This window comes from Zonotrichia leucophrys, chromosome 12 (assembly GCF_028769735.1).
Source record: "Zonotrichia leucophrys gambelii isolate GWCS_2022_RI chromosome 12, RI_Zleu_2.0, whole genome shotgun sequence".
Classification (NCBI taxonomy): Eukaryota; Metazoa; Chordata; class Aves; order Passeriformes; family Passerellidae; genus Zonotrichia; species Zonotrichia leucophrys.
Window position 1 is genome coordinate 5,279,976 of NC_088182.1, and position 128,860 is coordinate 5,408,835.

The window sequence follows — 128,860 nt, forward strand, 5'->3', positions numbered from 1 at the left end:
TAAAAAGCCTGATTATAATGAACCATCTGCTTGGCTTCTTTACACTCACTTTATTCTTTATTGTGTGCTGTAATTAATGAGGCTTTCTGTATTATTACCATAATAGCCCATGTTTTTCTTTATAAATGAGAAGCAAAAGCTCCCTGATGAAAATTTCAGCTTACTTCAACAATTGAGAGGAACTGCCCTAAGACTGGATGGTTGTTTGGGGGTCATTGCAGTAGCAGAAGTCTCAGCAGCACTGCAGCCACAGTACTTTGAAACAGAGTGGCCATGAAATGATGGATGAGCTGAAAGAAGTCAGGATGGCAGCCCCGTCTGTAAAGGACAGTTGTCATATGTGACTGCTGTACACTTTGGCAGATAAGGAAAGAAACAAGACAAAATAATTGAATACCAAATCTCTCTGTGAGTTTTTGCTTCATCTTTGTTCCATGGCTAAGGAGTATATCATGAAGATAAGGACATGCTGCTGATGCCTTTTGACTAGGAGGACAATTTCTGTGCTCTCCTGCTGCCTTCTTTGTGTATTTTTTTTTTTCTAAGTTGCAGACAATCTTATTTTCATGGAGAATGATGGAGTTTTTTAGACATACAAACCCAGCATTCTATACAAAACAGGGAGAAATTGTATGACAAACAGGACCTCTGGTTTGGTCCTACATAGAAAAGGGAGCAAAACGTCACACAACATAAACAATCCCTGGCTTTTAGTTCCCAGATAAGCACAATGTCCTTAAAGGTCGTTTTTGTGGTTTTTGACTTTGTCACTTTTCTTCAGCTTTTTATAAACACCTCTTACTCTGCAGCCCAGAGCTGTACATATAAGCCTTATGACCTTGCTATTTAGTATTAGCTAAAGCCTAAGAGACACTCAGCTGAGGCTGAAATGACCTCTGATAGTTACCTTTCAAACACTTAACAGCCTACCTTCAAAAACACATTTCTCCATCTGCTCATCAAGAAAAATGATTTCTGATGGTCTGTACTCACCATTCATTCAGGACTGATTTTCTCATTTGGGTGGAATTTTATGGAGCTGATTTTCACTCTCTCAACCTCTCTCAGGTTATTAAGACAGACCTGTTCAGTCTGACAGCACAGATGCAACAGGGCATGACTGGGCTACATTAACAATTCTATGCAATTTGATCTGTGCTATATGCAATTAATCTATTCATGCAGGCTAGAAATCCCTGGAATACTGGGTATACTGAAACTTCCTCACCATTTTGAATAAACTGGTGGAAGCCTGAGGAATTAGGAAGGAAAGTATTGCAAAATTCCTAATGTCACAGAAACCAGTGAAAAAGGATCTTAAATAATATTTAGCATATATTTTAATATAAATCTTCTATCAGTAAAGGTTTCACTAAATAAATATATATGTATATGCACACTCATATATATATACACACACATGTACTGACACTCATGTACATGTATCTTCTGTGCTTTAAAAGGTGCAAGAAATATTTGACTTATCACTTCCACTGGCCTCAAAAGAATGAGACACTTCTGCAGGATATAGTCGTGACAAGTTTGCATCAGGCACAGTGCCACTGCTGAATCCTGTGCTTCTGATGTAAGACAGCATGAACTGCACTGCTCCTTCCAATGAGAGGTTAAAATAAAAATTCATTGCTATTCTCCAGGAACTCTGGACAAGAGATGAATCCCTTTCCCCATCCTATTCATTGTCTGCTTATTGACTGGCACTCATATTTTTATGTTGTATCACAAGATCATACTTAGCATTAAAGCTAAGTGATTAATTCATAACAATTACTGCCTAATAAAGTCTTCTCTTCTTCACAGAAGACTGATGTATTTTGCAAATTCCTCAGTTATTTGTTGTTCTGAAGTAATGAATTAATTGCAATAATTTTCCGTTTTACAGGATGGCAACAGTTGTGCTCTCGGTTGAAACATGGCATGTGTCATACCAGGCATACATTACTGTTTTTCTTTCCTTGCTGGCAATATTAGATGCAATTATTGAATGAAACATGCATAAACTCTCACATAGATATAAATTTCATTGGAATTTGGGGGAGTATTCATTGGCAAAATTAAAACTCTTTTAAATTCTTTGATTTATAAATAAGACTTGAGCATTCTTACATTCTGCACTCACATTAAAGTCTGCAGGATGATTAGTAGTGAAGTTCTCTCCTTTGCAGAGAGCTGAACCATGGGCCATAGGCACTGTAATAACTGTGCTCCCAGAAACCAGCAGAGATAAGGAAGGTTACTCTCAGCATTTATCCCTTCAAACTCTGTTATTTGTTATGAATCCTACTCTGCATTCCATCAAGTAAGCCACATGTAGCCTTCAGTAACAAAAGGATTCATTCCAGTATAGAGCTCAACACTCATTACATACATTAAAAGTCTAAGGAAGCTAAATCCAAAGTGAATAAATAGTGATTTGCTCAGGATACTACACAAAGATGCATGTTGCCTCAAACATAAAATGATCACAGCCATTAAATGAGCTGTCCATGATATTTTCTGTTGTTTCCCTGAATTTTTATCACAGTACACAGGATTTTGATCCTAAATGACTCTCCAAACAAATCACACACCTCCTATGGCACTTGTTGTTAATGAACTGGTCTTCACTCGTTCTCTAAAGAAAAAATTCAACATTTTCTGAAGCACAGACTGGTAGCTTAAAAATGCTTCTTGGGGTAGAATTTTGATTGCAAATTTACTTGTATGCACTAAAACATTCCCAGTGTTCCTAGAGAAACAAAATCATCAAAACACATTTATTAAGGACAAACAATATACAAAGCAGAAGCTGTACCTGACAGCGCTATATTTAACAGCTAAGCTTGCAAATGCCACTTTACTAAATCAGATGGATGCTAGAACTTGTTGCTTAGAGAAATCTTATTCCAATTTCTTTGTGAGGCAGAATGCAAAAGAATTTTTTTAGGCTCTGCTGCAGCCAAGCTGATGGCTAAAGCACTCCCATTTTGATCTTTATAACAAATGCATATTAATTAAAAATATGGTAATTCCTATGTACTTCTGTAGAAGCTATTAAAGGAATAGGCAATGGGGAAGTTATTTTTGATTCCTCCTAGCTCTACTAATAGAAGAAAGCTTTATATTATGATTTCTCAAACCATGAAAAAAATGTAGTTTATATGTGAACACACACATAAGACTTGAAGGTGAGATAATAGATAATCTATGTCCATTTCCAAGAGTTTATGAAGAAAGTTAGCTGTATGTTGCAACAATCTTCATAAGCAAAACAATTTGGAGTTATTCTGCTTTTACAGGGTAAAGAAAGCTTTACAGAAATGAAGCCAAAAAATTATATGGGCTTCTTTTACTGGATAAAATACATCTATATAGAAGGCAAGCATGAGGCTTTACCTCCCTACTCATCTGTTCATATAGATACTGTCCCCTGAGGATGCAGACTTTGCTCTTTGCCCATTTTCTCTTTGAATTTCCATAAAATTTGCAAACACCATTCAAAAGCAAATACTAATGCAGCTGATTTACAAACATCTGTGTAGCGGAGGTGATGCTTACAAATGTAGTTGGAATTCTGTTAAAGTATTTAGGCTATATGGCTGGGAAACTACAGTTCACCATGGGTATGATCAGTTAGTCAATTATATTTAATGTTTTCATCAGGTTCCTAAAGGCTCCTTGCATGTAATTTGAAGGGATCTCAGAAAGTCACTGTCTGTTTTTTCGACTCCATGAACTTACATTTTCACTACATTTTTAAAGAATTGATACATTAGCTGGTAATTGACACAATAACTAGCAAAAGAGAGCCTGGAAGCACCCCTTGCCCCCTTGTGCAGGAAGATTGCTATCTGCTGGTAGTTTTATTCTAAAGGGTAGATTTATTCTATACAAAATTTGTTTGATTTTGTAATCTAACAGATTACAAAACAAATCAGCACAGTCTCATCTGTGTGATTGCATTTCTAGGTATTCTCCTTCTTCTCATAGCAGGTTTGAGAGATGACACCATTCAACATAGGAAAACCAGAAAAAAATCTTTGGCAGTTTTATATAGAGGCACTGAGATCTTTTCAAAGCCGTGGAGATGAAGTCTGCCTGCAGCTGTGACTGGGGACAGCCTGGCTCCATCAGCTGTAACTGCTCTTGCCACCAGCTAAGGTAAAAAAAAAAAAAATCAACCTTTATTTTACACACTTGTAAATGTCCAAATATGCTGTCTAGACAACAAAGCAGTGAGGATATGCACCAAATGCCATAGTAACTGTTGTCACCCTGCTTTATGTTTAGGCAGTTCAGTTTTCTCTGGTGTATTCAGGTTTTGTTACAAGCTTTTTCACACAGTGCTGCATTTCTTTGTTAGGCTCCTCAGAAAGGTTATGGTTTTTATAAACTTCCATGATCACTGAACCACTTGCAGGTGTCCAACCAATTGTAATGAAAGTGAAACCTGCCTCCACAACAAAAGGTTTTATTGAAATAGGAAAACACAGCAAGCAATCTACAAAATCCACAGAAATAGTACCCTATGACCCCAAACTAGGTAGCATAGTAAGCTTCTTTTAGATCAATACTTCATTTGGCACAAAAATCAATTTCCCTGCCTCTGCAATCCATAAAATTCATCAGGAAAAAATTACCCCTCACATATTAGCAGCCCTTTCACCTTACTGGTTTGGAAATTAATTACAATAGACAATTTCAAACCCTGTAACAGGTTGGTGCAACAAGGTATTTTGCAACCTGTGAATTAAAATATGGATTAGCTGTGATGGGAACACCTATGGCTTTCCTGATTTGCCCAGCCTCCCTGTGGTAGGGGCAAACAATGCTTGTTCAGCTACAGCCTTCAACAGTCTCAAGCTGTAACCAGGTTTCGTTCCTGGAGAATTCTCACCTGTTTGCAGATAACTGTGCAGGACACACAGAACACCATAAAGCAAAGCTTTTTCTATCAGCATCCAATTAATTTCTCTAATGGCAGTGCCATCTTGCCTTTATTCTTCCATAAGGGAATTGCAGCCCTGCTGGGAAAGAGTGAAAGAACTTTACTGCATGGCTCATGTGGAATTCACAGATTCCTGTCAGCCCCCATGGGGGATGTGGAGGTTCCACATTTGATTGCCTGAGCAAACTCTTCATCTGGGAACCTTCCTGTGCACTCCAGAGAGCTTGCTGATAGGAATGTTTCTAAATATAATACTTTGCTGCTAAATATGTTTTTAAATACAATGTACAGAAGATTATTGATCTAGTCAAGATTTTGCTTCATATTTAATGAATCTAATTCTTTTTTGGCATGTTTTTCTATATAATAAACTGAGTTGCTCAGCAGATACAACAGAGGCTGTCTTCTCATTCCATCACTGTTTTGCTGCTACTCTAACTGCTATTCCTCCCCCCAAGTAAATTTAGCTTTCTTTTTTTTAAGACTGTTAGACATTTCTTTCCTGAATTTAGATTCATGGTATTTTTTAGAAAATTCAATGTTTTTGTAAGGATACAGTGACATCTTATCAAGGAAGTCCAGACTCTGAGAGGTTGTTTTCACTGTATCCCACAGCTCAGATATTTACACTTTTTGTATTCACAGTCCTGCATGGTCTCTGACAGAAGTTCAATAAAATTGTCTTTCTACCCTCAATATCAGGGTCCTCAGCATTGTTGGAACTGAGTGTTATAGACCTACAGTCTATATCTGCTAAGGAACCTGAACTCCCCTGTCTGCCTCATTATACAGCAGGCCACTGGCAAGAGGTAGCAGTAGCTCTCCTGTAAACTGATGCATCACTTCTGTTGTTTTCAGCCTATTATTTATGTCATAAATCCTGAAATTTCTGTTTTTACACAGTCAGGTGGTTAGATATCAAAAAAGGTGGAGCATTATTGTTACTATTGCTATGCCTGGTATTGCCTCTCCAGCTATAAATCTTTTTAAAGTTGGTTATTCCACTACTTTTTCTCTTAATTTCATGTCATTTAAAGTTTTCCCTGCTTTAGACACTTTCACTTTTCAAGTCACAGTTATCACACAGTGTTAAAATGCAGCACCCTGGCTTCCCACAGCATTGAGCAGAAGATGCTGTTCCAAGGCTTCACTTGGTTCCTTCATTCTGAGCCACACACAAGTTCCACTATGTACAGCAGAGGTGCAATCTGAAAATGAAAAGGGCAGGCTGATATTTACTAACACAGCCTGGGGATGCAGCAGCACACAGAGCTCCCATGTCACTACAGAAAGAGAAACCAGGATGTTTGATCCTACCAAGCCAAAACCACCTCATCCTGCTTCCTTCCAGGATACCTTCCAGTACATTTCAATAATGTTCTAATGGGAAATTTGTGGCTGTGTGCAATCACTGAACTTGGTGACCTAGGAGATAATTTACAACTCTAATACACTATTTTTCATTCCTTATTTTCATCCTTCTTTTTAGATCCAAACATTGTTATTTTAATCCTTTGCTATCCTTCCTCCACCCATTGGTATATTTACCATTTACCACATATTTTTCTTTTTGGTTTAATATTTGAAAAGAGAAAGGGAATGAGAAATAGTGAATGATTGGAAGAGCATCATAATCTGAGAGGTGCTTGAGCATCAGGACTCATGCTCTGCAGTGGCACTGTCAGACTCACCCCATGATCTTGTTTCCTGTTCCTCAACCACCTACAGTGGGATTATTTTAGTGAGTTTGCTGCAGCTTTATTACCTTCACTTGTTATTCTTGAGGATGCTGTGTGTGGGGTATCTGTCAAATAAACTTATTTATTGTAAACTTATTCCCTATGAAATCCATGTGAATGTGAAGCTCAAGTTCTGCAGTTAACATAAGGACAATTGCAAGGCAATGTGCAGATGAGGAAATGTCTGTCAGCCCACTGATTCCAGTACCCTGAAATGAAACTACAACCCACCAAAACCCAGCTAGAGCAACACATTATAAAATAAAAAACCCCAACGGTTTGGGAAGTAATCTGCACAGATAAGAAAATGAATATACAATGTTATTGCAAAAACACTTAGAATTGTGCTTTACCTGTGATAAGGTGATTTCTTTTGTCTTTAAATGTTTTCACTTGAACACTACCAACCATTTAGCCTTAAGGATAACTTCTAAAGAGGTATAAACCTTACACAATGTTCTTTTATAAACTTAATTGCAAAACCATTACTGGTTGTTTTGCATTAAATAGACCACAGCTAAAAACTTAGCTACAATCCAGCCTTTTGTGTATCGTGGGGAAGACAGAACAGAAGCACACTCAAATGCTGCATATCCATGAGAGATACAGGGAGGAATGTCTGCAAGTCTAGAAGGAATGATCTTTGATACCAGCCTCTCCCTCTATCCCTTTTTATTTTGCACTTCCCTCCCCTCCTTGTGAGGATGGTGTGTTGAGACTACTCCTCAGCTGCTCTCAAATTCCTGCATTTGAAGTGTTTTCCCCAACAATAATTCATATTTTGTCCCTCCTCTCACACACCAACACATCTTGTACTCCATGATCCAAAAATTCCAGCTCTTATTTGCTCTAATTGCTTCAGAGACCTGTTTCATCTAAATTTGCTTTGGCTCAAACATACATAGAAGGAAACTGGATGTGAAGACAATGAATCTATCTTTTCTCCTCATGCTTTAAAGGTCAGGTATGTTCTGCAGCAGAGATACAAAGAGAAATATGTCTTGGTGACTACTCCACACTGTGCAGTGGTTTTCCACTAAATCTAAACAATAAAAAAATATAGTAAAGCAGGTTCTGCATTATTTATATTAAGCAGTCAAAATGCTCCTCACAGCATTAAATGATAGCCTTGCATGCAATTCACAGACATTACCTGAAAGCTTATATACCTGCTATATATATAAACCTAATGCAGACAGCCATAATAGTCTGTATGAATAGGGAACTCTGTGCTTACTGAACCACAGCCATGAAACTAAAAATGAAATTATAGTTCCTCCATCATCATACCTAAGTCAGTATATAATATTATGAAAGAACAAGCACGCAGTAATACCTGGGTTAATACTGGTACCATACATTATTGCTCAATGCTATCAAAAATAGCATCTCCAGATTCTTTATTGAAACATATTACATTACTTAAATTGTCATGACAAAGACAAAAGTGTTCAATTTCAGACTTTTCTAACACCTCAGTTTTTATGAAATTGCAGATTTTTTTCCTCCATTAGACATATAATTTATTTGCTGATTAAATTCCAATAAAGGAGTTTTTCAGTCCTGATTTTTTAAAAAACATGTTTGGGAGTGTAAGTTCTAAGCCCTGACAGTAGCATTTTCCTTTGTTCCCACTCACATCCTGGACTGGAAGATGAGGATTTAAGTGTTTATCCAACTATTTCATCATAAACCACTGAATAAATAATGCTTTGCATAAATAATGCCTCCATATAATGCTAACTCTGCATGCTTCAATATAGGTGAATTTAATATGAACTGTTGTAAAATTGCAGGGGTATCTCAGCCACTGCTCAATTTTAGCATTTTTTTTCAGGCCATGATTGTAAATGGACAATTTGTATGAGCTATTTGGTTAAATCTCTATTACTCATAGGTGGATTATCTCAAATGTGCACTAAACAGAAACAGACAAGGAAATGCTCAACTGAGTCACAAAGCAACTGTATCTGCAAATCCCAGGCCATCCGACTGTTGAGTTTGTTTCAGACTGTAGACAAGGTACACCTCTGTCTACACCAGCCCCTAAGTCATTCCTGATGGATGGAACAATCTTCAAAATGTGGCTGCTGGGACTCACTTTCATGAAACCTCTGCTCAGACTGTGAACTCATGTCAGATTTTAAGTCCATGTGATGGACATGAAGCTTTATGGGCTTTGCTCTTCTGCTCCATCCCCCAAGAGGACCTGAGTTTGGTGTCTCAGGTTTGGCAATAACTCACAGGTTTCACAGAATTGTTTAGGTTGGAATAAACCACTTAGATATTCAAGTCTAACCGGTGACCAATCATCACCTTGATAAATAGAGCACAGCACCAAGTGCCACATCCAGTCCTTTGTTAAAAACCTCCACGGATGGTGACTCCATCACAACCTGGGCAGCTGATTGTAACACCAAACAACTCTTTCTGTGAAAAAATTCCTCCTAATGTTCAACCTGACACTGACATATTTCACCTGTAGATTAAGAAGAGAGGTTTATGGCGTTGAGATTAAAGTGCCTATGAAGAGTCAGCTGGATCCCATGAGGCCTTATTAGGGTTTATTAGATTGGGTTAATTAGATATTTCCTAACAAAGACCAAAAGACCTTTTAGTCATGAAAAAAGAAGTCAGAACAGCCTCCAGCAGTGCAAGGCTGGCACCTCACACTCCCCAGGCACTCCAGTCATGGCTGCCTGCCCGTTCCCAGGTGCTGCCCTCTCCTCAGGGCCCTTCCTGCTCTGGTCACCGCCCTGGGCCCAGTCCCAAACCGGGCCGTGCTGGGCACACTCATCTCAAACACAGTTTCATGGGGAGGGCTGGAAGGGACCGCAGTGGCTCTCTGGTCCAGCCTCCCTGCTCATCCCAGAGCACAGGGCACAGCATCGTGTCCAGGCAGCCCTGGAGCATCCCCAGCGAGGCAGGCTCCACACGCTCCCTATGCAATCTGTTCCAGTGCACAGCGAGGAAGTTCTTCATGTTCAGGCAGAACTTCCTGGGCATCAGTCCCGTCCATTGCCTGTTTGTCCCATCGCTGCGCACACCGAGCAGAGCCCGGTCCATCTTCTAGAAACCTTTAGGCATTTACACACATTACCGGAGTCCCTTCTCGGTGGTCTCTTCTCGACGCTGAACAGGCACAATTCTCTCAGTGTTTCCTAGTCAGAGAGATAACGCACCCTCCCTCAATGGGGCCTATATCCCTCCCCAAGATGCCGACCCCACCGTCCCGGCCTCCCGCAGCCCCTCGCGGCTCTGCCGGGGCCCCGCCCGGCCCCTCTCCGCCTCCGCCGGGGCTTCCGCCCGGGGCGCGGGGCAGGGCGGGGACAGCGGCGAAGATGGCGGCGCCCTTGGCCGGGCAGGCGGGGGCCGTGCTGCGGGACCTGGCCCTGCGATCCGCCCGCCTGCGGGCCCGATTCCCGGTGAGTGAGCGGGCCCGGCCCCGCGCTCCGCCGTCCCCGCTCGCCGTGCCCGCCTGAGCCCCGCGGCCGCCGCGGCTCCGCTCGCAGCCTCCCCGCGGCCGTGTCTGGCAGCGGGAGGGACCTTGGTGCTCCCGCTGGCTGCGATGCTCGGGCCGGAGGATGCGCCCGACCCGCAGCCCCGGCGCCTGCGGGGTCGGGGCGGCGCTGGCTCAGGGCTGGGCAGACCAACGCTGGCCGGGAGCGCCTCGCTGCCCCCACACCTGCCGGAACCCTGAATTGTTTCAGTAGCAGAGCTGGGTGACGCTGTGCACGGAGCGATAGCGTCTGTCTGAGCGCGTTTCGGTGGCAGCATCGCGTTGGTTTGGTTCAGTGCGGCTGGCTGAGGTCACGCCGGGGTGAACATGCCTGGTTGTGCTCTCCTGGGAAATCCATCCTAGCTCAGGCTTCCCGGTGGTCCTGAGCCTCAGCAGAGCGGTGGGAAAGAGTAGATGAGCGTCCTGGAAGGGCTCAGGGGCTCTCTGAGATGTGGCAGGAGTTCATTATTCACCTCGACAGCAGCCGTGCCGAGGTGAAATGAGATACGGCGTTCTAGGCAGTCCTCGTGCCTTTGGCAACCAACTCTGTTATTTTGCCTTTTCATCATCAGCAGCTACATGAGAATCTTACTTTGCTCCACGCTTGTGAGCATAAATGTTTTCCCCGAAGCAAAATCCCCTGGAGCAAACAAAACGTGTTTGTGTCCAGTTCTGTCCGCAGGTGCCGCTGCAGGGAACGCTCCTGGCTGCAGGTGCAGGGCTCGGGGGTAAAGGGTGCTGTTGGTGCTTAACTTGTGTTGCACAACTGCGGCTGTGTGGTTTATCTTTTAACCTGAAGGAGGTTGTAAATCTGAAATCTTTTATGCCTAACTTTCCTTTTTGAATGCTGGGTACAGAACTCAGTGAAACTGATTTGTTGATTTAGCATTCGTCCATTTCACATCCATTTCACATCCTTTCTTTAAGGAAGACTGTTTATGTGTGGATACGCACACACAATGTTATCTATAAACATACATTTATCTGTATATATACATATTTTATCTCTTTAGTGTGAATAGGCAATGCTGTAAATCACAACATTTGGAGAATATGCGCTGTATGGTTGAAAATGTGTTCCTCCCATCAAGGCTTAGGTGAGTCTGATGCTGCAGTGAGGAATTTGGAGGTAATGCCCCTGTTCTTGTAGGGCTTGGAAAGGCTGGAGTATGGAGCATTGTCTGAAAAGAGTCATTTGGTGTGAACTTAGGAGGTGTTTTGGTTGAGGTGCTTTGGTTGGTTTCAAGCCCTGTCTTTACCAGGTGCTGCAGTGAGAAATAGGTGGAAATTAGGAGCTTATGGTCTATTCTGCCATCTCTCAAAGCATGGAGGCAATCTGTAAATTGTACCACTGAAATAACTGGGTATCAGCTCAGATACTGCAGGAGTATTCTTAGGATATCAAGGTGGCCAACTTAAAAAAAAAAAACAACTCCTTTTTTTTTGCATTATTTTTGAACTAGAGCTGTTGAGCTTGTATTATAAATCACATTTTGTTATTCTGTTTCTGCACTCTGCCAGATTCTGAGAGCATCTCCCAAGATCTGTGTTTTCCAAGTAGGCTATTTTCAAGAACCACATCAATACTGTATAACAACAAATCAAGTTCCTAACTTCAAAGCAAACAACTTTCCTTTATAAAGGTCTTCAGTTTGGCAATGTTGCATAATAGAATTCCCATCTAAACAGTCTCCTAATCTTCCACTGTCTCAGACTTTAAGCTACAAATGAGTTGATCAGCCAGAGTCTGGATTTCTGTGCTACAAAATAGGATAAAGGATTTGAGAGTAAGAGCCCTTCCACTGAAGGTGTTTCTCATTTCTATCATTCATTCTGTTGCTCAGATGAGAAGTTGCACTGTTACTTTATTTAGCATGAACCTGTCCTCAAAGCCCATCACAGTGTTTCTTTCACAGATGAGGGTCTTCCATATGGTGTGAATGTGATCAAGAAATACCAGTCTCCAACTTTGTTGTTTTGGTAACCCTGTGTGAGATTTAGAATCTTTCCTCATAGCCCTTATGCCTTACTGTTGGAGTGATGTTTCTACACTTTGTTGCAAAATTTCTTATTATTTCAAAACTGTAGCTGTGAAATTTGGTTATATGCTGTCATTGTAATCTGCACACATTTTCCTGTGTAGCTTCATTTTAGGGGTGGAGTAAATGGTAGTTGATTCTATAATATGAAATTATTTTATCATCCTTTTGCTTTTTTATAACTGTTAAACATTCTTTTACTCCTTTTGCTGTTTATATTCTTGGTAGATTGAATTCTTTGTGCTGCTGGAGTTTTAAATCTGACCAAATATTTCAAGAAGATAAAAGATAGGTTTGAGTTGTCTGCAGTGCACATGGACAGGAGCATTCAGGCCTGCTCTTGCTGGAGCAATATTTGTGAAGAGCTGTGACAAACACTCCAGGGACCACAGCAGAATTCAATCTTGTTGGCTGGCAACAAATAGTCTCCATTGAAGGCTGTTTATTTGAATGGGAGTTGGATTGGGCCCTTTGGGAGAATGCTGTGTATTCAAAATAGCTTCAAATGCAGTGAAATTCAGCGATGAATATAAATGAGGGACAATTAAATCAGAATCATAAAAAAAAAAAAAGTGCTTAAGGTAACTCTCCAGTATTCTGATAGGGTGAGCAGGTTGGTTGGTGCATTAGGAGCCCTATCCCAGCCTTCAGAATGGGCCTCAGTCCTGCCAGAACACATCCAGATTCCACATGAGTTGAAAATATTAAAAAAAAAAGAAAAGGAAGGAGGGGAAGATAAAACTAAATAAGATTTCTGTTATAAAATCTGCTGGAATCTATAGAAAGTTACAAATAGGGAACTGCAAGGTTGCTCACTGCAGATGCCTTCAGTTCCTAGACTTGTGTATCTGTAAAACCTCATTAATGTTGAACAGAGAAAGTTCTGCCTTTTCCAAGAAGCTATCAGCTGTGATAGCTGATGCTCCATGTGACACAAAACATTACCCAAAAAGACTTTTCAATTCATGGCTTTAGAAGCTACTTCAATGTTGAATTCTTCTTTTTCTTGAATTCTTCTTTGATGTTCTTGAAAATTTCTTTGGACTGCTTCCCTATTTGGCTTTTCCTGGTTGGCAGTTTTGCTATATTTTCAAGGTTTTACATTTAGAGGCAGGAAATACATGAGCCTACAGACTTTCACAAACAGCTTTTCCTACAGGCACCTCATCCAAATGACAGGAAAGCCCTCTTCAAACTCTAGACAAAACTGAAATGCCAAAGTGGAGCAGATGTTTGGCCCACTCCTCCCCGGCAGTTCCATTAAACACATGGTTATTGAATGCTATTTTGAGATGAAAAAGGAAATGAAAACATAAATATAACCTCAGACTGTGATTTTTTTTTAAATTTTTTTTCCCCCAGTTAGTTTTCTGCTAGTGGAACTTCTACCCTGGGAGCAATCTGGCTCTGACACAGATATCACAGCTCTGTCTGAAAGCAGAAAAGCTGCACTTTGCTGCATTGATTTACTTTCCTTTCTACCTCATGGAGGTATAATCAGGGGATGGGCTAATTAGGTAAGAAGAGAGAGCCTTCATGAATATGACATTAGATGGAGAATTAGCCACACCTGTGGTTTTAAACATGGCTCTGAATAAATCCTTCCTGACCCTCCATCTGAATTCCCAAGCAGTTTACCCAGAGACTCCTTACATTCCTTGGGTATGTTTAGCATTGGTTCAAGTTTTTTTTTATATAAAAGCAAGTGAGTTTTTTTCATTGATCTGCCTCCTGAGGAACCAGATAAAGTGTCAATAGGCAAACTGTGTTTTCTTTACAGTTATCTGAGTGATTGTTTCCTCCTGTTTTTCTCTGGAAATGTCAGTGTATTTGGTAGTTTTCTTTTTTTTTTTTTGTTTAATTTTTTAAAGTCACCTTTCATTTGGTCTATCTGGCTGATGAGTGCCAGTAGGGATTTTATCTGAAATGTGTGAAGCTGCTGAGGTTCTTTTGGGAATACAGAGAAGTGAGATGAAGGTTTAGAAACAGTTGGGGTATAGTTGTTTCTTAGAAGTAGTTAATTTCTCTGCTATTTTATCCTTTCTCTTGTTTGAAAGGTTCATTTTCACAAAAATGGGCAATGTCCTCATTTAATGTATAGAGATGAGGTTGTCTCCCTCCCTGTTTTGGGAACTCACTTGTTCCAAAGTGATTTAACCTCAATTGATAATTTTTGTTGGCCACACCTGTAGTGAGTAGCTCAGCTCATTATTGCCTTGGCCAGTCCAATTTTTCTGTGCATATTTGTGACTGTGACTATCATGTGTAGCTTTGAGCACATACTCTGAGGGTTTTCTCCTGAAATTTCCTCCTCTAATACTCTAAAAGCAGTTTATAACCATCTGTGACTCAGCTTATTTCTTCCATAGCACTTTAATAAAACACAGGACAGAGAAGTCATATTACCTGTCCAAATGCATATGACAGAAGCTTTGGAACTGGTTATTAAACATTGATCCATGATTAGTAGCTGTTGATTTTATTTTAACTAGATAACAGCAGGAATGGATATGAAACAAATAGGAGGGAGTTAAGACTGACTATTGTGAAAAATCCCTTAATAGTGGAGTTTTGCTGTGCTGCTGAATTCTTTGTTGTACTAGTGAGACTTAAAACAATTCTGAACTGCAAGCTGAAGACATCCTTTAATGTGGTAATGAAAATCAAGCCCCTAGATTGGTGTTGGAGTTTGTTTGTGCTATTATGCTGATGGTGATGTTTTGTATAATTAGTGGCTAAATGTTAACTGTGAAGGAATTTAAAGACTTGCTGTTTTTCCACTTACTTATTGGAACATCTTTTTTAATTCTTCAGTAAACAACTTATACTGATAGCACAAATATATTAAATAAATGCAAGTTTAGTTTTGCTTAAAAGGTGCTGTTTTGATTTACCCGTGAGCTTTTTTCTTCCTGAACTCTCTCTGGTCTCTTTCTAATTGCTCTTGAGTTTCCCTAAACTGTAATATAAGAGTCTGTATCCCAAAGTTGAATTAAATTTTATTTTGATTCTGTGATGATCTGCATGTTGGGAAGCTTTGAGTCCAAAATCATAAAGCTTTAGGCACTCACAACCCCATTGGGCTTGAATGTGGGTTGGGATGTTTAACTCAAAGACTGTTTCATTTAAGAAAAGACTTTTGAACATGTTTTGTGATACATTATTATTCATTTGTGCTTACTTACCTTGCACATGGGTAGTACTTGGTGACAAATCAATTTCTGTCTACCTTGTCTTTAATTTGTGTGTTGTAGAATCACAGTCTGGGTTGGGTTGGAGTCTGAGCAATGTAAACTGTGAGAATCAGCCTCAGTTTGTGTCAAGAGGAGAGAAAATCACTTGTACTGTGGTTTACCTTTGATGTCTTAACTCTTGTCCACTTAAATTCTTCATGAGATGCAAAAGTTTTGTGAGAATTGTCAGGAGTGAAAAATTAAACAAGAGTTTTGATCATGTTTGCTAGGTTTGCCTGCTTGTCTGAGACTTTTGACTGAAAAATATGAAACTGCAAATTAAAAACCAGCCACAGATTACTAATGGAACACTTCATTATCTTTTGATATCTTTCTCTGAAGGATCTGTGGACAAAAGGACAGTTTAATTTGACATCTGCTAATTTCATGTCAGCCAAGAAAGCAGTTACTGCCTTGTGTAAAAAAAAAAGTTGTTCATACAGAGTATTGGTATGAAAATGTCAGGGAAATTCCAATTATTGGAGGAGTTCTATGTGCCAGTTGTACATAACACTGATGGGTATAGGTAAAACATAGAGCTATTCATGATAATTAAAGATGAAAGGCCTATTAAAAGAAACCATATCCCTTTTATTGTCAAGATAGTACTTGCTAAGGTTTGAAGATGGCATAAAAATGTATTTCCCTTAAATTTTCTACTGTCTTCAATTCTGTCACTCCAAACACATTGGAAACAGTGAATCTATTTAATTGAATTCTTTCATGCAGAGTTTCGGTCTAGATTTGTTTTTCAGTTAAATGGCTCAGATTAAAATAGTCTAAAGTAACACCATAAATTTTGGAAGTTGAGGAACAGCTATTTAGAGCTTGGTTTAACCATGATGTGAGATGAGTGAACGTGAGTCCAGAGCAGCTGGAGTGCTGGAGCTCCATCTAGGGAGGGTTGGTGACCCAGCTGGAACCCACAGGTCAGGATTTGGGGGCGCACCAACATCTCTGACAGGGCTGTTGTGCATTTCTGCTGCAGGCACCTGCATCAGCAAGGACCAGGAGGACTTCATTCCCCCCAGGTCCTCCTGGAGGGACAGCACAGCTGGGAACATATCAGGAGTTCCAGGAGGTTTCTGGAGAGCTTTGATAACTTCCAAATGCAGCTGTGTGAGGAGCTGACAACAGGAGACACTGCTGAGCCTCATATTTGGGAACAGGAACTGGTCAGGCCCTGGCAGCTCCCTCTGGGGAGCAGCTGAGGGAAGAACAGTGGCTGTTGTTTATTTCTGGATACAGCATGGGCTGCAATAAGACACAAGGCTGGGCACAACCCAATTTCCTTAACCATTGGAGTTGGCATCACCCATTGCCAACATCCAGTGCCATGATCCTTTGGGCTTGGAAATGCAGTTTCATTGGATTAAAGTTTGCCTTTCTCTCCCTCCATACAGTCAGAAATGTAGAAATCTGCTTTAGGTCAAAGTCTTTGAGGATGATGAAGTGATGCTTCTTGTAGTGTCCTAAGCTTGCTTTGAGATTTGAGAATGGTAGCAGAGTGAGTTCATATAATTAGGTATAAACAATGGAAAAATATTAATAAAGAAATTACCTGCAAAGGAAGGAAAAAATATTCTTAATGTTTGGCTTCATGTCAGTCTAAATCAAATGGTCTAATTAAAATAAAGACTTGTTAACAAGAGTTTCAATTCAGACTGAAACAGGAAATGGGTACCAGTCTTTTCTTACTGCTTCCACGGAAGAAATTGGTATAGACCATTCTGGACTGGTTTAATAAACCAGACATGGCTTAGGCATGCACTGAAACTGTTTCTCTTGGTACTTGTCTGTATTTCTTTATTTTACTACCATGGGCATTTGCTTTTTTATTGCTTGGAAGTGTTATGTTGCTTAGTGCTCAAAGTCCTATTCTGTGACATAGGTAGTGTGGAAATTATCATGATTTGGCTTCAATATTAAAGAACTGGAACAAAAAAGCTGTGATTATGTTTCATATTTCCTTCTCTGTGATGAAAAATGGAGCTCAAACTGTCTAAATTGGCATTTTATTGGTGTTTTTCTTAAAATATCAGTGACTTCTAACACTCGAAAAAGTATTCTTCCAGGGTATGGTAGGCGTGAAACACTTCTTTGATAGATATGATTACTTGAGATATGAATGCAGAAATATTTCTTTTAATCTCATTGAATATGCTTTGGGTTTTGTAACAATTTAGAAAGCTGAATTTGCATGCAAGAAAGAAAATATTGGTAGTGGCTACTTAGTCTCATGTTTGGTGGTACAATAATTTTAGCTTTTTTTCTGGTTATGTTTACTATTTAGAGCATTTCTTAATAGTTGCATAAAAATACCACTTTAATCTTGTAAAAAATTAGGAAATTAAGCACTTTTTTATGATCAGAACAAAAATATAAAATTTCCCCTCAAGATACTTAAAATATGTGGAGAAGATGGCTTATTTCACTTTTTGAATGTGTTGTGCATATCACCAACAATCTTCTTCCATTTGCCAAGGCAGGGAATGTGTTACAGTATTTTCTGCAACTGATTATGCAGTTGTGTATGGTAGTGAGTTTATTTTCATCAGATACTTCAAAGCCTTACTTTTTAGGTCAGGAAAGTATCCTTCTCTTAAAGCTTTGAAGTACAAAATAAGCAAAATGAACATAATTTGACTAAAATTAATTACTAATGCAAAGCAGAGCTTCTGATGGTGAGAGCATTGACAAAAGCAGAAATTGAATCTGGGAGTTCATGTTCTTCCTTTGCCCAAGCAAAGGCTCTGAAAATCAGTTCCAGAGGTGTAAAGCTTCTGTAGACATGCTTGATCTTTGGGCACATGTAATTCTGTTTTGTTAGGCTGAAATTTGGTTTAAAAATGCAAGGAAAAAATACTTTGCCAGCAATTTCTGCAGTAAGGACAGAGGATGTTGTTTGCCTCTCTGGGTGGATTGGCAGCTTGGTGTTTGGGTTGCCAGCTTTGTTTTGTGACATCCTGTTTGTGAGGTGACCTTCTGCATGTTGTTTGAACCAGACAGTTTTCATGTAATCCCACAGAATGAGGAACCTGCCCTGTGTGAGGGTTTTTGGAAGCTGTGAATGGTTCAATGTTCAGGTGAAGGTTCATGGCTTGGGGTGTTCTCAGCCCTGCTCAGGCAGCCTGTCCACACTAAGCAAAATGCACCCCAGAACTTCTCAGGATCACAGGGGTGCTGTCACTTAATTTACAGAAATTTTATTTTGCTGATTGCATAAAAAGTCCTGAATACTCCCCTGAGTGGGCAGCAGGATGCAATTGTCAGGGGTTTGGTGATGTCCTGCTTTATTTGGAGGTCAGTCTGACTGAAACAACTGCTGAACAAGGTGTAGGAAATGGAGAAGAGAGGTCTTGCTATTCAAGAGAACAGTCTTCCCACCTTCTCTTTCAATTTTGAGGACTGTGGTCCTCACAAACCCATACCTGTCCTCACAAACCCATTCATGCAGACACCCAAAAGGATCATCCAGGTGGTGGCTGCTAGGATCTGCCTTGTAGAGCACGAGGATGTGGGCTCAGATTCTGGTTTGGTGAGATAAGGAGAATAAGAATGACAGAAGGAGCTCAAGTGTGACCCCGTGCATGTTCCTGGTAGTTTACAATGGAGCTTAGTGGGTAGGAGAGTGTATTTACAGAATAGCTGTCAAAATCCCTGAGTGTAAGCAAGCTGTAAATAAGTCTATAAAGTGTAATCGTTACTGGAGACTTTAAATCTGCAATGAGTGAAGGGCTTGCTTCAAGTTCATTCTTGTGTCTGCTTCCTTGCATGAGAAGTAAACAGAAGGATAAATCAGAAAGCTGAGTTTGTACATATATAGGCACATTGGAAGATATAAAAGCACATTGGAAGAGGATTGTGTAATTTCATTTGTGTTTTCTGGAGCTAATGACCAAACTCTGCAGTGGAAGAACATCACTCCACACTCACTATGCTCAGGAGAGGGCAGAGGTAAAGCCTGGGATAATCAGTTTGCAATCAGACTGATTCTGGAAGGACAAGGAGGGGCACAAGATCAAGTCAAAAGAACACAGTAGGGCAGGCATTCAGAAACCCTTGAGGTAAAAAAGGGTTTTTGCAGTAGACAGCAAGCAGGAAAATTCAGGAGAATTGGTAAGGGAGATTCAGGAGAGTTGTTAAGAATGCAATCAGGATTTTCAGTCCCACTTCCACGCTGAGTACATTTACTATCCTTACAATTTCATCTGCAATACTGTGAAATACACAAGACATAACTGAGATATTTCTAAAACTTTGTGGTTTTCATGTGCATATTGCTATGGTTTTGTTTAAAGGGAAAGGTTAATGAATACACACTCTTCTGTTTTCTTAATCCAGTCTATATGGTTTGGTAATCTAAATTTCAGAATTGTGAACGAGATGGGTGCTGTCCTCTGAAATCCTCTTCTGTTTCTGTGGTATTTGGTAAAGCACAGCAAAATTGTGCTGTTTGCTATTAGAGCTACTGTGGAAAAATTTAGGTGTGCTTTAGTGAAAGAGATAAATAAAGCAAAGAAAGCCTCCCCAGCATCCAGCCACTTCAGAACTGATGGGGACACTCCTGATGTTCCACTTTCCCAGCTGAGGGATTCTACCACTGAGAGAGAAAAGAAAGCACTGAGTCAAAAATAAAAAGGGATGTTGAGGTATCAATATATGTTTCCTAATAAATATTAATATGTCATTGCAGTTTAATATATCTTTTAGTGGAAGGGAATATTGTTTTAAAGATGGAAGAGGTAAATCCTCATGAATATTTCATATATTTATTAATGAATTAATTTTGAGGCAGTAGGTAGTGAATGAAATGTATAAACCCCCCCAGTAATGGTGGCATTTTAATTTTAATGTGAAAAACCTTTACTAGAGCCACATATTTTTAGATTCAATTACCTTGGAAAGTTGGCAGTGCAGCTAGTGAGCAAGTTTTGGGAAGGTTCTCCCACTTCAGTGAGCAAATCGGGGGAGAGTGAGGGAGTTTGATTCATGACTTGACTTTGGGGTCAAATCCAGTAGGCTTATTTCTTTAGTTAAATCATTCACTTTCCCAGGTTAATTTTAACATTCTGGGTAGGCTGTTCAGGTTGAGGCTGAAACTGTTCTTTTTATAATTGGTTTCTGCAGGATCTTGCTACTTTGAACTGTCTTGTATTACACAAAAATGTCAGACCTTCCTACTCTGCCTAAAAGTGTTCCCTGCTGCAGTCCCTTGTGTCTAACTTTATATTTTCTTTTTAAAAAGCAGAAATGTGGCTTATATGGCCATCTTATGTAGAGGATATTTTATAGGTGTTTATTTGATAGAAATTTCTGTTCATTTCTCTCGTATTATTGAAATAAAACTCCTTTGGTAAAACTGAAATTTGAAGGAGAACTTAATATTGTTTCTCATTTAAATTGTGTATGAATAAATGATTACAAATTGACAGATGTGGCTTGTAGTGATTCCTTTCTTGAGTGAAAAACCAATTTCTATTTCCTTCTTAATTTAGGAACTTAAAATTATAAGAGAGAAAAAGAGAAAATAGATGCAGCCGCAACACAAGCAAAATGAACTATGAATTGAAAATTTAATCACTGCTTTTGTTTCCAGGGCTGTGTAGCATTGCACTAAATGCAGATGAACCAGCTTTTACTTAGGGTTTATTGGTAACAGAGGTGCTGAAGGTGGGTTTGTGGAAATGCAAAGTTCTCCAGTGTCCCTGCTGAGGGACCTAAACACCTCCTGCTACTGATGCTTTGTTGGGACTACCTAAAACCAGACAAAATTGAGAGAATAAAAAGCTGTTGTATTTATTGAAGGACCTTCAGGTACATTTCAGGCAGATGAAGCCTCTCCAGGGACCACACCAAACACAGATGATGGATCATGGTTTTAACTTGGGCCTTTTTCAGAGGGCTCACCCAGAGGATTCACTTGCTAGCAGGCTTTTATTATTCCATTAAACAGCGTACAATATTTTCTGCTTTAATTTGTTTTGAAATAATTCAGCCATACTTTATAATGCCTTATGGAACTCATCAATATTGCCTGTGTATCTGTCTAATGAGAGCTCAGTAAATTAGCATATTCGTTAAACAAACAAATTATTGTTCTGTTAGTAATAGGTGACTGCCTGTTTTTCAACAGATGAGTGATGTCAACTGGCATCAGTTGGTTTAGTGTGCTTTGTTACCTACAGGTAGGTAATCGGTGGTTGGTAATCCTTGCTTTATTAGTGTTTATTAAAACAATCAGTGCTGCCTGGTGATGGGAGATAAGTTGTTTCTCTTAACTAAAAAGGATGAGATCTCTAAATATACCTTGTTTAGCTTTTCAGTTAAAATAGATTCCTTCCCTAAAATTGACGTTTTACTAGTTTAACAAAGCTCTTCTTTGTTTCTTTCATGTTTGTCACCATTTTTTTTTCTGCTATGATGCACTCTGATTCCTCTCTCTGGTTTGCAGCAGCTCCTCTTAAAAAGAATCTTGCAATGTGTGACAAGAGAAATTGGGCTTGTCCTTGAACTGTGGGAAAGTATTCAGGGTAAGATTTAACTAAGCACTTGTTTTGATTGCCTCAACTAGAGCTAAATGGTGACACAAGCACCTAATGCATTAATAAAAACAATCCTGTGATTGTTTCAAACTAGATGTCTGCAGTTCTGCTGGAGTGTTGCTGTTCTGGACAGTGAATTGCAGTGAATGTGAGTAGTTGCTTTGGAAGGAGAAATGCTCTTGAGCAGGGAGTTTGGTTCTGTCCTCCCCTTGGTTTGCAGCAGGCAATGCAGTCTCATTTTCAGGAACGAGAGCTTCTGAGCAGAGGTGGTAGCCTGTTTCACTCCTCTGAAGTTGTTCAACTTGGAATTCTTAAAATTTATGCTTTCCAAGCTCTTGACCACCCTCTCAACTCTTTGAGTCCAATTTTTTAAACAATTTAACAATAGCAATCCTAATAATTATAGTAACTGTGAGCTCCTTTTATGAACAAGCCCACGTTTCTTTTTTCTGTATTTTGTGAGTATATGAAGAGAACCATTTAGTTATTTAACACAGGCCTCTTGTTTCAGAGTCATAGATGTTAGGAATAGTAGCAATTATCCACTAGGCGATCCAGATTTACTAAACAAAAAGGTAGGGCCATACTTCATGTGTGTTTTTTATTTTATTTGAAGTTAGGTTTCATAAACCTTTGTTGCATGGACAGATGTCACTTGTTCTGAAAAGTGAGTATGTGGTTTATTGGTATAAAACAGTAAATTACCCTGCAGTTTATTGATCAAAATGCTTCAGCCTTTAGAAAACTGGGAAATGTGATAGGTAATTTTTTTCTGTGTATTTTACTGTTCAGGGTATTTTGTGTGCTATATTTTCAGGAATAAATATGGAACTCAAATGCCTGTAGCTGTTAACTAGAGTTTGTGTGTGGGTTTTAATCAGTTCAAATGAATTCCTATTTTTAGGAATAAGTAATGGAAAGTTAAAAGGTCTTCAGCTGTACCTGTAGATTTAAACCCAAATGCTCTTGTTTAAGGCCTGGTCTGCTTATGGTGCTTTGGTACAGACTAAAAAATAAGCAATTCCTGACTGCTGTGAACAAAAGTACGGAAACTGATTTTAGTCAGGGAAATATTCAAGGCTTCTTCCTAAACTAGCTCACAGAAGCAATTTTATCCCTCATAAATATATCACAGAGGTCTAGAGTGAGGCTTTGATCATAATCTCAGTGTTGGATGAGGCTGCTGGAGCTGCTGGCACCAAAGGGACCTCGCTGCCATATGGCATCCCAGCCAAAGCAGGCAATTTGGGATGGGCATGGAACACTCTTTCCTCTGTGGCTTTTAAACAGCATTACCTGGATGCTAGCTCCTGCTTTGGAAGGTGAAAATTGCTGGTTTGTGGCAGCCAGCAGGACATTAGTTGGGAAGGACATTTTCTGTCCTGTTGTCCCTTATGTGCCCCCAGGTTTGCAGTGTTGGCCATCTCTGGAGAGAAGGGGATGTGTGGTGTGGCTTATGGGACAGCTTAAAGCCCATCAGCCTTACCTCTTTTCAGTTTATTTTCTTCTTCAAAGACTTGCTTTCCCTACAGAGCCTATTTTTGCATTCTCTGACTATATTTGTGGTAAACTTCTGTTTAGTGTAGTGCCATTTTGCTGCATTTTTGTTTCTTCTTGGGTTAACTTACTCATTTTGTGGGCACTGCCAGCAAACTGAAATAAGTGCTTTAGTTTGTTTTCTATATACCTATGTGGTATATTTTAAATACATGACCTAATAAAATGTGTCTGTACCTGCAGTGGTTTATATAAGGGTATTCAGTTTAGTTTATTTCTGATGGTTTCTTTTTGAGAGAAACTTCTACATCTTTGTCAATTACAGAGACTGTATGTCAATAAATATAATAAAGGTTTATGCCTCACATTGATGAATGGTCTGCTCTTTCATTACTGTCATCTTTGTGTATCTGCTTTCCTTCATATGTGCCTGGAAATGTATTACAGGGCAGAGTGCACAAATTGAATAAACTGGAATGCTGTAGAATGTGTTGGCTAAGCAAATAGATTATTTTGGTGACAGACATTTATTTCTGATCACATACACTAAATACATCTCCTTTTAATTTCAGATACAGAATACATCTCACCACCTCAAAAACACCACGGTTTTTCTTCCCAATTGACTTACTTCCAATATAACCATTACAAAAAAGTCCAAGTTTATAAAAACTGATACTTTATATATTTGACATATAATTTGCATTCATGCAGAGCTAATTTGTGTTGCTAGAGCTGTTTCATACTGGCACAGGATCAATGAGCGCAGTTACAGCTACTTGGCTTCTGTGGAGCAACAGAGGGAGAAGAAAGAAGTGGGCATTTATGTGCCCAACTTTCCTGCCAGGTGCTTTTAAAAGTCCATCTTTGCTTTGTGATGCTAATACTGGTTTTCATTAATACTGTAAATGAAAAGGGAAGGTTGGATGTTAGAGTGTGTCTTCCTTTTAGCAGTGATGCAATAAAATGCATTAAGCCATGCTAATGAAAACAGTAGAGCTGCTCAAATTGTATAGGTGTGTCAAGGGATGTTCAATTATCCTAGAAATTTGCTTAGTGGTGGTTTTGTTTTCTTTAATAGTGTTGATTAACACTGGATTCTCTTCCCCAAGCTAGAATTATTTGGCATTTTATAAAAGTAGAGTCTTACCAAGAGAAAATAAGTGTTTATATTTAGGGCTTTTTTTAGGGAAATGATCTACACATGGACTCTGGACTTGATAAGGTGAAATATTTGCTTGTGGATGATTAGCCAAGGTAGTTTTTACATGGAATTAGGCATGAAATGGCTCTAAATTTTTTAAATTTTGATTTTTTTTTAAGACCAGGAGGCCTCAGTTGTAATAGAGGGTATAATTTGAATCTTCAGTTGTTTGTCAGACTTGACCTTTCAGTTATTCCTTTTGACAGTTTCTTCATATTCTTGTTAAAGGACACACTTAAGTGATTCTTTGTATTCTATTTATTACATTTTAAAAAGTCAGCCTTGGATATTTTACCAGGGAGGCCAAAGTATGAGAAAACCTTATCCTGAGCATAGAGGTTCAGGTAAGAAATAATCAGTGCCATAATCTGATGAAGTTTGGATTTACTGATGCTGCTCCTATTTGGTGCTTACATGGAACATTTGTTAACATTTCCTATCAAGTAGAGTTTTGCTGAAGTAGTTAACATGCAACTTGCAAACTTCTTGATGAATGTGTTAAGACAGTTTCTTCTGGTTTTATGTGTGTGTGTTTTCTTTTTCCAAAAGCAAGCACTCAAAAGATACCTCCTGGGTCATCTGAAAGATGTTTTACATCACAGCAGTTAATGCTGCATATATAACAACGATGTCTCTGTTGCAGTGTTTTCTAAATCTGTTTGGGGGTTTTTGGGGTGGAGTTTGGTCTTTTGTTTTTGGTTTTTTGGTTTTGTGTTTTGTTTCATTTGGGTTTTTATTTGGTTTTTTTGCTTACATTGAAGCAAATTTCTGCTAGAAGATGTACTTTTAGTTCCACTTTGCTTTAACTAAGCTGCTAGCTTTTTAGCCCTTGTTATTTAAATAATGCAATTTTTTTCTTGTCATGTGACAGCTAAAGAATTGGCAAATGGAATAGTGGAAAAATAATGCAAATCAAATACATTATTTGTGCAGATCCTTTAGCATTTTATAAAAAAACCCACCAAACAATAAGGTGGTAAATAAGAGGTTATGCAGGTTATGTGAAGAATCAATTTTTTTTTCTACCAGTAGTTAATAAACCACAGATACAATTCTGCAACACCTGACCTTGTTAAGATGATCAAAAAAGAAATATTTGATTTCTTGATGTGTGTGCCACTCATTTAATCATGCTGTGGGACTAAATATGGTCTCTGCTTATATAAAGAAGGAACTTTGGACAGAAAACTTGTTCAGAACAAAATACACAATTCTCAGTAATAGTAATTTTCTAAATCCTTCTCACTCTGTATACTTTTGGTCTACATTAGTGTGATTCTGACTGGTAACAAAAATCTTGGAGATTGAGAAGGGAAGGGAGATTAGAGGTGAAACCCAAGCAATATTTTGTGCTTTTGGAAAATGCCAAATAATTCTAGCCAGCAGGAGAAAATCTGGTTTGAAAGTTGTACTTGAATAAATAATTCTGCCTTCATCTCACTTCATGTTGCTGCTCAGTTGAGGCCTTTTGTTCCACTTACTGGAGTTTTGGGATTTTGATGTTGTCAGGCTCTCAGGAAATGTTATCAGTTGTAAAAGAGCTCTATTTAAATGTACTAATCTCTTTGATAAGCACTTTCATTAGAAATTTAATCTTAAGAAATATCTTATTAGGATGAATTTAAATCCTCTTTAAAGCTTTATTATTTTAAATAACATTTTATTTTCTGTGTGCTGCTAGTAATGTTTTCTTAGTTTCACAGACTGATTTATCCTTAAACCTTTTTTGTGGTTTGAAAATAAACAACACCTTTTGATTTACCAGGCAGATCTGAATCTCAGATAAGATCCACTCTGCATCTTCAGTGTGTACATCAATATACAACACAAAGTTCCCATATGAAAGGATAACAGAGAAATGCCACCAGTGGAAAATTTTCTGGTTTTTTGTCTGTCATCCTATGAAGATGAAAGATGAGATGTCACACAGGGAGTCAGGGTTTACTAAAATCCACACACAATTTCCAGTCTCTTCTTCCCAGGCTGGTGGGACAGGATCTACTCCTTGTACTGCAGCCCAACCTTGCAATAAAGAGATGAAACACAGATACAGTTTGAACTTGTGGAAAACACTGGGTGTCAGCTGGAACAGAGCTTCTTGGAAAGGTCTGAGACATCTCTGGTGTTTTCTGATATGTTTTCTGACCAATGTGTGAGGAGATAGAAATATTTGAGGAGGGATAAGATGGGAGTAGAAGATAATGAGAATCACTAATTAACAGAAATTACTAAAGCTAGACTCTGCTTTCCTGTGCTGTAGGTTCTCTTTTAGCTGCTCTCCCCATTCCCTGTTTCACATTGAGATTATTTTTCTGATGCTGATTTACCATCTAATTCTTTAGTGTGTCTTTGCTGAGAGCTGGAACTGAACTGGCAAATCTAAGAATGCTGTTTGCTGCTGCTGCAAGCAATGGAACAGCTGTAAAACAGGGAAACGAGTAAAACAAAGATGTGATGGCAGAGTTGTATTGTGTGCTGGATTAAAGTCTCCTTGTAACAACTTTCAGGGGGAAGGGTTGGATTGAGGGTGCCTGTGAAAGACTGTCTATGGGAAATAGCTTTCTCTTCAACCTTTGTAGGTTTTTCTCAAGAGTTTTGGGACTGTACCTTTGTGCATTAGCATCTTACTGTCAGTATCACGTGTGGATTTATCTGTAGAATGCATAAAAGTTTATGATGCCCAACAATTTAGGCCATTTGAATCGTCTGAGATTTTTGAGAATGTTTGGTATAAATGTATTTGGAGGGTAGGAATTCAAGATTCTTGTATAAATTCAGATACAGATTTATTGCAGCCAAAGCATCTTGGGCTGGAAATTAGTTCAAAGCAGCATCTCATGTTTCTGAGATTTCATGGTCACCTTTTTTTGTCTTCACCCTAAAATGCATGTCCACAGCTGTTTTGATTTTTCAAGATAGTCTTGAAAGAGCAGTCACCCTTACAGATTCAAAGCTTGTGCTTTATTTCATCTCTTGTAACTGCTTTAGCTTTCCTGCTGTCCCCACGACATAGGTGGGTATCCTGCAAGTGCTTCAAAGCAAGTTTTTCATGTTCCTTGCTCTTCAGAGCTTCTGGTACAGACTTGAGATACTTATTAATTTCATCAAGCAGTTCATTCACAACCAGGAGCTTGTCTTTTGTGCAAAGACTTGATTGAAAGTCCTCAGTTGGCACTCAGTGAGATGGTCTCTCTTAGAATTATGTAATGTAGCAGGGGGTGTGCTCACTAAGCTGGAGTTTGTAGGCTTTGTTTTTCTGTGCCTGCAGTTGTTGAGCTGACCTTTGTCTCATCACCCTTAGGACTGCTTTGACCCTTTTCAAAGGAATTATTCTTTTATTTCCTTTCTGTGTCTTTTCTATAGTCTGGTTCATAATCTAGGAAAGAAATATTTCGTAATATCTTAATATTAATTGTCCAATTTTTATAAGAGAAGATGTGTCCCCATGCTTATGTATGTCTGCACTTTATGCATATGTAATAAGATTTTTAGCATCTCTGTGGGACATTTTGAGTTATATTTTGAGTTTTGAAGCTGTTGGATCCCAAAAGCACCTGTGAGATGGTGAGAGGGTGTTTGGGAGCAGAGGTCACTGCAGTTCCCATCCAGCAACAGCCACAAAAGTCTTTCCCAGAAATAATTTTTTTTTAAACATTTTCCTTCTTATTGATTTGATTTAGATCAGCTTAGTAATACTTATATTGGAAACTGGTTTATTTTCCTAAGCTATTAATAAAAGCTGTTCTGAAGACTTGATAAAATTTTGGTTTTATAATTCAGACCAGCGACCAGCATTATTACCGAGCTGTAGAATTTTTTAATAAATTTAAAGGGTCCCTCCTGGCCCCTAGTGTTAATTCCTTTGTGGAAATGATCCTGAAGTGATAATTGTTAGAGCCTAGCAGAGAATTTATTACAGGAAAACAAATTAAATGTCAACGATTATGAAAGGGACTTTAAATTTTGACCCTACCTTTGAAGTATTGCATAACTGTAATAACATATCATCCATGAATAGCATGGAGGAATATAAATCATGTGAGGTGTCTGTATGATGTGTAGAATTAGAGATAGCCATAGAGCAAACTGACAATGCCATTTTGTTCCTCTAAAATATGTTAATCAGGCTATGCATAAAAGGATTTAAAATGTCATCCTGAGCTATTTGTAACTGTTTAAGTTCAGTGGGAGTCACTTTTACAGAAAACATGCAGTTATATACTGTAAAAGATGGGTTTGTGTTTTCTTTATGCATCAATCTTTTGTGCTGTGTTTCAAAGAGAATAGAACAGATGGAAGTTTGCTTTTGAGACAACTCAGCCTGTAAACCTTAGTGTTGTGAGAGGGTGTGTTACTGAAAGACTTTAGCACAGAGAGGTTTTGTTTTCAGTATAAAGTTGCATTAGGTTGATAAATTTTTTATCATGCTGTTAGAGATGAAAGTATAGTAAATAATCCTCTTTGTCCAACATTTCTAAATACATAGCACTGGCTTGCATGCTGTGTTCCTTACTTCAGGAGAAACCAAGAACTGATTGTGGCTGGCTGCCAGGGGGACAGCACTTTGTCTCTCCATGTGGGAAAAGCATCTTTGGCTGGCACAAAATGGAATTATACCATTGCCAGGAGCCAGCTCCACCTTTGCCATTATAGCATTGCCAGGAGTCAGCTCCAGCTCCTTAATTATTGCTTTTGTGTGAATCAATTCATCCTGTGTGGAGAATATGTTCTTTCTCAAAACCATTCAGTAAAGATCCTCTGACTTCTGTAGTGTCTCAAGGATTCCTGCCAGGACAATCAAACAGAGTGTCTGTGTGTGTGTAAGATCTTTGTACCCATGGGGTGTAGATGTGTTTATATTCCCACAGGGGCATCTAAACTGGCATGTTGGGAACAAGGAGGGAATTACTCTAATTATTCTCATTATTATAATTATTATAACCAGCTGTTGTTGGCCTGGCATGGCTGATGTGGCTGTGCTGGTGTCCTGCTGCTTAGAAGCACAGTGAACAAACCAGAGATAGCAGACCACTGAAAATAAATGTATTAGTGTATAGTTTCTTACAGAATAATGCTAATACCATGTCACTTGTTTTTCTTCTCAGATATGCTTCAACAAATGCACAGAATCAGTGGAAATCATTTTATAGGGAAGGATTAGGTGAAATGTTGTATAAGAAGGATATTTAACATGAAACTGAAATTGTTTTAATGTAAGAGTCTGTTACTACTTTTATAGCAGAGGAAAACATTGAAACATAAATAGACTTTGGAGTTCAAGCCAAATTTGCCTTGATATTAAATGCAAGACATTTTGTCTGGCCAAGTGAGCCTTGTGTAGCTTTTAAAAAATACCTATAGGTTTCAGAGCACTTGGGATGCACAAATGTTGAGAAAAGGCACTTAGGTAAATCAATAAGTATTTTACCTTTTCTCTGGGTGTTGTTTAACTGCTGGTTTGAGATAACCATAAGGTGGAGGAGCTCAGTGGGCTGTCTCATGAACTCTTCTTAATGAGCATTATGTTATTTTCCCCTCTTGTTGTTTCTAGGCTGTTCAATTAACCCCCAGACGATGGCTCAACCTGCAGGAGTACCAAAGCAAAAAAATAATGGCAGACCATGGGGTTACAGTTCAGAGATTCTTTGTAGCTGATTCTGCAAATGGTGCCCTGGAGGCTGCTCAGAGACTGAGTAAGTTGACTGATAATGGGAGAACTCTGCTTCACTGGGTAGCAATCTGGAAAATAAATTGTTTTCTAATAAGTTTAAACAGTCTTTAAATTCATGCTTACTGAAAAGCTTTGATATTTCATCCAGACCATAAATATATGCTCAATTTTATATATGGACAAGTTTATAGTGGCAGTACTTAGAACTTTATTTCTCAAATATTTTGCATGCAGCATGTAAAGTGAATTCTTTAATTAACATTGTTATAATTCAGAATGTCATGAATAGTTGTGGGAGGAATTTTTTTTGTATACTTGATATAACTTAAGGATCTGAAATAAATGAACTTGTGTAACAAGCTGTTTTCAAACAAAAATTTGCTCTATTAAAAAGCAAAGGAAGGAAAAGGTTGTGGCCTCTCCATTTTACAAGATACTTAGATGTGTGTCCAAATGAAGAAATAGAAAAGGTGAGTAGAGTTACCATCACAAAAGGACGTGACAGTGGCTTGAAGACAAGACCCTGCTTGTGGAGCTTTATTTTGTTTCTCTGACAACATCCTCATTATGGCGTGATGAACAAAAGATCATAATGTGGGTCAGAAATGAATTTATGTAATAGTTTTTCTCTCTCAAAATAAAGTGTTAAAGTACTTTGTCAATCTGTTCTAACTGAAATAATTTTTCTATTTTTTAGAGTTGCACAGTTTTCCTCTTTTCATTCAGCTTTTGTTAATATATCAAATATCAAAATGCCAGAGGCCAGACATTATTGCAGCCTAATTGTGTAGTAACAGGAAGGTTTTTTGGTTTGTGCTTTACATAATGCACAGGCCACTTAGTTAAATGCATTTCAATTTTGCACACTGGAAGGTAAATTAACACAACTTACTCATATCCAAGATCTCATCAGAGCTCAAGTAGCTGAGTAGCATTAGCATAATGGCTTGTTCAATCTCTAGAACTTCATTAAGGTAATACATTTTTCAGTGATCAAAACCTTCTTATGACAATCAGTATATTTGAAAATATATTCGAAACAAAAAATGAAATGCAAGTGTTATGGGCATTTAGCAGTACAAAATGGCAAAGTGGGACATAAAGCAAAGCACATGAAATTGGAGTGTTTCCTCATGTCTGGATATCTGAGGAAATCAAGGAATGCTAACTGAAGCTGTGGCAGGTTTATCACCAGTCCTACAGCACTTAAACTCTCCTCTTCGTGATTGAACTCATAAATGGATTGGCCTGTCCAATAACTATTGCTGTTCTTCTCTATTGTTGTTGATCTCTGTGACTATTTGGAGATATAAATTACTCCATTAAAGGCAGTGAACCTTCTCTGTTTTATGATGCTGGGTTTATTTTAAATAACCTCTGTAGCTTGCTTGCTTTGCAAATCACAGAAATATCTGTCTGTTAAAAACAAACAAACAGTGTTTAAATAACCAAAAGTAAAATCTAGAACTAAAAAAACGTTTGCTCATGCAACTTTATCAGGTAAATTTTATTTTAATTGTGTGGGCTTGCTAGCTCTTCAGAAAGTGGAAGATAGTGATGCCTTTCTTCATTTGATGTAGTTGCATTCAGCTATGGTGCACTACTGAGCATGAAAGAATTGTGGTTTATGGTGTGGAATCTATTTCATGTTGGAATGACTGACACTCCATTGATCCACTTAATAATTAACAACATCCTCCTTATCATTCTGGTGCTGTGCTGTCCTTGTACTTCTAACATGCACTTTGAAAACTAAGAATCAAGAACATCAGTTTTGCTGCTGTGGTCATTGTTGTTCCAAGATTTTGCCAGGTTTATGTTCTTTGTGATCCCTCAGATTAATATTGGCTCTGTCACTCAGGGTTATCTGCACAATTTGCAACTGAATATGCAACCACACAAAGTAAAAAGATATGGGAAAACAGGAAAATTTAGCCTACAGGAGGCATGAAATATTGAGAAATAAAATAACCAGAGAAGGCAGTTTGGGGATGTTGTTGATAGACTGGCATTCTGCAGCAAAATATGGGGAGAGGCCAACCTCCCCTGCCAAGTCCTGCTCAGAAATCTCATGTTTCAGGTGCTGTGTGCCACGTTGCAGCTATCCTTCACTTTGACTTCTTCAAACAAGAAAAGATGCTTGTCAGCATATTTTAAAGATAGCATAAAGTTCTCAAAACTTGAAAGTCAAAGGTTCAGTATTTTTCTTGTGAAAGGAAATTCTTTCTATAGCCCTCAGGAATACAAGAAATACAGAAAACAAAATTTTCCTTTTTAATCTTACAGCATTACATCACTCATATGTGCCTGTATGTGTGATAAAGGGGTACAGGTAAGGGGATAGGAATTTCTATCATGGAAATCTGCATAAAGTCTGGAATTCACAATTTAATTTCACAATTTCACCAACTGTTTTGTGCTTGACAGAGCTGTCTTTACTGCTGCAGGGCCTGTGCTCAGCAGCTTTGCTATTGTTGGATTTCCTGTTGATGCAATGGAAAGAGATGAGATGAGATGAGATGATTTTTTTGCTGCTGTCTTCACTTGTCAGGAAGGTGTTAATGCATGTCTTCTTGAAAGGGTTTGCCTTTATCCAGTATCAGCAGTTTTGTTACACTCTGCTCATTTCCTCTGTTTCTCTCTATTTTTATTAATATATACGCTGAATGTTAATTTTTCTCAGATACTTTCAAAACTTACCAACTGTACAAAAGACAGTTCTGTAAGGAATTTTTAATGGAACTAAAGGATTTTTTTTCCCCTTCTAAGATAAGAATGGCAGATGTAAGAAAAATTAACATGACATCACTAATATTGACTTCAAAAGAAGTTGTACACAATACAGAATTAAGCCCCAAGGAATTCATTGCCTTCTATATGCTAAGCAATTTCCCAGTGTAACTTTTGTAGAGAAGGCAATATTTACTGAGTGCCAAGAAATTCAGTCACAATAGTTTTCTGGTTTGTATTAAAATTCCTTGTTTTTCAAGAGAGGAAGGAAAGATGTTGTCCCGTTTTGCTGCACAGTATGGTGTTGCTTGATCTGCTCTCTGAAGAAACTTAATTTGTAAACAAGTACTTACAATTCCAGTGCAACTATTTAATAGAAGAAAAAATACTTGGGAGCCAAGTTTTTGTCTGAAGTATAAGCTCATGTGGCTGTTTTTATGTTAACCCACAAGTCTTCTGATCTAATTCTCACTTAATTTAGGGCTTGTTTACCAGAGAAGGCATTTCCTTACTTGCTGTTTCTTCTCCTTGTACTGTAGCACCAATACCTAAGGAAATAATCCTTATGTAGGCTGTGTGTGCATTGCCACTGCCTGCACTGTGCATCATTTCTGGAAGGAAAATCTGTGCCCTGTGCATCATTTCAGGGCCTGGTTTGCTCTGGGCTCCTCCGGCACAAACCCTTGAGTCTCGTGTTCTGCTCTTTGTGCTCTGCCTGATGGAGAAGTTATTAAGGGAGCCATCATTTGCAGCCAGGAGGTGGGCAGAGCTGAGAGGGGCTGTAATTCTGCTGGAGGGGGCTGCTGTGCACTGTCATTTGGCTCTTTGAGTCAGTGGAGAGCACAGAGGTGGCTGGCACTGCTGACAGTCCTAAATCGATGCTGGGAACTTGGCACGTGTTTCTTTTTCTGAATTTTAACAGAAGCAATAGAATGCTGCCTGTTGCCACTTAGAGTGTTTCATTACATTTAGGAATCAGTCAGGTGCAGTGTTCACACTCTATCACAGAGAAATGCAGTTCAATTGAGAGCAAGGTTTTTATTCACTCTTCTTAAAAAAAATAATAAAACAAAATATAGCCTCTGCATGTCCTGTTTCTATTGCTTATGCATGAGGGAACTCATAAAATTCAGCTTTGGACTGAAGGTGTGCTTTTTCTATCAGGCTGGAGAGGTAAACATGTATTTTATAAAGAACAGAAAGGGTTTATTGAAGCATCTTTTCATGAGGTCATTTACCTGTCACCTATTATTCACCATTTTTTAGAATACTGAAAGAGTTCTTGGTCATGTGAGCACCAGTCTCCTTCCCATCTCAGCTCCTGAAGTTTTTTTCTCTCCATGGCTTTTTAATTTAAAGGGAAGGCTGCATTTTTAGATGCTGTTTTAGATCTCTTATCTGAAAATTCACCTCTCTAGTATTAGTTGTGAAAACCACTTGAAAGCAATTCATGTTTAGAAGGGATCAAAAATTGACCTTTAGGCTGGTGTTGTACTTTTTGTGTAGATCATGAACAATTTGTTGGTGATAATGCTGTCTGCATTTAATTTAAGCTTTTATGCTGGGAAAATTAAAAACATCCTTGAACCTGATGTTTCTGAGGATATTTGAAATGTGATTTCAAGTCCTATTTTGTTATACCAGGAAGAGCTTTTCTATGAGTATCCTGTACAGAGTGGCCCCTATATAAAATTTTATTTGAGAAACTTGGCTATTTAGCTGATCTTTTTTTACTGTCATCATGGAGTTGCTTATGTGATTTAATTTCCTCTCTGTTTCTGTCCATCAGGATAGGTAGCAGAATTGCTTCTTTCAGCATTTCTATGATTTTCATATTTATTTCCATTCTGTGCTTCACTGTGAAGTATTAATTTTTCACCTGACATAATGAGTTATTTCTCAGAAACCCTCATGTTATTTTTTGAAGCCACTCAGGTAATCCTTTTCTGCATATATTGAAAAAGTCATGTGTTGCTGCAATAGCATTCCAGGGAACTGTACACAGAACTTTGCTTGCTGGTGAGGAACAGCTCTCCCACAAGTCCTCTTATTTTCTCTGACAGCTTTTATTAAAGTTCCTTAGACTTAAATTACAGCTTTCTGAAACTGTTCTTTTCAGGCAAAATAACGCTGTAAGTTATTGACTAATATGATCCTATTCTCACATGGGTAAGTATTTAGAAAACAATCTTTTAAATTTAATAGAAAACTCGTGCTGGATGAGCTGCCTTGGACCACGTTCAGTGTTACTGAACATGAATATTTCTTTGTTCCACTTAATGGATTTTGCCTTGTCAGAGGAATGAAATCTAAAATTAGAGTGAAACTGCACTTTCCAAGCCACTTCTCAATGATAGAAAATACCTGTTAATGCTCCATTATTTGCAGCATTCATAGGCATCCCTTGAATGCATTAATTCAAAACTCCACAAAATTTGTCAATGTCTGTGGTTTTACTCTCTTTCTGTCCCTTGTTCAGTTCCCTGTTGTTTCTCAGAGCCTTCTCCTCCCTGTGCTCATTTGCTCTTTTCTTCTCAGCCCTTCTCCCACCTTATGAGTTCTGATTGGGAAAATCCTCTTACTTTTTTTTCCTTTTTTTTTTGTGCTAAACAGTCACTTGTTACCCTATTTAGCATAGTTAGAGCACATATTTAGCAGTTGTGTACTGCTAAAAGCCATTTGTGTGTATAGTCGTTTTTTGCTTGCTGAAGTGCTTTGCTCAGACCCACATTTGCTTGGCTTGGCAATCACAGAAGGTAATTTTTGTGTGTATGATCAGAAGACAAATACTGATTGCTAACCATGGTTTATATGATATTTAAATAATATCAAATAATATTGCAAATGATAGTTTGTTTCCTACATTTGTCTATGTTGCAATGATTTGATTTTTGGAAAACATCCCAAGTGTCAGAGTTGTGCAAACAACTTTAATATTCTCATTTGTGTCTGAAAAGGATGAAAATAATTAAGTAGAGTAAAAATTATGAAGGCAACATGTTGTTTGCTGCAGTTAAAGTAATCTTTTGTAGGAGGCTTGGTAATCAATATGTCAGTGACCCAATTTATTTATCTCATCTACTGGATGAAAAAGATCAGTCCTGGAAAATCAGAGGAGCCAGGAAAGGTGTTACAGGGTTTTGTTCACCAAATGTGCTATGCTAGGGAGTTTGTTAGAAAGTCCTGGGGAATTTGCTGTGATACAGCTGCAGAACAAAGCAGGAATAAAGCCCCTCTGCATTGTAGTTATTTTTATGGACATTCTTCATTTCCTCACACATTGCTTTTTGGGGCTTTAGCTTAATCTGTCTTGGAAGCTGAACTGCACAAGGCACAGTCAAGGTGGAATGAAGATTTCCTTTGAGGGTTTCACACTCAGTGAATGTTGGTGCTACAGGACCTTTCCCCTGGACAGGAGCCCTAAAGTTGTGCTGTTTTCTCCTCTGTATTTGTATGGGTTGGTTGGGTTTGAATCTTGTAATCCTGCCTATGCTTCCCTCCTCCCTTTGTGTCTCATGCTGTGACACTGCTTCACAGAGGTGGCAGAGAATTGGAAAACTTTTATGTGCAGCAGTGTTTAAGCAGTGCAGCATCCTTGGCACACCCTGGGAGGGCTCTCTGCCTTTGCCTTCCTGCTTCTCTCATTCCACCAATGCTTTCCCACATAAAGCCTTGGCACCTCTGGGTTTTCTGTGGAATCCAGGCAGCTGTGGAAGCACACATGCATTTGTTGGTAATGGCCACATGTATTGCATCCTGCATGCCAGAAAAAAGAACTAAAGAAACTTCCAGCTTCTCTAACTGGGAGCTTGAGTTTTATTCTTTTCCAAAGAAAGTTAATAACAGATTTTATCAAAGCTCACCGCTGGGTAATGTTTTGTTTCAAGCTGAACCTTTTTTGTTTCAAGTTAACTTAAAAATTGTGGCTTTTTTAATATTTTAGAAATGAACATACTTTGCAAGACCCTCTGCCTCCAGAGGAATTACAGAAATAGTTATTTTGAAATGTTATTTTGTTATGAAAAACAAATTGTTTTGTTTTTCTTATCTATTCCCTTCGTTAGAGAATTACATGCTGAGTGTGAGTCAGTAAATGCAAGCTTGAGACTGCTTACATTAGGTGGATATTTTATAACCATTCTTTGTCACCAAATGTCTTCATATTCAATAGATTTATAGTAATATGAGTAATGGCTTGGGGGCTAACAAATCAAAATCTCATTTCAGATGTTTGACACTAATGTTGAGCTGACTTATTGTTCTCTGTGTTGGATTTCTGATCAAATTACCAAAATAGCTGCTTGAAAGTAAAACACAAAGTCAAAAGTATTCTAGAAATGGGGTACTGAATTCAAAACATACTGTGTGCCACAGAGTGTGGGCTTTGGGAAATTTCAGTTGTGTTAAGTACACTACTGGATTTTTGTTCATAAAAGAAGGAGGCAACAGAAGTTATAGTTCTTGATTCAGGAATTTTATCATGTGGTGAAAAATGCGAAGTTTTACAAGGAGGGTACAAGATGACTGCTGGTATTTATTCCTCTCTTGTCACACCATATTTTATGGTTCTTCAAGGTAGTTTTGCAGCTGCAGAACAATAACCAGATGCGTAATTGAGAAGCAGCTGCATGAAATTTTCATTTTTTTATGCATAAAATCAGAACCATTAGACACACTTTATGTATAAGGTACGAAATACTAAACAAAAATGTTTTCTCTGTAGTACTAGCAGCTGTGTAAAGGAGAGAAATCACTTCTTCCATACTCTCTAGGTGCCCATCAACTTCTAAATGTTCAGGGCCTGATTACTGAAAACAAGTTTCATTCTTCTCTTGTTTTCTTTCTTTTTTTCCTTGTTTGTTGCTCTGTGCTGTGTGGTGCTGCATCTTCTATGTGATAAATCTCAGTGGATAATCCCATGTATAGGGCTCTCAAATACAAAATTGATGCTCATGCCTGTTCTTCATTTAAACTTCTCAGTAGAAGGACAAGTAGCACAATCATGTTGAACAAAATCTAAGAAGGAATGATGGCAGTCCTAAGATAGGATAGTTTATTATTGATATTGTCATGATTTCCCTGATCTCCTGGAGTGTGCCTCAAGTGACACAGGGTACAGCAGGAAGATACTGTTGTTGGTTATCTACTTTTTATGTATAATTTATTTGGGAAAGTTGATTTTTTTAAATAAAAAACTGCTAATTGTTTCTGTTAAATTTATTACACATTTTGTCTTTATGCAGCAGGTGGTGGTTTAGGATGAGCTGGATTGACAAGTAAGGATATTAACTTGTACATTTGCTATAAAAGCACATGGCTTGGAACCAAGCCAGGAATCTCTCCCAACTGATGCTTCAACTCTTGTGAAGCTCAGAGAACACCCAGCATCCAGCCCCCATACCATGATTCCCATCCCCTGTTTCCTTCTCTGCCTCTTACAGTCAATGAGGTAATATTAACTGGTATTTTGCAAAGGTTAGGATGCCTTGAAAGAGCTTGTTTTATCTTTAAAGATGGGAGTAATTTACAAGTTGAATATATCAGCAGTTGAGAAGTATGATCATAAGAGGCTGTGATTAGTTGGGTTTTTTTGGTAGATAATCTCTACCTAAAATGGTAGAGCAGTTTTTGAAGCTAAGGATGTTCTGACATTTTGTTAATCTGCTACTTCATATTTGAGAAAGTGCTGTGAATTTAAAATATGTTTATCTACATTTCTTCAAATATTTGCGGTTCAAGAAAAGTAAAATATTTCAACACATTTATGAATACAAAATGTGTCTTTGTAACCCTCCTGGATTCAGCTGGGAGATATTATCTGACTCTCTGCATCACAGTATATTTTAAATGATGCTCTAACCCTTGAGAATGTCACCACAAAAAAATATTTAGTCAGAATCATGCTCAGGGTAGTTCCAGAAGTTAGCTATGCTCTTATTTTAAGTGATTTTTGTTTTATTAAGAAAAATCTGAAGTTGACAATTTTACCTCTGTGTGGCACACTCTCCCTGGTCCTACAGTTAAAGTCAGCTTTTCTTCTGTGCATCATTATGAAGGGAAACATTTTTCTTGCACCTCCCCTGGGCTTAGTTGGACTGCTCACCTGAGTAAGATGAATATGGCTAAACTTCAGGCCATAAATCTTAAATTTATCTATTGTTCTAAATACTTAAGAACAGCCCTGGGGGTTTTGGAGAAAGAGAAGAGAAAGGCAACCAAGAAAAGTTTGTTTGCTGTATAAAGAGTTAACAATATAAAGTCACTGGGAAGGTTCACCTCTGCTGCACTGCACCTCCCTCTCCTCCTGCCAAGTCTTTGACCCCTCCCTTCCTCCAGTTATTCACCTGCACCGTTTAGCAGTAGCTTTCCTGGTCTTGGTGAGTTCTGCTTTGTCCCCACTGCAGATCATTCATGAAAGTGCTGATGCCGTGTCTGCATGCCCAGCACCCCCTCTCGTTCTTGTTCCCACAGATAAATCCTGTACCCCGGTTTTGGGTTTAGCTCATTAGATGGTCAGTGTGCCAGATTTTCTTTACTTTTCCACATCTTGCCTTCAGTGTAATACAGGTTTTGCTTGGGTATTTTGGAAGAAAAGTGGAACAAGAGAGACTTGAGACTGATTGCTGGAAATTTGACTATCTTAGGAAAAACTATTCTTATGCAGTCTTCCCCCCAATTAAATACAGGCTTATGTCTCATGCCATGAAGTAATTTGCCATTTAAATATGATGATTAATTTATACTATAAATAACTTGCTTATTTTATCTTCTGAGTCACATTCCTATATGAAGTGCATATACAGATAGTATTTATTTAGTTGGGGTTTTTTTATCCATAAGAAGCTAAGTTAGGTGCTTAAAGATGTTTCTATGGAAAAGTTATTTGATAATTTTAAAATGAAAAAATTTCATGTACTTTCATATTTTATGTTGTGGGTTTACAAGATGAGACTCCTGAGTAGTTGGGCTTATGCAGCTTTGTGACCATTTTTCACAATTTTGATTTATGGGTTCTGATTTATGGCTGAGTTTTACGTTGAGTTTCTGATGTTCAGAGTCCTGTAAATAGTGAGAGGTCTGGACATCCACAGACTGGAGTAAGCATTCCTTCAGAAATCTCTCTGCTGCTGAGGAAACAAAATAAACCAGTCAAATGAAATACTAAAGAGAAACTTTTAAGGGCCAAGGTTCAGGGGTAATTGAACACGAGTTGCATAGCACTGAAGATGGCTCAATGTCAGAATTTTCAGTTGTGCAGAAAGGATGCAATTAGTGCAGTTAACAGCAGGTAAGGCCATGATAACTATATTTTCTTTTGTCTCTATGAATTGTTTTAGTTATTTAGAACCTTCTTTTGCATTCTATTAAGTTATACTTTAAGAGGCTTTCTGAGAGTAAACTGTGACCACAGTTTATACAAATGTGATTTATACTGCCTTAGATACCAATTCTGGGCTTAATTTTGGAGTGAGAAGGTTGGAAGGTAAGAAATTACAGAAGCATGAACAAAACATCATGCAAAGATGTTGCCTCAAATAAAGATTGCCCTATTGTATATCTGATGCTTCAGTAAAATCTGGAGCTCTTTTTCAGCAGCACAGAGAGGAGGAGTAATCTCCTGTAGGTTTATTTTCAGCTGTTACCTCATGTGATTTGTAAGCCAGGCAGACACGATTCCATGACTCTGCAGAAGCTGAGAAGTGGGCTTTGTGATGTGCCAAAGCAGCTTGCTGACCTTGAGTTAATTAAATATTAACCAGTTGTCAGGATGACACAGAGCATCTGTTTTTGAGGATTCGTAGGAGGGGCCATTGGGATGGTGCTTGGGTCACATCCCTGTCATTTCAATGGCAGGCTGGCTGATCCCACACACTCAGCTGCCCAGGGTTATAGAGCTGCTGTACAGATGTGGTCACATCTGCTGCTGACAGGTTTGACACACATTTGATCCATGGTCCTGCTTGTCTGGGACTGAGAAGGTGCTGAAGAGCACCATGCATGGAGAGTGTGTCCATTTGAGATGTACTCACTCACCTGCTGTGTCAGCCCCTTTGTAGCTTCAACACGGGTTCAAGGCACTTAAATCAGCTGCACGTTCTTTTTCTTTGCAACAAACCTGGTGTTTAATTCCAGTTCTGTATTTTTTACCCAGAAAAGTTCCGTTTATATGTGAGTAATTGGGAAAGCTCCCAATTCCACTCTTTGATATGATTGCTCAGTCATTGTGGTGTTTAGACTGTGCAATTTCATTAAAATATCTGGAGTTCAATTTCCAGGCATAATATCTGCCTTCAAAATCCCCACAGAGCTCAACTTGCAGGAAGCCTAAATGTAACAGCTTTGCTGGTTTCCACATCACGTTGAGATACATCCTTTCCTGCAAGTGCTGATTGCCAAACCAAAAGCTCTCTCTTGCTTTTACATTCATTTTTCTAGGCTAATTTAATATTATGAAACCTGTACAACATGAAGTTTAATGTATATAGCTATATCTTTGCTGCTGAGGTGGTGATTGGAGCTTGAGAGACAAATGCCAAGCTGTCAGAACTGGGGGGTAACATGTTTGTGTTCCCTCAAAGGACTGGGAAAGGGCTGGGATGTGACAAAGGCATGGAGGCTTCTAATTAATCAGGACAGTGCCATCAGTAATTGAATGTATGTACTGCTCTCTGTCTTTAGCTAACTGCAGAGTGCCCTGTTGAATAGTAGAATTTGGTTGTCTTATGTACCCTCCCTGTTCTTTCCAAGCTGTAAAAGCTGATAATATATCTGAGGGAGGATCACAGATTGCATTCCTTGGGTTTCAGCTTAGCAGTGGTTGGCCTCAGTGCAGCCCATTGGGTGATAATTACACAGAATTTGCTGTGCTGTCCAGAAAACTGCTCTGAACCCTTCTGTGTGACAGGTCAGGTGCTGAATTGATTCAAATGAAACACGTGGACAAAGCTGTGTGAACCCTTCCAAGTGCACAGGAAAAAAGAGATTAAAAACACTGGAGGAGTCAAGGGAAGCACTGGGAAACCTGGAATTGGCAGGAGCTTCTTGTGCTTCTCTGTGGGCATTTGTGTGTCCTCAGCTTTCCTGTGAGGTTCAAGAGCAGGTCAGCAGTTTGTAAGCTCAGATTTCTTCAAGGACTTGAAGAATTTGTGCACAAAACTCAGGAAATTTGTGGTCCAGGAGTACCAATAACACCTGGTGTTAGGGAATGATGGTTTCTGCCAATATCAGCACATTATTCTGTAATATAAGTTGTTACAACAATCAAAGAAATTAATTAGATAATGCAATAATTTTGGGCTCACAGTGGGTTAAAATGTGTCTCTGGTATCTAATGTCCCTACTATTCACTGTATACAGTAAACTCAGTGGGAAGAGCCCATTTTGAAAGAGCGAGGAAGAAGGAGCTGTCAAAACAAACATCTTATTCCTCCCAACAAAGAACCCCAATGAACAGCCCTAGACCAGAATGAAACTCACCACAGACCCAGAAGTTCAGTGGAAGGATGAGCATAACCCCAGGAAAAGAGGCAGCAATTAGGAAATAGTTGTGCAACAATTTAAACTGCTTTATTATAGAGTTTTTTTCCCTTGCATATAAGCATTTATTCCTGTTCTGTAACAAGTAAATCTGGAATTTAAAAAAAAGCAACTACATGGTTGAGATCATGGGTATATTTACAATATATTCTTTCTATGTGTCTAAATATGTAAATTGTGCTTTCTCTTTGCCTGTAAACAAGGTTTTGAGTGTAACGTTGCTCATGGCTTAGGTTTCTGCAGACACCTAACAAGTGTGACCTGTTTCCCTGAAGCTTCTGTGCCTCTGGAAGGTTCCTGAGATGTGTGGGCTTCTCTGCAGGAGGCCAGTATTTGGGTTTTTAAACACCTTCCTCCCTTTTTTGTTATGAATCCAAAGTCAGTACGCTGAGACCGTTCCCCACTTGGAAAATTTTTTTTACAAGAACAAAAAGATAGTTTCTTTTGTATATAAAGAAAGAAATAGGCTTATGTGCAGGCAAGAAGGATCTTAAATAAAACATTGTCCTTTTTCTACCTTCGTTCAGCTGGGAAAATCAATTTTTGGTTCCTCAACTGCAAAGAAAGATCAAAAGGAAAAACTGACAATCCAAACAAAGGGCAAGGTGATGTGGGCTGCTTGCACTCCTGTTCCCTGGTGTGCTTCATACAGGCATTTTCCCAAGCAGAATATATTTACAGAAGAATCAAGGGTGGGTTTTTTTGTATCTCCAAATCAACGATGCTGTGACTAAAAGTGACCTGAATATAAAAGTAAAAAAAACCCTACTTTATATTACACTTTGTATAGTTCTTTGGTGCTAATTTAGGCAACAGTTCTCAGATGTGTCAGGTTCTTCATTGCACAATACTTATGTTTTGAAGAATTGTGATTGATTTTACTTCACTGGAACTGGCCAAAGCCAGTACTTTGTTCTATTTTTTATTTAGCATGTTATGTAATGCAAGAGAGAAAATATCTTCATTCTTGCTTAAATGCCAACCAGATGCATATTTGAATCTTCATATGAAAACTAATTTCAGTCAGTGTGGAGGGAAACTTTATGGAGATTGGCTTTCCTGCTTTGTATTGATTCCTGTTTATATCTTTAATAAATAAAACATGATTTATTGTTATAAGCTCATATTTACAAGAGGAGGAGATTAAAGTGTCAGCAGGAAAAACAGAAAGGAGGAGTGGGAAAACTTTAAAACACACAAACTGAAAAATAGCTTGAATAGCTTTTATCAAGTGTATTAATTATCTTTTGCATAAATGTAAGAAGTTGAAAATAGTTATAAAAGTATTTGATTTTAATGTATTTTCACTTCTTTGAGAGAATTATTGTGTGGACATCAATTTTGTAACCATACTAAATGTTAATTCAATGGATATTATAAGTACAAAATAGGCTGCATCCAACTCAAGGCACATCCTTAGTAGGAAAATATTTTTGCCTGTATGTTGTGTATCAGTGTGTTGGGTCTTTACCCATGCAGGCAGAATGCATTTACTTTTGGGACTCTGTGTTTGGCATGTCTTGGCATGGTAGGGATGCAAATAACTATGTACAGAATGCTCTTTTCAAACACAGATGGTCCCAAGTTCCAAAAGCAGCAACTGTAGCTGGCAGCTCTGGGACTTTTGGGAGTGTTTGCAGGGAAGGGCACTCTGCACTGTGGCATTTGAAAAGCAGAACCTTTAGACAGATGATTGGCACAAATGACTAGTGATTTATAAAGTTTAGGCCTATAATTTTGTTCCTCAAGCACTGATTAGCTCCAAGACCTCCCTATTCTCATCAGGTGTGTCCAAGGAAAGTTTTGAAAGCAAATCCATTGATTTTAGGCCTTAAATTTGTGTGCCTGTGTAATAGCTTTGTAAGGCTGATGTCAATATTACATAATCAATAAAAATAAGTCTGTATGCTTGACCTTTGTAGATTTTGAAGCACTTCAAACTGCTTGCAGCTTGTTTATTGTGCAGTTAAATCTTGATTTGTGATAACAAAGTGCTCTGAATTAGGTGAGTGGTAAGAAGCCATGTAGGAAAATTATGATGATAGTAATGAAATGTGCCTGATTTTGTAACTGTGCTCGTTTGCAAGATTTTTCTTTCTTTGTCTATTCATTAATTAATTGTGTAGCAGGAGAGTTCCTGGGAGGTGTCAACAGAAAACTGGCGGCTCCACCTGCTCAGTGTGCAGTGCCATGGAAGTGTCATCGTGGTGCTTTATCACTTCACTGCTTAGACAGGAGAGCAGAGCTTGGTTTCAGCTCTCTGCTGAAAGCAATGCACTCTTCCTTTTCATTTTTATTTGTTGTCCTGCTTCTTCTTTCACTGGTCTGGGGCAGCTTTATGAAAAGCTTATTGCATGGAGCACTCATGACTGAGCAGGGTGGCCAAGGTCAGAGCCTTGGATGTCTTGTTCTCTCTGCCAACACCTCTCCTGCACTGCTGGTGGAGCTTCCCTCCAGGGCTGCCCTGGACAGAGCTGTGGAACAGCCCAGTCCTGGGGGAAATTACTTGATTTCACACCAACACCCTGGTGTTCCTCTCGCTGCCAGGCCCCTTGTCCCCCTGCAGCTTTGTTTCTGGGTTACAAGCACAGTGACAGTGCTTTGCCCTCAGGGTGGGGGACCTTCATGCCTTCTTTTGCCTTCTGGCTTGGCCCTGGGGGCTCCACACAGGCTGCCCTGGAGGGTGGAGAATTTCCTTTTACTCAGGCCATTGTTCTGTAACATACTGGGGTTTTTGTTATGCCTCCCAATGTTTCCTATGTTGAAAACTCAGGAAATTGTTGATATTTCAACCTTTCCACAGGCTGCAGGTGAGTAGGATCTACTCTCAGTCTAGTTGCTGATGTTTCAAAATTCCTTTAACAAATGCAGACTTGGTTCTGCAGAAACCAGCCAAGGTGATGTCAGAAAATCATTTTGGTGTTAGTCAATTGAAAGAAAAGACGTAATTTTGATGTTCAATTTCAGATCAGTGGTAATAAAGCAAAAGAAAATTATTATGTGCATTATCAGATTTCATTTCTCATATATCCAGAATACTTGGCTTTAAAACTGTAGTCCAGAGGCTTTGCATCCCATTTACTTTGAAGAAAAATCTATTAATATCACAAAAGCTACTTTTGTGATTAATTTGAAAAAGTCTTTCCTTGTGAAACAAAGGAATTTGTACAGACAAAGAAAAAATAGATTGTGTTAAAGAAATGCACAAGAAGAAAATAGGAATGGTTTAGATACATGTAGGTTTGTTTAGGTTTGTTTTCTGGAAGAAAAATCTGAATTGTGATCTTTGAGGCATGCAGTGTGATTAATTGTAACCTTCAGTGGCTGACATGGACCAGAAGTGTGTGAATGGGGAAAAGGCTGAGGAAGTGCTTGGAGCATCCTAGACATGTGCAGACATTCCAAAGCATAATTTCCTTTATATCATTCCAAGCATATGTATTTTTATGGACTTTTTTTTTAGTGCCTAAAAATTAGAAAATAACTTTTAATTGTTGTTTATGAAGCACCATATGGCTGTCTGAAATTTTGGCTTCTTGTGGAATGAGGAAAATGAAATTAATAGGAAATCACACTCAGAAATCTATTATTAACTTAATGGAGCTAACAGCTTGTCCAGTGTCCTCACACAGATCATGTTGTAGCTGCATATAATAAAAAGCAAATCCTTATAAAACCACTGAGAAAATGAAGTGGCAGAGAGAGGCCAAGCCAAAAAGCTGCATGTGTTGGTACTGGGCATGGTCATGAATGGCTCAGCTAACAAGCTACTGGTGAAAATCAAGGATACAACATGTATTTTCACAGTTGCTTTACCATGTGTTTGAAATAATTCATATTTTATTCTAGATGGTTTATGAAGTAAAGGCTTATCTCAGGATAAAAATCTCTTGTCACATTTTTTATTTTAATCTTTCAAGTAGAAACTTGTTTGGTCCACCCAACTAAATTGTTCAAAGTTCTGTGCTTTTGTTTGTGGCTTAACGTTCAATAAGTAATGGGGATACTTTAAACCTAATTTTTTTCTCTCTCAACCTGTCCTAACAGAGAGCTGAAACTCTGAAGTTTGCATTATCTTGCTTCCACCAAACATTCAAAATTGAAAGCGCATAATACAATGGTGTGAAAAAAGAATGTATCACAGCCTCAGCCTTTTTAGAAAAGTGTCTGTAGATGATGTGATACTATTAAAAAAAAAATTACAACTAAAAAGAAATCTAGAAAAAATAGCCAAAATATATTTTTTTCTTAGAAGACTAATTAATATTGGCAGGGATGCAGTGTTAGGGATGTGTTCTGGATGGGTTTCTGTTGAATGTCTTGGCTCTATGTGTGAGAAGGAATTGTATAGGTTAGGTAATATTATAAAGCTGTAAAAAGAACTTTGTTCAGGTAATACAGGTTTGAAACTATGTTCTAAACAATTTTTTTTTCAGCATTGAATCTAAATTAACCAGTGTATCATTGATCAGTGAGATGGCCTTTTTATAGAGTAATTAAGTCTAAAATATTGAATTAGATATTAAAGATTCTGCTAATAGGTCTGGTCTTAACCTTTTTTCCAGTATTAGATTATTTTGGCAATTGCTTCTATTTCACATATGTGATGAGTAAACAAAAACAAGAGGAGGCTGTGGGAGGTGAAAGTCAGGCATTTTGGGTTAGTTTTGGCAGGGGGTGACAAATCAGTGTCGTGCTTCTAAATGAGGGTAAGGAGTCGAGGGCATATGTAGAATAGCAGCTCCAAAGTAATACTTTTCAACTTTCTTTAGCACTACTGAGGCAGACATAAACTCTTCAATGTGATATTTTTCCCATCCAGATGTTTCCCACGTAATGACCAGTCTAGCATGATTCTCTTCAGAGGTTCAATAAATTATTTCAGCAATACATTGAAAACTTTGTACTTAATTCCACTGAATAAGTTGGATAATGAATCAGGCTACTGGAGGACATTTCAATCCTACTGGGCTTGGTTCAGATCAAAATAATACCAGATTTGCTGTTCTTTTGTATGTTTCTAGTTTTGGATGTGGATTGATTTATTTATGGTCTAAACAGCAAAATGTGTGGTACCTAATGCAACCCTTCACAATGAAACAAAAGCTAAGGGATACAAGGCTAAGAGCTAGAGCAGAATTGTATAACCAGAACTGTCTCTGGGAGAGAAATGTTAATTTTGCTAAAAATGTAAATTTTCAGCGGAGAGCTGTTCAGTGTTTTCATTGCTTTGGGTAAAAATGCAAACTGTAGAAGAGATTTAGGTTTGGAGCTTCATTAAGAAGTTCTTCATGAAATGTGTCAAAGCCCCACTGAGGGTAATATTTATGTAGGCACCCAAATGCCAAGCTGGCATCAGTGTGTGCTTAGAATTAAGCAGATAACTACCTGATAGATGAAGGAATCTATAAATTGTTGTAAAGAGGAGAAATGACCACTGTGGTGGTGAGTAAAGAGGTGAGGTGCCTTCAAGTGGGGCAGTGCATGCACATGGGCACCTGTCAGGTCACTTTGTCCCAGCTTTTACGAGGCAGCAAGAGAGGATGAAACCTTTGAAGGAGTTTAGTCCTGGCCTAGTATTGGCAGCCTTGCAGAAACTGGGTCTAAAGTTGATTTCTCCCTCTGAGCCTGTGGCCTGTTCCTCACACTTCCCAAGGCTCTTGGGTTTCCAGCCTTCACTGTGTGATGTCCTCCACATTTCTTTCAGCTTTGGCTTCCATTTTAATGTTTATTTTTAAGGATCCTGCTGGGCATAGCAGGCCTGTGTGGAAAGACTGTGCTTGGCAAAGGGCTGATTATCAAGTCTCTACTTGAACAGGGTTCACCTGTCGCATTATGGATTTGTTAACACTTCTGAAATAGTGGTGGTAACATTGCAGTTGTCTTTATTCTCTGCATATTTTCAGATATGAAAGAGAGAAAGTTTAGATTTTGAATCAGGAAAGAATTCCTTACCATCAGGGAGGTGATGCACTGGAACAAGTGGTGCCCCATCCCTGGCAGTGTCCAAGGCCAGGTTGGATGGGGCTTGGAGCAGCCTGGGATGGTGGAAGGTGTCCCTGCCATGGGAGGGAGGGGTTGGAACAAGATGGGCTTTAAGGTCCTTTCCAAGCCAAAACATTTGTGATTCTACAATTCATATTAAAAATTCATATTAACTTGCTTTTTTACCATGTGAACTCCCAGCTGTCTTGCTTAGCTTTTTTATTTCATGCTCCATTTTTGAGACTATCTCCAACTACAACAACTCTTTTATGATTGGAAGTGAAGTGTGAGAAAAACTAATATGTGTGCCTTGGTTTATGTATTCTACACTACATACAATTTTTTTTCAAAATCATCTCTGCAGTTCAATAATGGATAAAAGAATTAGAATCAGTCAGAGAAGGCTTTGTGTCATTTTTTGCCTTACATATAATCAGAAAGAATGAAATTTTGAACACGTTCCAGGAAAGCAGGTGTGTGTATTGTTGCAGCAAGGGGAGAGAACAGTGTTTGTTCCTAATGGCTGCTTGACTTCAACACTACAGATTGCATAGAGCCTGTTCCCTGAACTGTATTAAAACAAATTGTGTTATGCTATTCAGTCAAGAATTTAAGGCACAGTTGATCTGAGTCTGCTAACTTTAAAATATATTTTACTTGGGGGGGGGGGGCAAAAAAAGGTTTGCATGTTATTTTGGCAAGGAAAACTTCAAATCCTTGTAAACTTTAAAAGGTAATTATTTTTTATTTTTTTTATTTTGTAATTTAAGGAGATGGGAAGAATAGAGAGAAATGTCTTGATAAGAATCTGTTCAAACTGACAAATTTTTGAATGAAAGTTTTAGAAATCAAGACTTGTGATTTATTCACGTATTTAATACTTACAAGGAAAGCACATGATTTTGCACGCCCAGGTTTCTCAGTGCTTAACAGAGTATCCTGAGAAGCTTCCATGGTGGTATTGTCAGATCATAGGGACTGGGACTAATACAGAAGGAAAAGTCTTTGCTTGCTTGTGCAGCCTCTTAAAATGAAGTCATCTGAAGAGGAGAAAAATAATATTGGCTTGGGCATAATATAAAGGATATTTTGAAGTCTAAAAGTAGCAAGAATGGACCTACTGGGTATAGTGAAGAAAGAACCCTGGATCCCTTTGCATGGATTTTTCTATTTTTGTTCAGTATTTACTATTTATATGCTGCAGGATGCCAGGATGACTGCAGGTTTCAGAAACTGCCTTTCTCTGTTTTGCCCATAGAATGGATGTTGCTTTAGAGCTGGCAGAAAGAGCTTTTTCTCTCTTGTCAGTGAACTCCAGTGCTCTTCCACAAAAGAACAAACTTGTTCCTTTCCTGGTTGAGTTTCAAACCACATCTGCTCTCAAGTTTATAAGCAAATGTGAAAATAGCCATTTTTCTAAGCCCTTTGTCTATTACAGAGGAAATTTATGTAAAAAATAATGAGAAGTTAGGTTGAAAAAAGAAGCTGTTAAAGGCTGAAAAATATCAGGAGTGAGATATCCCATGGAGCTTGAATCAAGCACATACAATGAGCAGTTTCAATATGAGAACTGTTTCTTTTGGATCCCTGCCTTAGTGTGCATATTTTTCCATGCATTATAGTGGTGCTGCTGGATCTAGTGAGGCTGCCTTTGCTGTATAAGCAATTTATCAGGTTTAACTTACATGTAGGATGTGTGAATACTTGATTACTTTTACTCTGAGAGGATTTAAGGCTGCAATATTGAGAGTGAGCTTTAGCTTAGCTGATTTTATCTAGCCTTAAAATTTTTATCACCGGTGAAGTGTGTAGTAATGGCTATGAAAGCAATTAATAACAGTAATGACAGAATCAAGAGACTGACTAATTTATCATTATAGATTTTAATGAGGCCTATAATCTAGCAATAAATATACAATATATTCAAAACTATGGAATTATAAAAAGGATGATTTATTTAACTTTAATTCTAAACTAGTCTGCAAACCAAAGGTTGTAGAGAGTGGGCTTGTAAGAACATAATTCTTTTTGGTGTTATGGAGCAGAAGGATGAAAATAACAGAGGAAGAGAGTTTAAATTAAAATTAAAGGAGGGGGAAAATCATTGTTTATCTTCATTCAAAAGGCCTTAAAGCACAATAGTTTTATAGGTGTGGGAGGTACCTTGTGGACAGCTTCTTTTTCATCTCAATCTGCTCACTTGGCAGAGCCTGGGAGCTGCCTTGGATGCTGCATCCCTGCAGCTCTCAGAAGATGGGCAGCAGTGGAAGTGGCAGCAATACTTGGGAAAAGCTCTCTCAGATTTCAAACCAAGTTGGTGTAAAGAGACCCAAATGTGCAAAGTTATTATAATAAATTTAAGATTCGGTGTTCAGTGTGGAAACTAGGCTTAGTTACTGGGTTAAAAGTGAAAATAATTTAGGTGTCATTGCTTAATTGGATAGTTTAGCCTTAAAAGACCTTGTGTAGGAAGATAGTTAGCCACTTTGTAGCTTGTTAGTAGAATGCTGTAAAACTCAAGACTGTCCTGACTTTGCATTGTGCAGCTCCTGTGACCATGGGTTGCTGTCATCTGCTTTGCAATGTGTGCTGAGCTCATTCTGAGAGAGATCAGGGCACATTCCAGGGACTCTCTGCTGCTGCTGCAGTGCTTACATTGCAGTCAGGGGTTTGCAGTGAACCCTTCTGTGCTCAGCTGCCTTACACTGGGGTAAAAACACACTGATGTCATGGTGGAATGGGTTCTGCATATTTAAAGAAGGTGCGGACAGTAATTTAATTTATACACAGCCCCTGCAGATAGAGAAGCCAGACCACTGGTGAGACAGAAATTTGATTAGGAATTCATGTGAGACCTCCTCCCTTTGTCCCAAGCTCTAATTCTGTAGTGTGGGAGGTCTTGTCAAAGTAGTCCTGAGTTCCCTCTGGTAGAAAGCCTTTTGTTCATGAGCAGGGGAGCTGTTCCCATACATCTCGTGTTCTTTACAGCAGTTTATTTTTGATAAGCTACAGCACGTTTTAATGTAATTGTTAACATGCCTAATTTGCAGCCACACAGTCGTATCAATAATAATGGAAAGTTGTTCACAGGTAATAAATTAGCATAGCATAAAACCAGCAGAACTCTGCTTCTCACTATATTGTTTCACGATCAAGAATTCAGTAGTTAAATATACACAGCAGTGGGCTGAGAACAAGCTGTTCATTTTTGCTGCAAGCAGTACCAGTGGACCAGAGTAATCATAGCTCCCAAAAGCAGGACTGATTTTATTGATTTTAAATAGGCTTTCATTACAGCACTGAGCTTATTCCAATTGCAAGGAGTATCACTGCTGTTTGTATTCACAGTGCTGGCTGAGGGAAGGAGAGGTTTTGTTTGATGCCATGTAGAGGCTCTTTGTCCCTCAGTGTTCTATTCTGCCCTGCTGAAATAACTGAATTTATTATAGAAAAATAAGTACTCAAGGCTTTTTTCCTGTGGTTAAATTTTTTTAGATACATAGAGCCAGACCCAGTTCTCAAATTTTGAATTCTGAGTATTCTTCTGAGGAGTCAAAGTCTTGCTTATTTATTGACATATGACTTAGGGACCAGCTGTATTTTAGTTCCATTTCTTTAAAGGATTCTTTGGAAATCATGGAATCACTTTGCTTGGAAATGATGCTAAGATCACCAAATCCACCCAATTTAACCCAATACTGCCCAGTCCAGCCCTTAAACCCATCTCTAACACCACACCTGCACCTCTCTCTTTTTTCCATAGATTAACGTAAAAAAGGCAAATAAGAGAGCTGCTCAGTCTGAGATATTAATGTATTCAGGTTATAATTAGTGAAGAACACATGCTGTTACCAGCAATGTGTCATTAATCTGCATGGAGCAGTTTGCAGCTATTTGTTGCTAAATTAGTGACTCTTCAAAGCTGTCGGGTTTTTGTATTGTTTCTAATGATAAAAAAAATATAAATCTGTGACTAAAAATCCACATATGCACACTTAAGAAGCAGGCTGGTTTGTTATTTGGTTTTCTTTGGAGTTTTTGTGTTTGTTTTTGTGTTTTAATTTGCACCAGGCTGGTCAGTCAATGGCCATACACAGAAGTTGGTTGAAGCCTTAATGCTGTCGAAAATGTTGTACTTTGTGCTTTAAGGTGGTGTACAGGCATGTTGTTTGTGATAGGTTTTCTTCAAGTCCTTTAGGTGTAACTACAGAATTCTGCTTAAACATTTCTTCCAGTGTTACTAGAACAGTTTGGAAGGGTATTAATAGAAATTAGTTACACCTTTCTGGTTTTAATGAGCTTAATACTGACTTAAGGTATGTTTTTTGTTTTTTTTTTTCCTTAAACCTGAAGCTGAAGGTGAATTACTTCAAATATTCTAGCTAACCCCACATTTTTGTTTTGGCATGGTCTTTCATAACATAATTAGGGAATTCAGGCAGGAACAAACAAAAACTTTGTGTGAGCATTTCTAGAAATCAACTCTTTAGATAAGGTGGTGACATTAAGGAGTGTATCAACTTGGTAAGTACTGAATGATCAAGCCTAGTTACTGTAAAATGAGATCTGGACGGTTTATTTAATTTTAGAGAGTTTGGGCAAATAATTATGGAATTAAACTGCTTGCTGTTGGTTTCCTGGAGGGCATGAAGAACCTGCTGTACTGTGCTCTGCTGAGCTGCTGCATTGATTAGTTCTTCAGGTCTAATCTTTACTTGGCTGTGCTCATTTTCTATCTGTTTGTTGATGGGTTTGATAGCTGTTTTTCTGAAGTTACTCTATTGCCTTGATAGTCCTCTGGTGGATTATAAAAATGCACACATTAATTCCTTTCTCTAGCTTCATTTGTTGGAGCCCAGTGGAGATAATTGGTGCTCATGGAAGGTTGGGAATGAGGGTGATGATCACTCCCAGAACTGATACCACCCATCACTGACAATCAAAGCTCACATTTTCAGGATGGCTGGAAGCTAAAATTGATTTAATTAAATGCTTACAGCATCTCTTAACAATACCATATTAGATTCTTTATCACAGCAGCTACTGTGATTTTTAGAGTTTGCTTGTGCAGGTTGAAAAGTGATTTATAGTTTTAATTCATCTTAATTTGTGTGCTTACGAAACATTTTAGATAAAACTTTTTGTTGCATTTAAATTTCCTTGTTATCTGCCCTGCAGTGGCATGAGTAATAGGGAGCCCAGAACATGAATATATTGGAATGCATGAAGTATTTTCAAGGAGAATGCTTTTAAAGTTCAGAGTGATATATGTCAAATGTTACTGAATGGATAAGCATGTGGAGAAATTTTAGCCTCCAGAAGCTTAGAAATTAAACATTTCTTAGTACAGTATCTGTGTTAAAAATAATTATTAATAATAATAGTAACTACTACTATGTTAAAGTATAATGCCTGTGTTAAATAGAATATTTGTTTCATAATATTTCTCCTATTCTAAGGTTCAATTTTTCTTTTTGTAGCTGCTGAAATTTATTATACAGGCACTTTGAAATGATGCTGTGTCAGAGCTTGCCTGCACCAAAAATTGCTGCACCTCTAAACTTATATTTAATAATCTTTAAAATGTTTTTACAGCCTAGAAGGCCTGTATGTGTTTGATTGAAAATATCTGTATCCTCTGTACCAATTAAAGAGTAAATTTGTCAATTTAACAACAAATCCTCATGTTTCCTTGGTACTTAGATAAAATATTATTGTCTGAGGTGTGACCTAATCCAAACACCACTGAAATCTGAGATTTCCACAGACTGCAGGAGAGAGTAACAATGACCCTTTTCCAGGCACACTTAGTGATCTGGTAATATTAGGATTTTGCAAAGCAGCCAGCACTGTTATGATGAATGTGCAAAGTGGCAGTGGTTGTTGTTAATAAACATCCTAAAGGCGCCTGGGAGGTGTTCATGGTTCAGGAATTTGCTGTGATCTGGAGCTGCAAAGATGATGAGTGATGGTTTGGTTTGGTTGGTTGTTTTCTTTTCCCTTTTTCCCCCCTGTTTGACTCTGTGAGGATGTCAGGATTGCTTTTGTTTGGAATGTAGGATATGGTGCACTTGCTTTTGTCACTGTCTTGCAGCTCTTTTGTGTTACTGAGGCTGTTACACTCAAATTGCCAAAGATCCAGGTGATGCCTCACAGACAGATGAAATGTTTTCATTTCACAGCTCCTGCCCCTGCTCTGCACTCACCTGCCCTTTGGACATTGGGATTTCTGCTTTAAGAACCACATCCATGCATTTCCTTCCATGTGTTCAGAGCAAGGAATGGAATTTATTTCCCTTGATGAGCTTGTTTTGTTGTGCATTCAAGGCAAAATATGGTCTGATTTATGTTTAAAAACTGTGCCAGTGTGTGTGCTACGGAGCTGGGCTGGTTGTGTGTGGTTTGTTGTGCAGGCCATGGAGCATTAACAGCTTGGTTCTGATCTCCACAATGACTTATTTATCCCTCTGATAAGCTGTGTATCCCTTAAATTCCTTGAGCAATTCTTTTTTGGCAAGGTTGCTTTATAGAAGTGATGAATTTACTCTTCTTTTGTTGCTCACTAGTTATAAACAATTTCTTGTTGGTTTAAGAGTCCAATCTGGAAATGCTTTCTGATCTCATACTAACAAGCTCAATAATTGACAAACCACAGAATTGCAATGTGTTTTTCTTTTACAGAGGCAAAGGAAATTGTTCTGAAGGCACAGATTCTGGCTGGAGGGAGAGGGAAAGGTATTTTCAATAGTGGATTGAAAGGAGGAGTTCATCTAACTAAAGAGTAAGTACTTTCAATTGGAAAAACTACATAAATAAATTGCTTCTTGTATAATATTTAGGCTGTTTACAATAGCTATGGACTGTTTCTTTTAATAGTTTTCAGTAAACTAACATTTTTGCTTTGTTTGTAGCCCTAAGACTGTTGAACAGCTTGCTAAACAGATGATTGGGTACAATCTGTCAACCAAGCAAACTCCAAAGGATGGTGTGACAGTTAAAAAGGTAAGATTTTGGCCTCTTGAAAGTTGAAAACTATGTTCAGCTGCAGTTTTGCATTAATAAGCTGGGATGTACAACATAGGTGTTTTTCCAATCCTTCTCCAATTCCTGATTGATTACATCTAATTGATTAAAAAAAAAAAAAAGAAAATGTTACTTCTTCAGTTGGTGTATATATTTTGTTCATCAATTTTGCCATACCCACCGATGGAAAAATAAATTGTTTTCTCTGTGAATATTGAAAGGAATCCTTTGTCATAGGCTTATCTCCCAACAAATAATTTCTAAATGGTGATACAGCTGCACTATAGCATTAGCTGTACACGCTTATTGACATTCTGCTTACAGAAACAGTAGATATATGGTTCCCTTTAGTAATAATATTATCTGTACTTCAGACACCCTCAGGTCTGTGCAAGTCTTAACAGAGTGACAGATGAATCACAAAATGGTTTGAGTTGAAAGGAATCCTTAAAATTCTTTCAGTCCAACCCCGTGCAATGAGCAGATGCATCTTCAGCCAGATCAGGCTGTTCAGAGCCCCATCCAACCTGGCCTTGAAGGTTTCCAGATATGGGGCATCCACCCTGCTCTGGGCAACCTGTGCCAGTGCCTCACCACCCTCATTGTAAAAAAATTCTTTCCTATGTGTAGTCAAAATGTGTCTTCTTTAGAACCACCTTGACTTATTGCAACAGGCCCTATTAAAAAGTTTGTCCCTGTCTATTATTGTATGCCCCCTTTAAGTATTCAAATTTTTGCATGAGATTTTTTTCTCAATTGAAAAAAAGTTTCTGAACAGTAGATTATCTCTTCTTGTTGTAGATACAGACTAACGTATATTCATGGTAGTGGTTGAGGTACTAGATAACTAGAATTCATTTTCCAATGATGGTGCTTTCTGCAAGGCACCAAGATTCACTTCAACATAAATTATTTGTTCTGTATTGGCCTAAATAAAGGAAGCAAAGATTCAGCAAGTGTCTCCTTCAAATTAGTAAAATTCTTTGAGTCAGAAAATCCTGGCAATTGCCTAGCTGTTGTATCTGGTTTTACCTCTTGCTTTGTTTGACTGAGCAAGAATCCTCATACAGGTAAGTAGTCAAGAGCCACACTCTGTCTGATGCCAGGAAATAATTTGGCATGAGCTGAAGGAGCTGCAGTTCACATTTAATATCCTGTGAACAGCTTGGTGTATTAGCAGAGAAGGGGAAGGAACACCTGTCTGGAAAGATCCTGTCTAATGAGGGTGGAGGAAGGTGTTCAGGCAGTTCTTCTCTGGGGGGGCAAGGAGAGCAGATTTCCATCCACTCCTCAGAGCTGTTCTTAAAAAGAAATACTATATATTAAAATAGGAGACTCAGTATTACCATTAAGGCATGTCTGTCAGAGATCCTGATAATGCTAAGGATATAAGACAGGATGTACCTTTTCCATATTAAGGCACTCTGCTCGGGAAAATTAGTATTGTAAAAGCAGCTTTCCTTTATAAGTTCTTTGTTTTTATTCTTTTGCCCTAGTTGGCCTGACTTGAATACATCCATACAGAAATTCTACTTTTTTGTCAGAGTGCAAGGCTGTTCATCATTGACAGATTCAGTTCTAAAACAGAAGCATCTAATTTTCTTTGGAATTGATAGAAATGGAAGAAGGAAATGGGTATTGGGGGCACTTTTGACGTGGGTTATTCAAAGGATTTAAATTAGGATGACTTTTGTGCCATGTAGCTATAGAATATTTGAACCTGTGGTTCCTTTCTCCCCTCCACATGTTTATGTGAATGAACAGAGGGCAGGACCAAGCAGCTGGGGCAGAGGTGAAGTTTGAAGTGAAGTTTGCACTACTGAGCTTCAGATATTTATTTCGGTGGTACAGGATTGTGAACAGCCTTGAGAGACTGTGTATTCTTCCTTTGCTATAGAGTTCCAGGGAAACTGGTATTTTAATGCTGATCCATGATAAACCAATGTGATGCTTTTCCCTGGGAGAAGCTGATCATTTGCTCATAGACTTTCATCCTGATTACAAAGTTGGCTTTTAAAAGTATGTTGGCTTTTAACTACTATGTTTTATATTTTTTGGTATTAAGTTCTTGAATCTTAGTAATTAATGCTAAGAGCATACACCCTGCTTTAAATTAATTCAGTTTGTCCAATGTCATGCTTATTAGATAGTGAAGAAAGCATGTTTAAAATTATGCACTACTTCATCTAAAAACTGTTTCCCAGCAGAATTATGTCTGTTTTAAAAGAATTTCTCATTTACAAAGTTAGCTCACGTTGGGATATTAAAGGTAGTTAGAGGAGCTGAGGCACTCAGGTTTGTGGTGTCAGGACTACAAAATCAAACACTGACATTTTAATCAAGGGGCAAACTACAGTAATATTATTAAACATATAAATTTAGCTAAGTCTGAGATATCATTTAATGCAGTGGGAATGTAATGCACTGAAAATGCCAGGCAAGCTCTTTGGGCTTGCTGAGGGCAGTGGCGAAGGTGAGAACAAATGACTGGCATTTTTCTATTTCAAGGCACGTACTTTCTCTCTGCATGTATGGAAGAGTTTGTGTTCTACATGTACTTAAGGAAAATTGCATTTCAGGAAGAAAAGGATTTGGGCTTTTTAAACTTTTCAGTGTTCTGGACGTTTGAGTGGTTTAAAATACTCCTATGTTTAAAAAACAATAGATAATAAGCATTTTTCAGAAGGAAAATATTTATTATGTCACTTTCTGTGAGACAAGAAATGAGCTAGTGTCAAGTCAGGGAGTGGAAGTCATGTACCTTTTACATCTATTTGTAAGGAAGGTATAAAAGGTAGAAATTTTCTACAATTAGAATAATTATGAAACAGAAAATGATGGTTTCAGCTTTCTTTCTCAGCTTGTGCACCTGCTGCAGAATTTAAAGTGTGTTTGTGCCTGTTCAGATTGATGTTTCTCAAATTAATAGCAATCTCTTCAATTCCCTCATAACTTGGAACCTGTTTTGTGAGTTTACATAAAATCCTCTTATGGCATTTGGAATTTGGAGAGCCTATCTGTGATGACAGTCTTCTCTTATCATGACAACCTGAGAATTCACTACCTGTGTTTTTCTCTCCAAGCAATAACAGAATGATTATTTTGCATATTTGATTCTGTTTGAGAAAAGCTGTTACAGTTACCCTCATGACATTAGATGTGTGACTTAAACTTTTAGGTAAAGATTTGTTACAGAGAAGCAAAGCTTGAAGTTGTCAGGAAGTTTTAATGAAAACTGATTTTTCCCCAGGACATTTTAAATATAAATATGATATGGTAAACAGATAATGATGTGTCATATTCTTTATCAAAAGCAAAACAGACAAAATGTGAGGAGAGTCAACAGTCTGTAGATTCAATTTCACTGTTCTTAACTGTTCATCAATGTGTTTGCATTAGTTCTGTTGTGTGAGTGATAGGTAGACTTAAATGATATTTAAAGACCTGGAACACCAATTTCCTTGGCTTTGCTCTGCATCAAACAGGGAGGATCGTGAAGGAAAGTTATTTTGTTGGGAGGAATTAGAGATATTTCACAATCTAACAATTTTTGCTCTAAGGTTTCCTACTGCAAAGTAGACTCTCAGTAGTTTTGTGAATTAAGACAGAGAAGTATCCGATGATGTTGACATTGTTAATTAGCAACAGTGAGGACAATCACTCAGGCTGGAAGTCTCAGTTGAAAATATCTGATTTAATAATGCTACTTCCACCTGCTGTGCCTGCAAATGTATTCCTCAAAACTTGTTGAGTGTATTCCCATCCCAAGTCTTGTCCTGACCCTGAGCTCTGTGGAAACTGAAGAGCTCTGACAAGATCCAGTAGGACCAGTTGGTTTTATCTGACTTATGTCTAAAGCAACTGACTCACATTTTTCAGATACATTGATGCAGGATATGTAAGAAGGGGAAAACATGGATGCAGGTAAAAATAGTAGCAAATCAAGGATGCTTTCCCTACCCTTGCTTGTTAATTTGACAAAGCTTGGCAGGTAGCCAAGCTATGTCTCTGAAGTTGTCTTTTAGCATCCCTCTGTAGTAGACTAAAATAGGCAGATGCTTTTAAGTAGTACAGTAGTTTTCTGCATTCTTGGTTCTCTCTTTCACCCTGCTTTCTTTAGTTTCCTTTTGAACAGTTGTTTATTTGAACTATTCCTTTACATCCCCCTATGTTGTGTGAATAAAGTGAGGTAGAAGAAGAAGGAAACAAAATTACTGTAAAGCAAATTTCTTCCAAGTCAAAAACACCATAAAGAAATTTCATCTTTCCTTCAATTCTGAGCAGTGATGGCTTTATTTGATTTCTTGTTTCTTACAATTTTTTCTCCTCTAATACCTACTGCCTGGCAGAAAGTCCCTATATTCTTTCTTATGTACTCTGGAACAGACTGTCAGAAATGTGACTTGGGTGAAAGTATAGTGCATCTTTCTTGTTTATAGCCCTTGAACTATGAAAACCCAGAAATACTTATTTGATGGAGCACCTTGTGCCAGGTAGGCAGAGTTTTAGGGCTGCAGGTACAAAAATGCCTCTTGGATTTGCTGACTGAGAGAATGAATTTCTCCTTGTGGTTTATTCAGTGATGGTCATTGTCTGCAGTCATTGTTCAAAACTGTCACTTCAGAAACAGACCTTGCTAGAAAGATGTTGCCATTTAATCCTTCTTAATTATTTTAATACTTGGGAAGTGATTTTCCTGATTTCTACCACTTCCATTGAAAGATGGGAATTAGAAGCTCTTTTAAGGAAGAATGTAATTCTAATTAAATTGCAGAGGTGGCTACTTCACTTTCAGATTGAAAAAGGGAAAAAGGTCACAGGGTTGTAGTAGTGCAGTAAAAGCAGTGAAACCAATGTTTCTCTTCAGGGTAGCAAGTATCAAACTGCTGCATTTTAAGGCAAAGCAGAAATACCAGTCAGAACCACTGATGTTTTCTTTTTTCCCTCTCTGCATTTTAGGTGATGGTTGCAGAAGCACTGGATATTTCCAGGGAAACATACTTTGCAATTCTGATGGACAGAGCCTGCAATGGACCTGTCATGGTTGGCAGTCCACAGGGTGGTGTGGACATAGAAGAAGTTGCAGTAACTAGTCCAGAACTTATCTTTAAGGTACTGAAATAATGTTCTGCAATAACATTTTTCTCTGTCAGTTATCCAAAAGAATATTTTCCCCCCTTTCTCCTCCCATTTTTCCTTCCCTGTAAAAAGGAGACAAGAAGAACCATAAAAATAGTGTTTCATCAAATACAGGATCATACCTACCATCTAGTAAATGAAGCATATTTAACATCTGATTTTACTAGAACTTTCAATTAGAAAAAGATCTTAAACCTGGCTGTTATGTGATATGTTAAACTTAATATCTGAAATGTTTTATGAGTGAGTTTTACTTTCAGGAAGGTACACTGTTTTTTCACAGGTGGTTTGGTGCCAATACACTTATTGTTTCTGTGGCTGTTTTTCTCTAATTGACAGAGTTGTTAATTATTTTTTTGTACCTGCAAGACTTTTGCATCTGAAATACAACTGTTGTAATTGCTTTCTTAATGATGACTACACTGAAGTATTTTTTAAGTTACTGTGGCATGATAATGAGTAGACAAGCTATTCAGCTGAGAAAATAATTGATACTATCAAGTATAATTATTCAAAAAATTGTAAAAATATTTAATGTGTACTTAAAAAAATCATATAAACTTCACGGTGTTACTGGCCAGTGACACTCATTGCCTTGAAAATATTCCAGAATATGTCATAAAAATTAACAGACTAAATATTCGTCAATGCCATCTGTACAGTAATTAAAAGTGAAAACTGGTGTCACATTCTCTTGTCAGCATGCCACCCTGAAGAATTATATATTTTTTGGAAGGACTGTTTCATAGTCAGTGTGGTAATTATAACATCCCCTATAGGCAGCTGCTGTAGCCTCAGTCTCAGGGAGCCTTGGCAAACAGCCAGGCTTTAATTACTAATTTGCACATGTACACTAAGTGTTTTCCTTTTGAAGCTATAACCCTCCATTCTGATTGAATATTTAGTTATATTCATGCATGTTACTGTTGCAGGAGGAAATAGATATTTTTGAAGGCATAAAGGATCATCAGGCATTGCAGATGGCAAAAAATTTGGGATTCCAAGGACCTTTGCAGCAGCAGGTAACTTGACTCCACTCCCTGGCTTTAGGCTGAGGGCATTTAAAACATTTTTAAATGTTTTCCAATAGGAAAGGCCACTTGGAAAGGCCAAGTGTCCATTAAATCAGGATCATTTTGACATTCTAAATACTAAATTGCTCTATGTAATTGTCATTAGGCTTTAGCATTTTGAATAAGCTCCTTCTGGTTTTAAAGTGTGAGTCCCTTCTCTTTTTAACAGTTGATGGCAACATGCTGTTTCCCCATGTGGGATTCCTTTGTTTTCACTGGAATTCCACTGGAGCTCTGTAAATGGCATGGGTAGAGCTGGTTTTGAAAATTAGCCCTTAAAATGAGGAGAAATAAAAGTGTATCTGGCTTTGTGATTGGAACCTTTTAATTTTTTTTTATTTTTCAACTCAAAAACAAAAGGCTGACAGCATGTTGTGTTTTCAGTATCTCTTTTCTGTACATATATATTTTGAATATATATATTTGCCTATGTGCATCATTTTGGACAGAAAAGAGCTCATTTAAGCTGGCCTGGTTTTTTTCTGCAGTATGAAACTCATTTTTGTAGAACTACTTTATTTTTAATTCAGCAGTTTTAATTCTTTTCTATCCTAACATGCAATTAACAAATGCATAATGATTAAGTTGATTAACACACATTTGAAGATTTAGCTGTATATATAATGAGGAGGAATGATTATGTAGAACCTTTCAACCCTTGAAGAGTTCTGGTACTTAATAATTAACAGCAAATATGTATGGACTTTTAAACAACACATTTAAATAATGCTGCTGGAATGCATTTCTTCCCTCGTGTAGTCAACTAAAAGGAATTTACTGAAGCACAGGGACATCCTTTTTATCCAGACAAATCCTGGTATTTACTTATACATTCTCTAGTTCTAGGCTGGGATTTTCTGCTTGAAGAGGCTCAGTTCTTATAGACCCTGAGAAAGGGAAGCGTTGACATTGAGCTGCCTGATTCAGAGAGGTGCTGAAAGATGGAGCAGCCTTTAATAAAAGTGAAGTGATTCTGGTGTTCTGGTGCCATTGCAGAGAGCTCTGTGGCAGCAGCAGCTTTCCAGGTGGCCCAGAGCCAGTGTGGGGTCATGGTGGTGCTGCCTCCCCAGTGTCACTGCTGAGAGCTCCCCCCGTGCTCTTGGGGTGCTTTGTCAGCCTGAGGGTTTGTGCCAAGGAAGCTGCTGCACATTTACAACTGATGGGTTTTTTAGGGTCAAACCCACTGAGAATGCTTTGATAACTCTTGAGGAGGGCAGGCTTCCAAAGGGATTTGTGCCGCTTCCCAACTGTGACTCTTTAAAGAATCTTATCACAGAATCACAGATTAATGTAGGTTGGAAGGGACCTTAAAGAACATCCAGTTTCAACCACCCTGCCCTGGGCAGAGGCACCTTCCCCTAGATCAGGTCACTCAAAGCCCCATCCAGCCCAGCCTGGTACATTTTCAGGAATGAGGACTCCATAACCTCTCTGGGCAGAACTGGGATTGGGGTTGAGTCTTTCCACTTTTAATGTTTTCATGACTGACCTCATAGGGGAAAGCTGACTTATGCTTTCTTTGTTCTAAATCATTTCATTTCAGATCCGAAGTATTTTTGGGTTGTGTACTTCAGTTAGCTGATCAGTAATGAGAGGGAAAAAATTGAGTGGTTCTTTATTAGTGCACTTCATCTGCAAACTTATTTAAGCTAATAGGTTCACAGTGTGTAATGAACCAGAGGGATTTTTTAATACACATTCATGTTGCTGTTTTTAAGTAGTTCTATTAGTGGAAAAATATTAAAATAACAAAAGACTTGGAAATTAGTAGTCAGTGGTGATATTTTCAGCCATGGAATCAGGCATGGAGATAGATGGTGAGGAGTAGTAGGGAACAAGCAAGAGTGTCATGTAATGAGTAAACAAGCAGGCCTCAGATGTGAGTTCTTCAAGAAAAAAAAATCAGACTGATGTTGGAAGGAGAAATAGGAGAAATAGATTTTTTTTTGTGAAGTCACCAGAGAGCACAAACTACTTTGTGGTTTCTGACTTTAGACTGATTAATGTGAATGCAACTCAGATCTTGGTGTACCAGAGAACATTTCATTATGCTGGTGCCTTCAGTCACTTCCCAAATTAAACTTTTCGTAATAATTGCACTGTCTATTTTGTACAAAATCTCCAGTTTGTATAGTCTTTAAATGCACATTTACTAAATCTTACACAGTAGGATAATGCTGCACTGTAACAGCACAAGTGACTATATGAATATGGTTAAGAAAACAGAAATAAAAGCAGTAATTATCTAGAATTACTGTGCAATGTAATACTTTAAAAATAATCGATAATGGTCTACCTTTGCCTTGCAAACATGGACTTTTATTTTTCTGTGTGGTAATTGTAAATCATTTGATCACATTTAGGCAGCAGATCAAATTAAGAAGCTGTATAATCTTTTCTTGAAAATTGATGCCATTCAGGTTGAAGTCAATCCCTTTGGTGAAACTCCAGAAGGGCAAGGTAAGAAACTGAAGGAAACGAATGAATGCATTATAATTCTTTATTTATGCAAACTATAAATTAAATTGCATAGAAGGATGTAGCAGCAGCTTTGCATTAATTTCATTTTGTAATGTAATTTAAACAATATTCATAAATATTCCCTTGGCAGATTTTATATTTCAATACCTTTTATTGTTCCATCCAAATACTGGAAGTATTGGCTTCTACATGTTCTGCTTGGTGAGAGACAGGAACATTTTCTGCTCTTCTGCTCAAGTTCAAAGTTGGGGTTTTCTTGGTTTTGTTTTGTGGAGGGTTTTTTTGGGTTTTTTTGTGTGTATGTTGATGCTGCTAGAATTACTGGGATTGTGTGGAAAGAAAGTTGTTCTTTTATGTCTGCATTCATAGGGATAATTAAAACTTTAAAGTGCATAACTCTGCAGTCTACTAGAGCACAGGACAAATTTCAGCTGAAACAGACACTTGGCCACATCCTTTGGGAAGAAGAAGGGTCATTGATCTTCCTGCACCATGACTACAGGGCTGAGGAGGTGTAGGGTAAAACTGAGGAGCTGAATTAGCTCTCACCTCGTTGTAACAGTTGGTATTCCAGCCAAAACCTTTCCTTCCATTTAGTATTTTTGTCCAAGTAACTTGGACAAAGGTGAGGAGCAGAGGAACTAAAGGTGCCTGTGGGATATTGAAATAAGGTAGGGCTGATCCAGGGGGATCACAGTTACCTCCTCACTGTTCCATTTCACTGAGGTGCTGACAGCTTATTTGGTGAGTACCAAGAGGAGAAATTGGTGTGCAAGAAGAAGCCAGTGAGGGAGAGGACAGAAAGTAATGAGAGGAAATAAAGTGTGGTCTTTAAAGATTGGAAAGAGCCATGGTGGCACTCACCTTGCATCCTTGCTGGAGGTGGCTCTGTGGAAATACAGATTTGGATGAGTTACCAAGTTAGCTCTCCTGGAATGGCCGTGCATATTTAGTGAGCAGGGTTTAATCTGAGGCATGGTAGGAGTTTTTGTGCTGTTTTCTCTGAGGTTTTCCCCATGTGGTTTGCATCCAGGAAGCTGAGGAGCAGAAACAGAGTGGGTTTCAAGCTGTGAAAGGCTTCTTGCTCACAGAAATGCACAGGAATCTTCCTGTGCTTATTCCTTTTTTGCTAGCAGTTTCTCCATCTGAAATGTCTTTAAAGAAGAATAAAGATAAAACAAATGAAAGAACATTTGAGTAGCTTAATGCAGCATCTTCCTAATGACAAAATAGAAGTCTCTGTATGAAGCCCATGATTCTTGTCAAAGTAATGGATAAGATGGATTTACTTCTTGCTGTGTTTTGTGCTTATCACTTGTGTGGATTTCCATCAGGTTGTATGTATTTCCTTATTTAATATCCTAGCAAATGATTTGTTAACACTAATGGGTCAGGAGCCTGAAACTTCCCTTTTTTGTTGTTGTTGTTTGTTTTTGTTTTGTGTGCTCTCAGTGTAAACTATTGAATTGGCAGATGACAATTTTGGTAACAAAAACAACAGAAGTACTTCATGAATATAAGTGTTGGAGCATTCTTTGATATTTGTTTGGAAGAAAAATCCATTTGTATAGTCATACATGTAACAATGTGCTTTTGATAGTGAAAATGGTTCGATAAATATTAATACATGTTTTTGCTGCTACTTTGTACATCATGGCCTTTGTTAAAGATGAATGTTCTGTAGAAATGAGTTTCTATTAATGTGACATGGAGGATGTTTGTGTGTAATGTAAACAACTCTGAAACTGCAGTTGTACTCTAGCTTTGAGTGGATTTAGCAAATTTAAGCACCTGAAAGCTTGAAAAGGAAAAAATGTCTTATTTCATTGCTAAAAAATAAATTGAAGCAGCATTAGAAGCATATTAGAAATTGCAGATATTTCTGCTTTTGCACATTCCCACATGATGATTGACCAGGTAAGATCTGGACTCTTCCAAGAGATTTATTATGCACACTCATGAATAATTTTCTGAAACTGCAGTCACTGAAGTTAAATTTGATAGCTTTAATTTAATCTGTTATCAATTACAAGTCATATATTAAAAAATTTTTAAAAAATCAACATCAAAAAACCAAAACAAGAAAACCCAATGCAAATCAAGATATACAGCTGAGACTCTCCTACTTTTGTAAATGTTTTGTTTGCTGTTTCCTTAGCTATTTTTTCCTAAGTTAAGAAACTGTATATTGAACAGAGTTACATTTCCACCGGACTAAAATTGTCCTCTTAATTGTCATTGACCTCCAGATGTGTGCAATGCTCAAGAACACGTGCACAGTACCATGGACATGTCCCAGTGGCAATGTGAATAAAAAACACCAGCAGATAGAAAAACTATTAGGTTTTTGTGGACACAGCATTTAAAGGCACTTAGATTTGATTGGTTTGTCTTGAGAAATCAATTATGCTTAAGTCAGTAATTATAATCTGAATATAGTACAAGGGAAATTACTTGCATAGTAATATGATAAGTATAGAGTCTTACATTTGCTTAGAACATTTTAATCTAATGAGGCATTTGCCTATGCAAACCCATAGAAATAATGAGTCAGAAAATAGGCAAATAGCACTCTACAGGCATTTCTGTTGCTGCTGTGTTTATGGGAATACTGGGCCTGCTGGCCAGTTCTTTGTGTCTTTTATTTCATGTAGTCAGATTTAGCAACTTCTTAATTTGTTTTTATAACCATAGTGGATGTTGATATCAATGAGAAGGTTTCTAATTACTTTTCTAATTTTCTTTATTTAAAAGTAATGTTTTGGTCATTTTTAATCTATTTGGTTTCAGAGTTTTTAAGCTCTTTAATGAAATAATGCATGTATAGTTAACAACATCAGGAATGTCAAAATATGGCTAAGGAAAGCATTTTGTTTTGCTCATCTCTGAATGACTGCATGGCTTTGGGTTGGTGTTGCCTGTTATATCTGTTATTCTTTCAAAATATGGAAAGTCAACTCTCCTGTGTCATTGCTGCAGCCCACCTGTCCAAATGACAAAAACTACCCTCATAACATACAGGAGCTTTGTTTGCAGCAAACACAGAAAACCTTCCTGTGTGCTGTGGAGATCTTGCTGTGCCTTTTCTCAGCAGAGGATTTATGGAGAACCTGTCCTTTCCTGCTGGACTCGGTGCTGGAGCTTCAGCTGCTCCTGTGCTGGAGGCAGCATCATCCCAAATTCCCAAAGCAGCCTCCCCTCTCTGCTGGAGGATCTGCAGTATTTCAGGAGCTCTGGCTGACTGTAAACTCTAAATTCCTGGCTGTTGTTTTATTCTCTCCTCCAGTTGTTTGCTTCGATGCCAAGATAAACTTTGATGACAACGCAGAATTTAGGCAAAGAGAAATATTTGCCATGGATGACAAGTCTGAAAATGAGCCCATAGAGAATGAAGCTGCCAAATATGACTTAAAATATATAGGACTGGATGGAAACATTGCTTGCTTTGGTAAGAACAAATACATCCAAAAGACATTTGAAAACAAATTTATGCTTGTTCAGTGTAGAGACTTTGTTTACATCTGACATTCAGGTCACCCTTTACAGGATTTCAGTTTGTTTTACTGAGTGTTTCTGCAGTTTTGTCTGTCCTTCCACAAGTTCTTCCAGGAATGAAACTAAAATTGTGTACAAATTGTGCAACCTAAATGTTGATGTGTTTGCACCAGATTTTGAATTATTTGTTGCATTGGATGTCCTTGGATAGCTACTAGTATTTAGAAATAGCTGTGTAAAATTTTAAGCCATGTTCTGGGGTTGTGCTGATACATTTGAAGCCTTTTCACAAATCTCATCTGTGTGAATTATAAGCACTTTGATGTTTGCAATTACAGTCAATGGAGCTGGACTGGCAATGGCAACATGTGATATAATATCCCTGAATGGTGGAAAGCCAGCCAACTTCTTGGATCTGGGAGGAGGTGTGAAGGAAGCACAAGTCTATCAAGCATTCAAACTGCTGACTGCTGATCCCAAGGTAAAAATGTTGGGTTTGGACTGGGAGCTTCCCTGTGCAGCAGCAGGGCTGAGCAGGACCATGAATAGTGCACAGAAAAACCCAGATCATAGTGGGAACACTGAGAGTGAGTTCCTAATGGGCTGATCTGGGAGGAAAATTAATTCAGTAAAAACCACTGGACAGATTTTGCAGCTCCTGATCCATACTCAGGCTGGCTGGTGAGTTGTGAGTGGGAACTTTCTCAAGGCATTTCAGCACAGGGGTGCAGGTGTGCTAATGCTGGGCATTGCAGTGCTGAACTCAGAGCACCTCACTCCTGAAATGGAATTTGTGAGACTTATGTGTTTAAAATAGCATTCTTAATAGTGTTGTACCACAATAGACTGAGGAGAAAAATGGGAAAATTAAGCAAATAGCTAATTCCAAGGGTGATTTGTACTCTTTTAAACTCAAGGTTTCTAAAATATCTGACTCTGCACTGCAGGATAATCTGTATTTAATTAACATTCCCAGGCTGGAACGTTCTGACACTTCCTTTTGCAGATGGAGCTGCAGTTGCTCTTTTCTTTTTTGAACAAGAGGAGAAGACATTAGTCTGTGTGTACTGAGTAGAAGTTATTTCTAGAGATGTGTGTTGAGGTCACTGGTCCCCTCTGCAGGCAGAACTGGAGTATCTGCTGAGAGAATATTGATCAGGCGTGGGCTCTGGAGCAGTGCCAGCTGCCCATCCTGCCAACGTGCAGCTCTGCTTTTGTGTGCAGCCAGAGCTTCCTTGCTGCTGATATTTTTACTAATCGGAATCTGTTGGAGGGCTTTGATCATCTTTCCCATCTCCTGCACCTAAGCATCACAGCTGAAGTCCCTATTTCAACATATTGCTTCTTTTTGTGGATCTGGCTTCGTCCCCTGTATCTCATGTTTGCTGTGATTCCAGTCATTTTCCTCATGTTCATTGTGATGTGATATTGGCTTCTAAATGCCACCTTCCTGTGACAATTACATTGCTCTAATTGTATGCTCTGTGCAGCAGAAAGTGACAAAATGCTGTGGCTTTTCAAATAGAGGTGTGTATTGTTTGCAGCAACATTTCAAGGTAAAATTAGGAAGAAAATTTACAGTACAAAATAAGCACAGGTCAACTTTATACTGTAAGCTCTTTGCAGTTGCAACTCTCCCTGCATATTTTATAAGTACCTGGTACCTTGATGTCTCAAGTGTTTGTTGTTTGAGTTGTTCTGCAGTGTTTGCTTGGTGTGATGATCTGGGTTTGCCTGAGATGTAATTTAGTTCTGAAACTTGTGTTGGTGGTAGAGAAGCAGGTGCAGTAAGGTCTCAGATACACAACTTAGCTGGTGATTATCACTGTGCTGAGTAGTTTGTACTGTCTGCTGCAGCACAAACAGCAGGTATTAATTTTGGTGATGAAGCTGACTGAGTTTAAACAATTTTAAAACAAAAAGGCATTCTAGTAGCTCTCAGCTATAGAACATCTGCGTGCCCAACATTTGACTTGTGTTATATCCTTCTATTACCCATTCTGATTATATGTTACTGCTTAACTATTTCCAACTGCATGCACCAGGGCTAGGGAAGCTCTGCCTCTGAGGGAAAGCAAAAGGGAGCATGGAAAGGACCTGAATTAAGCATTTATGCTGGGGCTGTGCCATTCCTGGCATTGACTGGCTGAAGATTCAGAAGGCAAAACATTTCATGGTTTATTTCATTCTGTTCAGAAAATACAACAAATGTCTTTTATTTCTTCTCCTGACACACCATGTCCATTAGCTCACTAATATATAATCAGAAAATTGGATGAATCCTCTCTTTTCTTAACTAATGGTAGGGTTTCAGTCCCAAGAGTCTCTGTGGCTAATGCAGCATTTACAGGTTGGATCTGGTCAGTCATTTCCCTGTGGCCTTTAACTTGATTCCCACTTAGTTTGATAAGATAAAAATTTGTTCTTGGGAACTTGAGATTCACTTAATTTTTGTAAATATCCAAATGTCTGGAGACTAAAGAAATAAACACCAAAAAAAAATTTTCAGGGCTGTAATATGGATATGCTGGTTTTTAGTTGTGCTGGCAGAGTTAAGGACATTGGAGAAGATGAAATCTTCCAGAAGGAAAGGTTCTACTGCACTTTGAAAAAGATATTTTTCTCCCTCTTTAGTTGTCTTTAAAATGTCAAAAAAATCCAAACAAACAAACCCAAAAACCAAAACCCCTTCTCCCCCCCAGACAAAGAAAATAAACAATTCAAGGTAAGCCATGATTTGATTTAGTGAAACAGAGGATATTGTTTTTTGGGAAAAGTGAAGATCTGGGTTGGTTTGCTGCTGGTTTAATCTGTCAGCTGTCAGTGTCTGTAATTCTTGGGGAAAAAGAAAATAGTGTAAGGGGTTTTGTTGCAAAAGGTGATCCACTGGCTTTTGGATGGAAATCCTGTCCCTGGAGCCAGTGACCCTTTTTACACTCTGCTGGTCTTGTTTGCTGTCTGCCATATCCAATACTTCCTAGGTTAGACAGGTCATTGCAATGGTTCTGAATTCCTTTCTATTCACTGTCTAAATTCCAATTGCTTTTTTTCTTTCTTTATTCTTTTCCTTCTTCCTGCCTGTCTTATTTCTATAAGTTGGTGCTGTGCATCTGCTCTGGTAGAAAATGTACAGTCTTCCCTGTTTTTAGATACTAACAGGGAAGGGAAAGATGGCTCAATTCTGGCAGTTCAAGCTGCTGGGGGACACTGCAGGAGCTTCATTTATCCCCCTTTGTCCCACAGTGAAGTGGAAGTGGTTGTTGCCTTTGGTGTTTCTGAGGATCTGGGTGGTGCCTGGCTTTCCCTTGCATGTGTGAATTCCTGCTCCAGGCATCCCCACAAAGCCCTCATCTGTGAGCACTCTCACATCCTTGTCAAACTCCACAGGTGCTTGTTTTTGTTCATGCTGAAGACCTGGTTACCATATGATGACTCTTTCTAGGATTCAGCAAGGTTTTTTGGAAAGGCTAAAGCTGAAAGAAATATCTGCTCCTTCCTGGATCTCCATGGGCTGCAGAGGAATCTTGGCCCTGGCACCTGGGGGAGTTCCTGCCCTTCCTCCTTCACTGCAGGGCTGTTCCTCTCCTATTTCCATTCCTCTCTCCTGATTTGCAGTTTTCCTTGCCCTTCTTAACTCTGTTATCCCAGAGGTGATGCCACTGTCCCTGATGGGCTCAGGCTCCACTGCAGAGCTGATGGCTCCATCAGACATGGGAAGCTCCTGGCAGCTGCTCCAGAAGCCACCCTGCTACCAGAACCTGGCCTCACAAACTCACACAAAAGCCAGCTTAGCTGTAAGCAGGTTTATTTTACCATCAGCACACTCTAGCCCTGATCTTAGCAGTGGACTCCTATTAGAAAGTGTCACTGAAACACAGGCAGCTACAGGCCAACATGATTTGTTGTTCTTTTTCTCCTTTTCCCACTAAAGTTGCTTTTTTGAAGCCTGTCATTGATGATATGACTAAAGACTCACCAAAACAATTGATGTTGACAACTGTTGGCTTGTTATTTAGGCAAAGTACTATTGACAGAACGACAAACGTTTCTCAGGAGAAACTATTCCATATTGACATCTGTTAGCTTATATCCAGGGAATAATTAATATCAAACCCACACAAGACTTTATTTTTTTTTAAAGCAATCATCTAGTCCAAATTCAGATTATTGTCTTTATTATATGGACTAGACAATCATTCCTGTCACCTTGCTTTGCCTGTTCGTGTTCAGATGTATCTCTGTGCCCACACATAATTGGCACTGATGTGTTTCACTGTTGTGTGTCAGGCAGAGGTTTTGGGGTTTTGTTTTCCAGGCGTCTGAGAGAGTGACCAGAATTCTGAAAGAGGATATCATTAAACCATAACTTTGCAATTCACTTCTCTGCCAGCTGTGTTTGGTGTGAAAATAATACAGTTTATACATCCTTATTATACAAGACATTTTTATCACCAGCTTATCCTTTTGGCTTCAGGGATTTTTAGCATTAGCTTTCTTAACATTTGCAGTCTGTTATGTGGCAAGAGAAGGGATAACATTATACTAAGAGGAAAAATTTGGGGATATTCTTTTCTTAGATTTCAGAAATAAAAATAAAATTGCCATGTATAATGAATTTGGTCTTTATTTTGGGTAACTAATTTAAAATTGAGTGAGCTAGCTCAGCTCTGACCATCCAAAACATCTGAAATCATTCAGGCAGATTGGGGTGTAGTAACTCTATTTGTGTGGTTCTGGACTGTTTGCTCTCACTCTGCAGCTTTGAGCAATGACCTGCTCAAGGGGGAAAGTTTTAAAAATGCAAGAATTCCAAATGCCACATTTCTGTGATGGGGAATTCCTCATGCTTAGAGCATAGGCTGGCTGTGGGCAGTTTGCTGCATTTCACTGATTGTCAGCAGTGGATTTCTCAGTGTTAAAATAATGCAAACCCATAAATCAGTAGGAACAGATAACCTTCCCTATCACACATGCAGCCTATGTCATGGGCATATCATTTTGGAGAAAAAAGGGAAATGTAAATAAGATTCAGTTGCAGACATAAAATAGAGTGTTAGGACTGAATTTGTTTAAATTGTCAGATTTTGTGTCATTTCAGAACCCTGTTCTTACAGCCTCATTAGGAATCTCTTTGCTTTCTCATTCACATACCATGCACCCTTTACACACTTCATTAGCCAGCTCTTCTTTGCACAGCATGGAAATTCTTTACACCTTGTGTAAAGAAGAAGGTGAAGCATCATACTCTGGTTTGGGGACTCCAAACTCTGCGGCTGAGGAGCTGCTCCAGTGCACAATGCCTGTGTGCTGCCCTGCTCTGCACTGTTCCCCAGGTGTTAACCCCCTCATCTGCCATCTACAGAGATTGATCAAAACCTAAATAGTTTGTTAAAGAAGTTAAGTGCTATGAAAATCATAAAAGGTATCACTGATCCTCACTGGTTCTTACAGAGCCCTCTCCTCCTGGCAGTTTAGTGCTCAGCACTGGTTTTGTAGAAGTACAATATTAAATTTTTAAAAAGAAAATCATAATAAATTAACCTGTTGTATTTTTTGCTAGAAATTTTGACATTTCTGTAGGATGTTGTCTAATCAATCATTGAAAAATTCCACATAGTTTTTGGAAGCTGGATCTTGCTACATCATCTTAGTATTATCTCCTATTAGCACAAAAGAGGGGCCTTTTTGTCTTGAGGGGGAGTAAACAGGTAGGTAGAGACCAACCTTTTCTCTGATTTCAAATATACAAATGATTCAAAGGTTGAAAGACACAGAAAGGTGAAGGAGGCTTCAGTTAACCTGAGCAGTCTGCCTGGTGGTGCAGGTCAGTGACTGCCTCAGGCAGGAAATAAGGGTTAAGAGCAGCAAAGAAATGTGGCTGTACAGGGTAGCTGTTCTCAAAATACTGCAGCCAAAAAAGGTAGTTGAGTCCTACAGCAGTTTATTTTGGGAATTTAGACACTATCCAGCCCCACAAGGTTTTAAAGGCTAGCTAAACAAGCAATTATCTAGGAAATTTCAGGGAGAGTTGATCCTGCCTTGGAGCCAGTGAATGGTCTGGAGCTTCCTTTCTGTGTTTCAGAGAGGAAACATAAACATAAAGCTGTGTAAAACTGTGACTGGTAATTCTGTAAGAGCAATGATGTCTTGACTCTGAAAATTTAAGATTATTCTCACAAAATGACAATTTGTGGGGGTACAAAATACCTATTAGGGCACGGAAATGTCTTGAAAGGGTGCGTAAAGTTCACAAAAGCATATTGTGGTTTTTGTCTCAGAAATTTGTACAAGTATTTTGCCTTTAGACAATTGAGCAGGTCATGGTTCTTTTAAAGATACTGTAGGTTTTGAGTTTATAAGAGGAATTTAGCAATTTCCCCACATTTTTTATTAGCTCTGAATTGGTGAGAAAATACAGACTGATAGAACTATAGCAAGGATTCTTTTCTAATGTGCCTTTTCAGTATTGCAGAATTAATATGAAATGACTATTCATCTTTTAAAACACTTGAAATATTGAAAAGTCATTCTTTCATTTCACTGAGGCACTTTTACAGACTGATAGCATATTGACAATATTTATGAAAATGAGAGGACAATTATGCATTTTAAATGCATAATTGAATTGTCTTGATTTATAACCAAAAGTAAAATATTTTTCAAGAGCATGTGTAGTATTGAGTCCTAAGTAATTGATATGTAAATATACTTGAACATGAATCTGTCATTATTTATGGGCACTGACAAGTTGAATGCCTTTTGGCATTTTATAGTAGGCTATAATGAATCCTAAAAACTGGATATGAAAATAAAATTCCTAAGCAAGAGGAAAACTTGCAGTGATTTTGTAATTGCTTCCTTTGTGGCAGGAATGTTTTCATAGATGGTAAATGCTGGTAAATTTGTGGAAGAACCACAACACAAACTGAGCTGGTGGGTTTGGATGGAACTTGAATTGTTTGTGTGCTAATTATCCTCTCTGGAGTGTTGTATTGTTACAGTGTTCACAGGAGTCCCAGGATGAGGGAAGAGAGGATCTGACTCCATGTTTCAGAAGGCTGATTTATTATTTTATCATATATATTATATTAAAACTATACTAAAAGAATAGAAGAAAGGGTTTCATCAGAAGGCTAGCTAAGAATAGAAAAAGAAGAAGAATGATAACAAAGGCTTGTGTGTCGGACAGAGAGTCCGAGCCAGCTGAATGTGATTGGCCAATAATAGAAACATCAACATGGACCAATCCCAGATCCACCTGTTGCATTCCACAGCAGCAGATAACCATTGTTTACATTTGTTCCTGAGGCCTGTCAGCTTCTCAGGAGAAAAAATATTAAGGGATTTTTCAGAAAATATCATGGCTACATTGTCTCTTATAAAGCAGGAAAAGAGGAGCAGGCATTTCCCTTTCCTTGGGGCAGAAATGGCATCACCCTCCTGAGAGAGCTGCTCTGTGGGCAAGGCTTGCTGCATTTCCCTGCTTGTTTGGAGGTGTGCTGGGTTAGTGATCCAAGTGAGAGAGGATTTTGTTACTGGCTTTGGTCTTAGTGCTCAGGGTTGGAGAATGTGGATTTTTCTCCACTGGTGAGCAGGGAGGGCTGAGCCTGTGGTGGGAGGTGTTTGGGAAGGACATGGGAATGGTTATGGGACCTGTTTGTTGTAGTGCCACAGCCTGGTGTCGCCATCTCACTCCCAAGCAGGGCCTCAGCTGGAAGGGGATGGATCCTGGCACTAAATCTCCATCCTGAGCACCCTCCCAGCACCTCTCACTGCCAAGGGCCTGATGGCATGTCCAGGGTGTGCAATAGAATTTGGGATTGCCCACTAAAATGCATCACAAAAATGTTTAATCCTTCCGTGGGATTTCCAAATTGATGAAATTTTGGAAATGTATATGACTCATTTCACAATTAGTGAAGATAAAAAGAGAAGATATTTTGGGAAAGTCAGTTTGGTAATTCATCTTGGTGAGATGAGTAATTTATTAAGGATCTATTTTAGATCCTCCATCTAGCACACATACAGGAGAATGAAAGACAAATAATCTGATAATACAGGTAGGAAATAGTACATTAAAAGAAAAGTTGTAGGTGTCCTTACTTAAACTCTCCTGTAGAGAAAATCACATTTTAATTCTCATTATTGTTAAGTGGGTGTTATGGCAGTCTAGGAATGTGTTTGTTCTTTCAATCAAAATGAAGAAATTTAATCACCTTGCCTCCATCTGTTCCTGACAAACTGGCCCAGATGATGAAATGTGTATCTCAGGTAGGTGCTTTCAGCCATTTGTGCTGGGTTAGGCACACTCTTGTGATAGTGAAATAAATGACAACTGGTTTTATTTATCATTGCAGAAGCACCCTGGATGGATGGAGCACAGGTAGATAGGACTTCATATTTTTCTTACTGATAAGACTCAATTTGGGGAAAAAATGGTAAACCATGACAAAATTAACAAGTGTTTTCTCATCATAAAATTATATTTTAATGACGGAAGGGCCTGATATTGCTAAAATTTTTAGAGTAAAGATACTTTTTTTTTTAAGTGTATCATAGGGTGATGAAAAAGTTTTGTAAAAGAAAAAAATTGTTTGAAATACAGCTTAATTAAAGGGGACTAAAACTATTTCTCTTGAATCTCTGTTTTGCTTCAGGTAGGATTGAATTATTTCACAGCTTCATATTCATGCTCAAATTCAACAAGAATTCAAACCTCTTTCAAGTTTTAATATTTTATTATCTATTATTCTGAGTGGGTTGATAAAGCTGAAATAAATGAGTCTATTTAAAGCTTATCATGTGCTTAAGTAGTTGGCAAATCAAGTCCATGTCTACCACAAATGAGTAGCTCTTGGTCCTTTTGCTCCAGGTTTAGTTTCATCTTCTGATAAAAGGCTACTCTCTCACAGGAAGATAAACTTAGTCCTGTTTCTCAAAAGATATTGCATTTTTTGTACCTTTCACAATCAGCAGTCTCTAAAGTCAGGTGTTCTCTTTGGAGTGGTGTGAAAAGTGAACAGTTTATTTCTTTTGGTGCTCCTTCCTACCTCTGATAGCAGTCTGAAGCTGAAGTTCTTCCATTTCCATCTGCCAGTGGTCAAATTTTCCTGGTTTTAGTCTGGGGTGTGTGCAGGTGATGCCTTGTGAAGGTTGACCTGGACCAGAGGTTAGACAGAGTTAAAGCATAAAGTAGGGATTTATTTTCCAGCAGAAAAATACCAAACATTGTAAAGATTCTTTTTTTCCCAAGCAATTAGAGGAGCTGATTAGGAATAAGGTAGCCTTACTTGTTTCAAATAGCCATATAATTCCTTCTTTCTGGCTGGGATGGAGCGGGTATTGTACTACTGCAGCTATTCCAAATGAATTTAGAAGACATTTGACTGCTTTTACAAAACCATTTTCTTGAATCTTCTGCTATGCCTGTCGTATTCTATTTCATTTGCATACATATTTTACTCATCAAATAAGTAGAGGGAAAAGAGAACTTCCTTTTGAATTTTGACATGCAGCTTGCTGTGGTGAAGGTGAGTAAATCTGCAGATCTCTACCCCACTGCTGCTCTGACACAACTTGTGTGCACATTTCCACAGCCTGTTTTGTATGCAGTGCTGGCTGCTGCTGTACTTTAGAAACCATTTCTAATTATTTAAGGGTAAGCCTGAGTAACCAAAGAGCTGCAGAGCACCAGATGTTCATTCCCTGGGAGTGTGGGGGAGAAGGAGCCTCCCTTGCTGCAAAAAACCTGCTCAGGGCAGAGGAGCTGGAGCTGTTGTGGCTCCCACCATCCTCTGCCGTCCTCCCCCAAATAACTCTGCAGTGCCTCAGTGCAGGAAATACAGCAATCCTGCTATCAGTGCCAGAAAATTGGATTTCTGGGTGGCTGACAGGTGAGCTGACCAGGAAAGTCGGCATTCACTTCACCAGAAAAAGGGAATGAAATCTGCACCTTCAGACAGTGCCCTGCTGAGAATGTTGTTCAGCAAAAGTGTGCATAAAACTCTGTCCTGTGACAGTGATGCCAAGCCTGTGATTAAAGCAGGAACCTTTGTATAAACTGTGGATGGCATTTCTGAATGGTGGATTTGGAATTAATAGTGATAACCTGGGAAAAGAGGAGAAACATCTCATTAAGGAAATAGATTATATACATGCTTATGTGGTGCAAGTTTTAATCTAGACAAGATTAAAACTTGAAAACACTGAGGATTTCTTTTTTCTCAACTAAATCTTGATTAAGTCAACCTCCCAGAATACTGTTATGGGTCTGTAACAGGCAAAAAAAGAAGAATCAGTTATTGGGTAGAAATGAATGAATGTGCAGAGTCAATATTTTATAGGGGGTGTTGAAACTTGAATGCCTGATGCCCAACAAATCATTTGATTTAAAGGTTTGGGACTGCAATGCTCGACTTCTCATTGAAGAAATATAAAGGAGCAAATTACTATTTGCTGAAAAGTCACAGAAACCTTATCAGAATTGTTTAGTTCCTGCTGCTCCCTGGAGGTTTTCCTCTTTAACCATTGATTGAGTATGTGCTCTCTGAATTGTGAAGGATTTGCCTTTAATCAAAACTTCCATGGAGCTCTGCACAGTTGTTCTGGGATTTCTGTGTGTTTTACTTTGAGGGAATCTCAAATACATTTTTGTTTTCACTTAGTCATACAAACTGTGGAAGTAATTGAACTGAAAAGATAAAAACAATTAGAGCAAGGATGGTGTATACATATCAGCAACATCCTTTTAACTCTCTTAGTAATGCTGAACATCTGCTGAACTTCCATAAGGAAAGCAGATGGGTTCAGCCTTGCCCCTGACCTTACTGACCACTGCAGTGTGAGGCAAAAAACTTCCTCTGACACTTGGTCAGCTCTGTCATTCCCTTCTATCAAGAACTATTGGGATTTTTTTTTAATCCAAGGAAATAAAAAATAATTTTTTGTGAGAATATATTTTCATATTTACTGTCCTAAAAAAATAAAATTAAATATAGAGATTTTCTGCAGCTCTTATTAGGGATAAAATGTGCTGCCCTCTTCCACTCTTTGATTGCCGCCTGATATGGTATTTCATTTATATTTCTGTCTTTCTGAGTTCAGTGTATTTTACGACACAGCACTCCAGAGTTCTCACCATAAAAAGATGACCACCAAATTTCCATTATTCATCATTTACCATTTCAAACCAAAGGAGAAAATCTGGCACAAGTTTGATTTCAGTAGAAACTGTTATTGGCATTTTGCTGCAGTTCTGTGCAGTGAGAGAGCTTCCCTTTGTGTGAAGTTGAACAACACCAACACGAGATAGTCCCAGCAAGCCAAGAGCAACTCCACTTCTGAATTCTCAGGTGCAGCATCCTGGCATATAAATCAAACCCTGTGTAATTCTGGTGCCAATTTCTTGGTCAAAATCTCAGCCCTTGTGTTGAATTTAATTACATGGTGGATAAAGAGCATGAAGCACTTTTGTGGTATTTAGGAAATTGTGGTCATGACTACTAAATAGCTTTTATTCCCTGAACTTGTAGCAGGGGTAATTGTTTATCACTCAGCAAGTCCCTCAATTTCTCAGTTCTTACAGTCAGAAGTGCTGTAAGGGCCCAGAGTCACAATGCCACCCTCAGCAGAGGATGATGATGTTTATCAGAAATCAGGGGAGCTTGAATCAAGCTAAAAGTGCTTCAAAGGTGAGGCTTTTTTCCCTCTCTTAAGAGTAGAGAAGGAAAACTTCAGTGAAAATGATTGTGCTGTCTCAGTTCCTTCTCTGTTTTTGATGTACTTTCATCAGCTGATTTGCTCCACAATGAAATGCCACAAATGAATTATTGTAATATAAAAGAAAATACTGTTTTGGTCAGCTCTTCCTTCTCTGGAGGTGCATTTTATATGCTAATGCAATTTTTTGGTTACTTTGGGGAATTGTATTTGCAGAAAGTGGGGATTTGTTTTGGAAGTCAAATATTCCACTCCATTTTCACACTGGGGAGGAGGGATTGGTTGGGTTGGTTGTTTTTTTTTTTTTTTTTTCTTAAGCATTTGTCAGGCCAGAACAGCTCTGGAGGCTTTAAGTAAAGTGCTGATTGCCCTGTCAATCAGGGTGCTGAGGAACTGGGAACTTCACAGATTGATGCTTGACAGAATAATTAGAAAACTGTCACTTGAAGTAACCACTCTGGTGTTCCCTAAAGAAATGTGCTGGTGCCAAATGTGTGCTGTCCAGATCTAGAGGTTAAATGTTCAGTAAGACAAAACATAGCATGTCACCAGAGAAAATTACTTCCAACATGCTGGGGAAGTGATGCTCCTCTAGTCCCTAAACAGGGACTGCACAGTTTATTGAGCTCACCTGCTTTGATCTTGCTCATGTATTCAAGAGCTTTTTAGCCCTGAACCAGGGGGTTTAACTTGGTAACCCACTGAGGCATTATCTAACATTTTAGATAGCAGAGGGTCTGGAAGGGTTGGAGGCAAAAGCACTTAAAGCTGTAGCAGTATTTTCCACTTCTAGAAAGGTTTTAAGGCAATTCTCTTAAGTATTTTTGAGTACTTTTCACTTAAAATAAACAGGGGCAGGTAATATCAATTTTTTTTTCTTAATCTTATGCTCTTAAGAAAACTTGGAATTTTTTTTCCTCATTTGGGTTAGTTTGGAGATTGCTCTGAGAAGCACAGGACAGGGGCTGTGACATTTGTGTGCTTTGGTTTTCACTTGTGTTAGTGCTGCGGGGTCTGTGCAGGGCTGCATGTCAAGGCTTCCAGGAATCAGCTGTGGAATCTCAGGCTGGAAAGATCCAAGGAAGGTCTGTCCCTGGAAGAGTTTCTGTGGTAGAGAGCTGTTCTCCAGAATGAACAAAGTAAATTTGTCTTTTGCAACAACACTTGCATAGCCATTGAGTTGAGGTTTGCCCAATTTTCAGCTTGAAGTTTATTTTGAAGTGCAAGGGGCTTTTTCAGTATAAGTATTTTACCTAAGTTGCTCATGGATTCTCCAGGTAGTAAATACAAAGGATAATTCAAGATTGTAATTGAAATCTGGCACTTTCCTATTGAGATGGAGTTTTATAGGAAGATTTGCTTTATTTTGTCACTCCAGTGCTTAAGATCACTTCATACATGAGAGTGGTTTCCTGATTGCTGTTATCTGTAGGGCTGAATCTTGAATTGTGCAATTCCCCTGACAAGGAAAAGCTGCTTCAGTAAGTTAGAATGAGAGAGCTGTAGATGCTCAGGTTGCATTTCTCAATGCTCACACTGGAGCTGCTGAGACTGTGTTTGCAATGGATCTGTCAATCAGAAGTGCAAGTGTCTTTTCCTTTGAACATTACAGATATTGAAGGTCAGTGCTTCTATGGATTTAACTGAGAATAATTTTGAAATTCCTGTTTTCAAAGTTGGAGATGAAATTTCAAAACTGCCATAGAAAGGGAAAAAGTTTTATTTCCACAAGCAGTCAAGGTCTGATTCTCTCCTCAGTGAGATATTTCTATTATTCATAAATCCCCTGGTACTGGAGTGTTAGTCCTGGTTTGCATTAATCTACTAAAATCATATTAGATCCTTAATACCTATTTAGTTCTTTTCTAGTGTGAATTGAACTGGTTTTTTTTCCCCTGGATAATTCACCTGTGCCGTTATGCACATGCACAGAGCCTGAAGAAGGGTTCACTGTGTGCACACTAAAGCCAAGTGTCCAAGGCCAGGCTGGAAGGGTCTTGGAGTCACCTGGGATAGTGGAAGGTGCCTCTGCCCATGGCAGGAGGGGGAATGAGATGAGTTTAAGGTCCCTTCCAGCCCATCCTGTGATTCATTCTAACACAACACAGTTCCTATGGTCACAGCAGCTCTGTAGCAGCACTCCTGGGAAAATCCTTCTAGGAGGACAGGAGGAGCTGTCTCAGCTTTCAGGAAAAACTGGAGTAGTTTCATTCAGCTTAGAAAAACCATCAGGAATATGTGTGACAGAGATGATCTGTGTTTTGAGAATTCGGATCAAGGCAAAGAACTTGCTGAAGGCAGGATTCCTCTCTTGCATAATGTGGGATGCTAGGACAGAATCCTTCCCTTGGGAAGGATTTCAGACTGTCTGAAAGGTCCAAATTCTGTTGGAGTTGGAAATTTTTGAGTTACTGTTGTTCCTCAGCTGCTGGCTACCTGCAGAGTGAAGAGAACAGATTTCTGCTTCCATTGTTGGATGCAGTTCAGTGCTTGAGCACTGATTGTCCCCTGGGCAGTTGGTGCACAGACAGAACACACATTTCAGTACAGTTGGGGTTGTTTTTTTACCCAACCACCCTTCAGATTTCAAAATGGTGCAAAAATTAACTTTGCACTGACACTTTTCACCTGCTGCATCAGTGACAAAATTGTTTCCACAGAAACTGATTTCCTCCAAAAGACCAGCATCAAAAAGCCAAAATCAAATAAGTGGCAGGAAATAGAATGTGATGGTGCAGATGCTCTATCTTTATGATTATTGTCACTCATGGGGGGAAAATCCATGTAGGACATTCCTATCTCTGGCACCTGGTAGAGATGTTGTCACTTCAAGCTCACTGCAGTGAAACCTTTAGAGGCTCCCACACCATCTATTAATTTTTATTCCCTTTTTTTTCCCTATCACACATACCAGTTTTCCATGCATGCTTCATACACATTTTTATCATAACAGTTTCAAGCAAACTTCCCTTATCTTGCTGGTGTTCTCCAGTCCAGAGTTTTTAAAGCTCCAGTGTACCTTTCCTATCCTGAGCTACAATAAAAGTGTTCTCTTTTATTTTCCTTTTAAATATTTTTAAAGGATTTCTTAAATTTTGATTGCATTTTGTAAATATGTGAAAAGGGAAAAGTTTTATTTCCTATCTTTTGAAACCATTCTTGTGTAGATTTTGATAAATTGGACCTGGCATAAATGCCTTCGTTTCGTTCCCCTGTCAAACTTCTGTGTCTGAACAAATCAAAGAAAACATCAAAAATAATGGAGGCAGGAGGTGAAAGGGTTATTGGGAAAGTGGTAAAAAATTATACTCCCTGGGAGGAAGAACATGCTGAGCATTTTGAAGTGTATAAAAGGTGTAAACATGAAGGAGAGAGATAATTATTTAATCTTAGTAGAACTGGAATTAATCATTTTTAAAAACAAAGAGAAGTGAAGAATCATCCAAAAAAATAAAAACCCCAAATCCTATCAGCAGGAGCAATAGGGTGAGACTTTGATCCTGAAATTAGCTCGGTGTGTGCCCTTCCTGATGAGGCAAGGAGTCTGCTGAGTAGGTTTTTCCTGGACTCAATCTGCATTTCTGTTTGCAGAGTCCTGCCAAAAATCACTTCATATTTGAAATAAAGTACAAACCATCGCTCTGGAAAGCTTTAAAAGTAAGTAGGCTGAAAAAGGAAAGATATTTCATGGTCTGTCAAGTGAGTAACTGGAACTCCTTGCAGGTATTTTTGGGGTTGGATTAGTGATCTGCTTGCATGCACAGAAGATGGCAGGTGGTAAATGCTGTTTCCATAGGCTGTGGTGTAATTCCAGATGTGCATCTGGAAACAGGATCTGGCTTCAAATGTGTTCTCTCACTATGCCCAAACTTCTGCAGGAGTTACTTGTACAGTTCCTCCCTCTTCATCTGAGTCTTCATCCTTTCCCATGTGGGAATTTTCATTCCTGACACCTTTCCATTCCTCATTTATGGATTGTCCTTCCAGCCCCTGTGCCCTGGTTTGCAGTGGCTCTTCTGAATACAGAGCCAAATCCACCTCCCTGGTGAGAAGTGGTAACCAAGTACATTTCTGTTCAACCCCTGGCTGGTGGAGGAAGCAGAGACTGAGAAGATTAGTAAGGAAATCGGAATGGTGTCATTTAGTGCCAATATCAGGGGTTCAATCCATTCACTTGAGCTGGGTCCCTTTCAACTCAGAATATTCTGGGAAGATGTGTCTGGGTGAGGTTTTGTCAGGTTTGGGTAGTGAGGTCTGTGTTGTGAGGTTTGGGTTGTGGTTTTTTGGGTTTTGTGAGATTTAGGTTGTGGTTTTTTATGTTGTTTTGTCTTAAAAGGTTGTTAAAAACTCCCCAGCTCTTCTTGAAATTTATTCAATACTTGGGGGAAAAGTCAGTGTCAAAGCATCAGTGTCCAAGGCTGATCCCAAGATTGGGATCCCAAAGTAGCCTGGAGAAGATCAGAGCGGTCATTCTCTGGGACAGAACCATGACACAGATTTGCCCACACTGCTTTCCTTTGATTTGTGTTGGATGTTACCTTTTTTAGAGTTAATATTTTCAAGTTAATCTCGTTGTTTGTAGCTTTTACAGCAGAAAGGAAGTGATACATTTCTGTCTATGCCTGTTAATTTTCTATCTTTATTTCCTGGTCAACACACACCACATTTCTGCCTTATCTTAAAAGCAAGGCTTTGCTGGTGCTGGAGTAAATATTCTAATTGAATCCCTCCAGTTGGCACTCTAATAGCTTGTCAATTTGCTCACATTTGACAGCCAGCCCTGCTGCCTTCACAACTAATGCTCGTTGAGTGCCAATATAAATGAGCATGATAATAGTCTGATATTATGTCTGGTCTTTTTCTAAATTTAGTGTCAACATTTTTCTGACTCTGTTGTGGTGTGGTGTTTTCCTCAAAGAAAATGATTGAGGAATAATGAAATCTTGCTGTGTTTGTCATATGACACTGAATCCTACAAAGAATTTTTCATTTTCTGTTGAACATCAGAGTTGTGAGGACTTTGTAAAACACATCTTATTAACTAGAGCATTACAATAAGGAAAGAACGTAAAACTTGATGTCCATTTAAAAGAATAAGAGAAAGGTAAAGAAAAGGGTGAAGAAAGGCTGCCCTTTAGATGATTGATGGGCTGCCTAGATCAAATGTGTCTAAATTAGATACTTTTGTATAATTGATTCTGAATGGATATAGATTGTGTGATTGATGGTGTGATTGATGGTATCACTATTTAAAGACAGACTTGATTTTCTTTGCCATTTTTGATGGCTTATTCTGTTGCCATTCAGGAACAATAAAGCAAATAATTTGTCATGACATTTTAAAAGAGTAATAAATGGCAGAGAAAAGTGGGGGTTTTTGTGTTAGAAACCAGGTTGTGTGACCTGAGTTGTGCAATGCCACATCCTCCACTGTAGTCCCTGCTGGGCTGAGCTGAGGGAGAACAGCTGTTTATGGAGGTGTCACAGACATGCTGGCTGAAGGAGGTTTGGTATCCATATTTTGACAGGAAAGGAGATGTTATTTTTTAGTGCTCAAAACAAATAGATGCAAATAAACACAAAAAAAATGCTATTCTTTGGTAGAATTGAGGAGAATCCCTGTAAAACAAAGTCACTTTCATCTCATCTGTCTGCTTTGTTGAAATAGAGGTCTGTGAAGAGAAAAAGGTTACTTTTGGAGATTTAATGCCCTGAAAATTTACAGGCTTGATGTTTAAGCAGTAATAAGTGAAGCATTAAGGCATTTCTTGTGGATTAATGACTGGCTGGGAGGAGTTGATGGTTTGAAGAATAGCTGAGGACCATTAACCTCCACTGGTCATTAATCTTCAAAGGCTGCCTGGAATACTGAGGTCATTATTGTATGGAAAATAAATATTTGAGGAGTGGGAGAGAGGAAGGATTACACAGACTTCTAAAATATATGGTTTCAATGGTTTAGTAGCTCTCTTCTATCATATGTCATTGTAGGTGGACAGTCACTAATATTATTGGTCTACAGGATTGATAATAGTTTTGAATTTTCACTGCTGAGGTTGCTTTTATTTTACTCACTAATTCAGCTGTAAAATTCATGGCATCAGGATAAATACAGTTGTAGAAATGTGACTGTAGGGTGTGTACAGCTGGGTGGTCAGAGAACTGGCCATGTAATGGAGCTTCCAACATTGTTTTCATGTTTTAAGGAGATGTTGTGGCTTCCATTGAAACCCTTTGTTCTGCAGCCCCTTCCCTGTTCAGGCACATGGTAGGTGCATGCCTGTGTCTTGTTTCCCTGCCAAAGGATGTACCTTTCCTTGATTTAAGTGCTCAGCAGTGTTATTCTCAGCAGTTCTTCACAGAACAACTGGATGTAGCATTTCATTTGCTGCAAGTCAGCTTTGCTGTGTGGATGAAAAGGGCTCCAAGTGGCCTGTGTGCCTCAAATACAAGTGAAAATCAAGCTGGCAATCCTGCTGCTTTCACAATTCCTTGCCTTCAGCTGCAGGACAGAAAACAGTGACACCTCAAAGAGAGGATGCACTTTTGCAGTCTAACCTGGAAATTATATTTTCCATCAACCTGCCAAATGCACTGATTTATGTGCTTTTTCTCCCAAATTCTGCACATGAGGAGCGTTTGTGGTATTCAAGGGGAAATGCCAGATGAAAATCAGCTCATCTTTATCTTTGTTAGGGTTACAAAACTGGGCAAATTCATGAGCAAAACGTTTGGGGCAAGGGGTTCTTCCTCTCTTTGCTCATTCAGCACAGCTTTCCATACATTCTTAATTTCTTTTCCCTGCTCTTTACTTGTGTCCTGCCATCAAACTGAGCTGTCAAGGGAGCAGCTGATGGATATTCTGATGATCAACTGCCCTGTTACTCTAAAGTTAAAACAAATATATGTCAGTAATATGTCAAAAATGTTGTACATGGAGGTTATACAACCCCAAATCTGTTATGCGCTCCTTGAGACAGATTGGAAAATTAGAAAAGATCTTTAAAATCATCTAGTCTGACTTCCCACAAACATTTGCCAAAAAATCCCTGCCTTGAGGTCAGAGTTCTGTGTTTGAATTAGCATATGTCTTTTTTAGAAGAAATTCTCAGTCTTCATCATTAGTTAAGGCAGATACCACATATATTCCTAGAAGCTTTTCCAGGCATTTTTCAATTTATAAATGCAATAGTTAACCTATTGTAGTATGTTTTTACCTTCTGAAGTATTAGTTGTCTCCTGTCACAAATTATTCTGTGGTGTTCCATTCAGTGGTGTATTAGAATGAGTTTCTTAAGTGAGTTTTTGATATTCTGAGTAGCTCCTCTGACTCCATTTTCTTTCCAAAAATCTGAGGATGTGAGACTTAAATTGAATTCTAAGAGGAGAAAAGAGTGAGACAACCATTGCTTTGTAGCCCTCATATTTTGCACAGGAAGGAGTATCTGGAAAGCAGAAACTTCTTGCAGATAGCAACAGCAAAATTAAGGTAAAGACTTCCTTAACAGCTGTGCATACCATCAAATTTAAAGTGTGACAAAGATGCTAAAAGTCCTTTTTCTGGTTCAGTTTGTAAAATCTGCCTTTTCCTACTAAAACATTTTAAATGGGGGACTTTTCCTCACGTGAAAGATGAATTAATCAATTTAAGCCTAAGGCAAGACAAGGTATATGTCAAGTTACAAGTTTTTGGTGAAAAGCTGTCTGCTGCTGGGGTTGATGTGTGCAAGTTGCATAGCAAGCTATGCAATGGAATTGAAAACTTAGGAATAAATACGTGTCTGGTGTTGAAAAGTGAATGAAACAGACTTGCACTGACACTTAGTGCTCCCAGGAAAGACTTTTTCTTGTAGGAATGAAAAATTAATGAGAAGCAAGCGACAACTGCAGCATCACATTATGCTGAAAACTGCTACCTGTAGCTTTTTCATAATTGGGAAACCAAAATAGCTATCCAGAAATCAATACAATGGCTTTTGTTTCTTTGAGGGTTTGTACACATTTAAGTCTTTACCATTTGCAGCTGTGTGCAATGTTGAACAGTGTCTGTGCAATTTTTTTTTTACTTTTTTTTTGAATAGACCAACATGCTTTTAGAAGAATGCTTACAAATGCTTGCCATAGATGGGAAGGCCTGAAAATAACTCACTTATTATTATAACTCTTATTAAAATAACTCTCACTCTCAGTGAGAGAAATAAAAACCCAAACATCATGGTGACATCCACATTCAACAATGCACAGGTTAAACTATTGCATTCCTCTGTGCTTTAAAATAGTTTGTCCTGCCTACCAATGGCTGTAGCTAAATGTAGATCCTGACTGAGGATTTAACAATAAGTAAATCTTGTTTGTGTTTGTTTGGTTATAAAATGTTTGAAAGAATTCCAGTTGGTTCCTCAGATGAAGCATTATTAACTGTGAGCATTCACAGCTCTGCCATGACACGGGTGAAATACATTTGTCAAATAAAAAATGTGGGGCATGAAGTAGGGTTGTAATTCCTCAGTGTTGGGTGGGTGGAAGGCTTTGGGCAGACACAAGAAGGACTTGCTGGGTTTTGATTTCAAGGCCTGGAGAGTAGACAATTATTTCAAGCTTTGTAACTTGTGTGTGAATGTTATACCAGAGGGAGAGCAGCAAGCTCTCAGTGTAGAACCACTTTGGCATTTTCTGCCAGTTCCAGTGTTCTCCAGAAGTCATTTTCACAGCTGCAGCCATAAGAGAAAATCAGGGATATTGGATTTGCTGAAGTCCTGGTAATCAAAGCCTAGCAGGTAATAATAGAGGCTGGCTATGATGGTGATTAACTGAACCATAGTTGTTTTGCAGGAAGGGAGATTTTATAGAAACTTGAAGTACAGGCCAGAAAATAACTGAGGTCATGACATTGAATGAGGGCTCTTTGTGAGTTAGTGCAAAAAACAAAACAGTGTGAGGTGTAAGTATTTAGACCAAGAATCCAAATATCCTATGACAGTCAACTGTCATTGACATTAACTGTCATGTCCTTGGGCTTGCCTTGGCAATTTAGACATTCACTGGTACATATCTGCCAAAGTGAAAACTGACCCTTTCCATTTTGCACTTTGCTTTCCAAATCCAGCCTGTCTTGCTCTTAATCTCTGGCAAAGCTCTTTCTTCCACATTGAGTTACTCCTTTGGCACCCTCTTGCAAAGGGACCTGTACAAATGCTTGTGCATTTCAGTCATAATGCATGAAGGGCCATAATTTGCTGACAGTTCATTCTTTAATTCTGAATTCCAAGGCCTCTTGATATATTGTTAATCAAATATTTGGAGGTTGTAGTCTGGTTGAAAAAAAAAAGAAATATTGACTATACAGTATTTATGTATGTATTATGAGAGATGTACTGACTGTTGCAACAAGGACCCATCACATTTTTCCCATGCTTCTCATTCCTGATTTACATCAATTTTGTCTGCAGACATGTGTTGCCTGGAGTTGTGACTGGTAATCATTGTGTTTCTGAGATAGCTTTGATCATGTGCTCACAGAAGATTTTGTGAACAATCTATTTTTTTATGATCAGAATAGTCCCAAATGAAAGGAGCAATGCAGTGATCGCTGTACCATTTACCTTGGCTTTAATTTGTTGATTTTTTTTTTAAAGTATCAATTTTTTCTTATTTTTCTTTATGCAGTTTCAGTAGTGTTTCACTTTTAGTTTTGTAACAAAACTGAGGAAAGCATTTTTCTTCATTGATAAGAACAGCAGTTTTCACTCTGTTTAAAGCGTTTCTGGTGAATTACGTACAATAGAGCTGATTTAAACACACACAAATTTTATTTAATACTTAATGATTGAAAGTCCTTCGATGTTCAGAGATGCTTCCAATTTGGATCAAAATTGAGAGTAGTCAGAAGTTTTTAGGGCAAAGAGATTTTCTTGATACGTTACTTTTAATACTTCTTAAATTTTTCATCCAGGTTGTGTTTAATTCTGAACAGAACCAGCATTCCAGGAAATGCCAAGGAACAGGCTGCTGGTTTTTCTGTTAGGTACGATATGGGACTATTTGGGTGTCTTGAAGCAAAGTCTTGAAACATTGCCCAGTTGTTTGTGGAAACAATTAAATTTGTAGGCTCAAGTTGAGGGACTAATTCAAAAGCGTTTGCCAGTTTGTAACTGGCAGAGGATTATAAATGAATGTATCTGTCAGCTGCAGACACTGAAGACAAACAACAAAGTGAAACTTTGATAATGAATGTTTTATTATCTGTTGTTATTCAAGAATCATTCTTGTTGACTTCATGGATTATAAAGCTAAATTGTTTCTCCACCCTTCCCACTTCTCTTCCCATCACACCAAGGCAATATTGTACATGAGTTACAGGTATCTAAACAAAATCAATGATTCTTAAGTTACTGTCTTAAATTTCTGGAGCAATCTCACATCAAGTCTGTAAGAAATCCAGTACCTTGTTAGTTCCAGGTTCACTATGATGAAAAAGATCTTTTAGCAGTAGGTGGCATCATACTGTTCTGATCTAGGTCTTGGCACATCTTCCATGTCTTGCACTGTGTGTGTGTTGTAGCTTTTTGGTTTTTATTTTACCTGCAGTTTTTTGTCTGTCAAAGATGTCACTTGGTCACTATGACTGCATATTACTTTTATTCTGTTTGAATGTACTGAGCTTGTAATGGTCTCGTACATTTGTTTTTTCTATTAAGTGGAGGAAAAAGCATACAAATGCTACTATTATATTCAGAACCCTATTCAAGCAGCAGATTACATTTCTGATCTATTTTGGATTAATATAATATTCCCACAAAGAATTTAGTCTTTTCCCATGAGCAATATGGTTTCCTCTGTCTTCATATTGACTGCTAATTGTTGGCATTTGAGAAGATTAAAGTCAGGTCTTACAGGGAGTGGAATCATAGAGCCTTTCAGATCTAAGCATCTTGTTGCTATAGAAAAAAAATATTCTTGCAAATTATTTAAGGCTGAATTAAATAAGTTCTACTGAGTATTTTTTATATCTGAAACTCAGCCTGTCAAAATAAGACAGGATTTCAAGCAGTTAATTCCAGTGACAACTTTGCACAGCTTAAGAGTTACCTCATTTTTCAGAATTAGTCTTAACCCATGGCCTTTAACATTTTACCTACTCAGGCAGGCATTTTTCAATTTATAAGAGGGGTGGCATCTTAGCAGTGAAAATAGACAGGGGAGCCTGCAATTAATAGATAACCTGAAACAATAGCTTTAATAGCCCATGATTGAGTGTATTTAATAAGTAAGGAGATTTTCTCACTTTAAACAAAGAATAAGAGAATGTGTGTGGGATTAGCAGTTTGCATCAGGGGAATACCATTGTCTGGGCTGAAAAGAGCTGCACATCTGTAGATAGTTGATAATTCAGATAATTATTCATTTATGTGTAGCTGACTATTTCATAATAAGAGGGGGTACAAGTTTGGGGGTTTATTTTTTCTGACTTAGATAGGGAAATGATTAATTACAGAGCTGTGTTTCGTGTCAAGTTGTGAATAAATATGTTTAGCATTCATATGGTTGTTTACAAACAGGAAACCCACACCGCTTGCCAACAGTTTGATTAAAAAAAAATCATTCAATTCATCACTAATTCTCTGTAGGAAAGATCTTTGCATTTGTGCAGTTTGGCATTTTATAATTAAATTCTTTTAAAACATTTTAATTAGGCAGAAGTAAAGCAGAGTCCTTTTGTTTGCTCTGTGTAAACACTTGAAGGTGTCACTGAGGTGAGAGCTGTCGAGAGTGCTGCAGGGTATCTTGGCTTTGAAGAGTGCTCAGCTTGAGGTTTGTAGTGTGTCCACACTTCATTGGGAGATGGCTTTATCAATTCAAATAACAAATTCAGGAAACTCTTTTCCAGTTCAAGTTCCTTGAATATGTGTTGGGTTGTCAAAGTGTGGTAGAACTCTTTGGGCTGACATCTCACACAAATGCATTTTTCATGCAAAAAAGGACATCTGGAACAGGGACTCATAGCAAAGCAGTTCAGTCATCTCCTGGGCAGGAATCTGTGCTGTTGGTGCTTGACAAAAGAAAATGTGGGAAAGTCCAGAGGAGGGGCACAAAGAGGATCTGAGTGCTGGAGCATCCCTGCTATGGTGACAGACTGAGGGAGCTGGGGTTGTTCAACCTGGAGAGGAGGAGACTCCAGAGAGATCTCAGAGCACTTTCCAGTGCCCAGACGGGCTCCAAGAGAGCTGGAGAGGGACCTGGGACAAGGTATGGATGGACAGGACACAGGGAATGGCTTTAAACTGAGAGATGGTGCTTTGAGATCAGATAGAAGAAATAACCTGTTCCCAGTGAGGTGGCTGCCCCTCCATGCCTGGAAGTGTCCAAGGCCAGGTTGGACAGGGCTGGGAGCACCCTATAACAATGGCAGGTGTCCCTGCCCATGGAATGAGGGGAAATGAGATCCCCTTCAGGTTCCCTTCCAACCCAAGCCATTCTATGAGTGAGATTCTGGTGGGCCATTAAAGGCCTTGGAAATGAAGCCAAGGCTGTCCTGGTTAATCAGGATTGCTATTACAGACTGTGGCTCAGCATGAAACACCCACTTGGAAATGTTTTTATGTAATCTCCTTTTTATGTAATTCCTCTTTAGCCACTACTGCGTAAGTGCTTAAAAAGTAATTAACAAAAAGTACATGCAATGCATGCATTAAACTGTATTCTGCAATAATTTCCTTGGTTATAACCATTTCCATTGTTTTCTTTTGAAATATGGATTTTCAGTTCCCTTCTACAGCTTAGCCAGATCACAGGTTTGCCTTGGTACTGTGTGTATTGGCAAACAAGGCATGTTTCTCAGGTGAGGAAATACATTCTAATAATGGGAATTTTTCCTTTTTGTGAATCATCCAGGAGGAAATTAAAAAAAAAAAAAGTCACCATGTGAAGATATAAATGTGCAACTTCACTTTTATGCTCTCAAATAGTTGAATAAGTAATCTGCTTTGGATGTACTTGCTTATCTGATTTTGAGATTAAAAGGTATGAGACACTGCTGGACTTGTGTGCTTAGCATTAAATATTGCCATTGAATTTTGCACCATATTAAGGTTCTGAATTAATTTTTATTTGTGACTTGCCTCTTTGTATCTTTGGAATCCTACACCAAGGAACTGTGTTTAAGTTACTGATACCCAACAGAAAATCTGAATTTAGAAAAGGTGCTACTGAAGCAAAGTGACAGCTTTTGGCTGTGTGAAATGTGGTTGGTTGTATAACTGAGTATGTGCTGGCTATTTGTTTGTTTTATCATGCTTAGTTTCAAGTGTTATGAGAGCATACATTTGAGGCTTGTTCTGACATTTTTTTGCAATTTAATGTGGGAGTTTTAAATCCTCATAAGCTTTTTCCAATTCTCATTGAAGTTAACAAGTCTAGGAGAGCCATTTTTTGAGATAGATATTTTCTTTGACCATAGTGCAGAATCACTTGTAAAGCAAGGAACACCTCCAATTCCATGTGTTGTTCTGTACAGAGCTGGGGTGAGATATAAGAAGCAGCCTGTGATTTACATGTGTCTCCTGTTAATTTTATGTGCCTGACTCCCCATGGTTGCCTTGAGCATCTCAACCTTGATTAATCTAAAGTTAAGTTCCTTTATGCTGGCTTATCTCTGATTGTTTTAGGCTCACTCCATCTGTTTCTTAATGTAGCTCTATAACTTCTTTCACAGTTCAGATTTGCTGATTATATCACTTTGGGTTTGTGGCTAAACCATTCAGTTCTGGTTTTATTACAAGATACTTTGATAAACTTGTGAAAAGTGGATGGGAGATTATTATCGAATAATTATTTCTCTGAAGGTGATTCCCTTCTTAATACAGAAAATAGGTGGAAAAAGTTTAGTAAAGATGAAGACAGTAGATTCAATTATTAGGAAGACTAAAGTGACATCACTGATTTTTGCTTGTCAAAGATTCAGGCCAATCTTTTCCCCTTTGCTATAATGAAAAAATGTTAAGTTGCATTTTATGATTTTGCAAATAGCAAGACAGTCCAAAAATGTATGTTGAACCCCTTTGTCAACTCCTGAATCATCCCATTTTGCAATAATCCAGTTCTTAGCTTTGCATCCTATTTGTGGGGATGTTATTACTGCTCATTAATTTTTAAACAGGCAATTTTAATTTTTTTTTAGTTTAAATTCCTTTATATAAACCTTGCAGAAGATAAAGATCATTCTCTGTCTTTCAGCAGTCCTGTCCAGAGCTGAATGTCTAATATATAATTCCAGCCTTTGGAAGAGGCATTTCTGGAACAAAAATTCTCACTGATGTTGAGGTGGCAGCAAGTCCTGCTGGTGACCACTGGGAAATCCTGAGCTGCTGGGTGGGCAGGGAATGTTCCAGGATGAGTTTAGCAAGGTGGGAGGAGAATTTCCTAATTCTGCTTGGGCTGTGTTCATCTGGAGCTTGGAATGTCCCAGGAACAAGCTCTTCCCTCTCTGGTTGAGCACCAGAGGTTGGGTGAAGCAAGAGGAAGAGGACACATGAGCTCTTCTTAAGCTTGTTCCACGTGTGGACAAGATCATAGGCATTAATTTCTGAATCTGAATCTTGTGATTGGGATCTGATCCTCCAAAGGATAGGAAAGAGCAAGGAATTAATAGTATTAAATAAAAGGAGGAGTAATCACAAATCACTTGTCCAGTGCCGGGTTCCTGATGCTGTGTGGTAAGTGCTGAGATCAGACAGTTTTGTAATCAGTGATACTGATAAAGGAACATATGACTCAGGCACCAACTATTTTGTGATTTAATTTAGAAAAGGGATGCTTAGATATATTAAAGAAATGTAAGCTGTGCTTTACTGGAAAAATGCAACTGCATTGAGTAGGATTTGGACCTGTCTTGATCTGATCTGTTTTCTCCAGCAGCAGCCAGAGGCAGGTAAAGAGGAACTCAGGAAGAGGACAAATGTCTGAGGAGGCTTCCTAGTGATCTTTGATACTCTTGTATTTACAAGTCTTTGGTCGTTTTTTCCCAGGAATTTGTTGCTGTATATTCTCAACTCGTGTAAGCTTTTGACATAACCAATATCCTGTGGCAGCATTTCTAACTATGGCTGTGTGCTGTATCTGAAAATAACAGTAAAAGGACCCCTTTTGTATCTTCACTGGCTCATTTCAAGAATTAAGGACTGAGAAATAAAACTACCTGGAGGCAGGTACAAAATAATTGCATCTGGTTCCCTTTTTCCCTTGCTAGTTAGGCAGGCTGGGCTCTGAATTCTCCTTCTGTTTCCTCTGTTAAAATGGAAACTTATGGTTTATTTATAATATTCTGAATACAAACCTTGTCCAGTGTCTTTATCACTCCTCTAAGTGCCTTTCTGAGTTTTACTAGTTCTGCTTTGGTTTACTGCATGTTAAAAGTGAGCTGATATTTATGTGGTAGTAATTTGGAACCTAATGAGGACAGCAATTCACATTTTTGATGACTACAATGTTACTGTAAAATAACGTGTTTTAATTATTTGGAGATTTCAGTTCTGTGTGTGCACTTCAGTACCCATGACAATGCATTTTTGCACTTTAATTAAGCTTCTTGAAGTACAGAATTCCTTTTTGAAAGTTTCCATTGTCTCACTAAGAAATGCAACCTGACCTAGATAGTAGCTTCTATTCTGCATGGGGAGTAGAAGTCAAGGATGTTTCTCAGGTGACAAAAAGGAAGATTCCAAGTCTTTCTAGAGCACAAGGATAACTGTTCTTCATCTCTTTTCTCCCATGTGATGGGCACTCTTTGATCCTCCAAATAAACATAGTATTTGTAGTAGTTCTGTTGACTTTCTGTTTTGGGAAATAAATTTTACAAGTGGACCTCAAATTATTCACATCAAGATTTCAGATCTTAGTGGGGCATGGGGCTTTGATTTTTTGGTGGTTTGATTTTGGTGTTTTCCTTGCCTGAATTATGAAGCAACTCTCTGTTTGGAGCAAGGCACATTCTAGCTGGATATAGGAGAAAGTCAAACCAGAAAGAAGAGAGAAGGCACATCTTGAGATGTCTCCAAACTGGTAATATATTCATTTTTAACTGGCTGTTGAATTAAACAGAAAATCTCGCACAGAAAGTGATCAAATGAGCAGTTCTGTTCAGTCAGGCCTCGTTGTGGATATTTGTGATTGTGCCATTTAACAGCATTGGCTTTGGTAATTTGCCAGCTTTGTGCCACACAGCACAGCACACCATCCACTGTGACTTACTCTTTGAACAGCTCATCTGGCTGAGGATTGTGTCCTGCACCAGCTCCATTTCATCATATATCCATGATATCCATATATCCATCATATATATCCATATATCCACTCTCCAGGTGCTCCCTCTTTTGAGGAATATTGCAGTTAGCTCAAATAATTTAAACTTGTCTGACCTTTTTGCCTTTTAACACCCCATAAAGGATGATGAAACTGTGCAGAGGCACCCCAGGGCAGAACATGTTGTTGGAATAACAGGGACACCTTGCTACCTCCTGTCTCATGCTTCAACAATGCTGCATTATTCTTCAGAAAGCTGATTATTGCTTAGCAAAAATCTAATTGAAACTTCAGGCAGTGAAAACATTAGAGAAAGTGTATGATGTGCCTCTGAGAAATTAATCTGAAGTGCAGAGGCAAAATTCAGCAAATATTGGATCAATTTTTATAGACTTTGCTGTTGTGGAGGAACCACTTGCAGTCATGCTGCTGTATAAACTGCCTTGGATGAGTGGCTTTGGAGGGTGTCTGTAACTTACCATGCTAATATGGAGCAGTCAAAAGGAGTTCCCTGAGTATTTAATGACCAGTGTGCACTGCTTGTGCCTAAAGAGGGGTGGTGTGGGTGCATCTTGGTTCTGCTGGATTAATATCCCCCAGATCAGGCCCAAACATGCAGCTGCCCTTAGTTCTGGGTGCACAAAGGGGTATTTAAAGGCAATGTGAAATGCTGTACTCTCATCTGACACACAAGAGCTGGTGATGTGTGGTTATTTCAGTCTTGTAGGTAGGTAGTTGTCTTCCCTGGGTTGTTCTAAGTCTGCTCTGCTCATCCAAGGGTTCATCACATTGAAGCTCAGATATTAATAAGAGGATCAGAACAAATTTATTACAAATCCCCATGATCTGGTAGAAAAGTTATCCTGCCATATTTGCACCAAAAATACAATTTTTCTATCAACTTCCTGCTGCATTATGTCCCCAAAACAGTTCTAAAGGCTATTGTCTTTATTCTCAAGTATACTTCAGAATGGTACTTTGTGGTCTCAACCTTTTATTTTCCTTCTCTTTATTCTTTTCCCTTATTATCATAAATAAGGATTATATTAGGGGCTGGTTGTGCTTCCTGTCAGTGAAAGAACATTAATTAACTCTGCTTTGCATTAACCTGGGGGAATGTGGCTTCTGGGCAGGACCTGACTGAGGCCTGGCCATGTGGGAGCACAGGCACAGGAGGCAGGGGATGGTTTGCAGCTTCCTAAATTCATCTCAATTTGGTTCCAGACCAAGGGATGATGGATTATTGTGATGGATGTGATTGTGCCAGGGCTCAGGGAGCAGACTGTGTGTCCTGCTGCTGAGGAAACCTTCCCAAAACAGGCTTGGTGTGAGACTCCTTCCTGAAATTCATTGAAATGGAGGTTCCTGCCCGATATTTTGGAATTCGAGGGAGGCTGTGTGCATGGAATTGGAATATTTCTGTTCCCAAAACATACAGTACTTGGAGCTGGGCAGAGGAATGAAGGAGAGTCTCTGGGGACTGCTCTGATGTGTAATTTGCCACTCATCGTTTCATCTCATTCCATTAATGAGCTCTGATCCCTTAATTTTTATTTTTGTGTCAGTGCTACAGAGAATTAAGAGAAAATCCCACAGCAGGGATGTTCCTGGTGGTCCATTCTGGGAGGGTATCCTTGGTATTGGAGAGCACCAGAGCTCTCCCTGCTCCAAACCCTCCTGGCCTGCCTGGTTTTCATGCCCCTGGAGTCTGCTCAGGTAGCAGAGGATTGTTGCTGAATTGTTTTCAAACCAGAAAAAGCCAATAAATTCCTGTCCTGTTCTAGATCCTGGATTTGCTATAAGCAGGAAGGACTGAAAACTGTAGGTGGCTGTTTCAGCACACCAGAAACTGAGCCTACAAAGCTTTGACTTGGCAAAAATGTGGAATTTGGGACTCTGAGCATGGCACTAAAGGAGATGCATTTCAAAAAGCTTCCCCCAGTGGCAGCCAGGCACTGCCCTCTCACCTGCCATCCAGAAATGGGGCTGCACAAACAGCAGTGGATGTGGCAGAACCAGGTGTTTGCTCTCAGGGAGATTTGCATTGCTCAGGAACCTCTTGAGTACAGACCAAAAATTAGCTTTGGGCAAAATCCTTAATCTGCTTTTTCTACCTAGCAGTTGGGGTGCCCCAGACAGAAAAATCTGAATTGTGTTTTAGAGGTTCATCAGAGTTCCTTTCCTTCCAGAGCAACAGGGTGCATTGCCAGTGAATTATAAACCTGGACCTGATTTAGAATAGTGCAAGACATTCAAAATTGCATTGTGTCAGTATTTCTTCACCTGACTGCAAGCTTTCCTGCTTTGCTGTTTGTTGATTCAACCTTTTTAAACTTCTCACTTTCAGACTTTCAAAGTTCCATCCCAAAGAGACAGAATGATATTCTGCATAATTTTTATAAATTTAAATCATGTTGTTTGGCTTTAAGTAGAAAAAATAACCCTGCTCTCCTCTCCAAAGAGATTTTATATCCCTTTTCCACATTGAATTGCACTGTCCTCTAGTGGGTGTTTCAAGCAAATGTTTTTGTGTTTGTAAATCTTTCATACTGCTCAGATACAGAAAGCTTAATCTTTATTTTCAAAAGAACCATAAATGTTCTCTGATATAAAAAGATAGAGGATTAGAGTAATATTTGAAAACCAAATAAGAAAAAGTTACATTTGACCTGTGGTCCAAGCTGTAATAATACAGAGATACATAAAAATGTTTGCATCTAACTTATCTGTTGGAGCAGAAGGATAAAGAGTGAAGACACAACTGTGGGCATTTTATTACTTTGTATTGAGAATTGAATATAATCTGCTTCTTTCACATTGAAACAAGTTTGGTAAAGTATGAATGAATGAATATTAAACACCAGTGGACTAGTAGGAAGGATTAAATGCACTATATTAGGCTCAAAGTGAAGAACTATGTATCCCATTTTACCCAGTGGTTTGGGGATTTTTCCTAATGTTGCTATTTACCTCTTGAAAGTCAATGCCCTTCTTTTAATTGGGGTTTCATGGGATCTGAGGTGTAAAACATCTCTGAAAATCAGAATGGGAATATGAAAGTTGTACATGACAGTGATTGTCAGGCTTCTGGATGTTTGCAGTACTGGATGTCTGTGTCCAGCTGTGGGTGACAGCACCTTTTCTGTCCCTCCCTGGGCTGGATCTTCATTGCTTGTGTCCCAGCACCCAGCAGTGTGAGCATCCCCCAGTCTGGGACATGTTTGAGTAGCTGAGATATCCTTCCATTGGTGTTTGTTCTGTTGGAGAGATGAGGGAAGGAACAAATGCCTGGCAGTGAGTTTGTTTCCTTAGCAATGTTGCTGGAATAAAAAAAAAAACATTTATAAGGCATTCTGGTAGGTAAAAATAGTTATTAGAATAGTGATGCTGTTTAGTAACCTGTCTTGCATGCAGGCAGTTTGCCCTCTCCTTGGTATGTCTGATAGTCCACAGGCATTAGATGCTGAGCATGTGGGTATATAATGGTTCTGATATGCTACAGGAGGTTTATTTTTCTCACAGCCTTAAGTAATTCAGAGACAGTGCACATGAAACACTGAAAACCCCTTCATCCATCCACTGTGTCTGAATGCTAAAGTTCTTTCAGCTGGAAATGCAGGATCTAGTCAGGCTACAGAAGCATATATAAACAATGTTCACAGATTTCAGCAGAGTTAAAGTGAATCTCAGCATTATTGGAACTGATCTTCTGGCTTATTTGGAAGATTAGGATAAAACCCAAGATTGAATTCCCTACCTGATTCAGTTTCTTATTGATTGAATCCTTTTAGACTCCTCTCTAATTTAACAGTGTATTTTTATTAAAGCCAAGCACACAAACATCAATTATCCAAGCTGCATCTAATTTCCTTCATTTTTTTTTTCCTCTTGCTGCCAATGGATTAGAAGACATGATTAGAATTCAGCTTGAAAGCTGAAAAGCAGATCCCTAAATGAAAAAGTCTGCGCTAGGAATTAAAATATCTGTAGTGGGCATAAAATCCTCCTCCTTATCTCCACTAATGTAAACACACTTGGTTGAGTTGATCTGTCACATGTCTGCTGCAATGTCCCTGAATTAGGAGGATGTATTAGGAAGGGTGGAGTGCTGTCTGTGGTGTGTCCCTCTGTTAGAATCCATCACCAGGGTGCTCTAACACCAAAGTGTTTTGCATAGAGACATCTCTGCCATAAGGGTTAATGGGATAAGAGCTGGAAGGACTCTGTTTTTCCTCTTAGGTTTTACTTGCTGACAACCAGGAATATTTGTGTGTGCACAAACAGTGGGAACAAGGCAGAGAAAGGGCCTTCTATGGTTTTAATCTTGGTAGCTTCTGCAGAGTTAAGGACTTTGTAACACAAAGGTGAAATAAATTACTGCAATGGCATCACCAACTGAAAATCCACAAAACCCTTAACTGGTAAATGCATGTATTTAATGTGAGTATAAGGAACAGTTATAAAATCAATTAAATTGTATGTTCTTGTTTGACTGGGTTATAAATTTCCTTCTGGTGCCTGTACTCTACCTGGGATGAGGAAGCCATGCCATGAGCCATACACAGGCTCCATGAACTCAAAATGCACTGGATCATCTTTTGATCAACCTGGTCTAGTGAGGGGTGTCCCTGTCCTATGGGAAGTAAAGCATTTGTTGGGATGTGGTGTTTTCCTGTTGCACTGTGGGTGGCAGTATTGCCACCAGTGCTGAGCTGTGTGTGAGTGCACATCACAGGAGTGAATTGTCACATTTTGTCTGTGGAGAGGTGTAAAACCTGATTGTGCAGAGCTATGAACTGTGGGTGGCCTCAGGGAGTTTTCCTGGTGCTGGCATGAGCCTGGCTGGGGCTGGGCAGGGTGAATCCCTTGCTGTGGTGCAGTGAGCTGAGATAATTGCAGCTGACACCCTGCACCAGTGCAGTGCAGTGATATTTCATTCCTTCACACCTAATCCCTTCTTTGTCCTCTCAGGTTTTGAGTCAACACAGTTCTGGCAAAGCTCGTTTGTGACACCCAGAGAAGGTGCTTGTGGAGCACCCCAAATGTTGTGGGTTAGCCCCAGGGTGGGTGAGGAGCAGCAGGGCTGCATCCCTGGGGTGTCCTCAAGGTGATAAGGCGTGCTTGGGAGCCTGGAGTATGGGCTTGGGTTCATGTTCTGCTGCCTAACCAAATGCAAAGAAATCATATTTATATCTTTTGTGTATTAATGTCTTGTGTGTTGTGAAGGGCAATTTAATTGTGAATCGGGTGGAGAAATTGCAGTTTCCAGAAACTGATGAATAGCAGTTTTTTGAGGTTATCAGTTAACCTGTTGTAATGAATGCTCTTCATTACATGCCTCTCCTTGTTAATTAGAAGGGATTTTTACTCCTCTTTATCAAGTCAGGGCAAGTTTATTACCTTTTCCTCTGTCGTGCTTGTGATAAAGTGAAGATCCAGATTGTTTAGTGAAGTGTCCACATGAATATTTCATTGCATGTACATCACATTCATGCCCTGTGTTTTCTGAGCTCCAGCCTCTGATGATTGTTCAATACATTTTAAAAATAATCAAACTACAGCTTGTATAAGGTCTTTTTATTTATATTTATAGGTAGAAAGTCCTTTTTTTTGTAAATACTTTAATTATGACATTAATTACCATGCCAGTTTAGACCAAGACAATTAATCACTGCTGTACACAGGAGCAATAATAGACTCAGACTCAAGTTCTCTGAGTGCAGAGGTGAAACTTGTACCTTCCATAAATCAGGATCTGCCTGACAGAGAGGGATTGGTATCCTGGTTTGGATCTTTTACCTGTGCTTATTTAAAAAACAAAGTCAAAACTTAAACATGCCTCCACTCAATTCCTCCTTGGTTTGTTTCCTACAGGTTGAAGCAATCCTTGTGAACATATTTGGTGGGATTGTGAACTGTGCCATCATAGCCAATGGTATCACCAAAGCCTGCCAAGAGCTCGAGCTGAAAGTGCCTCTGGTGGTCAGGCTGGAAGGTGAGTGCTGCTGGATTCAGACAAAATCATCCCTCAGGGTCTCAGTAATTCACTCAGAATTTCTTCTTCTTCTAAAGAAGAAATTACTTTACATATTACTCCCACACAATAAGAATATGTCCATTTCTTCAGTCATAGCACAACCTGAAGTCAATAAACTCATATTTCTGCATTTATGGACCCTGATGGTACTGGAAGCAATGAAATTTTGCAATGGAAGCGTTATGAGTTTGCCTGTAAGATTTGCAATGCAAATAGGAATTATTTTGATGCAAGTTTATGTTTACTGGGAGGTATTTCTTTCTTTTTTTTTTTTTACTGAATGCAATTCCATTATTGCTAAACCTGCAGCAAAATAAAGCTTTTTTTAATTTACACCAGTGTCAATTAAAAGAAAGATGTTAGAAACAGTATTTTTGAGGGAGAAATTACTGTAATGCGTTCCTCTGCCCAAACCCCAATCCAGCTAAAATCCAATAAAAACCAGAAGATTTGGTAATGGTAAGGAATATTTTTGTTTAGTGCATCCAGCATTGTTTCACAAGAAACAAAAAAGCCATAGAGAGGGGAGGACAAGCACTCTTTGGCAGTTCCAGACTTTGATGGCAGTGGGTGTGGGGTTCTGCCTGTAATTTCTGAGAAGTGCCCTGAAGGAGGGAGAGGCTTCTGCCACTGAGTGAAAAGTGCCTTGATTGCAATCAGCACACAGCCCTGGCAAGCTGAAAATATTTCATTCTGGCCAAGTAGGTTTGGAAAACAGAGGGATTTCTGGATGGGTTTTAAGGCCTCTTACTCAAAACCATCCATATTCATGTTTGTCTGTGTGTAAAGAGCATAAAATGTCCTGTCACTCTGCAATGGTGATGCAAGGAAGAAATGCATCCCTGTATGGGCATGATATGCAATACTGAGGTGGTTTTCACACTGTGATGGGGAGAGGAAAACATGTTCTGAGTACATCAGGCTTTTTACTTTCCAAAAATTGCCCTCCTCAGGGTTCCTGAGGATGCAGAGTGCCCAGGGAGCCCTTGGCTTAGGGGGATGCTCCTTTTGTGTTTCAGGAGCAAGCAGAGCCTTCCCCTCCCTCATTCTCATGCTGCACTGCACGTGCTGGCATGGATTCTGCTGGAACTTTAAATACTAAAATGGATTTCAGAAACAAATTGTGAAAATTTTCTTTGGATGGTGTAGCACCAGTCAACACCTTTAGAGACTGAGTAAAAAGTTTAATATGGATGAAGGAGACTGATGGATGTTGCTTGGAAGCAGAAAAGTTTCATTATATAAAATCTCATTGTTTATCAGCTCTAGGCAATGCTGTTTCACTTTTTGTCATAGCAAAAAAAACTTTTCCTGTCTTTCACAGCTGGGAAAAAGTTTATCTGTCAGATCTGTGAGACTTCTCAGCTGTTGTAAATGCTGCTTTTTAAGTGAAGGTATTGCCAAAGCCATTAGTTTTTCCTGTGAACAAGATGTTTCTGTTGTGATATTTGAAACTGTTAGAAAAGAAACATGAAGAGCAACTTGGTCATTTTAAACTGCAGGCTGCTGGGTCTGCCACTGTGTTTGCTTGGCCTTTCTCCTGTAATTTTGGTAATTCCATGATTGTACAGAGGAGTGAAAGCCCTGCAGAGGTGCCTGTGACCTTTCAGTCATTTGCTGCTCCACCCACAGAGATCAAAGCTGAATCTCCAGAGTGTCAAATACAGACTTAAATGCAAACATCTTTGGGTTACCATCTTCCCAGGACTGCTCACTCTTCACTAGAGCTGTGATAATGTTTCTCCCAGGCTGGTTGCTGACTCTGGAAATGGCAGTACCACATTTTCTTTAGGAAGCTCTCTCACAGAATAATACAGCAAACTCCCGCTTTTGCATAATCTTTATCTGTTTTTTTTAATTCCTCCTCATATTCCTCATGTTCATCCTATACAAAGAGCTGTGATGTTTATAACCTTCAGAACTGTTAGCAAGTCACTGCTGTTTTCTCTGCCTCCTTAATCACTTAACCAAGCAATACATGTGTGTTTGGTCCTTTTAATCTTCCCTCAGAAATGAATCCCTCTGGATCCCTTACCATCTTCATTGTTCTTTGAACTCACACCAGGTTATTTCAACTTATAAGGATTTTGAATTAATAATGAGCACTGTAGAAGTAATAAGACTACCCAAGACTTTTTAAAACATCACTGATTACATTTTACAGTTCAAAAGGAGAAAAAGGAACAAGCACTCTTTTGGGTTTCCATTTTGAACATTTTCCCAGCAGAAGGTTTGTGATTATTCCCATAAATCTAACAGATTTGTGACCTGCACTCTAAAGTCTCTTTGCCCACATGCACTGTACTACAAGTGTCTTGATGACTAGAGTTTTAATCAGTCAAATCTGTCTTGATTTAGTAGGATTCTGTGGACAAATCTTTGTTCTCAGCTGTATAATAATTACAAGCCGTTTTACCAGTGGATAAAGAAAGGATTACTCTCCTCTTTGAAAATGGTAACTTTATAATTACATATGTTTGCTTGCCTTATCAGTAAAGAACTCACCAGCTGAGACACAGGATTATTGTTTAAAAAGCTCATGGACAAATGGAGAATCCAAATATTCCAGATTTCATCTTCTACAGATAGAAAAGTAACTGCTGCTGGGTTTATGCAGGATTTCTTTTCCCTTTAAAATGTAATACTTTTCACTTAAGTTTTGTGAAAACTGCCTAGGAGTGCTGAAGGGAAGCCAAGCCTTGCTTCTCATTTATGTAGCTCAGAGTTAGATGAAAAGAGGGAAGAATAAAAAAGAATTGTGAATTAGATATCTGCTTCCTATGCTGGAAATTTCACATCCTCTCTCTTTCAGAAAATGAATTCTCTCCTTCCCTGGTCATAGGACAGGAAGGACTGGGAGGAATCATCATACTTAATATGTTGAAATTCAGATAGAAACAAGTTGCTTTTTATTCACATGTCTGAATGCAAAATTTTTTTATATTTTCCATTCATGTGATCAGTGACCTTGTGTGTTCTTCAGAATCTGAGATATTCTAGTATCTTCAGAAATCTTTTACATACAAGTGAAATTTTGCTCCAGCTTGTGTATCTTGTTTGCAGGTATAGTTTAGTTATGTGTGCCTGATTTTTTGATTTTTTGTATCCCAAATTGCCTGTCAAGAGAGAAGAATGGGACTTTGCAAAGTCGCACTTAAAGCTTCATTCAGATCAGCCTATTCAGAGATCTTGGTTTAAACATTCAGCACAAATTTAAATGTGCCCTTCCCTGTTAGGATGTAAACATGAGACAGAGGGAGAGGTTACATATTCTTTGGGGAAAGTTTAAGGCAGGAAAGGGCAAATGGAGTGGATAAAATAGAGTTTAACTGTCTTTTACAGATACGCAGTGGAAGTTGGTTTATTCTTGACTGCAGAGCCAACAGGTGTGAGCTGTGTGAGCCACCAAAACTTTGTATGTTCCCTACCTAAAGGTCACTAATTAGAGCTTGGCACCAGCCAAACCTCAAATCAAATGTTGTTGAAGAAGGTTAACTAGTGATGAACCTCAAACCTGATTCTCCAATTCTGTCGTTGGGACCTGAGAGGCCCCAGTTTTCCAGGCTGGGGGGAGACAGGAGTGCATTCATTGCCTGGGTCCCTGCTGGGGGAGATCCCTGTGGCTCAGTGCACTCAGCATGGCCAAGCTGGACCCCTGCTAGGGATCCTGTACCATGGGCACAACCTGCTCATTTCACTAATAATCATTGACATGGTGCATATTGTGACTTTTTTGTCACAGCAGAATGTTTTGGGTCAATCAGAGGATTTTTTATATTATTCATCTATTTGTTAGCACATAGCAGATGTATATAATTGTGCTCATGTCACTAATAATAATTGAAATTCTGCTTATTGTGACTTTTTTGTCATAGCAGAATGTTTTGGGTTGATCAGAAATATTTCTGTATTATTCATCTATTTGTTAGCACATAGCAAATGTATATAACAGTGTCTTATCCCTTATAACGTATTTATCTAAAAAGCCAGGAATGGCACTGCAGAATCCTACATCCTCTCTAAGCATCAGCATTAAGCAGTGACCATTTAGCCAGTTCCTGATGGGTTTATGGCAGGCCAAGTGAGTAAGGGAACATAATCCAAATCCTGCATGTGGTTGTGTTTTATTGGTTTGATTTTCATCCAGCCTCTCCCAGTGAGTGCTGGTGTAACCTTACCACTGGTAATTACATGCTTAGACAGAACATTTATTATTAGGATTTTTTTGGTAGAGTTGAGTACATTTGGTAGCAGAGATTTCAGGTCCACAGAAGTGTAAATGTGAGATTGCATTGACACAGACTCAGAGATTGTTCCAGAAGCCAGGTTTCAGCAGGAGGATGTTTAGATTACAAAGCCTGAAGGTGCCTGCTGATAAAATTACATCTTTCCAGGTTTTCTGGGGAGTGTTGTTGACAGTAATATATGTCAAAAGACAAAAACTTCTAATTAGAAAGCCATTCTCTTCATAGAATCCAGTTAAAAAATAAAACCCAGCACCAGCAAAAGCCCCACAGCCTCCAGCCCTGTGAATTTTCACCTTTTCTCAGTTGGCTGCAGGGTAAGGGAAGGGCAGATATTCTGATATCCCTGGATATGGGATTCTGTTCACAGTTCTCTGACACCATCCAGTGGCAGGAGGTTAATGCTGGAAGAGTGGGATTCTTTATTTGTTTATTTTAACATCTGTTGCAACAAGATGGTATTCTTTGTAGATTCCTAAATGTTTCCAGTGTTTTTGGAATGTTTAATTTTACATCTTTTACCTCTGCTTTTAGCAGGTTCATTATAATTTCCATATTCTCTGCATACCTAAAATACTTAATCACAATGAGATAAAAGGCTATCACAAATAAAAGAGAATTATAGCAAAGGGAGTGCTTGCTGAAAAGTGTGGTTAGTTGTATGGCCTGCCTATAAAAGTGTTTTATTTAAGAAATACAAAATGTACTCATACACTTTTGTCTGCAGTGAGATTTTTTTTTTTCAGCTTTCATCATTTCATTTCCCTGCATAAACTCCCCCTCCCTTCTCAGGGGCTTGTGTTTTGTATTGATTTTGTAATGCATGTTAGACAAGTGCTGGGGAGAGCAATCAATGCAGTGCAGAACAGATCCAATGCATTGTTCCCTCTCTGACCCGTTAGTAAATTAATATTGGCCACTTAGTGAAGAACAAAAGTTAGTTTTAAATACATGGTTATCACAAAAACCACAATATTTGTTTTCTGTGTGGGAAAATTTCCAGGAAAATTTCCCTCTTTCCATTTTTTCTCCTCATAACACTTTGTCTTGTAGAATCCTGCTTGAGAGATCAGTACATTCTTGACTGTTTTAAATGTTTATCACACTTGTGTCTAAATAAAAAGCAAAACCTTTTGGGAATCACTGTAAAAATGTGAGGGACTCCAAAGAGAACAGAGCTTTGGGAATGGCTCCTGCCTTCCCTGTGCAGTGCTGGGCTGACAAGTAGCAGCCTCCACATTATATTATATAGGATACTTGAACAAAAATCAAATATTATGCTCTTTTTTCCCCCATAATATTTTTTTTTCTCTATAAAAAGTTCTGTACAGTTCTGGGTGTTACTAAGCAACCAAATCCCCCTTCTGTCAAAGATTTCAGATGCCTTTGACCTTCCTACACAAACCCTGCAGCTCTGCCAGAGCCTTTGCAGAGGGAGCAGAGGGGTCCCACATTCCTCTTGCTGATCCTGCCTCTCCCATCACAAAGTGCTGTGACAGGGATGCCTTTGCTCCCTTTCAACTCCAGGAGTGGCAATCCTGATTTCTTGAGCATGCTGATGAAACAGGCTTTTGAAATGGCTCTGCTTCTGTGGTGCCATTTCAGATGTTTTATGAAGTCTGCAAAAAAAAAAAACTGAAAAATTATCCTTTAAAATGAGCATACTGGTAGCTGCACAGTAGAGAGAATGCTTCTTGCTTGGTTAATAATTAAGGGTATAATTAGTGTATAGCTCCAAATAGAATTAAAATTCATTTTGCTAGGTCGAGGAATTACAAAGTAATTAAGCATTTTGGCGTGGCAAATGAGCAAGGAACCTGACATGGGGGAGGACAGAAATTATTCTAAAGAGCCCAGCCCAGGGTGCTTGTGACTAATGTGTGACCCCAAAGGGTGGATTCTGCTTGCTCAGTAGGATGTCTGACTCCAGGTTCTTCTGTGGTGCAGAGAACAGCAGTGATCAAAAATGTCTCTTGGCTTTGCTGCAGAGATCTCTGGAGAATTCAGATTTTCTGTTAGTCTCAGTTTTCCAGAAAGAATGAGATAGAGTAAATGGGAAGGTGATGCTCTTGTCTTTTAGACAAGGGAAGTGGAGAAAATGTATTTTCCTGAAATATATTTTTCAGCTTTGGATTTTTTCCTTTCCTTTGCATTTGTCTGTTGACTGAAGATGAGTTTTTTCCATACAAACTGCAGCCCTTGTTCTGTATAATCATATTTTCTCCTTGAGGTGAGATGGACATGGCACTCAGGGACATGGTTTATTGGAGGACTTGGCAGTGCTGGGTTTCTAGTCATATTTAAAGATCTTAAGGGTCTTTTCCAACCTAAATGTTTCTGTGATTATAAAAATTTAGTGCAGCAGCAGAGGAGGGATTGGTGTCATGCTGAATTACTTCAGGGACCTTTGTATTCCCTGTTTTTAGTAAAAATGCAACAGCATATTCAGGAGCAGCTTACACCTGGTTAAATATTCAGGATTACCCAAATCTTTGCCTTTCAACAGCTCATTTGGCAGCTTTCAGTTATCACAGGTGAATTTCAGTTACTGTTGACTCACTGATTAGCTGTAGCTGGTTGTGGCTAATAAATGCCTTTAAAAGAGCCTGGCACGGGGTCCATTCCCCAGAGCCCTTGCTGGCTGTCCCTGCTGGCTCTGGGGGATGCTGCACTGCCCCTCTCATCTCCACCAAGCCCCTGTTGTGCACGCAAATGCTGTTTTCAGATTGCATTGTCTGTCACAATTAGGAATTAGGAAGCTCCTTCTCCTCAGCTCAGTCTAAGGCGCTCATTTGATCTGCTGCTAAACTGAAATGATCTCTGGTTTGAGGCATTACCTGATTTTTCAGAGGTATGCTAGGAGGTGTTTATTCATTAATATTAATTACTAATTATAGTCAGTAATTATAGTCAATAATTGTTCGTTTTTAGGAACAAATGTCCAGGAAGCCCAGAGGATTCTGAGTGAAAGTGGACTCCCCATCACATCTGCCAATGACCTGGAGGATGCAGCAAAGAAGGCAGTGGCAAGTGTGGCCAAAAAATAACACCTTGAAGGTTCTTCTCATGGAAAACTTGTGTTTCACAAGGTATCATTCCTGCTGTTGTCCCAGGGGATTCATGGAGCTCTCCCAAGCAGGGGTCAGGATTTAACTGGAGATACCTGGCCAACCCAGGCCATAGCTTGCAAGTTGGCCTTCAGAAATTTTCCAGCTACCATCTCCAAAAGTTTGTATGTCTTTGTCTAATTTTGGTAATTTTGTTAGTCACAGCTGTAATAAGTAATACTTCACTCCCTGAAGTTCTTTTTTGTCTCTCCTTCCCAAATTGCCACTGATAAACTCATGATAAGACAAAATAAGTAATAATTGACTTCTGTCAACAGAATTGTTCCTTAATCAAACACTTTTAGGTCACCTATTTCACAATATTTTCATTTGCCTTTTTATGTTGTAAAGAGTCAGAAAACTAACTGTGGCTTTATATTTTTTATGGACTTTTACAATAATGTAAAAAGCTGTGCTTACAATCTATTTTTATTCAAATGAATGATGTTTACTTTCTTTACTTGGAAACCACTGGTTTTGCCTTAAGGTGATTCTCTTTTGTTGATGCCAATGGATACCTCACAATAGGAAAAGGGACTGAGAAGTTGATAGTGAAAGGATCTCCCACTCTTACTGTGCCTATAAACCACTGAAATGTGATTCATTTTTTTTCTGATTTTTGGAAATGCCCTGCTGTATTTCCAGGTGTAGCAGTGCCATCCAGGGGGCTCCAGCAGGATATTTCTGCCACTAAGGAAATGGCTGCTAACTTTTTAAAATAACCTCTTTTGTGAGAATGTCACTGCTCTGAGGTTTTAAAGATGAGAAACTGAAGCAGTTTTATTTCAGGAGCACGGAGAATTCTTCATCTGATTTGCCTTCCAACAACCATTTCAAATTTATTGGGAATAAAACACAAATGAACTTTTCAATTTTTTAAGTTTTTGACTTCTCAGGCATCAGTAGCAATATGTATAAGAAAAAAAAACCCTAAGTTTCAGGACTCAGATATTGACCAAGATTCATTTTGATTATATTCTCTTTTGTAGAATATAATCAAAATGAATTATATTTCAAAATTCAAGCTGTTAGTTACACAAATCATTCATTCAGGGAGCAGAAGGCAATACTAAAGATCTTGTGTAACTAAAGAACTTTGTACAAATCTCACTCTGCCCAGGAATTACGTGCTGAAAATCATCAATAAATTTGAACAGTGAACAAATGAGGGGACATTATGATCTGGTCTTGTAAATGGGCAGAGATATAAAAATTTGTGAAATAAATTCCTAATTGTGATTTTTTTGAGCAGCTCTAATCAATACCGTGCTCTGCTTAGAAAAATGTAAATAAATTTTTCTTGACATTTCTATTAAAACTGTTACATTCAAAATGAATTATCTGCACTAATCTTTGGCTCCTGACACAAATAGTGCAGATGGGTTGCTATCATCAATTCCTGCAGGTTTTTCCTTCTCCATTCCTTTCTCTACATATTGCTCAAGGAAAAAATGTGTGACCATTAGAAGAGCAATAAATTTGCCTGTAGGTCTGTAGTTATTGGCAGAATGAAGGAGAAGGGTATCCTTAGCAGCTTTCCTGGAGGTGCATCAAAGCCACACTGCTCTGAAGGAAGAAATGTTTACCTCACCACAACAAATAAGAGTCACATTCTATTTTATATATTTTAATACTGGAAAGTTAAGATTCTGTGGAAGAACTGTTTGTGCAATGTTGTCACACACTGTGTCCCTAACTCTGGTCTCAAAACCATCCACTGTGCATACACAATTACTATTTTGCAAAGATTAATACTGTGTACATTATTTTGTCAAATAAATGTAAAAATGAACATGTTCATGGAATTTGTCCTTTCTGTAAAATAGAAAAATGTTTAATTTGCCTGTGCTCTTCCATACAACATTTTGTGACAGGTGAGTGAAATCAAATGCATTGGGTGATACTGCTATACTCCAATATATTTGCTTTTTATCTAAAAATGTAGATAATTTTATCTTTATATATTTTCTTATATGTAGGCCAATGACAGTACATACAAATTTTATTCCTCTTAAGACTGGTACAGTATAATTTTAATTTTTCAGATGTAAAATGGAAAATTCTCTAAGCTCTGGATTGGTATCTTTGAAGGTTTGGTATTTCACAGGCACTGTGCACTGGCTGTAACCAGAGGCTCACTGTGGTGGTGTGGACTGGTTTGTTTTATTTTTATGAATTATTTCTCTCTGTGTGCAAACGTGTAAAGTTTGGTTTAGTCTCCTTGGGAAAGGTGTTTTTAGTTGTATTTTCCCCACACAAACCAAACAGCAGCATAAGCAGTGGGCAAGTTCCAGCTAATCCCCTCTGTGAAAGCTTTAAGTGGGATTTAATTAGCTTTTAAATCTGGAATTTTCAACCTGTATTAATAAAGCTCTGTAGGACGGGACACTTTGCAAGGCAAAACAGGAGGAAACTGTTAATGCTGACACTGTGCTACATCTTTAACAAGATACCTTTAAATTCTCCCAGCAGAAGTGTAACAGCTGGGAGTGCTGCAGGAATGTCCTTAAGGAGCACTTAGTGTCCTGTTTGGCAGGGCTGTGCCTGCCCACGGGGCAGAGCAGCTGTGATTGGAACAGCATGGCACTGCAAATCACTCACAGAGGAGAGGAGGTGCCAGGCTGAGCTCCTGCCCTGCCCTCTCAGCTGAGCCTGCCTGGGGTCTCAGGCACCTGCAGGAGCATCCTCTGGTGTAGTGAGAGTCCTGTGTATTGGATAAGTGGGTCCTAGCTATTCTAAATGAGTCACAGCTGCAAAGTCCTTAGTTGGGCAGCAGCTGTGGCTCGTGAAGATAACTGGGATAAAAGGGGTGGGCTGAGAGCCCTGGAGGAGCCCCTGTGAAACCATGAGGAACTGCACTACAGAGAACAGAGGCATGGTAGAAAACCAGCTAAGAAGGTATGGACTTACAGAATGTAATAACAGTATGGGACTCTAGAAATATGAAATACAACAATAGGCTTACAACCATTGGTGACCCCGACGTGATGGAGTTATGCAGCCTGAGAGCTGTGGGACAGCCAAGAGCTGTAGAGAAACGTGGCTGTTGAATCTCAAGGAGCTGTGTTGGATTATGGCCTTTGAGCAAGAAGCTGTGTGTGTTGTACATGACCTTTGAGTCATGGGGGAATGTGTGTATTGTACTTGTGTGTTGTACAAGGCCTTTGAGTCTCAGGATAAAACATGTATTGTAAGGAAATGAATATATTGTACTTGAATATCTATATTGTATTTGAATACATTTGTTAGTAATAGAAAAAGAGGGAAATGTAGTCAGAGTCCTATGTATTGGATAAGTGGGTCCTAGCTATTCTAAATGAGCCACAGCTGTGAAGTCCTTAATTGGGCAGCAGCTGTGGCTCGTAAAGGTAACTGGGATAAAAGGGGTGGGCTGAGAGCCCTGGAGGAGCCCATGTGAAGCCATGAGGATCTGTGCTACAGAGAAGAACTGCATGATAGAAAACCAGCTAGAAGGTATGGACTTTAAGAATATAAGAACAACAGTATGGGACTCTAGAAATATGATAATAACAATATGCTTACAACACTCTGGTTCTTGTGGCTCAGGGAGCTGTGCCCAGGGCTGGCTGGGTGCACTAAGAGTGGCCCAAACCCCAGGGCTGAGCAGCCTTGCTGGGCTGGAAGAGCCAGGAAATCTGAGCACAGAGCCAGGCAGTGGCCAGGCTGTGTCCCAGAGCAAGAACTGTCACCTTACAGAAGAAACCCCCAAGCCTCCAAGGCTTAGGGCTGTGTTACATGACATGTGGAATGCCAGTTCTCAGTGCTGCTGCAAGCCTCAGCTGATGGTGAGGTTTCACTCCTTGTTTTTCTTTTTGCCTTTCCATTCACTCTTTTTCATTCCTTTTTTTTCTTGTGCCTTTCAGGAAGTTGGAGTGTCTTTTGCAGTCAAGGTCAGCTCTAGCACGGCCAAAGTGGGAGACAGAAGGTCATTGCACATTTCAATTTATCACCCAGCTGCTTTCCCCTTCCTGTTCTGAACTTCCTGGGGTTTTCCCCCACTTCTCCCCACATTCCTGGGTTGCCTGTGTTTCCTCACTGCTCTGTGCTGTCCTCATTGCTGGCTGAGCCCAGCCCTGGGTTTTTCTGGGGTGGTGTGGCTGGGCTGGGTGTCCTGGGGCTGTGTGAGCATCCAGCTGCTCACTGGCAGCTGGGCATGCTGTGCTCCAGGCTGGAATCCTCTCTGTGCCTCCCACTTCTGTGGGACAGGAATTGCAGCAGAAGCAGGAATGGGCTCAGGAGTGTTTGACTTGTCTGCTCTGGAGTGCTGGCTCTGGAACAGGGCTGAGCTTTTGATGGCTGTAGACTGTAGCCATGATATTTTCTGAAAAATCCTTTCCTTAGGATTTTTTCTCCTGAGAAGCTGGGAGGCCTCAGGAACAAAATGTAAATATTGATTATCTGCTGCTGTGGAATGCAACAGGTGCATCTGTGATTGGTCTCATGTGGTTGTTTCTAATTAATGGCCAATCACAGTCAGCTGGCTCAGACTGTCTGACACACAAGCCTTTGTTATCATTCTTCTTTCTTTTTCTGTTCTTAGCTAGGCTTCTGATGAAACCTTTTCTTCTATTCTTTTAGTATAGTTTTAATGTAACATATATAATAAAATAATAAATCAAGCCTTCTGGAGCATGGAGTCAGATCCTCATCTCTTCCCTCATCCTCAGACCCCTGTGAACACCATCACAGTAGACAGAGATATTTGGAATAAATGAGAGGAGTGAAAAGCCTGGGAAAGCTTGGCACCCATCTTAAGGTCTGTTCCAAAGTGAGAAGAACTCTTCTGCAAGGAGAAATAATCTCCCCAAGTTCAGTGGGGACAGGACAAGGCCTGAGGAGCTTTGGGTGTTGTAGAGACATTGAGGTCAGACCTGTAGGCATGAGGTAAGCCAAGGGATGGGCTGTGAAATCATCAATGGATGTTTTTTAGAGTTAGGTGAGCATCTGTCAGGGATGGCTTAAGGAGAGTTGATTTTTGCCTCAGGGCAGAGGGATGGATGAGGTGACCTTCCAGCCTGATTTGATAGGATTTAATGCTTGTTGGGAAGGCTTTGTTTTCTTTTTTTTTCCTCCCTAACTTGTAGGTACAGGGAGGAAAAAGAAGGACAGATCTGGTGGATTCTTGAAAGAAACTGTTTTTAATTTAGTCACCAAGAATGATCTGCAGCTGCCAGGGAAATGAAAAGCAGATTATGCAAACTCAAGACTTTCCCTAACAATGGGAGCAGTGTTATTGCAACACATAAAAGCCTGAGCAGAGAATTAGGGGTATCTATCAACTTTAATATGTTCAATTTAAAAAGGAACAGGTTGCACCAACAATTTTTTTTCCTACTTAATGAGGCCCATTCATAAGTAGAATAACAGGATTTGCCTGTCACCCAGAGGAAATCATGCCATGTGTATTTGTACTTTGGTGCAAAACTTGTGTTGATCGCAGTGATTTAAAACTTTTCCCAGCCCAGCTGCAGTCAGTTTGATGTCAGGATCCTTTCATCTGGAGACAGATGCACCCTTGGTAGAATCCTCAACACGTCTCTGTCTTTGTTCAGTCTCACAAAGTACCAGCTAAAGATTAAAAATAAAAGTATACATGGATTATTGCATGTTACTCCTCAGAGATAACTGCTGTGAGGTAAGATTTGACTTACCCAAGACCTGGTAGCAGATTGTAGAAGAATCTCTAGTGCATAATGTGGATTTGGCCTTTTGCAGTTCTGTTCTGTCTGTGTTGGTGGGTGCTGGGCACAGCCTGTGCTGCTCCCCATGTCCTGAGCCATTCCTGTGCTGCAGGACTGAGGCACTGAAGAGGGAAAAGGGTTTCTGTGTGAATTGGGTGAGTGTGAGGCTGGAGACAGGACCTGTGTCCATTCTGGAGTGTAGATAGAGGCTGCTGCCACTGAGTTCCCCCTGCCACATTTCCCTTCATAAGCACAAGGTGGCCTCGATGGGCAGGCAGAGGGCAGAAAGGCAGGGAGCTCCCAGGGTGGGATGGGGATGGCAGGAGGATCCTCTCTGGCCTTGGAAGGGCTGTGCTTCCCCTGTCTGCTGTACCTCCCTCTGCCTGCAAGGAAAATCCTCACACTGCACTGGGATGGTTTCCCCCATCTGCCCTCCTTGTGTCCTTGGAGTCCTCACACATCATCAAGAAGGAGAAAGTCACAGCAATGCCATGAGGATAATAATCCCTGGTACAGAGGAATGAGGTCCCTCATTCTGGAGCTCCTTGTGCTTTCAAAGATGGGAATATCTTTAAAATATGGAATATCTTTGAATAGGGAAAATGGCCCTCAATTCACAATTAAATCCATGCTAATTTTTAATGAAATCCAACCGAGATAGCCAAGCCTGGATGGAAGGAAACAACTGACAGAAATAGGCTGCTCCATGAATTAAGTGCTGTTGGGATGTGCAGATTTGGAAACTGGGACCTTTTTATTTACCAGAGCAACTCTTGTGAATGCATGGATGAATACAAGCAGGTCATCATCAAGGAGGTGACAGTGACAAAGTATTGGTAAGCAAATCTGGGAAAGGAGGGCTCAGAGAGATCAAGTGAAAGAAATTTTGCATTTCTCTAGATACAGAGGTGAGAAAATGAGAAATTTGATCTTTCTATTATAATCGACATAAAGAATTACAGGGCAGCCAAAGGGCACAGAGCTAAACAAAGCTGTTCCCTTTAAGTTTATTTCAAATGTCTCTCTGCTTCAGCACTGTGTCCTTCAAGACCTTCTCTCTGTAATTGCATGTGGCAGCCTCTTTAGAGCTGGGTGCCAACTGCTGCTCCAAAACAGACACAGAAATCAACAGGCAAGAAAGGGCATTGCAGCAAGTCCTTAGGAGGGATGCTGCTCCTTTGTTTCAGGTCAGTAAAGGGGGTCAGGAAAAGCCACTTGGTTCAGGGCACTGCTCTGAGGCTGAACATGGGCAGCACTCAAAGCTCAATCCCTGTAATAACTCTCCCTCCCTGAGCTTCCGTTAAAGCCCTGACCCTGGAGGGAGCACAAATGGCATTTTTGCCCTGCCCCACCTGCCTGCTCAGCCAAACTGACCTTGTGGCTGGGCAGGGTGGGACCAGGGGCTCATTCAAAGGGTTTGGGCAGCACTGGGGCTGCACCCCACTGCTGCAATATCCTGGGCTGGGGGGGAGCCAGGGCTGAGCTCAGCACCCCCTGCAGCTGTGGGAGCATCAAAGGGCTCATCCTCTCTCTGCCACCTTGGGCTTTGCCTGGTGAATGCAGAGCAGCCCTGTCTGCCCATCTGAGCCGTGCACAGACGAGCTCAGACTTTGCTGGGAAGGTGGAAATGTTTTCTTTGTCAGGCCTGAACTCCTCTGACCCTGCACAGGTGGTTGGGATGTCCTGGCTTGCCCCTGAATGGGTGCCAGGGAAGTGATTTGGGGTTGGCAGCAAGGAGCTCCTGGAGATGTTTGGGATTTTGTCCCTCACTTTTTTTCCTTACAGTGAATGGAAAAGTTGGTGGGGTGATTTTGTCTCTGCCCCTTTTGTTTTTTTCCATTTTTAAGGTAGACATGGGGAAAAGGACCTTTTAGGAATTCTGGTTGCAGCATTCCTTTCTGATGTCAACAGAAATTATTAGGGCTTGCCCAAAGAATCCAGTATTAATACAAAGTCAGACAAACTCCCATTATTTCTCTTGGAATTTCTTAATGCTGTCCATTCACTGAAGTTCAGCTTCATTGATTAGCACTGCTCAGCCTAAATCTTGTATTCCTGAAGTGCAGAAAAGCCCTCAGTGCCAGAGGCTTTTTCTGCTGCTTTCCCAAGTGATTTTCCCATATTGTGCAGCAGGAGGAATGTCATCCAAAGATGTTAATCCCTTTTGAGATGTGCTCTAAACAAGTGTGTGCAAAACATGGGGAAAATGAAGCAATACATTATTTTGCATTTAATTTTCCATCCCTATTGTCTTGTAGCCCTGTTGGAATGCTTGACATAACACACCTCCACAGCTTGTCCACTGAACATCTGTCAGTCAGTCCTTACATTCACTTCAGAGAGCACTCAGAGCAGAAAGAAAATGTTCTCAAATGTGCAGAATGTCACTTGCAAAAGAATGAATATTTTTTCTGTGGTTGCCACAGTGAGAGCAGGACACTGCTGCTCTCATTCCAATGTTCAGAATGCTGAGTGCTTCCCCATCAGGGCAAAACTGTGGAGGGCAACAGCAGAGCAGTGACTGTCAGCTCTCCATGTTCCCAACTCAGCCCTGGAGCTTCAATCCTATTGATTTCCTTAACAGAAAACATCTTGATGATTTTTTTCCCCACTATCATCTGGATTATATTCATTGCAGAAATTTCTGCCCTCAGACCTGAAGGGTTCTTACTGTCATGCTCCATCTGCTGAACCTGGCTTGTTCTGCATGGCAGCATTGGATTTTCAGGTTGGGAAATTCCCATCTCCATGTCATGAGGCTGTTCCTTGGAGAGGGCTCCCTTTGAAAGGGCACAGAGGGCTCTGCCAGAGCACTGCCTCCTTCTAATCATTGATTTCCAGGTTTCACCATTCAGCTTGAGCTTCTTCACAGCTTAACATCTTCCCCGGTTGTTTCCAGATCAAAGATCTGAAAATGCAGTAACAGCAGGAGAGCCCACGTTTGCAGGATGTGTGTGTGGGTTCCTTTTGTTCTGCTGTCTGTTCTGTGTACCAGAACCCCACACACCCTGTGTTAAGATGGGTATTAAAAGCAGGAGGTTCAGAAAGTGCCTGTACCACTCCCAGCCTTCAGGACAGAGCAGGGCAGTGTCTCTTTGATGTCCCAGGATCCCCATCCCTAATTCAGGATATGTGACTCACAATTAAACATTTATTTGGCAATTCAAGAGCAGGTGCTGCTTTAATGGTTTGCAATAATTCCCATTCACAGAATCACAAAATGATTTGGCTTGGAAAGGGCTTTCAAAGATCATCCAGCCAAACCTTCCCTGCCAACCACCTTCCACTGTCCCAGGTTGCTCCAAGCCCCATCCAGCCTGGCCTTGGACACTTCCAGGGATGGGGCAGCCACAGCTTCTATGGGCAACCTGTGCCAAGCCTCACCACCCTCACAGGGAGCAATTTCTTCCCAATATCTGATCTGAATTTACCATCTTTCTGTTTAAAACCTGCACTTCCTGACAAATTGTCCCATTTATCTTTCCTGTAGCCTCCTTCAGGCACTGGAAGGGGCTTTTTATTGTAGTGTACATAAATGCCATAGCATGATGAAACTTAGTGGGTTAGGATTTTTCCACAGACTTTACCCCTTCAATCTTCATTCGATTCTTTACCCAGAAAGAGTAAAAAAAACCAGAATAGTGAATAGGTCCATAACAGTGCAATGTTTGATTTCTCAGGCCTAAAGCACAAATAGGAGTGCAGGGTGAAGGCTGCCCTTGGTGGTTCTGATCTGCTGGCACTGGGGGAATTCTGGGCTGGGAGCAATTGCTGTGCCCCATTGGTTCCCCTCCCTTCCCTGCATCGCCAGCCTGGCTGGGTGCCAGCAATTAGAAATTAATTGAGAAGCTTTCAAAATGCATCTCTCTCCCATTCCTTCTGCTCTGTTTAATCCTCTCAGGATCCCAGCAGAATTCTGCACAGGGGATTTTGCAGTTGTTTGTGTCTGCTCAGTGTGTGCAGTTAAAGCAGGTGTCTCAGCAGAGTGGGGCTCTTTCTTTGGGCAGGGAGGGACTCACTTCTCTTGCTTTTCTCTGCTGCTCTGTCCTCCTGGGCACTCTGTTCTGGCACAAACTGGGATGGCACCTGCCTGCACAAGCATGTCCAGGTCCAGAACCTGCACTGATCTTGGTGGTGTGGGGAGCAGGACATGGATCTGCAACACTGGCAGGTGTTTCTGTGCTTTTCCCTTACCTCAGCTTAATATTGAATTCTGTTGCTGTTGATAGCCTGTTGATATTGATTCTGGGTTTTCCCAGGAGCAGGGAGAAGGTGGCTTCATCTCCTCACTGTCTCCTGGCCATTTCTGGGTGCACAATACCTGGATTGTTGCATCCTTTGCCTGAGGAGCCCTGATCAGTGACCACCATTGTACCCAGCAGTAGCCAAAAATGCAGCACTAGAGCCAGGCAGTGCCTTGGGGGGCCAGAGATCCCCCTCTGCTTTGTAAATCTTCCCCCTGACCTGCAAACCACTCCTTGCTATTATGATCATTCCGCACTTCCAGATTTATTCCCTGCATCCAGCAGGGAGAGCAAACAGCCACCCACCCTCTCCCTGCAGCTTCTCCCCTGGCTCTGCATCACCCCGTCCTCCTGTCCTGCTGCTTTTGTCCAGGCGTTCCAGAGTGCCAGGGGAGGCTCAGGAGTGTGTGGAACCATCGTTTCCATCCTCTGCCAATTCCATGGAGTGTGGGTCAGACCCCAGGTTAGTGCTGTCACAACTCCTGTGGGTGTTGGGAGGTTCAGCCCAAGGAAGAACTGTTTGAGCACAAGCATTTAAATGCCTGGTAAATGGAAAACAAGAAAGTGCTTTGCCATTTAGACCAGGATGCTCCCTAGCAAGGGGGAAGATGTCTGGAACAGGGTTTGAAAGCACAGACCAGGCATGGCCACCCTCAGCCTTCCTCCTGGCTGCTCAGGAGTGCCTGGGATGGTGAGGAAGCAGCTTTGGGGCATTTTGCTTTTCCCCCTTTTGTTCAAGTTCCCCAGCCCATTTACCAGTGCAGAACCTGTTTGCATGGGTTTAATGCTCACCTCTGGTAAAGCTCATCAAGAGATTTATTAAAGTAATGTATTTACATCATGGTCTGTCAGGTGTCAATAAGCAGAATAAAGCGCTCAGACACTGCAGTTATAGAGATCCAGCAATTAAAGCATTTGATGAAAGTATTTTATGGGGGTATATATTACCATTTGGTTCAATTATTCTGCCATTAAACATTAAGAATAATTGAACCAAATGGTGCCTGATAGAAGGAATACATCTGCTCTGATGAATTCCTGCCAAAAGGCACTTGGAATCTTAGTACAAGCATTTTGTCAACCAAGATAACAGTATTTTTCTCTACAGCTGATAAAGCAGGGCTTTTGAATCTTATTTATGACGTATAAATTGGCTAATTTGTTACTAATATCAAACAGCCCATAAGAATCAGGCAGTGTAATAGCTAACAAAATACTGACAGCTTCATCACTTGCTGACTGCATGGAGTACAATATATGCTCAATTAATAGAGAGTGCAATTATCACAGAAACTGTGAGCAACAGCTAATTATACAGAAGCCAATCAAAACCAGCCCAAAGCAAGGCAGAATCTATTTCAAGAAACCTGAGATTTTTTTCTCTCTCTCTTTTTACTTTTTTTTTTTTTTTCTGCTCTCCATATTTTCCCCACCTCCACAAGAGAAAAGATGAGGTGGCACCAACAGGAAACAAAAGGCAAGTTCCTGTCCATAACCCATATTGTCCACCTTCCAATAGCACAGGTTCCAATTTCCATGTGAAACAGAAAATCCCAGTGTTTTGCTGTTTAAACACATTGCAATTTTGGTGTAACAAGGGATAACCAAACCACAGCTGCATCCTTTCCCCAGGGTGTGAGAGAATTACACCCAGGGACAGTTTAAAGGAGATTTAAGAGAAAACAACATCTTGACATGTATTTTGGAAAAAAAATTATGTGTTCAAGGGAGTGCCCTCTGGGAAGGGCAGATTTTAATTATGGGATAAATAAAGCACTTGGCTTGTTAAATTCCTGATGGTCTCTTAAATACTCAGTGGTTGCTGAAGTGGGAGGTCAATCTGCTGCTTTCACTGAAGCTGAAGGAAAAAAAAGTCTATATGAAAACATGGATTTAATGGATTTTCCTTGGCCTTGATTTCCTGTAGCTCTCATACTCTGGGAAATGTTTGTCAGTCTTGGAAATATCCAAAAATATGAAAATCTGGAGGAATTAAAAACAAAAAACAACAAAAAAAACCATTAGAGGCAAATATTGTGAAGGGCCAAGAATTCTCCATTGTTTCAGAAACTGAGAATATTTTAAATTATCCCAGTTATATTCAGAAAATAAATAGTCATTCCTGACCCTGGAATTATTTAATTTTCCATTAATGGGGGTTTTATTAGATACGTTGATCTTTTACATCCCACCACATTTAAAGACCACGAAATTAAATGTAACACAAAAAACCCCAAAAAAGCAACCAAACAAAAAATACCAACCAACCAAAACCAAAAAACCCAGCCTTAAACCACCTGAAATCCATGATCTGGCAGCACAGGTAGCTTTCTGCTCAGTAGAGTCCTTTCTGGAATTAGAAAAAATATTTTACAGGTAACTGGGAAAGGGACTTGTTTTTTTTTTCCCCTCTGAGGAAAATAATCTGCACTTGAAGTACTGTGGTTGAAGACTTATTTTTGCTCTTGAAGATAAATGACCATTTGGAATGGAAGTTATTCACTGAAAGTTAGGAAATAGCAGTTTATACTGAAGTCAAAGGAGTATTGTCCTGGTTTGATTGATTCATATGACAAAACCTGAATTTTCCTGTGGTAGAGCTAATGCCTGGTAGTTGTTTTTTTTTTTTTCCTGGATTTTTTTGCTGCTGTTTTTCTGTTTTGATAAAAAGGCTTTGGATGCGTGAATTGTACTCAACATGTGATGTTGCATTTTGGAAGCTGCTCTGTGTCCTTGATTGGACAAGAAGCTGTTGGGTTCCAAGGGATTTCAGAGAGAGGTGCAGTCAACATTTTTCTTTCCTTATTTACTTTTTTGTTTGTTTTTAATTTTATACTGAGTTATTCCTTGAATTTGCTGGCTGCAAACCCCTCTAGCTCCCAGGCTGCATCTCTGCATCCATGCATTCTGTGCTTGGTGAAAAACAAGGTTGTTTACCCACGGAGGATGTGATCAATGCAGGCCCAGCTCTGCAAACACATCCCACAGCAGGACAGCACTTCAGCGTGTGCTGTGCTGTGAGCAGGGATGGAAGGGAGCAGCTGTGCTCCCTGAGCAGCCATGGATAGGTGCTGATGGGGTTTTGGAGCTCAGTTTTATCTCTGAGGGGTTTATTTGACTTTCCCCTACTTCCAGCTGCGTCGTAATGGGGTTTGTTGCTCACACCAGCCTGGGAGAGCACCTTGTCCCCCTGGATTTCTTTCTCAGAGCTGTCACCCTGATTTAGGATTACACCCTGGTGCTGTTTTTGCTGGAGAGCTGGTTCTGGTAAGCTGCACCCCTGATCCCACCTGTGGGATCCCATTCACAGTTTAGGCTGTGCCTGTGACCGTGCTCACAGGGATTTTGGATTGGGGAAGAGACAGGGATCTGACTCCATGTTTCAGAAGGCTGATTGATTATTTTATGATATATATTACATTAAAACTGTACTAAAAGTATAGAAGAAAAGGTTTCATCAGAAGGCTAGCTAAGAGTAGAATAGCAAAGAATGATAACAAAGGTTTGTGGCTCGGCTCTTTGTCCAATTGGCCATTAATTAGAAACATCCAACATGGGCCAATCACAGATGCCCCTGTTGCATTCCACAGCAGCAGATAACCATTGTTTACATTTTGTTCCTGAGGCCTCCCAGCTTCTCATGAGGAAAAATCCTAAGGAGGTAAGGACTTTTCAAACAAGATGTCTGCAACATGTGCCCACCCCGTGTGCTGTGGCACCCCTCAAAGCACATCCACAGGGCTCAGTGACCCTCCCAGGGAGCTGAGCATCTGCTCCAGGCCCTGGCAGGGCTGGGATTTGGGAGATAAATCCAGTGCTGCCCGGTGGCTGGGTTAGCCACTGCCAGCCCCTGTGTGGCTGCTCCTGCAGATGGCTCTGAGCAGGGAGGGTGTCACAGACATCTTTTTATGAAAATCCTTTCTTTAGGATTTTTTTCTCCTGAGAAGCTGGGAGGCCTCAGGAACAAAATGTAAACAATGGTTATCTGCTGCTGTGGAATGCAACAGGTGCATCTGGGATTGGTCTCGTGTAGATGTTTCTAATTAATGGCCAATCACAGTCAGCTGGCTTGGACTCTCTGTTGTTATTCATTCCTTTCTATTCTTAGCTTAGCTAACCTTCTGAGATGAAACGTTTTCTTCTATTCTTTTAGTTTGGTTTTAATGTAATATATGTCATAAAATAATAAATCAGCCTTCTGAAACATGGAGTCAGATCCTCGTCTCTTCCCTCACCATAAGGCCCCTGTGAACGCTGTCACAGGAGGGCTCCCCTGGAGGGGCACCAGAGCTCAGGGCTCAGCCCATGCCAGGGCAGGGGAGGGGCTCAGACCCCTTCAGCCCCCTCAGCCCTGAGCTCTGCAGTGCTCCTGAGCACCAGCAGCAGCCACAAAGCTGTGTGGATGGGCAGTGCTGCCCATGGGAAGGGCACTGGGGTGCTCTCCACACCTGCCCTTTGTTCCTGGCTCCCAGCTGGCCTCCTGGGGTACCAGGACAAAACCTCTTTTTATTTCTTTGTACCTCTCTTTGCTATCTGCCAAATGACATTGGTTTCTTTTTGTAAATCCCATGGCTGAAGAGTGATATTCCTATTTACTGCTGTATGAAATTCACCATTGTTAGCTTATTCAATGTCATTTTCCCATGATTTAAAAAATACCCTTAGTGGTTGCATTTATTTTCTTCAGACCTTTCGAGCTGTGAAGCCTTTTCATTTTCTCTGACAGCTATTTAAATCTAGCTTTTTTCAGTTGCTGGCATAAACTTCCAAAGCAGAATAATGTTGGCACACTAGGCTAAATAGCTATTGGATGCTCAATGTCTTTGCACTTGCAAGTTCTCCAAGAGAACTCCTCTAAACTCCAGAATGAGTTTTTCTCGCTCCATTTATGACTAATCACATGAATCCTCTTCTCTGGCTCTGATGCTGATCTTGCAGCATTTCTGTGCTCTTCCTGAGACACAGATTGGCAGAGCAGCACAGGGGTGGGCAATAATGCTCCCAAGCATCCAGCCCCCTGTTCCACCTCTGCCAACAGAAATTCCAGGGCTGTTACAATTTGCATGGAGGTTTGAAGTGTTGAAAGGATTGGGAAACCTTCAGCAAAAGCAAAACCAGGTTTTCCCAAACATTTCTCCCCTTGCCTGGTGCCTGGACAGAGCAGAGAGGAGAGGCCAGGCCTGCTCCAGGCTCCTCTGCAGGCAAACCCAAAGGAGAGCTGAGAGCCTGGATGGGTTTCCTGGGCACAGAAAGGGAAAAGTGCTGTGAGCAGGGAGGAGAAGAGTGTAAATGTTGTGTGGGGCTGCTGTGACAGTTGTTTTACTCCTGGTGCAGCTCAGAGCTGGTCTCTGCAGTGTTTCATAGCTGAGAATTGTAAAGTGGGGACTGAATTTAATTTCCTCTTTGAAAACAGTGTTCCACTGGGTGTGACAGTGGTCACAGGGGTTCTTGGATGAGGGAAGAGACGAGAATGTTGACTCCATGTTCAGAAGGCTTGATTTATTATTTTATGATATTTATATTACATTATAACTATACTAAAAAGAAATAGAAGGAAAGGTTTCCTCAGAAGTTAGCTAAGCTAAGAATAGAAAAGAATGAATAACAAAAGGCAGCTCTCTTGGACTCTGTCCGAGGTCACTCGGCCTTGACTGGCCCTTAATTATAAACATCCAAGATGGGCCAATCAAAAATCCACCTGATGCATTCCACAGCAGCAGATAACCATTGCTTACATTCTGTCTCTGAGGCCCCAGCTTCTCAGAAGGGAGAAAAATCCCAAGAAAAGATTTTTCACAAAAGATGTCTGTGACAACTGGGTGCTTCCCCAGCTGGGAAGGACCAGACAGGGCATTTTCCTGCCTAAATGAACCCCAGTTCATTTATCTACCTGCACATGAGTCTGAGCATCACTCTAAGCAGGTGCTAAAGCTTTGCTGGGTCAGAGCTAGTAAAGTTCTGAATGCTTTCCAGCAAAAAGGGAACAGAATCTTTAATCCAGACACTCATTAGCACTGCCACTGTTTGTCAGGAACACCTTGCAGCTCTCTCTGCTCCATTCACGTTTGATATTCGTATTTCCACAAAAATCTTTTGTCCTATGGTCAAACCTCTCCCAAGGTTCAGGGCCTTGGCTGATTCTTTGGGTTGTCTTCTCCTGTCTGGACATGAAGATGTATGAGTGACCCAGCCAAGTGCTAATCGAGGCTTGAATGGCTCCCAGGATCCCTCCTGTTCATTTTGAGTTGGGAATATATCAACCACAGAGCAAAACCGTGTTCCTCAGCAGTGTGTCACAATGATTGGTTGTATGGGTGTCACAATTCTGCAAGAAATACAGTAAGTTCTGTTCCATTGTCAGGAGTGCTGCCTCATGGGGAGGCATTTGTAACTAAAACTGTTGCTCATTTGCAGAATCTGTAAGAAGAATGAAACCTTGACTGGAAATATGCTGGAAAGCTGTCGTAATATATTTGACATAATATGCATGACATGGATGGATAGATCATTGTTTGCCAGGCCTGGCAAATAAAACTGGTGTTGTGTAGTCAGAATTACAGGGGGAGAGAAACATTGTTCTACAGGGCAGGTTTCAGAGAGGAACCAAATCTGAAACAGCTATATATTTTACTTGGGCTGAAATTGAATAATAAAAAAGGCTTGCTCAGAAATCTTACTGTGCCTGGGAACACACATTGCCTTTTTTTGTTCTTGTGAACTTCTAAGAAAGTTTCCTACTCATAAATAGAAGCACCTGCTTTCTTTTTAATGTTATTAAAAGATATTGAAGAAGCTGGAGTGAGATACCTAAGAAAGAAAGCAGAGAATCAGCAGTGCAGTGTTGTACCAGGGAGAGTTTTGGGACAAGCATTTTAAATTTCACTTCAGATATCTTGGTGCTCTGCAAATTCCCTCTGTGTCTTTGGCAAATTGCTCATTCTCTTTGGCCTGTGTTTTCAAAAGTCATCCTGAGGTTTGATGTTTGCATTTCCAGCTGGGGAGCTCCTGGAGGATCTGTGTGAAATAAATAAAATGTCTGCAGCAGTTCCACTGTGGAGTTTTGTACCCTACCATTGATCTGTCTGCAGCTCTCAAACCAGGATTATGTCTTATTATGTGCAGATGTAATTTTTAGCCCAAACCAAACCTGAGCAGTTAGATGATGTGTAGCATTTACAAGTGCACACACTCTTGGTAAAGTACTGCAATGATGGGTAAAATAAATTAATTGGAATAGCTGGGAACTGAAGCTTGCAAAAACAGGCTAGAATTTTGAATTTTATTGTAGAAAATAACAATTTCCTGCTCTGGAGATTTTAGCAAAATATCCCTGGAATGCAGTACCACTTCTGGCATGGGCAGGGCTTGGTTCTGAAGTGTGCTCTGGTATTTACACTTTGCTTTAAAAAGCAGCTGTGGGTGCATCCCAGCCACAGCCAGACTCCAGCTGTGAGATTTAGGGCAGCAGTTTTCCAAAGTCCTGAAGTGAACTAGGCTTCAAAGACATCCCTGAACTGTGTGTTTTCTGGGAGCAGTTGCCTCTCACCAGGGCAAGATGGGCTTGCAGCAGGCAGCTCTGTGAGAGCAGGGACAGCTGGAGGACAGAAAATGTTCTTCCCAGAGGAAGTTCAGGAGCTATTCTTCCCAAAGGAAGGGCAGATTCATTTTGGCCCCAACAGCAAGAGATGCAGAATCTAAGCAAGCATGGAAATTGCCCTCATTAAGCAGCAAAGCAATTTGCTGAGAGCAAACTGCAGCTGATGAGATCTGAGGAGAGGTGAGGTCACTCCTGGAGTGCTGGAAGCAGGAAAACACCCATGGAAATGCTCAGTGGGCAGAGGCAGGCACAGACTCCCTCCCTCTGCCCTCTGGTGCTGATGGGGGGCTCTGGGGCTGTCAGTGCTGCCCAGCCCACACAGGACATCATTGATATTCCTGACTTGGGGCTCTGTGCTGCTTTGACACCAAGGGAAATGCATCAGTAAAAGAGAGGCTTGTTTTGCCTGTTGATTTTTTCCTGTTGATGTCTACATTAGGGAGCATGGTGTGAAAAGCTCTTTTTTACCTTGGAGCAAAATTCTGTGGAAATATCCAGATGTTCAGGCAGGAAGACTCTGTGTGCTGCCCCAGCCTTTACAGGGGTCCCAGGATGAGGGAAGGGACGAGGATCTGACTCCATGTTTCAGAAGGCTGATTTATTATTTTATGATATGTATTATATTAAAACTATACTAAAAGAATAGAAGAAAGGATTTCATCAGAAGGCAGGTGAAGAATAGAAAAAGAAAGCATGATAACAAAGGTTTGCATATCAGACAGAGAGTCCGAGCCAGCTGACTGTGATTGGCCATTAATTAGAAACAACCACATGAGACCAATCACAGATGCACCTGTGGCATTCCACAGCAGCAGATAACCATTGTTTGCATTTTGTTCCTGAGGCCTGCTCAGCTTTTCAGGAGGAAAAGTCCTAAGGAAAGGGTTTTCCATTAAAGATGTCTGCGACAACCACATCATGGTGCAGTTCAGGGCTCAGCTGGGGCAATCAGCTGATTGCCCTCTGGAAGGGGCTGCACCCAGGAGAGCGGCTTTGCAGGATCCACCTTTCACAGCCTCCTCCCTGCTTGCTGGAGGAAAAGGGAGCTGTGCTGGCCATCAGCCCCTGTTTGTCAGTGCCCAGACCCCAGACAGCTGCTGACAGAAGGACAAGGCTGCCAGGACAGCTGGATTTACACCTCTGGAATGTTTCATGCTGCAGGTTTCTCTCCTTATGAACCAAATTTTTGGTCTCAGCAAAGGGACTAAGAAGCCACCCAGGCAGTAAGTGCATGGGAAGCCAGAGGACAGCTCCCTTTGTGCCTGGATAGAGGCCACCATCTCACCCACCTGCCCAGCAGACACAGGGTCAGAGAAGCTTTTTTAGCAGCACAGGCTGGTTTTGATGTGCCCATGGAAGACTGGGAGAGATTAATGTTGTTGCACTCTCACCAACAAGCTGTCTGTGTGGGGATGAAGGTCACCTTGCAACAACTCAGAGCAATTATCTGGAGGAGGTTAGATCTCTGTCCTCTGCCTTCATATTATTCTCATAAACTGCATTTTTGGCATCACTTAGAAGCCAGGAACATATCAAACCTGCATGTGTCAAATGCAATTGACATCAAATACCTTTCATCGAGCCCCAAGCCTCTTGGCATCTTTTGAGCTCTGCACCCAGGAAAGTGGCTTGTCAGAGATGATTTTTCCAACTGAGGAAGCAAGTAGCATAATGAGACAGTGTAGCTTCAGCACACACCTTCCAACAAGTTTCCCAACTGCTCAGAAAGCAAAACATGAGCCTGAATAGTAATTAGCCCATGAAGGAAGCTGGGGATGCAAGAAAAGTATGAGCTTGTGTTTATGGCCCCTCATTACCATTCCCTAAAAACATTTCTGCCTGCATTTCCCATTTTCAACAGCCAAGATCATAGAATTACAGAAACAGAAACACAAAACAAAAAATCCAGCTGTGTCAAGCAGCCCAGGCATGATCACTGCAGGAAATTACAGATGTGCCAGGTGCTGTGCAGATATGCTGAGCACCCAGGAGAGCCCTGGAGCTGCTCACTGAGCTGCTGCCTCTGGGTTTCACAGCAATCAGGAAGGATTTTTCCTCCATCCAGGATCAGAGGGGAATG

General features: G+C 39.6%; 1 protein-coding gene across 4 annotated transcripts; it reads left to right on the forward strand.

Moving 5' to 3' along the window:
- The first annotated feature begins 8,026 nt into the window (after positions 1–8,026).
- On the forward strand, positions 8,027–111,029 carry SUCLG2 (succinate-CoA ligase GDP-forming subunit beta). Of its 4 annotated transcripts, none has more exons than XM_064724218.1 (11): positions 8,027–10,109; positions 30,253–30,394; positions 55,306–55,405; positions 55,536–55,626; positions 60,607–60,759; positions 61,719–61,808; positions 64,223–64,319; positions 67,627–67,788; positions 68,174–68,316; positions 101,724–101,844; positions 109,062–111,029. In XM_064724218.1, the coding sequence occupies exons 1-11, from the start codon at positions 9,876–9,878 to the stop codon at positions 109,175–109,177; spliced, it is 1,449 nt and encodes a 482-aa protein (XP_064580288.1). In that variant the 5' UTR covers positions 8,027–9,875; the 3' UTR covers positions 109,178–111,029. The 4 variants fall into 4 exon arrangements, with proteins under 4 accessions (XP_064580288.1, XP_064580289.1, XP_064580291.1 ...); XM_064724219.1 differs by lacking the exon at positions 8,027–10,109 and adding an exon at positions 13,783–13,884; XM_064724221.1 differs by lacking the exon at positions 8,027–10,109 and adding an exon at positions 21,910–21,988.
- Positions 111,030–128,860: the final 17,831 nt, after the last annotated feature.

What these genes read in the sequence shown, in the direction of transcription:
- SUCLG2 (XM_064724218.1), top strand. Translation starts at nt 9,876, where the DNA reads ATGGGGCCTATATCCCTCCCCAAGATGCCGACCCCACCGTCCCGGCCT. An exon ending in GGAGGCTGCTCAGAGACTGA is followed by an intron (nt 30,395 to 55,305) that starts GTAAGTTGACTG and finishes TTTCTTTTACAG; the next exon opens with AGGCAAAGGAAATTGTTCTG. An exon ending in TGCTGACTGCTGATCCCAAG is followed by an intron (nt 68,317 to 101,723) that starts GTAAAAATGTTG and finishes TGTTTCCTACAG; the next exon opens with GTTGAAGCAATCCTTGTGAA.